Source organism: Oreochromis aureus, linkage group 17 (assembly GCF_013358895.1).
Source record: "Oreochromis aureus strain Israel breed Guangdong linkage group 17, ZZ_aureus, whole genome shotgun sequence".
NCBI classification, from domain to species: domain Eukaryota; kingdom Metazoa; phylum Chordata; class Actinopteri; order Cichliformes; family Cichlidae; genus Oreochromis; species Oreochromis aureus.
This window is the reverse complement of record NC_052958.1, coordinates 30,839,981-30,984,159: the sequence shown is the minus strand read 5'-3', so window position 1 is coordinate 30,984,159 and position 144,179 is coordinate 30,839,981. Positions and strand designations below refer to the sequence as shown.

At 40.1% G+C, this 144,179-nt stretch overlaps 5 protein-coding genes and 1 long non-coding RNA gene across 24 annotated transcripts; 4 read left to right on the top strand and 2 right to left on the bottom strand.

Moving 5' to 3' along the window:
• Positions 1-54,071: 54,071 nt before the first annotated feature.
• dnajc19 (DnaJ (Hsp40) homolog, subfamily C, member 19) lies at positions 54,072-59,133 on the top strand. The gene is made up of 6 exons (XM_031733767.2): positions 54,072-54,222; positions 54,589-54,640; positions 57,086-57,159; positions 57,301-57,380; positions 57,579-57,649; positions 58,965-59,133. Exons 1-6 carry the CDS (start codon positions 54,220-54,222, stop codon positions 59,033-59,035), a joined length of 351 nt encoding a protein of 116 aa, XP_031589627.1. The 5' UTR covers positions 54,072-54,219; the 3' UTR covers positions 59,036-59,133.
• An 831-nt stretch (positions 59,134-59,964) lies between these two features.
• Positions 59,965-75,476, bottom strand: fxr1 (fragile X mental retardation, autosomal homolog 1). 15 transcript variants are annotated; one of them, XM_039601208.1, is made up of 20 exons: positions 75,385-75,476; positions 75,169-75,282; positions 71,786-71,838; positions 71,564-71,657; positions 71,388-71,459; positions 71,111-71,259; positions 70,800-70,893; positions 70,478-70,594; positions 68,880-69,050; positions 65,827-65,905; positions 65,465-65,574; positions 65,216-65,311; positions 64,470-64,610; positions 64,120-64,345; positions 63,814-63,907; positions 63,599-63,708; positions 63,060-63,269; positions 62,764-62,841; positions 62,028-62,110; positions 59,965-61,891 (listed from the first exon to the last, which is right to left on the bottom strand). In XM_039601208.1, exons 2-20 carry the CDS (start codon positions 75,217-75,219, stop codon positions 61,703-61,705), a joined length of 2,217 nt encoding a protein of 738 aa, XP_039457142.1. In that variant the 5' UTR covers positions 75,220-75,282; positions 75,385-75,476; the 3' UTR covers positions 59,965-61,702. The 15 variants fall into 15 exon arrangements, with proteins under 15 accessions (XP_039457142.1, XP_039457144.1, XP_039457145.1 ...); XM_039601210.1 differs by having other exon boundaries at positions 64,120-64,342; XM_039601211.1 differs by having other exon boundaries at positions 64,479-64,610.
• Positions 75,477-86,540: 11,064 nt separating this feature from the next.
• On the bottom strand, positions 86,541-122,089 carry ttc14 (tetratricopeptide repeat domain 14). 5 transcript variants are annotated; one of them, XM_039600740.1, is made up of 13 exons: positions 106,395-106,767; positions 106,164-106,314; positions 104,437-104,564; positions 104,108-104,307; positions 103,444-103,528; positions 102,821-102,950; positions 102,264-102,419; positions 102,005-102,076; positions 101,508-101,627; positions 100,429-100,551; positions 99,765-99,882; positions 97,052-97,158; positions 95,229-96,927 (listed from the first exon to the last, which is right to left on the bottom strand). In XM_039600740.1, the coding sequence occupies exons 2-13, from the start codon at positions 106,295-106,297 to the stop codon at positions 95,940-95,942; spliced, it is 2,361 nt and encodes a 786-aa protein (XP_039456674.1). In that variant the 5' UTR covers positions 106,298-106,314; positions 106,395-106,767; the 3' UTR covers positions 95,229-95,939. The 5 variants fall into 5 exon arrangements, with proteins under 5 accessions (XP_039456677.1, XP_039456674.1, XP_039456676.1 ...); XM_039600742.1 differs by lacking the exons at positions 106,164-106,314; positions 106,395-106,767 and adding an exon at positions 122,052-122,089 and having other exon boundaries at positions 104,437-104,561; XM_031733779.2 differs by having other exon boundaries at positions 106,164-106,767.
• LOC120433985 (mucin-5AC-like) lies at positions 109,027-112,638 on the top strand (the record flags this gene model as incomplete). The annotated part of the gene is made up of 5 exons (XM_039601318.1): positions 109,027-110,853; positions 111,175-111,363; positions 111,668-111,729; positions 112,043-112,242; positions 112,559-112,638. Coding segments are annotated over exons 1-5 (2,142 nt in total), but the record flags the coding sequence as incomplete, so codon positions are not given.
• Positions 119,585-125,906, top strand: LOC116315491. The gene is made up of 3 exons (XR_004199107.2): positions 119,585-119,836; positions 123,666-123,751; positions 123,886-125,906. It is a non-coding gene; the product is annotated as an uncharacterized LOC116315491 (long non-coding RNA).
• A 13,707-nt stretch (positions 125,907-139,613) lies between these two features.
• LOC120433846 (GATA zinc finger domain-containing protein 14-like) lies at positions 139,614-143,512 on the top strand. The gene is made up of 4 exons (XM_039600797.1): positions 139,614-139,621; positions 139,782-141,275; positions 142,354-142,439; positions 142,550-143,512. Exons 1-4 carry the CDS (start codon positions 139,614-139,616, stop codon positions 142,555-142,557), a joined length of 1,596 nt encoding a protein of 531 aa, XP_039456731.1. The 3' UTR covers positions 142,558-143,512.
• Positions 143,513-144,179: the final 667 nt, after the last annotated feature.

Below are 144,179 nucleotides of genomic sequence, written 5' to 3'. Positions count from 1 at the left end.
AACCTTAATGAGTGATGGGAAATGGAGAATAACTACTCTCTTGTGGATATATTCGGTATATTCATACTCGGTGCTGTTGTGGGGCACAAAAGAGTGTGCGAGTGTGTGTGAGTGCGTTTGAGTGTGAATGGAGGTAATGGGCAGTGCAGCTGGCCGGCGCTCAGTTTAAATGGTGCCTGATTGTTTTAGCTCATCCTGGGTTTGATGATGGAGACGGTGTTGTTGTTCGAACAAACGTACAGCGCAGCAAGTGCACATCTGTGGGGCGCTAACAGGTGTGCAGGAGACAAGAGGAGAGCTAGTGTGAGAGAGCGAGAGAGAAAGTGAGTTTTGGAAAGCATCCCAGCATCAAGTAGAAGCCAAATTAAAGAGAAAATCAAAGCCTTTTTCCTGTCCACTTGAAGATAATAGCACTGTTTGTACAGTATACGAGAGAGCGAGGCATACTGTGAGTCTGCATTATATCAGCTGGGTTTAAATCAGCTAAATATGGGCAGCTTCAGTTTAGATAAGCGACAATATGATAATCACAGGAGTAAGAGCAGATGGTTGAATTTTGCTGTTGACGAGGTAAGCCACACATGAACAAATGCGTGTGAACAGCCTAACACTAAGCTTCTGTCTTTGTCGAATGTCTTATGCCAGGTCCACAGGTAGTAATATGGCGCTATAACAACCACTGTGTTTCCGGCAGATGTCGTAACCTGGCTGCAGGAATTTGCTTTCATTTGATCGCCAGTTCATTAGGCAAACACTTATGAGGCAAAGAGGACTGATGTACAGTTGTTATTCCAGTTTATTTGGAAGGTGATGGATGTCGTTGCTTCTGTAGGCCAGTTACATTTTTCCAAACAGACTTTACAAACAATATGGAAACTTTGTACAGCTAAATCGTACTGAAAACTGAAAAAAAATAAAACTTGTGTTGTACAGCTGTTTCCACGCCCTGGTTTCGTGAATTTTTTTTCAGGGTCAGCTTGAACCTTTGGTGCTAATGAAGGTCAGTGTTAAATGCTTAGAAAACCTAGATACTCATGTCCCCCAGGGCCTAATATATTGTTGTGAAGTCTGAAGACGATCCATAAAAAATTGTGGGCAATATAAACTTTTTACTGATTTCTATATTTGGTGTGAAATTTTTCACCAAAATGAAATCAGCTCGAGGTATTATTGTTAATTACAATCACACAAAAATTGAAAATCATATCTTAAAAAGTGTGGATTCTAGACTGCTAACAACAAACAGACAGACAAACAAACTGAACCAATTACATATTCCCGCTCTTCGGGGGGAGAGCTAGCTATTTAGTTATGATAAGGAGTAAAAAAATGGATGAAAAACAAATATGTTATGTCTCAATATAGTTATAAACTGACCTTCTGTGTGTGATTTAACATTGAATCTGTAGTGTTGCATCTTTTACAGTATTTTTTTGGCTAATTCCAAACAAAAACAATCAGCAACTGTTGGCTTGGGGAAAGCTCAGTGTAATCAAAGTTAGGAATGCTTACAGAGAGCAATCTCTCTGTGTATAGAGGCTCAGGATTCACTGGGCAGTACAAATTCAAATTTCAAGGGCTGTTTTCTGATTGCTTTTCTTGTTTGAATACAACCGTCTATCACCCATCTGCCAAATCAACCCAAGTTCTTCTAAGGAAGCATAGCTTGCCATGGTTGCAACCATCACACCATGCCACTTTTGTAGGACAAGAGTGGCTTTTAGTGCTGGAAAATTACTGGGCTCTAACATTACTGTACTGTCTAATGCTTGTTTACCAGAGGTGAAAATGCCTTCAAAACTCAATGTCAGACCAGAAGAAACATCTATCAGAGTTTTCTCATTTATAATCCAATTATTTTTATTGGCAATTTATAAGAAAAGCATGAAATTTAAAAAGTTAAAGTATTTTGATATAATAAATATACTGCGTATGCATTATACTAGACAAGATGGACAAAGCAACTAGTACTTGTAACACCAGTATTACAAAGCAAACAGAAATCATACTTTGCATAAGTCTGCACCAAAATGACCAACACAGTGAACAGAGAACTTGATAATCTCACAATAAGGTACAAAAGTTGAAGATCCAGTTACCTTGAAATATCGCTGCACCCCACATCTATTCAAATGTATAGAAATGACACTTAAACATGCTGACTGCCCATCCTACTGAAAACCGTATGTATGTGTGTGTTAGTGCTCAGTGACCACACAGTAGCCTTAAACCAGAGATGAAAGTTTAATATCACCCACAAACTCCTTGTTTTTCCCCCATCTTCTTCCTCTCCATGCCGCCATCCACGCCCAGCAGGCCTCCCTCCCAGCACAGAGCAGATTATTTGTGCAACTCTGAGCTGCCACAGCGGACGATGCGCAGGCTTCAGCCACAGCTGTTCAAAAACTAAGACGTTTTAATTTCTTACTTTTTATCATAGCCACGCAGACCACTTTCAAACTACTTCCCCTTCGCCCAGTTCCACTTCCAAGCCGCCCAAATCTGCGCCTCTCCCGCCCCAAAATCTTTACTGCCCACCAGTCCCCGAATGACCTCCCCTCCCTGAAATCTGGCTAGAGCTCCAATCTTGGCTTGATGGGGTGCGTGGAATTAAAAACCAGGCAATTACAGTGAAAAAATTGAAATCTTCTGTTTGTACTGGAGTGGTGTGCTGGGGAGGGGGAGGGGATTAGGCTAAAGCTGGACTGGCGGTTGAATGGTGAATGAACCGAAGGGTCCCTGAAAGACGCCACTTGTTATTAGAGTGTGTAAACACTGCCAAGCTGCTGAGAAGCTGGTAAAAACACATTGGACATAAAGACGCTGCCTGTGGACACGTCGTATTATCCCTCAGTACATTAACTGGCTGCTAAATACTTGGCTTGAGGATTCCAACTCTCCCCCTTTCTTCATCTCTCTCTCTCTCTGAAAGTATCTCCCCCTCTGTAATCTTTTGTAGACAATGAGCGAGAGAGGGAAGAGATATACAGCAAGCAAGAGACGGAGCTACAGAGATCTACAGTAGAAAGTCCATTAGGAGTATTGGGTTTATCTCTATCTAACACTGTGGGCTGGAGACTGATCTTAACCCACATGAGAAAAGAGTTTATTATTGGAAAGCAAATATAGCTTCAACAAGAAAAACCCATAAAGACAGTTTTCTGCATACAGATTATCACTGGAGTAGTATGTTGCCGAGTACGCCGCTTTGCTTGCTACCTCCGTAGCCAATCAAACATATTGGTGACCGTTAAGTTACCTACGGTCAACGTACATTGAACAGAAACACAAAGAAGAGAAACACAAATGGAGAATGTAACATCGTATGCTAAAACTGAATGTGTGTAACATCTTCACACATACAGCAATTCACATGTTTTTGTTTGTTTTTCAAAAATATTGATTGTGAAGCATAAATTTGAATATTTTAAGTTTACATCATCCTCCTGTGAATGTGATACATTCTCCAGTTGTGTTTCTTTTCATTCTGTGTCTCTTCAAGGTCCAAAGTACATTGCCCGTACGTAACTTAATGGTCACCAAAATTTGGATCCGTAACTAAATTTTGTTTGAGTTATCACTAAATACAAAATGAAGAATAGGAAATATAGTCCTTAAATATGACAGACATATAGCTTTGTTGAAAAGCTGAAGACACTTTCAGTTACATTGTTTTTTTGGGGGGGAGGGGGTTGGTTGTTTCGGCCCTTTAGTTCCAGTAAAATGAAGTCTTAATGCTTCAGCGTACCAAAACATCTTGGACAATTTCATGCTCCCAACTTTGTGGGAACAGTTTGGGTACTGGCCCCCTTCCTTCCAGCATGACTCACCAGGGCATAAAGACACGGATGAGCGAGTTTGGTGTGGAAGAGTTTGACTGGCCCGCACAGAGTCCTGTCCTCAACACAACAACACTTTTGGGATGAATTAGAGTGGAGACTGAAAGCTTTGGCTCTTTGTATAGCTTTGTTACATGTATATATTACTCTGTTAAGTATTTATAACGAGCCAGTTTTTTCTCATCTCACAATATACTATAGTGGTGGTATATTGAAAATATTAAGAATAACACGATAAATTAATTATATTGTACCATATATGAGTAAAGCAAAAAAAGAGCTGCATGCCTGGCAAAAAACATGGACATAGGGCTGATTTTTCTAGTTTTGATTAAAAAAAACTATGTAACAGTATAACAGCAGTAAAATACGTGGTGCAGAAGCTGCAGCCTGCTTCATTTCATTGACAATATAATGGTATTAGGGGAAAACAGGCACTGAATGCCAGATATTCAGCAGAATGTTCCTCTTACACCGTCTCGCATTTCACTGCTGAACTACTCTGTTATTATTTTTATTTTCCAATTTTTCACGATACATTGTAATTTCACCTTTTTCAGAACACGCCATGTGTCATGGGGTGCTGTTACAAGAGCACAATGTAGACTAAGCTTACATTCAAATATATTGCAACCTATACTCTTTAAGTCAGTCCATTTCTCCCCCACTGCAGTGAATGAAACCATCTGCATAGTAAGATTACACCTGTAATTATAGAGCCAACAAGCACATGCATTGTCTCTATATGTCTTACACACACAGACACACACACACACACACACACACACACACACAGCAAGCAACTGCCCCTGCAAGGCCATTAGAGTAAACCACGTGAGCAGCTCCTATTCACAGCTCTCTATTGTTCACACCAAGGTAAGTAGGGGAGCCTTCAGACTGTAATCACCTGCACACACGTACACAGAAACACACACAAAAACACACACATTGATGTGGAAATGAGAGGAAGGAGAAAGTGAGAAAATAAATATTAGAATAAAAAACAGCTCCTTGTTTGAGTTCTCTGCACACGTGTGTGTGAGTGCCCGTGCATTTCTGTAAGAATTAGACGTGCCACCAAAAAACATGAAGTCTAACTCGTTTACCACTGTGATCCACAAATGGTTGAAATTACAGCCCCAGCCTCTGAAATGATGCATGAGCATAAGCGTGAGTGAGGCTTATATCCTTACATGTCCTTTATAAATGTAATATCTATTATTGTTTAATTATGCAGCTTATTGAGAAAATTAGGTTACATGGATAAGGGCAGAGACTGATGTAAGCATATATTTATGGCTGGTAAGACACAGGTTGAGAGGGTATTACAGTTTTTTCTGATGGCTTGAGCACATTTTTTGTAACTATTGGCTATTTTTGCAAAACTCTACAGACAAATAAGAAAACCCTTCACCCAATCAGCAAAACATTGTAATTTCCTTGTAAAAGCGAATAACCTTTGCTTAACTCTCCACACCTTTGTAAAAATTGTATTTTCGTATCCAACAGTTAACACAAGCCATCACATTAATAAGCACACAATGCACCAACTACACACTGATGGTATGAATAAAAAACACACCTGGCTTTTGCTTTCTCTGTGCACAAGGTAGGCTATGTCAGTTTGAGCTCATACTTTTGTCATAGATCCGTAAGCATAGAGGGATCCAAACTTCAAGTACTGGTGTTTATTCACACACATCAAAACAAACACAAGTGTTTATTTCCAAGTATAGGATTATTTGCAATGGCCATAATGACTATATGGGTTTCTTGGTCTGCAGTGAACATGGTTCCTCTGCCCCCAGCATTTGGTCGTCTAGCAATTCTGTAAAGCAGTGGTTCCCAAAGTGTGGGGCCCGCCCCCTAGGGGGGGCGCAGAGCTATTGCAGGGGGGGCGCGGCATGAAAAGGGAAAAAAACAAAAAACAAAAACAATGCTTGGACACTGCTAGCACGGGGCGCCCACACAAACGCAAAGCAGGAGATGAAGCATCGCTGAATATGTTTCCAAACCAACTTCATTCTAAGCCAAAGACTAGAAAATATGGTGAAGCATATCTTCCCTTTGGTTTCACCTGCACAAGTGCTGAGGTAGGTCTCCCTGCAGAATTAGTTTTCCCTGCATCGGGAGCAGCGCTGGGCTGTTCAAATCACGGACAAACAGTATCCCACAGTTGTTTATGTTTTTGAACCCATTTTGTAGAGGGTTTTTTTGAAAAATGTATTCATAGCAATGTTGAACATTATTACACAGGAAAAAAAACAACTACATGTAAAATAATTACACCGTGATGCCTCTGCCTTTCTAAATGCAGGGACAGTAATGGCCTGTATATGTAAGCGTGTAAAACCTGCAGAGTCAGATTAACAGTATTTTGTCTCTATCTGCCATTCTGCAATTCATCTCATGTAAACAATAACGTGGCGCACAGTGTGACGTGAAAAAGGCACATACCTTTGACATTGCGTGACAAACTCTGTATTCCTTGTCCACACGTAAACGCAAAAAAAAGGAGTTTTAAAAAATCTCCGTTCTCGGTGATTCGATACGCCGTTTACATGTGCCCGAAACAGCTGCGCGTTCAAAAATACCCGTGTAGGTGCGGACGGAGCGTAAAAGAGTTGGTAGTTTATTTTCTTACTACCTGTAATTTATTGCAGATTATTTGTATTTGCTTAATTGTTTAATAAATGTTTGAGGTGTGAAATAAACCGCAATGGAGCAAAATATGGGTGTGTGTGGTTGAAGGATGTGTTTGTGCGTGTGCGTGCGCGCGTGCACGCGCGGGGGTGGGGGGGCGCGAACATTTTTCTTGTTAAACAAGGGGGGCCCAGCAAAAAAAGTTTGGGAACCACTGCTGTAAAGTAACAATTTCAGTATTTTTACATCTATGGTATTGTTGTGTTTCTCATTAGAATATGGCAGTGCTACAAATCTTAGTGCAAAGTGACTGTACTAACCGATTCTCATTTCAAAATGTCCTTATGATGCTTGCTACAGTGTAGCGGCTCAAGTTAGGCTGAACCCGTTGGCCTCCTCGGCCTCCTCTAATTCTCACTCTTCTCACTCTTCCTGCTCCCTCCATTGTACTCCACACAGACAGCTTACCTGTAGCTTATTTAAAGTGCTTAGGCTGATAGCAAAGTGAACTAATTCTCTAAAACAGTTTTCACATGTGACAGTGTGCCAGACAGTTGGCAAAATAGTGTAAATAATAGCCATAAATGTGTATAGTTTTGCTAGGAGTGTGTTGATCATTTGGAAATTGAGTGTAAAGCAGTGAGTTGTGTTTACAGTTCTGCAAAAAGAGTGCTGTGCAGTGGATTGTAACTACAGTTTTGCAAGGTGTGTGTTACAAAATGGCAAACTGAGTGCAAAGCAGTGTTTGTGCTTTTAGTTTGGCAAACTCAGTGAGTGGTTTTGCTATAAGTATTAATAGTTTTAGAAATTGTGCTATAAGAATCACAGTTAGGGTTTAAGCATTCAGAAAAAACTGTAATATTTTCGACAGCTGCTTCTGTTTTGCCTCTTTATATAATAGATTAAGGTGACCTTGTGTATAAGGTTATTAATAAAAGTGTTTCTGTTTAGCTCAATAAATCTCTTTGGTACCGTGTTTGGTAGAGGCTAAATATTTTTAGTCGCTGTTAGCTTATAGCTATACGAATAGTAAAACAGAAATATCAGTATCAACTCATGTTCCCTTAATAATTCTCTAATCATCTTTATTAGTGTTTTAATGAGGATTTCTGCCTCCCAAGCAGTGCAAATCTAAAGTAAAGTACCCAGGCAGGTTCCACAGTGAAAATGATTAGAAGGTGGAATATTTGTTCTTTACATCCTGTCAATTCTTTAATCACCAAATTAAAGGGATCTCTACTGAATTTGTTCATCTTTACCAAAACATTAACTTCTGTCAACATATTAGCAGAGTTTAATGTAATCGTTTACAACACATACTAAGTAAATAAGTATAAGAAATGGAGGTAGTTCACTTGTTATTTTTCTTGTGTGTCAGTGCACACCACACACGTTGACCTCTGAAAATGACCTTTCAATGCTACCTGAAACTGATGTGAAATGAAACTCCTATAATCGGTCTGCACAAAGCTAATAATTTTTAATGGTTAGAAAAGTAGATGGCAGATTTTCTTTCAAGGACATGTATTAACAAGGTTTTGTTGTTTTTTTCTCCAGAGGTTTATCTGAACAGCACATGTAATCTGTGGATGCTGCTTGACTCTATATGAGAATAAATGAGGCTAGTTATGAAAGTATCTTCATTCAGAAGAACCACCCAACCAAAACTAATGGGTCAATATTCACAGGGGAACGCCCTGAGCCATCTCAACTGTCAACACAGAGAAGTCAGATTTTTAATTTGTGGAGAGAGCAGTTTTATCAGAACAAATACAGAGAGCAGCGGACAAGGTAAACTCACAGTGTTGGAACAGTGAGACGCGAGTCTACTTTCCACGAAGCAAGTCTCTTTATCTGCGCCAGGCTGTTGTCAGGAAATCAAACATCAACACTGCAAAGCGTCATGTGATGGGAGGAACAAGATGTAGTTGAGAGACACAGGAGCCTTTGGTGGTTTTGGAAGAGACTGAAATATAAAAATTTGTTAACAGACTTTTCTTTGTTTTTTGTGAAAGATGACAAACACAATTGTGCTTTCACTCTCGAGTTGGCATAAAAGCCTGTGAAGATGCTTGATAATGCCAAGCAAATGTACTACCTGTACAGATTTTTTCAGTTTCTAATGTGATTTTATTTTATCTTCACAGATCTAGGTAAATTAAAAAAAAGGATTAAATAATCCCTAGAGAATTTGTATTGGTTCAAATGAAAATGGGTGTGGTTTCAACTGGAGCCTAACAGATATATGACTTTTAAAGACTGATGCCAATAACAATATTGATTTGATAATATAAAAATCTGATATATTGGCCAATATCTTTTTCTTTCAGACACACAAACCATAAATAGACACTAACATTGATTATGTGTAGTAATTTATGAGTTCCTATGAAGATAAAATGACAATGCTGTTTAAAAATATTTTTGTTTTACTGACAAAAAAAGTTGGATTACTTTTTTACGGTCCGCCTGACTCAGATCAACTGGTTGTTGTGGTTGTGTTGGCATCAGGGAAGTTTCTCCTGTGTCTTCTTTACTTTTTGTATTTTCATTTTTCAGCCATTATAGATGCCAATGCGGATGCATCTTCAAATAGCCAATTTTGAACTCTAGTGTCATCCAATGAGCAAAAGTTTAATTTTATGTATATTTCACAGCCCAGTCTTATAGGACATTTTAAGTCCTAAGTTACCCGGGCAAGTTATAATTGGGCAGTTAACCTAATATAAGGGAAAAAAGACTGAACAGCCACAACGTTAAAACCACCTACTGTTTTTCTCATGCTGCCAAGGCCTGTCTGATCCTTGAGGAGTATAGGCATCTTTGGCAGTGTCTTTTGTTGTTGGCTGGCTCCAGCATTTTGATAGCTGGTTCTTTGGGTGATCTGGGTTATAGTGTGATGTCCTGGTAGATTCGACTTTTTCCAGTGCATTCCATGGATGTCTGATCAGTTTAGGATCTGGGGAATACTGGGTCAATGTTTCAGGCTCAATGGACAAATGTTGCTACCCCAACTGTTGACTACCATGTGTTGGCTGCTGCCACTGTGTCCTGACTCCAGATGGTTGATTGGACGATGACCTACAGCACCATTTACACCAAATACCAATACCAAATAGCAAGCATGTAATATTTCCAACTTACAGCAAGTAGGAGAACAAAATTAGTTCTGTAATCAATATGTCTCTATTGTTTTTTTACATTGTTTTGACCTTATCCATGATCACAACCTTGAAAATATGAAAATACCTACACTACAATTTAACTGCCATAGCCATAACCTCATAATCTGTTTAAAACTAAAAATAATTGAATACAAAAAAGAGAGAAAGAGAAAGAATGAAAAGAAAAAATAATTAAAACGTTTAAAAGTTCAGCACATCATCAATGTGTTGGTCTGCAAGGTACTTTAAATTAAATAAGCAGGACAGCATAGGGAAATTGGCAAAGGTAGTAAATTAATAATGATGTCAAGAAATATTAAAATTAAAATATTAGCCCTTTCAATTTTAGCATCTGTTGTCTAATGTATTTAATCCTGCTACTCTTTGATCACGGTTGCCTGTGCTCAGTTCTTCATGTATCAATGAGTCACATTTAACCAAACAGCTATCACCTGTTTGAAACACAGCCACTTGTCTGCATTAATTCCACTTTCAGATATTTCCATCCACCCCTTTACTCCAAGCTCTTCTCTCCGCCTGACATGTTTTTATTAGTTCAGTGTGGTGTTCATTAGAAAAACATACAGGTAGCATAACCTCCCCGCCCTCTCTCCTCTCTCTGTGGCTGTGGAAGGCAACAGAGCGAGGTAGGCTGCTTTTTCTTCTTCTTCTTCTCCTCTCTCTTTTTTTTATACAAGCAGAAAATTGTTTTGTGGTGTTTCACGGCTGACAGGTTATGGTAATCCAGGAGAAGCACCGGTCTGGAAACTAATGAACTCAGAAAGATGAGGTGGCAGTGTATCACAGTATTGGGAGCGGAGTTGTTCTTGTATCATTGATGCTTTATTTTACTCGTTCCCACACATGGAAAGAAGTCGCGTTGTGCTTAATTAAAGTGCATTCATCTCAGGGATGATGTGTTACTCAGTGATCGCTTGGCTGACTGACAGATCATGGGGGCTTGATGTGCAAAAAAAAGAAAAATGCAAAGAAAGGCGGTTCAGAAACAGGTACAGGCAGAAAACCATTTTAGCCACATATTCTACTCACATATTTTCATACCAGGAGCATCAAATTTAAACAAAGCATCTTTTCCACTTCGCCAGATTCTACTTACACTAAGTCAAATACTCAGATCTGAGGACAAGATAATCAACTCAATAAAATATTTTTTTTGTAGTTCATTTTATGTATTTCTTTAAAATGCTAACCCTAACCCTAAAATGTTGATATCTCTTATACACACAATTTTTTATTTATTTTTTTTAAAGTATGGCCTGTATACAGTGTAGGTGTAACACATAAAGTGTGTTAGTCTGACAGAGTATTGCACTTAAACTCACCAGACACCAGAAACATGAATCCAAATGAACCATTTTTGTTAGATGTACAATTAACTATTAGCTAGGTGATGATATCTCGCTGCAGTTGTTCACAACTTGTATTACTTTTAAACAGACAGTCACAAGCGATGCCACTGTGCACTAAGGTGAAAGTATATCAACAGAAAAAAATAACACTAATGTTTAATTAAACTATTTTAACACAGATTTGATTGGCTGGACGTAACAATATTACCAGGTGAAGTTGCAAAGTGGGAGCGGTCATTGCATGCTTAGAAGGTCGTGTAGGTCTTGTGAGTATGATGTGTGGGTAGGCTGTGTGAAAAAGCTACAATCAAACTGCCCTTTTTGGGGGAAAAATTACGTTGTCTGAATCTGAAAATGTATTTCACTAATCTTTACTTCTTTTTCAGTATTTTCTTTAAATGATGTAACAGCCTGATAGGTTTGTGCTGTAGTTGTGTGGTTGTTACTCAAAAAAAGTAAAATATCACACATTACTTTTCGTTCTTTAGTTGCCGTGATCAGGGGTTGATTATGCAACACCCTCATCCTCTGGGCAACCCCTTTCTATTGTGCCTTCATTTTCAGTTGCAAAGCAATTGCACTGATCGCCTAATGAAAGGCAACCTGTCTGTAAACTCTCAGAGAGATTGACAAAGGTTTGCAAATAACTGAAGTTTAATTTATAAACCCAAGCAGAGCGCCGAACATGTTGCAATTAATCTGAGTCAGTCTGTACCGATGAGAGCAACTCATCGGCAAAACATCTCTTTACAATAGAGGACTTGACTCAGCTCGTTGCCAAATGGTTGAGCATCTCATCGGTGTCATTCTGAAAATAAATCATTGCCCTGCAGCAACTGTGTCACTATTTGTGGAGGAATCTCACAATTTAACATCTATGAGCTCAAAATGGAAGTTAATGTGAATTTCCATGAATGTAAAAAGCACCAAAATCTGCAATTTTATGCTGATTTATGACAATTAATTGGCATAGTATCACAAAGAGCATGCAAGTGATGTCCAACTTTACCATATTTAATTAAAGCTTAACCCCATTCAAACACAAACTGACTCCGTCTTATTTGCCGTCGCGACGAACCAAAGTTGCCTTTGGATGGCAACTGAATGCGAGTGGTCAAAAACCTGGTCCCCATCATTGAAGCAACAATTTCAAAACAAGATTACAAGTTTAATGCACAGAGTCACAATATGTTTGGTTCTGTCACAATCTAAAACCACTCTTTCCCTTACTTAGACTGTAGCATTAAGCTAGTCTCAAACACTTACAGAAACCTTTATCCTATTGAGGCCTTTTATTTGACAAAGCTGAAAACTCAAGGAAAACATCACAGAAACTGTCAGAGTGATTCTGCTGCAGAAACAGGTATAAGGTAGAAATTATTGCTACAAGTCTGACTGTGCACCATTTCTGTGACCTGTTGAACATCAGGGACTTAGTTTAGCAATGCACTGTAGAAAAATATATTGACATGGTGGCTGATAAGAAGTGAAACAATGGAAACAGTGGGGGAAATGAATGAGTTTGTTGTTCAATGCGATACCACAGCGAACTTCAGATTTCTACACATTTTAACAGTTAGCAGCTCAGATTGACGTTTCATAATGAAACATACCTTGAGAAGCTTCCATGGAAACTTAAAGTACAACTGTACCTTCAACTGTTTATCAAAGAAGCAAGTGTTTCGTAACACAGCTGACTATAAAGAAGAAATTCCATCATTCTAATGGACTGCCGAGGCTTAAGTTTCAAGTTTGAATGATTTATCCAGTTGACTGCTAAGAAACTGCATTAAAAATAGACTTCAAGGTGTTAACGTCGTCAGTGGGAAGTCATAAGTAATGAGTTGGTACTTACAGAGCAGCTTTACAGAAGGAGCACAAGTTAAAAGAAGGGAGAAACTGACAAACGACACGCAGGAATAGGCTTGACAGGAATAAATCACAAAACACAGAGTAATATGTTAAAGATAAAAGGTTGGAGGAAGTGATAGTTACATTCAAATGACAGAAGAGAAAATGACTCTTACTTGTGTATGCTGCGTTATTTTTTTTTTATGCTGCTGATATGTAATGAGCTACCCCCTCCTCTACCGCCAGTTTCATTCCTCCCCCAATCAGAGAAAACATATTTCCATTTTAAGGCCTTAAATATGATCAAAGAATCGGCTTAATATAATCAGTTCAAAACCCATTTATTACTGTCTCCCTCCCTTCCTCCCCCTTCCTCCCTCCCTCCACTGCCTACTTCCCCAGCCTGCCTTTTCATTCTACTTCCACCCTTTCCTCACCCCTTTCTTTCCCTTCCTTCGTGCCCTCCCTATCTCTGCAGCTTTTATTTTCTCCGCTCTGTCCATCCTTACCTCCCCCACTGCCTCTCCATTTCATAAGCCTGTGTGTGTGTGTGTGTGTGTGTGTGTGTGTGTGTGTGTGTGTCTGCTCCCAGCTCTATCTAGCCTGAAACAGGTGCTATATAATAGTAAATTAATTAGACAGAGAAGATGCGCTGTGTTCACCGCAAAGCCCCTTGTGGCCTGCCAGGGTCTCACACACTCACTTCTCGCTGACACGCTAACATACACACAAACACACACACACAGACAAATGCTGGAGCACACAGCCACCGGGAAAAAAGCCATCTGGGCAAGGCCAGATCCCACGGGAGTATGTGTAAATATGTCTGTGTAAAGAGAGAGATTTTGAGTGATTGGCCGTGAAGTTGACTGCAGTGATGGTTTTACATGACAATTAACCCTATTAGCCTTGCGTTCACTTGCTCAGTGTATGTGTGTGTTGACTTTCATTTAACACATACAGGGTGTATCAAAAAGAATCATTTGATTTTAAAAGGCTGGGTTTTTTCACTTGTGGTACATAAAAAGTGTTAAATACGAAACTTAAAATGTTCCCAAGTGCTCAATATTTCCCCCACTGGATGCACAGAATGCACAATCACCCCATACTTTGCAAGGATGTTTGGAGTCCCTGCAGCCAATGTCGTTGTAATGGTGTTACACCAGGAACCATGTGAAACTCACGAATGCGCTCTTTAGTATTAGCATCCTCACACAGCCAGACATTTCCATGTTTGCTTTAAGATATCGGTCTTGAAATGATCGCTAAAGATGTCAGACGTTTATATGATAGTCATTACCATTTTCTAGTAAACAGCTGCATATTTTTTTAAGATTTATTTTTGGGATTCTTTTGCCTTTATTCAACAGTGGAGAGTAAAATAGGGGAGAAACCAGTATATAGCTGTGGGTTTCTTCTTTGTGGGTAAAGACTGTGTGGATTAAAAGTTTTATGATGGATTTGATGGTAAAAACAGGTCAAAATTAACAAAAACCTGCATAGAAACTTTTTAAACAAAGCAATTATCTCTTTCCAAGTAAATCCCTCAACAGACACCTAAGAGAGAAGTCTTGGAGCTATCAGGTATACCAATAATAAAAATTGCTTGAAAATAATGAGGATATATGAATTAACAGAAAGGATTTATTCATGCAAATTGAATATTTTTCTTATTTTACTCTGAATCCATGGAAACCACTGTGATCCAAGGTGAATGCACCAGCAACCAACAGGAAAACGTAACATTTTTGCAGGCACCATTCAACACTACATGTGCACAGGGTAGGTGACTGAAAAGATTTTAATGACAGGTGAAGGGACAGTGTGTTTGTCTAGTTGTGGCACGGGGGGCACATGTTGATGTCAGAATGAATAAAAGAGTTTTTCATTGTACAGCCTGCTTCAAATGATGTCTTTCTGAGTTAATTTATACATGACAGTGCCAAACCACAATGAGAGAAGTTTTGGGGAGCTTTTGTTAGTGTTAAAGTTTGCACCAACTCAGTAGCTGTCCAGGAATAGAACAAGTCAGAACAGGAAACAAAATAGTTCTGCAGAAAACAGATACATGGTTTTCTGCACAATGGATCGCCTTGTCCACTCTATTTGGAAACCCTAATGTCCCTACCTGATTTAAATTAGGCAGGTTCTCTTGGATCTGACAGATTCCAAACCAGCTGCTAGTTTTTGATTGTTCAGTCCAGTTATGTAGAGCGCATATTTACACCATGTTCTTCAAGCTTGCACAACAAGCACCAACTTCTGCTTGCAAACTGATCAGAATTTCATGTTCATGTGAGAACCTCGTCTCTATAACAGTTTTCAGTCAAAGAGGACCCCACTCTTCAAGCCCAAAGGCAGCGTGGTGCATGTCCAAAGGGGCTCAGGGGACTAGAGCATCATGCATAACACAGTCCAGAGTCACATGACAACTCTTGAAAGTGACATCAGCCATATTTACAGCAGATCAGGTTTTTGATTTTTAAACGCCCATTCCTAGAACTTTTAGATCATTCATAACCATCACTGACCATGTCCCTAAGGAAAAGTCACAAAAAAATGAGATGTGCAACCAGCTGAGGCCACACCAACGCACACTGTGTGCTGGCAGCAATGACATCAACCTTTGCACACTCCAGCATCCAACGACGATGGCAGGTATTAATTGCTTCTCACAGCTCATAAAATATGGAGACGATGCAAACGCACGTATGTGCTCAAAGACAAAACATAGCTGAGTACATACAGAATGACACTGTGCTGTTCTGATAGACCAGCATGAGCTCAGCAGAGACAAAGACACAGACAGACAAACAGACAGGCAGAGATGTGAGAGACAAAGCACAGAAAGTGACAGCTGAGTGTTTGACTGACAGGAACGTCTTTTGACTTTGGTTGTAATTACTGAAGGGGGACTTGGGGGTGAGGGAATACAGGAATACAATAGAGCTCTCGGGGAGGAGGGGGAGGAATCAGGGGTTGAAAAGATGCGGGATTGTAAACGTGATTCCGACTGCATCGGGTTAAAGCTGGAAAGACTCCAGCCTGAGTATTTACTCTCTTTGAATTAGACCATTTTGGAGATCATTAATATGTGGAAAAGCTCAAATGTCTAAACAAAAAATCCCAAAAGAAAGAGAAAATGTTTCCTTCTTTTTGTTAACAGGTGAAATTATGGAGGATCTTGCTGCCAAATGGATTTGACCATCAGTCCAAGTTTACAGGTCAAAATGAGAAGTTCTCTCCACACAGAGTTTCTGGAGATCAATGTTTCCAGTGCTGATCTTAAAAATCTATTTTCACTCATGGAAACTATTCAAATATGTCCAATATAAGGTCAGATAAAATATCTTGTGAAACTAAAATCCTTACAGAATACATGCCCAGTCAAGAGATGCATTATTACAGGCTCAACACACAAGAAGTAACCACCAACGACGTGACAATAAACTTAATGCAAGCTGTTAAAGTGACAACCGGTGGGAGGGACGGATATGGCTGCTATACGAACGGGTGGGAAATGTACCTACTCAACCAAAGCCTAGCGACCAAGTGTCAGCTACAGAGCGAAGGGCAGCGAGGGAATCGCTTTACATGTGGACGGCGCTTTAGAAACATTCCTTTGAAGTTTGAGCATCGCTGAACCTGAGGGTCACGAGGTGAACACGGGTGAGAGTGTTTCACCAAGATGTGAGATTATCACTGTCAAGTCCTCTACTGCCACTGTTACCACGCAAACACAGTGCAACCGCTAACAGCTTGCAAAAGGGATTAGCTGTGCATTTAATTTTTTTTTTCAGACAGCACATACTTGTGCACACACACACACACACAGACACACACAGTTTCCTGGCTGAGTCTTCAAGCCTCGTCCACATGTCACACAGATTTAGAGATTAATCAAACAGAAAAGCGACAGTGGGAGGGAGGGAGAAGAAAGGAGGAAGGGAGCCGGGGCCAAGTGCGAGGCCCTCCAGCCAGGCAGCCCGAGGGGCCTCGGGAGGACACCGACATCGGCTCTCAGGGGCCCTTGAAGAGCCCGCTGGATCATACGCTCAACAAATATTGGGATTGGAACTCTAACAAACCGAAATGCATGTGTGTTTGCTGTGTGTGTGTGTGTGTGTGTGTGTGTGTGCGCGTGCGTCTCTGTGTGTAAGCCCCTGAAGCAGATGGTCAGGGATGTTCGTTTAAGACAGACGATTGATTTCAGGAAACAGATATCCAGCCTTGTTAAGCAGAAAGCACCTCAGGGACCTAGTGAGGACGGGAGGGAGAAAGAGAGAGAGGGAGGAAGGAAGGGAGAGGGGGGTGGATGCAGGGAGAGCGAGGGAAAGAGAGACAGAGAGAGTGTGCTTGTCTAACCTCTGCCACTGCCAACTGTGGAGAGATGGAGGGAGAGAGTAAAAGAGGAAAGAATAAGCGCATGAGAGGGAGGAAAAGTGCACCTATTGCACTTCATTACTGCTGCTGGAAAGAGGGAGGAGAGAGAAAGAGAGCGGGGGGGGGAGAGAGGAGAAGATAATGGGGTTAATGCCGGCAGACAAGCAGCAGCGGTGCTGGGGTTAATAACACACACACACTCACTCTCTCTGGGGAGAGAAGGAGGTGGGAAGCCTGTATTTGATCTGTGAGTAATACATTAAATGTATGAGCACACACTCATGTTGTCTGCGAGTGTGCGTGAAGTGTGTGTGTTTACAGACGTGTATCGAGGCTGAGCAAGATGTTTTCTTACATAAGTAAATCACCAAGCAGGTGGAAATCAGAAATCATTTAATGCACTTCACCTAAATATTGTTGAGGCTAATCCAATTACCTAACCCTGACATAACATCATTATTTAATTACTCTCCTGTGTCCACCACAATAATAACCCACCTTTGCTACTTGTAAAAGATGAGGGCTATTTATTTATTATCATTATTAATATTATTGCTGAAAAATCCTATAAAAAGACAAAAACTAAAAATGTTTTCAGCTCCTTTTAACATCAGAGAAGGCCAAATGATTTCCTTAAACAGCTGGTACTATAACAAAGTTGGGTCACAACAGAGTAAATAATGAATTTCTGGGGGGACTACTTACTTCCTGAGGACTGATACACATTTTAAAATGTTTACAGCACAGGACCATATTTTTACGTTCATCTTAGCGAAGCATCGTGTCACTGGGTGCTGCACTGATGTGGAGCTCCTTGGCACAGTGGATTTAACTACTTGTATGTGAGCCAAAGACAATATTCAATATAGGATTAGTTACTTGTGGGTTTTGGGCTTTTCACAGGCAGACAATGAGAGAAATGTGGGATATCCTCGGTCTCGTCATATAAACCACTGAAAATGCTTCAAATTTTACATTCCGACATGAAACAAAAAGTGCAGACTACTTGAGAGTTAAAACAAGTAACGTTCACACTTTTTTTGAACATAAATTGTGATGTAAAAGCCAACCTTGAGACGGTGCTCGTGTGCCTCAGCAACAACAAATCTCAGACCTCTCGAGATGGAGGGAGCGACTGACGGATGAAGGGGAAAAAAATAAGCAAAGAAACGCCGAGATGGAGACAAGACGAGCTGAATGAGACAAGGCAGACAAGCGAGGGAGCTTATTATCCGAGGTCTGATGATGAAGACAAAGAGAATGAGAGATGGAGAAAGTGCAGGAATGGAGATTGATTGAAATGCTGTGAAATATTTCAAAATAAGAGCCAGACTGAAAGCTATCGAACTGCATCAGAGAGGAAGACTCGCAAATAAAGAAAGGCTTTAAGCATTTTGTATAGGATCGTATCTGTCATGGTATGGTTGATGCAGATGCATTTAAGCCATTGTCTACCAGTATAGTGTCTTGGTGTTGATGGCTTTCTAACATGCAATTAAGTATTATTAATATACATCTAAAAATACATCGTTTAGTTTGAGTATAAATGGTTGCTATATGTATACATTGGCTCACAGAGCTTATTAGCATATTACAGCAGGAAACTGCAAGCAATCCTAAGTAAAGCTTTTCAGCATTTAGAGTTGTTTTACTGTAAACTGTTTGACAGGAAAGGACCGAATCAGTTAGCAGTAGCCCATCTAAAGCACTTTTAGTTTTTCTTCTGTTAATGAATTAACAGAATTCTTGTTAATGAATCCTCCTAAAATATAACCGGTTACAGTGTTTGTATTTTTCATGCCGCTTTGAACAAAAAGATTGTGACAAAGATACGTAATGCTGACCTGGGTTTTGACATTTAGCTTTTAGTCTGATGTAAATGTGAAGAAAACACGGAGCAAATGTGTTATCAGATGGAAATATCTGCATTCGTGTCTCGTAGCCGAGGCCACGCGTTACCCTTGAGCGTGAGGCGTGATGTTAGCAGGACAGCACACGGCCCAGGTCTCCACACTTCCCTCTAAACGGTGTCCTTCCTCTCATCTGCCATTAAATATCATTTCGGATTTTCCTGCGTGCTAATCACAGATGTGACATTGCTATGGAAGAAGAAGATTGGTCGATTTTTTTCCTTCATTCCCCTGTATGCAAAGGTGGGACCTGTTAGCGTAAAATTAAGCCTCTCTCCCTCCCTTGCATCCCTTTAATTGGCTAAAATGACAGCCTTTCATCAATACTACCTTAAAAACGCTCGGCACCGCCGCTGTTTCTTACACTGCCTGTATTTTTCTTTCACCTCCCTGCTTTTCACCCTGTCTCCTTCTTCTTCTTTTTTTTCCTCCCCTTTATTCAATCAAATCATGGTCAGTGTGGATCTCCTCTGAGGCCACACTGCAGCCAATTCTTTGTGTTCCAGCATTAAGAAATTAGGATGGAGACTTCAGCCCAGGGAGGCAGAAAGAGAGGTCTCATTAGTCTGCAGATCACAAAGAGGAAGATTATCAGCCTGCACACAACAGTTAGAGATTTAAATGACATTAAAGGACATTAAACGGGAGCGGCTGTCATTTTGAAATGATACCTCTATCTGAGGAAAATGACAAAATCCAGCTGAGGAGCTTTGACCTTTTAAATATTACAGTGCTGTAATGTAATACCAACACCACAGAAGAAGCAGCTGCCATCAGTATTTAAAGGAAAATATAAAATAAGTCTTTTTTTTGTTAATCGCTGCAGTATTATTAGGCCAAATAATAAACATAGCAGAGTCACATCTGCACATCTGTATCTATAAATTCCACATTTCATTTATCTCAAAAAAGAAGACAAAAGAAATTATTTTATCAAGCTCAATATTTTTTTATACGTACAAGAACATTTTAGTCTCTCACAAAGCAACCGACCTCAGAAGATAACTCAAACTCAGTGCTTCTGTACGTCGTGCACCAAAACACAAATTCGAATCACGACATCGAGCCAGCACGGAAAGCCAACGCGGCGCTCCTTGCTATCCACGTGTAATTTCTAATGAATGCATTTTTTTTCCTCTCCCCATCTATCTCTTTCTCTCTTTTTCTGTCGCTGCCTGTTTTAGGCCACAATCATTTGTCATTTCAGGAGCCCCCTCCCTTTTTTATACATTTTGCTGTAGAAAAATGCACTATTATCCAAGCTGGCTATCTTTTCTCCTTTCTTAAGTGTCTGCACCAAACAGACCAGCAGGGGATTCCCACACACACACACAAAAACACATTAAAGCCAAGCCGAAACACACACATATCTTCAGCTGAAAGCCACAACGGCAGATCGGTGGAGGGCTGCACACACCGCTGCCAAACTGACGCTTCTTCAGAAAATATGATTTCGCTTGAGCAGTGAGGTGCTGATGTTGATTTATTGCGCGAGGCCATGAATACCTGTGTTAATTCCTTATAAAACAGTGCATTGTGAGGACAAATGAGGGCGGGATAATAGAGTGCGATTAATCACATTACAGAGACATGGCCTCACACACACACACACACACAGGTTATAATCCGGAGTCATAACTGTCAACAGCAAAGTGATTCACACTGAGTTACAGGACTGACTGGCTTCAAAAGGCCAAACTGTAATAAAATAAAACCTGAATAAGCAAGGAAATGAAACATGGCAGGGGTTCTGTTTTCTGACATACCGCTTCACCAGTTTTATTTATTAAAACCCCATGAAATACATCAATTATCCATATTATATATATTCTTTAATGTATCCATTTTTTAGCTGAGGTGAAATAAAAATGGATTTAGCCATCACACATTTGGTACAAATACATGTTTATATTAAATATTTATGTTCTGAGATTACCACGTAATAGGATGCCTAAAAGCACAGCGCTGTTTTCTTTGTTTTTCCATGCTATAAATAAAAATCTAATACTAATCCAAGTGGGAAAAGTACTCAGATATATTTAGCAAAGAAAGCAGAGAAATAAAAAATTTAAAAAATGAATAAAATAATTTATTGAGCTTTGTCTCAGTTTTGGCTTATACTCTTAATTTTACTTTTTGTGTGTGATTTTATTTTATGTTTTCTTAATGTGGTCCACATCCCAGCAGGGCTCGCAGCTCACAAGCCGCATCCCACCACAGCACTGCACAGCAGAGCAGAGCGGAGAGATGGCTCAAGCCTAGTGCTGTGATGCCATCTATTGGAGCCCCAGCTGCCTCTTTAACAGGATTAGGCAGAGAGGAGAGACACTTAAAAGCTAAAACCACACTGCTAGAGACACACAGGGGGAAAAAAAGCTCCAAAGAATAAAGCTGCTGGGAAGAAAAAGGAATTATGGACTTTTAATCGGTAAATTTAGGTAAGTAAATATAACTGATGGCTTCTTTTGATGGATATTTTAAGTGATCGGGGCTAAGTATGTAAAATCTGTGGCTAGCAGTATTTGTACTATTATTCTGTACAGTTATAAAAAAAAACATACCGGTGCATTTGTTGAAAAAATATGTAAAGATGATGACAGTGGTGGGAGGATTTAGCTAAAAATTAGTGACAAATAGCAGAAATTTGCACATAATTTTTAGCATATTGTTCACATAGGAATCAAAAGAAATGCACAGCTAGATTCTGGATTACAAATGGCTACAACACCAAGAAAGAAAGCAGCTGCGCATCACAGTTGTCTGATAACAGAAAATGAAACACACTCCTTTAACTGTGTCAGAGATTTTAAATACGAACAATTCTGTCTATACCCGTTCGCGCTTTATATCCCTGAATAGCCGGTACTGATTAAAAGACATCACGAGAGGCTAGGATTTACCCAAGGTTGAAGGTGTTGAATATTTTGTGCCAAAATGTTTCAAATTGAAAGTAGATTCTGCTCATGGTCTTGGTCTGTGGCAAATAATGAGAAATTAAACAATAAAGGGAAAGAAAGAAAAATAAAAAGATCTTTCAATTTTGCGGACACTTGCCGCCTTGAAATCTGATAATTTGGTGCCACTGACAGCCTTCAGACCTTCATGAGATCCAGTAACTGCCTACATATAACGGTAAGAGTGAGATTAAAAGCAGCTTCAAAAAAAAAGCAGCTGAATTGATGGAGGGACAATTGAACGACATGAGGCCTTCAACACTAAACACTCCTACAAAAACAAAGAGAGGATGAAAGTGAATGCATTTTCACATACTGTTCCCTCTGTAGCTCCATTCCTTGCGGAGCCCTGAAATTAAAAAGGACATCATTGCCCAATACACTCATGGAAGCTCATCTTTCAAAAAATAGGGAGGCAGATTTTAGGCACTGTGTATAATTCTGGCCGTTATTATTTATATTACCTGTTCAAATGAAACCTCAGGATGCATTTGATTTGTGCATTTTTGTGTGACTGCTGCAAATTTCCAGATACCTCTGCTCACAGGATCCCATTTTTGGCTATAAGACCTCTCGGTTGTATGAGTGTGATTAAGTTCCTCTGTGGGCTGGAGATAATGAAAACGATCCTCTTGTTCTCCCTCTCTCCATATCTTTCCTCCGCTGTGTCCCTCTTGTTCCCTCGTCTCTTTATTCCCTTTGGTTTTACTGCAGGGGGCACTGATAGCACACTGCTGATACACACACAAACAAACTATATCTGCTCACATTAAATCAGCCCCAAAGAACCAAGCTATAGATGCTAGCTGTATCACAAGAGTAAGCACAGGAATACGAAGAAGCGTCTCACAGATGTGGCCGTGAAAGCTCCACCTGTCTCCATCATCTCTCTATCTACACAGCGGCTGCTCCAGCGCCTCCTAATGCAAAACACCTCACAGAAAGACAACCAGTCTCTTAATAACTTTGTCTTAATTCATGAATCCTGAAAAGAATGTGCAGTTAACATTGAGAAATAAAAAACTGTTCTTTGAATCTGCTTCTTATGATTAAAAAGCACAACATGAAAGAAGATCAGTGAAGGTGAAAGACGCGTAGAAGGTTTGATGTTGACTTTGCATAAAAAGAGCATTGATGCCATGAAAATGCTCAGAGAAACAAAGCTGTGCCACTGTCTTCCTGATCTCATCAGGCTTTATTTTAAATGGTGTTAACTTGACCTGCATTTCAAAATGAGCTGCTCATATGATATTGCCTTTTCAGTATTAGAGACTGCATATCTCTATGAAAGTATGCCAATATGAAGGGCACAGTGCTAGCATCCGCCCTCAGTAAAAAAAAAAAAAAATAGATTCACTGAAGGACCAAAAATATGATCTTCAGGTCACAAAACAGCTGTAATTTTATGTGTGTGTGTGTGTGTGTGTGTGTGCGTGTGCATGTGTGTGTGTGTGTGTGTGAGTAATATCAAGTCTTGGAAAGACTTTCTTCAAAAAACTGGATAGAACAGGCGTGTGAACAAACGTCCTTGGCTCACCAAAACATAAAAATCACTACATAATGCAGCAAATACAAAGCCAATCATCAAGAAGAATTACGTTTAGGTGCCAGACGATGATTTAAAACTAATTCAGTCTAATTCTAGTCACCTGCTCTCGCCGAAAGAAAATGAAAATTCCATCAACTTGGTTTATTAACAAAGAAAATTCCTGGAAGCGCCCAACAGCTGCAGAAAACGACACCATTCGTGGAGACATTTCTCACAGCAAAATCACAACTATATGAAATATATACAAACCACGTTTTCTTCAAAGAAATTGGAATGTTTTTCTTCTTAGACAATCCAATTACTGCCTCTATATAAACTCATGGCTTTAAACTAGCTTTGTTTGAGAAAGTGTTGAAGTGTTTGTGTTATCCTTGTGTGCCTGTGTGTGTGTGTGTGTGTGTGTGTGTGTGTGTGTGTGTGTGTGTGTGTGTGTGTGTGTGTGTGTGCTTAACAGCTTTCAGCACCACGGACAGAGACCGCCAATGTTTTCATATCACCTGCATTATCTCTGGATGAGTAACCCATTAAGGACTAGGACGTAATTTTCAAACTTTTGAAACCAATCTGGAAATCAGTGATGTTCTGGATCCACTCATGTGTAGCGACTTTCAGCTGGTCCCTTATTCACAAGGGGTGACCAACAGCAGATAGCTCGGCACATCTGCCCTTCCCAACACGACTCACGAGACTGAACCGGAGATCGTACACCAAATGATTGTTAGGTGACTGCGAACCACTGCACTGCACTGATTTCCATTATACACGAGCTTTTGAAATGCTACTAATTTCTGTTTTACTGAGCAGCCTCCAAATCATTCATCCCATATCTGCTGCTGACTTGAACAAAATTCAGCTGCAGACATAAATTTGGGTGAGTTACGTAGCAGCGATGTGTGTTGAACGTGACATGAAAGATCATAATATTTATCTTTTTTAAAAAACATATAGATGTTGGTAATCACTGTATGTGTGACGATGTTCATGCAAAGTTTCAGTCAGACTGGTAGACACCCGTATATGCATACATATAGGATATATTACACAAAGAAATATACACAGAAATTTATGAACTTTAGCCGTTTCTTGAAATGTATGCCTCAGCAGCAGATCCACCACCAACTCAGCACATTTCAGACACAAGTACATGACTATGCTGCAGTGTTGTGTGGTCTGTGGTTTTAGTTAGTTGCTAGGCATTTGCTTGGAAACGTGATGACGTCATAATATAGGATACAAGGTTTTGTGCATTTAAAGGATATGCTACCATCATAGAATAAAAATCATACGATGCTTAATCATAAGGAGCTGTAAGCGCATAAACACTACAAATGGGTGGTTTTATCCCATTCATAGGTGGCTGCTGATAACATGATGATGTTATAACATGTGATATAGATGTGAAACTTTTGACAGCTCAATTCTGTACTGTGCCTGAGGAGGTGACAAATAAACAAACAAACATCTGTTGCAAAGATCATGTATAATATTTTGGGTCACACAGCACTCTTCAAATGTATTCTGTATGTTGTTTTTACCTTTGTAGATTTTTCTTTTTATCTATGTGTGCATCCAGTGGTTTCAAACTAAGAGTAAGTGATTCAGTATTCCAGCCTGTCCTGCTTGGTTTAAACTGAACACAACTACCATGTTCCCTAGTTGTGAAATTAAAGGGCTCGACAGTACATCTATTTATGTATCTGTTCCAGTGGGCAGTAATCATGTCAATCCGTGTGTGCACATTCGTTTTGTTTTATTTTGGAGGTTTTTTGTTGTTTTGGTTTGGGGTTTTTTTGCAACACTTGCCTGTGGTATCCAGCTCAAGGCTAAGTACTGAATAGCACACATGAGGCTTCATCGCCAAACCCCACAGCTAGCCAATGGAAACACAACTCTGCCGACCTTGTCTGCAAGGCTGCCGCGCTCTGTGAGGCCCCTTTAAAAACTTCCCCATTCCTGGTGAGTGTGCTTCACTGAAAGAACCTGCTACATGGGCAACATCATTTTCAAAGCTCATAAAAAGAGAAATATTGCTTTCTATGTTGTGGTGTGTTTATCAAATGAGTCTCACAGTGGTGGAAAAAAAAAAACATCATGTTTCTGCAGAGATGTCGAACTGAAATTATTTTAAAACATACTGCTAATAGATGCCACAGAGAATGTTCCAAATGATTCAATTTGTTTTTTACACGATCAGTGACAGGTTGAGAATAAAAGGTGGTAATTTCTACAAATCCACAACTAAAATGTGGTTTACCTCAAAACTTGCATTTTAAGAGAAGATCCAAACTCACATACTCACTGTTTTAAACTAACATGTCATCACTGAGCTACAGCACATTTCTAAGGAAGAATAATCACAAGTTACTGAATATATATATATATATATATATATATATATATATATATATATATATATATATATATATATATATACATATATTATATATAAATTATATATGTGTATATATGTGTATATGTATATATATATATATATATATATATATATATATATATATATATACATATATAATCATATATAATTTTGGCTGAATTGTAGTTAATTTGAATATTTGCCTCTCATGTAGCCAAACACACTGACAGCATTGTGATGCTAGATGCTGATATACAGTGCTGATGATGTTACAATGTGAAACTTTAAAGTGATGCAGTGCTGCTCATCATCCAGTTGAATTCAATATTCAAGCTTCAGGGCGTACAAGAGAAAGACTGACTGCAGCATCGTTACTGAAAACAGATTGCAAACTTTGTGCTTGTGTGTTCCAGGTGAACATATTGATATTTATAAGCAGAGAAGCGCAGTAATGTGTTACATGTAACATGTTACTGTAATCCGATTACTTTTTACAAGTAACGAGTAATGTATGGGATTACTATTGCAAAAAAAGTAATTAGATAACTGTTACTTTCCTATAAGCATGCTGTGTTACTGCGTTACTAAACCGTCGTGATTTTGTGTAGATCAGCAATGGATAATATGGAGTTTGGGAGAGAGTACTAACATGCAGCACTTAAAGCGTGGAAGTGCTTACATTATTCCAAGTTTTATTCCATAAAAAGTGACAAAAACATGCTGTACACGCTGCGTGGGAAGAGAACTTGTTTTTACAGCTAAAAATTGAACTTCAAATCTGAGCAAGCACCTAGCAAGCTGCCACGGGAATGTGAAATTCACAGAGAAGACCCTGGATCTAAGTAAGTAACTAATTACTTAATCAGTAAAGTAATCAGTAAAGTAATGGGATTACTTTTTTGGAGATGTAATTGATAATCAGTAACTAATTACTTTTTTTAAAGTAACTTGACCAACACTGTTTATAAGCCGATGTCTGATTGTAGAGGATGATCTGATATCATTGTGTTGGTGTTGTTCCCAGATCATCATGAAAATGTTGTTCCAGGTTCAACATTGCAAGTGACCAATCACATTGTTGTGACGTTATTCTTTTGCGCGCCAAGCCATTCGTGCATTTATGAAATTCCAATGTTGCAAGGACAATATCAATTCTGCTTACCGTTTATTAAAGGGTCAGGGTTAGGGTTAGGGTCAGGGTCCGTTGATCAGCGGACAGAGGCGGTTTCTTGCAGCTTAAGTGCAGTTTTTTGTTTTACGGCGGTTTTTCCCGAAGTCGCAAAAGTATGATGTCACAATATTCTGATTGGTCACTTGCAATGTTGCTCCTGGAACGACATTTACTATGTTGATCTGGGAACAACACCAACACAACGATATCAGATCGTGCGATTGTAGAAAGCTCTGGAAACAGGTGAGTATGTCACATTTAACCTACCAAAAGTTTGTTTTTTAAATACATTTCTTTATTTTTGGTTAATTGCTTACATCGCCACACTTTTCAGGTTTTCATGTAAATGAAACTAAAAGATTATGCAATATCTTCACTTAAACTGGACTGCTTCTCAAATTACCAGCTATCTTTGTTTTAACTTTTAGATGTTTTCTCTTGTTTATTTGAACATGTTTAGGTTTTCAGTTTTATACTGTGCTTAATTTTAATGTTTTTAACAAACAAATATTTTAAATAATCTGTCAAAAACGTGTTTAAAACTGAAAAACTGCTGAACTCACTGAACTGAAATGTTTTTGGGTTGGCCTCTACCATTCGAGTTACGTATGCTGTTTCATTGCTCACTTGGGTTTACTTAGTATGTCAGTATCATAGAAGTCTAAGAAACACCACAAAGCCTACAGTATAGTATGATACAGATCACAGCTGGAACTGATATTTTTAAGACCTCATTTTCGTTTCCAGTTGTCCGACTCTAGATCCCAAGCCAGTGTTTGAAACGCACTTGTGTACTGTATGAAGGTGACGGCTGTTGGACTGCAAGGCCACTGGGTCTATCTGATAATTGACTGTCAAATAAAGGGCTGTTCCTCTCTGGAGTCCTCTCTGACACCCACATCAATCTGTCTTCACTTAGAGAAGGCCTAGCCCAGCCCTTCACCACCCCCCGCGCTCCCTTCACACTACCCCATTCACCACTTCATCCCCTGCACCCCTCCTCCTTCCCTCTACACCCAATTATCTATCCATCTATCTATTGGCCCTGACCATTTATCCCTCAGCTTCTCTCCCTCCTTTGCTCTATCCCATCAACAGCACTTCTCTTGACATGCTAACAGCTGTTTGACAGTAATGGCTCTAAAAGCAGAGCAGGGTGCCAGTCGATGTGTGCGCAGCTCGGTCTGCCTTTGTGTGTGTGCATGACATAGCGAAGAGGCCTTGAGGCCTCAAGAGGCTTGTGCACACTGCCATCAACAGCAGCGATTGGCATATACGCACATGCAGAAACCTGTATGCTCACAAATACAGGTTCCAATCAATAATAGGTGTAGAGGTCTATTAAACCTCAGGGCTGACATTCCAAGTACTAGTTCATACCTGAAATGATGAAGTATATAATCTAATATCAAAGGTAGACAAAACTGCACCATCAACATGTTTTGCTGAAGTATCAGTGTAATCGCACACAGATGAAGAATTAAAGCTGTAAAGTAAAAGCAGCTTATGTTGAACACTCCATTGTGAATTAGTTTTTTTCTGTTTAATTGTGTTTGTATTACATTACACTCACACATGTGTGTCGAACTTCTTGTGAGCGTGTGCATGTATGCTAACCTCCAGTCATTTGTCCTCCTGGGTTTCCCCCCTCCCCCTGGGTTTTTTATTGTGATGCTGTCAGCTTGCTGTTTGATGAATGGCAGGCAATTACACCAGGCCACATCTTCTGGCTCATAATCGGCACCATTAGTTATAGATCCACACTCAGACACAAACACCAGTGCACGCTGCTGCTTATCCACCAGGCATCTTTAAAGGCAGCACACACACAGAGCCATGTCTTTGTTGACACCTTCTATTTTTAGCATTCATTCTCACTCTGTGCATGATTTAGTTTGGTGACCCCACTTTCCCTCCAAGATGAGAAAAGTATTAAGTACTTATTTTTCTGTTTCTATAGCTGGTGTCCATCAAATATTTGGTGCATTACTTAAAGTAGCCACACAGAGAAAAAATAGTTAAAAAAGAAAATTACATATATAAAGATCGACTTTTGCTCTTTGCACTACTTTAAATAATATTGAATAAAATCTATGCCTCCTCTGAGCTGTGTAAATTAGATGTGTACGTGTGTATCCATAAAAATTGAATTTTGTATTTCTGATAACATCCCTCTAAGACGATACAGGAAACAAGATTATGTTACAGAAAAAGAATCACTAACAATTGTTTAATACAAGGGAGACAAAACACCAGCATCAGCAAGCTCATATAATCTGAATTTATTCAAACACAGGAATGTGAAAATTGAAGCGTCCACTCACGGCAATTTCTCAAAACATTACATCCTGTTTTACAATTCCCTGCTAAAACTAATAATTAAGAAAACAGCCGCAAAATTTTAAATAAAAAAAACTAGCCATAAGGACATGTATACATTATTTTTTACAAGAACATATATTTTTCACAGTGTCCACACATTTGGTAAAAAGAAGGAATATTCCTTCTTTCTTACTCTTGATTTCTGTTTGAGTGTTTATGATGTAACTTTGTGCAGTAGTAAAATATGATGCTTCACAGCTAACCATATTAACCAAAATATCCACTGTGTAGCATTAGTTAATCCATTTTTGCAAAAACTGAGCATAGTGAAATATTTATTATTTATTATTTATGTTTATTATTATTTATTTGTTGATGTTTTAGCCACAATTCAATTGTGTCACATTCAAGCAACAAAATTACTTAAAGAATTAGCCTATTTGTGTTTTAGTAAAATGTTATGAAATGCATAAGAAGAACAGTCTAACGTAATATTTCTATTTAAACTTACCAGCTTCATTATATGACAATTACTTGTAGAAATTGTTGGTGTAAAGTCAGTAACAGCTACTAAGGTTTTATACTGTCCAATTTGGGGTTTTTTATGTCTAAGTCTGAGTTTCTCTTTTGTTTTTTCCAGTGTTTAGATTTTAGATTTTTGTGCTACTGTATATTTTTTTTATTCCTGTTAACATTTTCTTTATTATTTCCGTATTATTTTAGCCTTTTTTACTTTGACAAACTCCCTTCATCATCTTTATCTTTATGTGATCACTTGTTGCTTGTACTTGCAATGACTGCCTGTAAACACTAAACAACTGGGTTAAAGAGGTGTTAAGAAAATACTCAACCTGAACTAAATTTATTTTTGGCAGCAGAAAAAAGGTTTGAAAAGACAAATGACACATGCTATACTTTTAAACTTGGCTGCATAAATAGTTATGGAGCAACTTTATTCTTTATTAGAAGACAGGTTTGCTGCCTTCTGATGGATATGAGCTTAGTGTTTACTTTAAGCTCTGATATGGTCACTATTGTGCTTACTGAATATGGCCTTTGCTAAACCAGTCTTATGAGCTGAATATATGGGATAAATACATTCCTATACATAAAGTTGGTCCTTGTGGCTATATTTAGTCATATTAGTCTCAAATGTATTAGAGAAATACTGTGTCACAGCCTTTACAAATTTAAGTGGCTATCATAAAAAAAAATACTTGTCAAATGCTTTTGTTTCATTTCAGTGACTAACAGCAAACTATATATGAAAGCATGTTAAGTTGTTTGAAAAATGTTTTTTTAAAACAATGCATACAAGCACGTGTAGAGACAGAAAACAGAAATTACATAAGGAAAAGAAGAAATTTTGATCATAATATTCCTGCTTCTGAGCTCTAATTTTAACCTGTTCCTCTTCTGTCCTCTGCTCCTTATCAGCACAAGACAACACATGGGGCTGAAACCTGCCCTACGGACTCTAACAAGGAGCTTTAACAGCTTGGCTCTCGTTTGTTCCTCTCCGTCCACTAATGCAGCTCTTAACACTCCCATCACCCTTCGCTATAAACCTCATTAGCTTATCAGGACAACACAAAAGGGAATATTAACACTGCCTACTGTACTCAAGGGCCAAGCTCAGGTGTCACATCTAGATAGCAGGTATTACTATGCAAGTCTCCCCATCCTGGTCCACTGATACAACTCTCTAAGCCTCTCATTGCCTTATCCTCTTAAGACAATACCCCCATGATTCCTTCTCTTCTACCAGACAGCCTGTATTTACTGAGATAGTCACTGGTCATCCATTACAAGTGGCACCTGAAACTGAAATATAACCACAAAACTTCACCTTAACCCCCCAGTATCCCTATTACCTTATCTTGGGAAGACAAAGAGGTAGCTTTAGTTAGCTCAAGGTCTGACTGCCTGACTTTGCTAGCTTTTGGATTAGCTATGCGACTAACGTGACTCTCGCAGGCCAAGGTGATGGCTGTCTTAATGCAGCAGCTTTGGGGCAGAAAGCTGCCTAATTTCTGCTTCTATCACCACTAGCAGGGCTCCAGGAAGCTCCCCGAGAGCCACACGAAGCAGCAGTTAAGACAAAGTAGCACAAGGTTAATCCCAGCGGTGGAGAAGTCAGAAGGTATTAGAGGATATTTAAATGAAGGGAACAGTACACACCTGTACAAAACTTTAGTGAGGGAGGATGTGATTTTTTTTCCCTGCAGCAGGTTTAAAAAGTACTATTATGCAAAGACATAAAATTCGGTAAAAGTGCAGCATATGCTTGAAAGTAATTAGGTTGTATTTACAGGAATGTGGCAGTGGAGATATGATGCTTTGTATAAAGACAGTCAAGAGAAACAAGCCTAGCAAAAGTTACAAGAAAATCACATTTCGATGATGGCTGTCTTCTCCAGTGTACTTTGGATCAGATTTTAACCCAACAGAGACACCGCGTAGTGCATACAGCTACATTTACACAGGTTTTACACAGATTAAACTCTATACATCTACTCACACTCTTTGTTTGATTTTAAAAAGCAAGCCAAAAGTTTCTCACATTAGGGAACAAATATAGTGACTCAAAAAGCAAGCTATAGAGTCTGAGTCTCAGGTCATCTTTTTACTTCTACCCCTTTTATAGAAACACTACACAATGGCAATAGCTGCAAAACGTAACAGTTTATAAGAGAGGATTCAAAACATCACGCCAACTCCATCATTAAAATCATTAAAAATCTAAAGGAATCAGTCCGTTGTATTGCCTTTGATCTTGCCTGAATTCAGGTTTGGTACCTGAATTCAGGCAGAATTTTAAAAAACACGCTGAAACCACTAATGTTCACAGAATTTCTTTCAACCAAGAAACACGCCGCAGCGACTGGCACACAACCAAACACATGTACCCGCCATTAAATATGGCTCCTTTGATTGATTGTACAACATACTCTGCACACAGCCCTCCACTGCAACCATACACACACACACACACACACACTCCTCCCAAGAAAGGGAATCCGAGTTCATAGGTTAAGTATAGAAGCTGTCCAAATCAGCAGGTCAGCTGACAGACAGAGGAAATGACGGGCTTAATGACTAGCTGCTGCTGCTAATGACTCACAGCTAGCTGGGTGGAAAAGGAGTGTGACTGACAGACACGCATAGACACACATGCATGCAGGTGCAGTCTCACTCACACCCTCAACCTCTCCCGCTCGATGAGCTGTAATTGGCAGTGAGACCCGGCCATCCAGTTGTGAGCGGCGCAGGCCCCGCCCACTACTTTAACAGCCCATTAGCAGTTATTAGAGGGCCCTCAGGGAGCTGTACGGGTCACAACACACTGCCAACCTAAAGGAGATTAATAACCCATGAGATTTAATAGAGGCGATGCTTCTGCGGTCAAATTGAAAATAACAGACTGAAAGAGGTGAAAAGATAACAAGGAGCAACTGGATTTACAGATGAAACAATTATTTCATATGATTCATGTTTACAGGCACCATAAAACATTTATGGAGTTATAAAGATTCATAAAAGGTTATAAAAATGATGCTTGGGCTCAAAGACTGTAAACCCAGTGGACCTCTAAGATTTATAGGAAGAAGTCAGCTGGTAACGTAATCCAACAGCATGCTGTCAACGTCAAGCATCTTCATAGCAGCATTTTATTGATGGCTGCAATCCACTTGGGGAACACACTGGCTCTCATCATTTACTATGACTTTTAAGGAATTCAGCTACTGTTTACAGATTGTGTTTCAGCTGTTTTGCCTGGCATGACTAGTCCAAATGCTACTACTGTTGTGCTGCTAACAGATAGATTTTCACCCCTGTAATTACCATTTCTATTGAGTTTCTCTGTATTCCTTTTGATATAGGAATTACACACACACACATAGATATATATATACACATATATATTCATTGCCTCTTATGCAGGAGCATCAGAGAGGAGACTAATGCACAATGCCCAAAAACCTCTTGCATCTCGACACTAAATCCATCCAGCAAACTAATGTCTCTTTTAAACAACTTAATCCAGAGCTGTGCATCACAAGCAGTGTAGAGGAAATTGCTGTTTTACATCAGGTGCTCATATCAGTTGCAAGATGGATAAAAATGAAAATCATACAAAATGAAAAAGAAAAATTATCTTTTGAACCTTTTTTGTTGTTTTTCTTTGCTGTTTTAGTAAAGTCAAATATTTTGTTTATTTGTATGAAATCTATAAAAACAGTTTGACTGCACGGCAAAAAGGTATGCTTATCTTCCCCTGCACTCACCCACCCCACCAACCCCTCGCCCCCGCATCCTCACACCTGTGCTGGGGAGCCAGGGGCTCAGAGATGTGTCGGTAACAATCAAAGTGCTGATGCATGCCATGTGACTAAGTGACTGTAACCCTCCAGGCAGTCTGGGACTCTGCCTGTTAGCATGTGGCAACACCAAGATAGGTCATTACCCATTCTGTTCCAATTGAATTTTAACCAGCGTATTTGTTCCAGTGCAAATTCTGACATTTCAATATGCCAACAGAGAAATCAGCTCATTTGAATGTGGCTCACTTGTTTATTGTTTCCTGAATAAAAAAACGAGGAGGAGGAGAAATAACAGCATGAAACTTCTGTAACAGGGTGACTGACTCGTCTCAGGTAAATCAGCATTAACCAAATTAAATTTTAATTAAATTTTTACATTTTGTCTGCACTTACAAGCTTTATAAAGCCACAGCAGTTTTGACAATTTCGAGCTTTTTTAGGCAAAAGCACAAAACAAAACTGCTCTTTGCAGTCTTGCAAACACAGATTTGATGTTTCACTCAGTTTTACATTACAGTTGATTGAATTTCGACTGGCAAAACAACATTTAAAATGCCCTTGCTTTTAAGACACTCAGGTGTTTCTTTACACTACTGCGCTCTCTAGACAGGTCAATGTATTGTTCAGCTGATACAGGAGTGTGCAAACGAATGCTTGGGATATTTTAAAAAAGGTGTCAACACACAGATTGTCTGGCAAAGCAGCTGTAACATCATTCTTAACAATACCCTCTGCTCTCTGTGCATCAATACTTACAGTATCAATCAGTCCTGTAAGGTTACATATGTATGTATGGATGTATGCACATAGGTGTATACATAATGATACTATTGGCTGATCAGTCTATAATGGCCTCGGATACCCAATGTCAGTCGGTCTCACACTAAGTGGAGTCTGTGTCTGAACCTTGTTGGGCCTTTAAGTTTGCATATTTTCTCTGTGCCTATCCATCATCCAAAGACATGCATTTTTTATGTTAACTGCAGATGCTAAGGGTGGTGGTGTGGATCTGACACAGGTAACGCGTTTCAAGTGCATTTAATAAAGCGCTTTTTGAATGTAAACCACTTTGCACGATCAGTAACAATGGTAAATGGCATTTATACATTTCAATCCACTTCCTCTAAAACAACGGGAGCACCTGTGAATAACAGTTTAATGGAATATCATTCTGTGCTCCAATGCAGATGTGGCAGGAAACTGCTTAATATAGTAATAAACTGCTTAACTGTTCAATGTATTGATAGACAATAACAAACGAAGTTGGTTCAAATATTTGATAAACATGAAAAATAACCTCCATCCTCCCACACGCACATTCCACCACTGCTACTTCGTATATATGGTCGCTTCATTCTGCATTGCACGGCTTAGCTTTCATTTATAAATCTTATCCTACACTTAGATGAGTAACACACAAACACTTTGTACTCATGACACCAACTAAAGACAAATCCTGCTGCTGCTACATATAAAAATAACTAAATAATATTGCAAAATCTCCTACAAAATAAGGGTGGTTGGGAGAAGTTTGCAGATCCTAAACGTTTCTTTATCTAACACGTGAATACACACACACTGGACTCACATGTGTGTTCAAACAGCTGGTCAGCTTCTATGAAATAACCAACCAATGGCTGTCAAGTAAAAGGTATATAAAAAAAATGTCTCTGAACTACAGTTTAGTACATGTATGAAATAATGTGAAAAAATAGCATTCGACTTCCAAATAAGGTCAATGTACCTAACACTGTAAATTAGGACGTGCAAAAATGTATAATTCTCACTCATGTTTTATTTGGGTGTGTCCCATTTTATGGTCAAAAGGTCAGCACCCGATGACATCATTCATTCTAGTCTTAATCTTCTAATATCCGACTTTGTGATTGTTTTGCCAATAATTGTATTCATTTATTTTCACTGTACTGTTCGTTTTTCTTCTATACAAGAGGAAGCAGGGGCAGAGAAAGGTTCTGAGTTTCACTGACAACAAAAATCAGCTTGTGTTTTCAGCAGTATAAACATGCAGTACTTTCTTGACACAAGGAGTGAGTCTGTAATCAAACACAATTTCTGCAATTAAAAATTACGTCATGTGATTTCTAACTTAGACAGGTGGCTCAGATTAGTTTTCCTTCACTTATCCCGATCTTCTCTGGCTTCACTGACAGTGTGAGAATTCTCGACTTCAATGCAAAACACAAAATGAGGAGTAAGAAGGTCCAACACGTTCAAAGCTATATCAGGATAACACTTTGGCAGTTACTTTAATGTGACACCTCTTCTATCTGAAAACTCTAAAGGCTTTTTAAGCTAATACACACACACACAAACACACACAAACACAAAGGGAAGAATCTAATATAGTTCATATAAAATTCATCCATTATCTTCACTATAATTCAGGCACTTCAAATGTAAGAGAGGCAATGGCTGCTTTAGGCACACGCAGACAAACAGCTGATTAAAAGGTGAGAAGAGAGAGAGAGTGTGTGTGTGTGTGTGTGTGTGTGTGTGTGTGTGTGTGTGTGTGTGTGTGTGTGTGTGTGTGTGTGTGTGTGTGTGTGTGTGTGTGTGTGTGTGTGTGTAGGAAGCAGGAGAAACCCGTTATATATTTTGTCCTGACTCACCATGAGTTGCACTTCAGGTGGTGTCTTCAGGTATCAGTCCACTCACTGTCAACCAGGATGGAGTCTGTAGGCCACACAAACACCCATCACACATTTAAACGTAATCTTACAACAACTTCTTAGGACAAATGTAGTCATTACAACTTTTAGTAACGCTGTTAAGTATATAACGTGTAACAAGTTATTATTCCTCTGTAGACATCTGTCGTATCTACACAGATGAATGGCTTCTAGGTATGTTTAATATAGTTAGTTTCCGTTTACTCTCATAACACGTTTGACTAATTTAGTTTTTGCACAAACATAAGTTAAATGTTGCAAATGATCTGACCTGTAATAATCCCTGGGAGCGATCTAACCAGGTGTCACTTAGGTAATAACGTAGCAGGTCCACGCAGGTAAAGGCTGACTGTCCCTTCAGCAGTCAGGTGCTGAGCTCCCGTGATGTGGAAGCAGAGGAACAGAAGGATGCAACATGATACCAGCGAGCTCAAATCCTCTGCCTGCCCCTCGTAATCCTTCAGCACAATGATCCCTGCAGGATGTTTTCTCTTCTCCTCCTCCTCCTCCTCCTCCTCTTCCTCTTCTTCTTCTCCAGCTCCAGACTCCTCTGCGGAGGTGTTGCCACCTCTGTATGTAGGGCCGGCCAGATGCACCTGCGACAGGACACCAGGTAAGAGGAGATGAAGCACCACCCGTAGCCGCTGAAGTCATTCTTTCATTCCTCTTCTCTCCTCAGCATCGACAACTCTGCCTGTTCCTCAGAGTGTCTCTGCCAAGAGTAGCCGGGCACAGCAGTCCTGTTTTGCCGCTCTTTGCCAAACACACAAACACACACGCATGCACAGAGGAGAGTGTTGTATGGTTTCTTTTTTTTTCTTCCTTTTTTTTTTTTTTCAGCAGCCGAGCTAACCCTGAGCCGGGGCCTGGTCTGCCTTTGAGATGCTCTCTAGCCCACAAACACAAGACGGCTTTCATTATCTTGCCCGTCGCAGCGCAAGGCCTAGCTTCTAAAAGCTACTGATTTCTTTCTTCCCTTAGCCCCCTGCACAAAGGGAGGGCATTTTGTAAATTACTTGCTCGTTTCAGACCAACAAAAGGTACTTTCATTGAACCCTCCTCCCCCCTCCTCCCCCCCCCACTGCTCTCCCTCTATCCTCCCGCCATTTGATTTTGCTCAAATTTGATTACAAGGCTTGAAAAAGGAGGCGAAGAAAAGAGAAGAGGAAATAAGAAAGCCCCACAGATGGCGTGTTCATTCAGTGCTGTGAATGGCTTTATATGGGCTGCCTTTATACATGTGGCAATCCAAAGACGCTTCAGCCGCTCCGCTAAAAAAAGAACTTGACAAAATTATTGGTTTGGTGGCTTTCTTACACGACTGACATGGGGGAACTCTTAGAAAGAAAAGTCTGCCTTCTCTTTCTCTTCCTTTCTTTTGCTCTTCTTGTCTCTGCGCATTACACTCTCTCTGGGTTGTACACCTTGATCAAAACAAACTAAATGGTGTCTGATTGTGGAAGTGTTTACTTATACAGACACACACACACGCGCATATGTGTGTGTGTGTGTGTGTGTGCATGCTGTCATATTAATAACCACCTGCCCTGGGCCTGCATTCCAAGACAACAAGGTTTGCATATTCAGCAGAAAAAAACTAATGAGACACACTCACTATTTAAATCATTAACTAACACACACACACACACACACACACACACACACACACACACACACACACACACACACACACACACACACACACTCACACAGAACTCAAATCAAACCATTTACATTATACTTGAAAACACTGCACATTAACACAAAGCAGAGACTGTTCTGTTCTCCCTCACAGGCTATAATCCTGTTTCCACAATGGACCCCTCACTCTGCACTTGTTTTCCTCCAGCGGATAATCATAGCTCTCTAGACACACAAACACACAGACACACACACATGCAGCTCTGTAGCTGTTGGATTTTTTTCCCTAACACAAACATACACCTATGCAGCAGAGTGAACTATGACTTGTTTTCCCATCACCGGTCCACCCAGATGAAGAGACAGTCTGGGAGCTTGCATGGCCACTCCGGTCAGAAAGTCTAATGGAGAGAAGCCACTTAATTCTCAGATCCACTGACCAGACATCAATTTCCAGGTCGCAGGCTGCATCATTCCATCAGTGTGATAGAGTAGCAGCCATTACTGAGGTCAGACAGCCAAAAGTGGCATCTTTTAAGGGCATTATTTCAGTCTTGGTCCGTGGTTGTGTTGTATAGCAGAGCCTGGCTTTGTTTTTCCTTGTGTCTGATACAAAAGACCGGCTTCACACTGATCTACTCTACAGCTACTGAACCAATCCATCTCTCAGGAATGTACGACTGGAATAAGCCAACAGGTGAATGAACTGGTCTTACCATGGCTACAGTTGACTAGCATCAGGAATTATTCGTCTTTTACAAAAAAGTCTAGCAATGCTAAAAACTCAACAAACCTGTACTTGATGTGCTTTTTTTTCTCATGTTAGCACTTAAGCAGTGTGACGTTATGGTTTGCTACAGTCGTACAGCTTATTAACAGTAATTCAAGACCAATATGAAAGTAACTGTAGCCACAGCCCACAGAGTAAATGTCTCCATGCTATAAAAAAAATTTTTAAATCCAAATCTATTAAAATAAATCATATAAAAGAGGTTGCCAGACATTTTGTTCACTTCACCTGCCACGTGTCACACACAAAAAGTTATACAACTTGCATACTTGCCCATTAATTATAAAGAGGCAACCTCCAGGGCTGGAACAACTTTAGAGCCAAAGGTTTCTAGTCTACTAAAAGAATTTCTCCCTTCATAACAATTGCAAGGGGTAAGGAATCACTTATTAAAGCTGTATTAAGAACTATAGTTACAGTTACTATAGGCATGCTGGCTTTGAACGACAGCTGGGTGCCAACTAGCTGTCAGGTGTTGTTAATTCAAGCCAATCACCTTTTCGGATTATGTTAAGGCTTAAAGTTGAGGAAGTGGCCAATGTGAGTGACATGTTGTAACACAAGTAGCCGTAGCCGGTCAATGTCACCTAAACAGAACCACTGAACTGGACCTCTCCAGTTAATGCTAACTTGTTTTCATGGAAATATCTGAAAAATAATGCTGTTATTTGTACCAAAGGCTATCCCATTAAGTCCACGTTTCAGCTTTGGTGAATGAAATTCAGGTATTTCATTCATAACTCACTTTGCACTAATTAGAAGGTATATGTGTCTCTGTGATGCATCCATGCAGTCAATGAATGCTAAACAAGCTTCATGCGGTTAACATCTCATTCAACCTCACATCCAAATACAGTCACTTAAGACAAGATGGACATAAAGCTAAACCGTCCCTTAAAAACATGCATCCTTACAAAGTGTGTTAAAAAAAAAAACATGAAGTGCACAGCACTGTATAAAATCGGATTAGAATTTAAGTTCTATTCAATTTGAGGCTCAAGGTGCTTTATGCTGTAGGTTAAAGATCCTACAGCAATAGAGAGAAAACCCCAATAATCAGACAACCCTCTATGAGCAAGCACTTGGCAACAGCGGGAAGAAAAAACTCCCTTTTAACAGGAAGAAACTTCCAGCAGAACCAGGGTCAGGGAGGGGCGGCCTTGATGGGTTGGAGGCAAGAGCGTAGAGAAAGGATAGACTGTGCAAGAGAGACTTGGATCAGACCAGGCTTTACAAATTATTACCAAATACAACTTCTCAGATGGTTCACATGTTTTGAGCCTATATGTACGGATAGTTATCCAATTTTTTTCCAGCCAGGTGTACATACAAATAGATGCTCACCTACATCTAACAGCTACACATATAACTGTAAGCTATCAGCTATATTCACACCAGGAAGGAAACAGAAAACAATCAAAAACACCCTTAAAAGCAAAGGAGCTAGTAGAAAATGAGATAATTTTCTTCCAGTAGAGAAAATGGTTTCAGTCCAGCAAAAACCCCACAGGCTGCACACACCAAGCTCAGCCCACACACTGAGCTTTGGCGAGCAGAGATATAAAGCTGTGAAACGCTGACAGGACAGAATAGCAGCTCTCACAGCTTCCATATCTACCACTTTAGAGATATTAGTAGTAGCAGCCAACATCACCAGCTGACCGACTACATTTTTCCTCAACCTGCCTGTCCGAGGATCACCACAGTGGAACCCCCCCCCCAACTCTACACACACACACACACACACACACACACACACTTTTTTTTAATGAGGGCAATTTGATTTTGTTATTACTGATGAAGACAGAGATTCCCTTAGTGGGCAGAGAACATTCATAATCTGCAGTTAGGTCTCCATCCGCAAACCTGAAGTAATTATTGTCTCAAGATAAAAATGGAAAGCAGCGCTGATTTTTTTTTTTCTAAGAAAAAAAAAAATAAACTTGATATAAAAATGACCTTAATATTATTTCTCTCTCTGGGCATTTCCAATAAAAATATTGCATCGGAAGGTTTGATAAAAGGATTATGTGGCCAGCTTTATGTGGCTGGAGTCAAATCTGGATATGGAAGGAGAGCTTTTTGATTGAATAATTCTTGTTTCCTTTCTGCCAAGCTAGCAGTCCTCTTTGGGGAAAGTAAAAATCAGCATTATGCCAGATTTATACATGTGCTCTGACTCTCTGTAGAAGTAAGTGTGCCAATATTGTATGTCTGACTACCTGCCTACTGTACGTGCTTGAATGTTTCCATATGTGCTCGGGGATGTAGAGAGATGATGACTGTGTGGTCGACAACATTTCAAACACAATTTCTAGCATTAATGGTCAAAAATGTGGAAATAACAGACACTTCTTTTAAAAATGTATACTATTTCATTTAGTACCATCCAATGACTGTAGAAAGTGTTTTCTACAGTCTTTGGCACTGTCTAAGTCCCAGTTTGATTATTCTGTAGAACAACAACCATGTGTTGTGCATACGATAAAAGAACTGAACTAAAGTAACTCCTTACTAAGAACCTGCACTGGCACTGGTATAGAATTCAGATTATGTAATAAATCTCACTAAGATGTTTTTTACTATGTCTCTGATATTTAATCTAATTATTTGATTTTACACAATGTTTAAAGACTATTTGGCCTTGTACAGAAAATGTGTAAACTCGCTGAATTTGGTAGATACAACTGACTGCTTTACAACCAGCCTGGATTCAAATAACTACTCTGGTGTAAAAAAAAAAAGAAAAAAAGAAAAAGAAAAAAAAAGAATTTTCTGTTAAAAAGTCTTTAACAAAGAGAAAGAAAAAATAAAAAGTTAAAAGGCAATAAAATGACCTTGGTTTGTCTTCTGATAAAAGAACATAGTGAGGTATTTTGCAGTTTTGTGGTCTGTCTGCAGAGTAACTGGCAACTATTAGACCAAAATTGTATGTTTTTGAAATGTTCTGCTTGATTTGCTGTCTAAAACCATACACAAAGTATTTTCTGTGAGCATTCAAAATTCTTCCACTGTAATATTTTCAAATTAAATGCATGATAAAATAAAATAACTTTCCAAAAAAAGCTTATATTTGGGTCAGTCAGGGTTACCGAGTTGGCATACTTGAGGCATGACAACTGAGCAAGAAGAAAATTCAATTTATGAATGAATCTTGATTTAATTCTGATTTAAACTGTTCAAATAACAGTGTATTATTCATCTGCTGTTATCGGGGCATCATCAGCAGTCACAGCCGGCTGCCGTTAAGGCGTTTGACCCCAGAGTTTAGTTATCATAACAGGGCTGTGACCTCCTGACCTGCAGTCATTACTGCTGTCTCCTCCAATCAGCCCTCCAAAGCTCTGAAGATGCCCTCTGGGAACAAATAGGCTGCTGGAATAGAGGTGACATTAGATTTATGTATGTGTGTTAGTAATGCTTGAGCACAGGCCCGTTGCTGTAAGTGTGTGTGTGTTGTGTGCGTCATTACTTATGAGGACCAGGGCGTTCTCACAATCATAGAAAAAAAGATTAAAAAAACACCAAAAGATGGTTTTTTCATGTTGTACACTTCTTGCAGAGCTTAGTTTAGCATTTTTGTTGACTGTTAAGATTAAGATTAGAACAGAGTTGGTAACAGATTTGAATGTGGGGTAGTTTTTAGAGGCTTGATGTTAGGTAAGTGCAAGAGGGTTAAGAAAAGTTTAGAACAGTACTATGCAAAAGTCTTGAGCTGCCCCTCATTTCTTTATATGTCAGGAAAACGGAAAATAGTTGCAACATTTTATTCAAATCTGCAAAGATACATGAAAGCACAGTATGCAAGTCAACATGCTTTTACTGTATTAGCACTGTATTTGATGCCTACTGATATATACTGATGCCTCTCAGCTCACAGCTGTACCTCCCTCCTGGTATGTATAGCATGGTAGATAATATTAACAATTAGAACCCAGAATTTCAAAATTGGATTTCACTGCTACATAAGAACTATTGCCAATGATTTTCAGTCCAGTTCTTGTGTAATTTAGTATATCCCGGTCATGTTTCCCTTCTTCCACCCTTCCGCTGAGATCATTTCTGATGAATCATCAGCAAACAGTAGCTGGATCAACTGAAGGGCCAGTTACACTGCTCGGGCCCTTTGTCAGGTCTCTACAGGATTTTTTCCTAATTTTTAAGGACATGACCTTCACACAGTAGCGGTTTTAGATACGGGCGACACGGGCGGTTGCCCGGGGCGGCATCGTGATGGGGGGCAGCATCACGGGCATCGGCAAAAAAAAAAAAAAAAAAATGCTCGTACTCATGCTGCCCCGACGGCAGCCAGCGCATATTGGGAATGTCATAGGCACCGATCGGTTTTCTATCGCCCATTTGCTGGGAGTAAGGGCGCCCTCCGTCTGCGAGGTGTGCCTGCTGCTTGCGGCACAGGGAGGAGAGGGCGGGGCGGCGGGGGATTCTCTGGCTGGCTGGAGCAGCATCTAATAACCAACTCGCAAAATAAAACAAAATAAAAACAAAACAACAAATACGAAAACACCGGACATTATGATACAGACTTATAATTTGCACCGATGTTTTTTCGAAATTCTATACACGAAAACTGAGCGCGAGAGCCCTCGGTGCGCCTGCTCGCTGCTGAAGTCAAAGTAAACTTTATTGTCATCTCCGCTACATACAGTCCAGTATATAGAGAGACGAAACGACGAGGCTCCAGTTACAGCAGTTCAATTCAATTCAATTCAATTTTATTTATATAGCGCCAAATCACAACAAAAGTCACCTCAAGGCGCTTTATATTGTACAGTAGATAGCACAATAATAAATACAGAGAAAACCCAACAATCATATGACCCCTATGAGCAAGCACTTTGGCGACAGTGGGAAGGAAAAACTCCTTTAACAGGAAGAAACCTCCGGCAGAACCAGGCTCAGGGAGGGCGGGGCCATCTGCTGCGACCGGTTGGGGTGAAAGAAGGAAAACAGGATGAAAGACATGCTGTGGAAGAGAGACAGAGATTAATAACAGATATGATTCGATGCAGAGAGGTCTATTAGCACATAGTGAGTGAGAAAGGTGACTGGAAGGAAAAACTCAATGCATCATGGGAATCCCCGGCAGCCTACGTCTATTGCAGCATAACTAAGGGAGGATTCAGGGTCACCTGGTCCAGCCCTAACTATATGCTTTAGCAAAAGGAAAGTTTTAAGCCTAATCTTGAAAGTAGAGATAGTGTCTGTCTCCCGAATCCAAACTGGAAGCTGGTTCCACAGAAGAGGGGCCTGAAAACTGAAGGCCCTGCCTCCCATTCTACTTTTAAATACTCTAGGAACAACAAGTAGGCCTGCAGTGCAAGAGCGAAGTGCTCTAATAGGGTGATATGGTACTACAAGGTCATTAAGATAAGATGGGGCCTGATTATTTAAGACCTTGTATGTGAGGAGCAGGATTTTGAATTCAATTCTGGATTTAACAGGAAGCCAATGAAGGGAAGCCAAAACAGGAGAAATATGCTCTCTCTTTCTAGTGCAAATAAACGAACAATAAATATAGTAGAGTAAGAAAATAAATATACACTTTAGGACTCGGGGTAAAGGGATCAATAACAATTTAAAATTTATAATTTACAGTTTGATGATTTAAAGTCTCACACATAACCCGTCGAAAGGGGAGGGAGACCTGCTGCTTCCAAAGAGAGCACATTTCATTCATAATGTTGTAAATCCAAGCCCATTATGTATTCATGTTTTGAATCCTGGGTTGTGTGAAATCCCAGAAATACACCCTAGACAAAGTTAATCTGTGAACTAAGGTGTAGGTCTATTAGGTTATGTTGTGGTGATCCTCTGGTTGAGGGATGGGTGTTCATACTGGAGTGCAAAATTAAAACCAATGGAAGATGGACAAGAAAAGTTCAAAGCCATCAGGTGCTCAGTTTAGAAAAAAGAGAAAAGAAGAAGAGAAGAAACAAACAAATGATACAGGTAAGCAGATGTGTCATTGGATAATGGCAGGTCATCCTGAAACAATCAGAATCAGAATACTTTATTAATCCCTAAGGAAATAATGTGGGTTACAGTTGCCCCAAGAAGAAATGGTAAAAATAGTAACAGTAACAGACTAAACTCCAAACAATACATTATGTTACAGATTTTAATATTAATAAGTCATTGTCAATTGTTGATTTGTCCTGTTCTCATTGTATGACGAATTATGATGGCTGTTTGGTAGCCGTTTGCACAACAGTTTTATGTTAATGTACAATCCTTAACATGTTTTGTGTGTGTGTGGGGGGGCAGAGGGAGTGTTCGCCCAGGGCGCCAAACAGGCTAGGACCGCCACTGCCTTCACATACTGTTTGCCTGCCACATTTGTATTTGTCTTTCACTTGTCCAGTTTGCTCAGAAGTTTCAGGAACACACTGCACACCATGCTGAGATATAGCAAGTTCTGGGCTAAGATCCAAGGACTGCACTGAAAACGAGTGAAAAAGCCAATGTTCAAAGAAAAACCAAGAAAGTCTGGCTCACTGGAAGTAAAATGTAAAAAATAAGGGATGGCTTAAATTGCACAGTACCGTAAACTATAATTCAAGGCAATCAAATATGTTTTACTGTGCTTCCTGTGTTTCTTTTAAGTAGCAGGTTCATTGCACTGAGTTGATGATCAATGGAGTGAACACGACAGATCGGAACAAACAAATATTCAGAAAATATCCTGAATGCAGCACAAGTTACAACAGGGATGGACAGTATGGCCACACATCAGACAAATAACCTGAAACAAGACACACAGATAGCTGAATTATGTTAACCTTGATGAATTTGGTAGATACAACTGACAGCTTTACAAACAGCCTGGATCCAAAAACCTTCTGTTAAAAAATGTTGACTTTTCATTTTACCATAAAAATGACTATATCGTGCTAAGTGTCTGATATGCATACCTCAAACTGTATTAAATATAGGAGGCTGTTATATTCATCAGAATACAGTATTTACTGTCTAACCACATGCCTGCATCAATAAATGAATATTAATAATAGTTAATATTCTGAGAGAGTATGCCCACATGGACCTTTGCATGTCTATTTAAAGGAGTGAAACTAAAGTGGGACAGTGTTTCTCAGGTTTGGTTTGATGCTATTCTAAGAAACAACACTTTCAAGCACTGCTGTTGTGTCAGAAACAAAAGACGTAACATCACGTCAGGTGAGGCGAAGCTTTTGTTCAGTACAGAAACAGGATTTTCTTTGAAATCTATCAGACTCACATTCAAACATGAGGTAATTCATCTCAAGAGGCACACCGTGAGTTCATCAGCTGGGACCAACATGTCACTAGTTAATTCCAGGCTAGCGCTCTGTCAGTATACAATCTGTGAGACACTGTTTGAACGAGGGAGGGCTTCTTTTATCATCAACACAGTAGCTGAATAAACATTTGTGAACGTGTTGGTGACTCACACTGTGTTCGTTCATTTTGTTTGTTATCGTTCCCAAAAAGACAAGAGTCATTAAACCTATTAATATTTAAAAGACTTCTTTTGTAGTTTTCTATACATTAATTTTTAAAAAAAAATCTAGTACATAAAGAATGTCTTTCCCCTGAAAGCTCATCTAGTTTGATTTCATTCTAAACTCCTCGTACAAAAAAAGTATATGTGATGGGTACTTCCATGGTGTGACTACTTCTGAATTAAACTTGGCACAAAAGCAAAAAGTCACAACGTCTTTCTGGGGCATCCTGACTGGAAAAACAGATGAAGAAAAGCAGCTTTTTACACAGAAGATGAATATTCTCAAATTGCTTGATGCAAAAAGACATATTTCACCTTCATAGAGAACTTAAAGATTAGAGAATTTAAAACAGTGAGGAAGGACCAGCAACACAGAACGATGACATCATCAAGTCATTCGACTGGCCTAGAGAGCCTGTTGCATCTATTTTCCAGGCAGACTCACCGCCATGCTCACCACCACAAACTTAACTCACAGTTGTAATTAATACTGAATTGCTCAACTGTGTGTCGGCCATTAAAGCAACTGCATTCTTTCTTTTTCACTGTGTAAACTGTTGCTTATTTTTTATAGCTGAAAGGCTCTCCAGGGTGTTCCTCCTTGCACTCAGATATATTTCAGCTGAGGACAAGAAGCTTTTTTATCTCCGGCAACAAACCTTTAAAAATACTGCTTTTCATATCTCAGAATTAGGTGGCAATGTTTTCACATGAAAAACAACTAGTCATATTCTTTTTGTTTGTTTGCTTTATAAACAAATTCCTCTAATAAATGTCAATATAAAGGTTTGAAACATTCCTCTGAGCGCCTTTCTATAGCGACGACAGTATCAATTTTCTAGTGGTTCAAAGATCACAGCAGTACTTCCTTTCAAGTAATTTGCTTGTATGAAGACAGACTGCAGAACTTTACACATCAAGCATCAGGTTAAATCGAGGAAACACGTGGCTTTTTTAAAAAAGAAATAAAATTGTGTCAAAAAGTGTCCCATGTATGACCACATGATGCCAAAAAGCCAAAAGAAGAAGCACCACGCCTACTTACTGAAATGGTGTCGTTCTAATGAAGTCACTCCAGAAAATGATTGGACAGGAAAATAATCTGCTGACAGGTTATAACCTGGCTGAAACTAGCACCGGCTCAGCACAAATTGAACCAGCAGAACTACATGCAACTGTGCGATTCAGAGGAAAGCGTCTGATCGTTTGCACAAACTTCTAATCAGCTAATGACAGAACTTTATCACGTTTCCGTAAGGAATAAAAACACGGCATTCCTATCAAAGCATGCAGGTCACCTTGTACACTGCAGCCTACTAAGTGCACAATGCAAATGCCAAGTCCAACTGCAACTCACAAAACACAATCAAATGCAGCACAGCAGGGATACAAAACTTAATATCATCCTTCATCATCTCCTTCAGACAGCCTCACTGTCTACCTCCAGAGTGACAAAAAAAACACTCTTTGTCCCTAAAGTATCTTATTGTCATCCTAATCATTCCTCACAATCACAAACAATCTCACAACTTTTTTTCCCATTCAGCCCTATCTACTTATGCAGTTCCCAGAAGGCATTGCCTTTTAGACTCTTCCTCTCTGGCAGCTAAGATGTCGGGAAAACAAATAACAGTGGAAAACAAAACAAAACAAAGTCTCCTGAAATACCTTGTGGATGCCCAGAGGAAGGTGCTGGACAGACAGATGAGCAGATAGGTTTCCTCTGTCCTCTTCTCTCAGGCTGCCTCTTCTCTCGGCGTGCTGTGGAGAGTGACTGCTCACAGCCCGCCTGGCATATCTAATTAGAGCCAGGCTGTTGCCACTATCGGGCAGAGGATCTACCTCTCCAATCTCTCCTGACTCAATCTTCCCCATCTCTGATTTCCTTTTATATTTATGCTGGAATATTTAATTGTAGACAAAAGGTTACTCTGGGCTCTATTCATCGCACACAGGCAGAATAATCTCCTTTAAAAGGCTTGACATTTCAGGCTTTTCAAAAGGGGCTGAAAAAATTATATCCCCGCTTTTGTTAATCAATGAAGTAGAACTCCCCCGAACAAAAGAATTAAATTGCTTGGTTGGGTTAATAAAACACACAGAAATAGCTGCTTCCTGTGGGCTTTTGTGCCTTCCACTGGCTCCCCCCATATGCAACCAGCACTGTAATTCCATATGATTTGGGGGGCAAAACTCTCATTTCTCCACACAGTTGGCTTTTTAAATCCTATTGAATGAGCAGTCTGTGAGGCTGGCTGATTGGGACCTCTTGCCTGAGCCTGGCTGCCTGGCTGCCTGGCTAGCAGAAAAGGCTCTCTCCATTTAAATATGACTTCCACTAAGGAAAGACAGCTAGTCCACTACAATTTACAATTTCTATACTGCCCCTGCTTTAGAAAAAAACATTGTAATTATGCAAATGATAGGGGCAATAATTAGGCCCTTCACTGTCCCATTGTGTTGACTGCCGTCATGTTTCAGCCCAATGGTGGGAGAAACGCAGCGGGGCATGTTCGGTTTTAAATTGCTCCTCGCAGACTCTCTGCAGATGTTCACAGCATCTTCTGTGCTAAAACTAGCCGTCACCCAAAGCCAGGGTGCCTCTATATACCACAGCATAGCATACAGCTGTAGCCTTTATCCTCCACTGTAGTCTACACAAAATGAGACTATTAGTTTTGTGTTATGTCTGCTCATGCTGTTAGTCTAGCTGTATTGTAACTGTCATAATAAGTTTTATCCAAGCAATGGCATCATTTTTGTAATTTATCCTCTGTACACCACCACTGTCAGTTTTAAATAGTCTTCAAGGTATGATTAAAACACAGATTTTCAGCTTTAATTTAAAGGGTTTAACAAAAGTATTGGATCAGATGTTTAGTAAATGACAGCCACTTTTATATATGGCCTCCATTTTAAGAGGCTTGAAAAAAAAATGCTGCTGCTTGTTTGTGGGTCTCTCTGTGATTGTCTTGTATCCAGTATTCTATTCAGGCTTGTAACTGAAAAGCACGCTTTGTTGGGATGAGATCAAGTGACTGATTGGGGCCATCGAAGAATATCCCATTTTTTTACCGTGAGAAACTCTTGGGCTGCTTTTGCAGTATGCTTTGGATCATGATCCATTTGTGCTACCAACTGCTGTTTGATGGGTTTTGCAGCATTTGGCTGAATCTGAGCAGACAGTATAGGACTGTACACTTCACAGTTCATCCTGATACTTCTATCAGCAGTCACATCATCAATAAACACCAGTGGTCTGGTACCACTGGCAGCCATACATGGTTATATCATAGGATTGCCTCCACCATGTTTGACAGATGATATTGTACACTTCAGATTATGAGCTGTTTCTCTCCTTCATCGTGTGCTTCTCTTTCCATCATTCTGGTACAAGCTCATCTTGGTTTCATCTGTCCAAAGACACTTTTTTACCAGAACCCTCCAGATGTTCAAAGTCTTTCCTTTTTATCATTTTTTTCCACCTTGTTGCAAACTCGCTGTATTTCCATTCATGAGGACATGTCTTGACTTTGACAATGATACACCTGCCTCCTCAAGATTGTTCTTGACTTGGTTAGATGTCTGTTGTTGCTGAGCCAGCCATTGCTTTCCTTCTTTTCAACCCTTTAAAGCCTAGTGTTTAACATTTGATGAATGAGTTTTAGTGAGTTTTTCAGACTTCTTAATCACCAGTGTTTGTTAGGGCCCTGGTCATATTTTGAATCAGTGTCTGGATTTTCTTCCATATGTGTGTTCTGTGCAGTTAAGTGTCGCTGCAGGTTCTCTTTCTAATTGGAGAGCTGGCAGCTGCTGATTGGTTCCCATCATCACGTGGCCGTTTTGAAAACCGTATCTCCAGGAAAAGTGCGGTGGGCCCTACACTGTCCAAGAGATATTGAGTGATACTGATTATGTTTGTAGGTACCCCAGACCATAGGAAAAAACATTGTGTGTGTCACGTTAACCTGATGAAGCCTTATTTCGTTCACGATACAGGTGTAAACTCCTCTTCATCCCTCGGTGCGCCATCGGCCGTGCCCGTAGTTGTGCCAGCATCCCCTGTGTCAGTACAATCCAGAAAGTGATGGCTTACTTTTTGTTTGTGCCGAGGGTTGCGCTCGACTCAGAAATATTAGACAATTTAAAATCCCACCCAAAACATTTGGATGACTCTGCCAAGAAGGATGTGTGCTGTCTGATTGAAAATCACCCTGTTTGCCAACACTCCGTCTCGCACCACTGTCCTGGAACATGACATAGATGAAGGTGGCCATCCTCTGATCAAACCACATGCTTATCGGGTGAACCCACACGCACTTTTTTGGCAAGAAGTTTTACTTGCTGGAAAACTCTAGCTGTTCCAAATTCCAGTGCATGGAGTTCACCATGTCTCCTTATGCCAAAGGTTGACAACACCCCACGTTTTTGTACAGATTTTGGAAAGTTAATAGCGTGACGAAACCCGAGTCCTATACCCTCCCCTGAATGGAAGACTTTGTTGATAGGGTTGGCTCTGCAAAGTTTGTCACCAAACTGGTTTTATTAAAGGGTTATTGGCAAGTTCCCCCAACTCCACTTGCATTAGAAATTTCCACTTTCGTCATCCCAATCACTTTCTTCAATACACCGTTATTCCTTTTGGCCTTCGAAATGCCCCTGCCACATTCCAACGCCTTATACACATTGTCTTAGGTGGTGTCAAAAACTGTGAAGCGTACCTAGATGACATTGTAGCCTATTCAGACACCTGGTCGGAACACATTAAAATACTCAGGGAAATTTCTGAACAGTTAAAAGGGGTATAACTCACCTTGAATCTTGCCAAATGTGACTTTGGCAGAGCCACTGTGACTTATCTAGGGAAGCAGGTAGGTCAGGGTCAGGTGCTCCCCCTCTTGACCAAAATTCAGGCTATCCTAGATTTCCCCGTGCCTCGCACTAGATGTGAACTTCGCCGTTTCCTCTGGATAGCTGACTAGTATTGTGGCTTCTGCAAAATAAATTTTGCAGATATGGTTTCACCTCTCACCAGTCTATCAAAACCGTTTGTGTGGTCACCGATCATGCCAGAATGCATTGCAGTCTGCTAAAGCTCTCCTCTGCAGCACTTCCACTTCCTTTCCACTCCTGATTTCACATTAAATTAGGGAGTTAGGGGTAACACTTGTCTTTTGTTTGGTTTTTGTTTCATGCAGGGTTTAGGCAGCACCTTTCTTTTTGGAATAGCTTTTTTTGTTTGTTATTTTGGCCTTTCTTCACCCCGGAGTTAATGCTTTCAGTTTTTGGTAGTAATAAAACTACCTTGAACAGTGAATTGTCTCTAGGGTAGGGCTTTGGGTGCGGTCACCTTTCTTTTAACCCTTTTGTTGCGCTCTTGTACCCCTAGACCGAGACATAACAGTGTTTCACTCACGCCCCAAAGCAAAAATAAATTACACAACACATTTTTAAGGAATAAGTTGCAAAAAAAGATGCTTGATATAGCAAATATGACACAAATTATAATTAAAATGCAAATTGATATTCAATATTTTTTTTTTACAAGTTTTGTCAGAAGGTTCAATAAACACTCCATTTTTTTTAAAATGACAATTTCAAGGCAATTATTTCATGGTTCAGGAGGAGGCATGCCATAACAGACTAAAGAAGAAATACCTGACCAAACTATAAAGTTGTATTTTTGTTTTTAAAGCTAATGATGGTCTCCCTCACCTGCACTGACTTTTCTTTGGATGTCAGCTAGCAAACCAGCTCAACACCTGGAGTCAACTCCAGCTCTTACGAGTTTAATTTGTCATAAAGCAATGAGGAGGCATGAAGCTGCTTGTAAGTCAATTATCCAATGGCTTTTGAGCCTCTGAAAATGGGGGATTATTTATGAACATATCTGTAATTAATGCAGTTAATGCATTAATCCAGTTAATGCAATACTTCTGTGACATATAAAATCCACTGTAGTGGTGTACAGAGACAAAAAAAAATGTTGTGTTCCAAACAACTGTATAACCTCTAAGGATTGTGTTGATATTTACATTTACATTTCTCTGTGTAACACTTGAAACATACACATTGTCATTAATGACACAGGTCTTTACCATCAGTCATTATCTTCTGGTTTGCAATTGTTAGTGTGCACACACAACATAGGTAACAAGACTGTCCTGCAGCGTTGTGGTACACTATTTGTAGGCTACCATGTAACTTTTTCAATATACAGTCATGGACAAAAATTTCAACAGCAGCACAAATTTTGGTTCAAACTTCGTTTTTTGTCTTTAGAGAAAATCTAAAAATTCTCTTGTGTTCTGGGGGCCTCTTCTTTTGTGTTCTGGGGGCCTCTGGATGTCTGGAGTTTCGATCTCCTCCATACCTGCTTCATGCCCTGGAGGATGGGGCAGTGGCCCCCCACACCCTCTAGCAGATCATTACATGAAGGAACCTTTTAAAAAAAACAAGCGCGTCCATGCTCACAGGTGTACACACGGGTGATCACACACACAAACTACACCCTTTTTGGCTCCTACCTCAAAGCACACTGTGCGCTGTTGATCTTACGTGCTGCACAATAATGTTTAACATTTAGTATTTACTGCCATATTCCCATATATTGTTGTGATGTTGTTTATCCTATTACTCTCGTTTTCTTCTGCTTGTTTTCTTTTTCAACAGGTGATCCAGGTGATCGATATATGTATTTTTTTTGTCTGCTTGCTCTGTTGGTTTTTGTTTTTTGCCCTTTTTTCCCCGTCCCTCTTCTCGCATTCCTGAAAAGGACCAAGAGTAGCATGGGAGGGAAAAGGACACACAGCTAGGACCAAGATTAGAGGCAATATTCAAAGGGAAAAATGAAATCATCAGACTGAAGAGATTACAGAAATTACTTAGTCATAAAAGGTATGCATCTGTGATCTTTAAGGTTTTTTTGTTGTTGTTGTTTTGTTTTCTTATGCATGTGTAGCTGAAAGTGTGATTAATACAGCAATCACAGTGGTTATTTATTTGCACTGTTCATTACAGTGTGATAGAAACTTTAATGTACATCTCAGGAGTAACCTTCCCATTACTACAGGGGATTCATAGCACCAGCATCATCAGGAGGGCCCAAAACATCATTAACATCACCTACAGCATCATCTATTCACACTACAGGAGTCTGAAATTGAGGACTAAAAGACTCTCAAATACCTTCTACCCAAAGACCATTAGAGAACTAAATAAAATAATCAACACTTCTCTTCTACCACCTCATCACAGCTATTAACTATAATTGCACTATTACTATATTTCTTGCAGCATTATTAGATGTATCTGTCACACTAACAAACTACCTTGCATAAGCATTAACACAAGTTTGCACATTCACTACTTGTACTTTACTGTCTCATCCTAGAATCCCAACAGCATATTTGTTTCACTGACATAAACTGGGTAAAGTATTATTTTCATTTTTTTTCCTTTAAAAAAAGTTTTTTCCTTAAAAATTTTAACCCGTATTTTTTCCTTATGATTTTATAAAGTCAAATAACTTTTACATTGTCCCGCAAATTTCTCTTTATTTATCCAGGAATAAACACAAACGTGAGAAACCAAGGAAACAGCTGTGAGTGGCGTTTACCCGGCGTTTACGACAGTTCTCTTTCATTTCCGGCATAAACACATGGACGCCTGAGCCACGAAAACATAAGAGGTCAAAAGTTATGGTCGTAATCTTTAGCATAAACGGAACATAACACAGAGACATGGTAAGTTGAAATCGTGATTTATCACATGAAATGTGAAAACGGTTGCATGCTCGAGAGTCTACGGAAATAGCGTTTGAAGGCGTTATTTTTAATAGCTAAGCTAGTGTTAGCTTTACTTAAACGTGCATATGACCCTACATGACCCAACACGACAGGACCAAGCTAAGCTAAAGTTTGGTGTTCTTCTTATTTTAACCAGCACGTCACTATTAGCCTGATAATTGGACCATTGATAGGTTTAAATCAAATGTAGACACGGCGCTTGGGTTTCGCAGCGTGCTCCAACGCGGTCACTGGTCTGCTGATTTGCTTTGTATCCCCAGAATGTCCTGAATCTTTCTGATTTCCACCTTTCTGTCTCCGCAGGCCAGCTCCATGGTGGCAGTGGGACTGGCTCTGGCAGCAGCTGGATTTGCAGGTCTGTGACTGGAAAATGTTGTTGTTAACTTTGTCAGACAGGGTTTTACGAGTGTACAGCACCATGGACATTGAAATTCAGTACAAAGCACTTGAAATGCAAGGAAACTATTAAACAAAAATGCATACGCATATATGGATGACATAAAAATAGCTCTACATAGTTCTATTTTTGTAAATTTACATATGTTTTTGACAGCTTTTTAATAGTGTTATTTGCATTTTGCACATTTATAGTGTCATTTTGCTTAATATACTATCCCGAGCAGGAATAAGAGGATTAAACTGTTTTAGAAATAATGTAATGGAGAAAATATCACTGTGTGATTAGACCTCTTAACATCGGCAATCTAACTAAGTGGTCAGGTTAAGGTAGATATCAACTCAGTAATTCGACCCTGGATTTCCTGGTCTAGCAATGACAGCGCTCGCATAAAAGAGGTGGTTTTGGCAGCAAGTGACTGATCACAAACATATAGAGCAGAGCCGCATATCTAACAAAAGTAAAGCAAATTTTAATGTTTAACATAGAAAAAGGTTAAACACGATGCAGACTAAATGCAACACATGTTGCAGGCAGAGCAGCAGCAGTGTGACTGCACAGAGCTTTCCCTGCATAGTATGTATAGTAAAAAGCATTGTTAGAAATGTTTGTAGACTGCGAGTAGAAAAGCACTTTGTAAATGCATTTAATCTAAAGGGAAGGAAGGCTGGTGGAAATGCAGGCAGTGAATAGACTTGCAGTTATAATAGTTGGTGTTTTGCAGCACCATCATCACAAATGAGGCATCATATTTTGGAAGACTGTTGTTCAATCCGTCATGTATCATAACAGATTCTTTTTGACTCAAAACCAAAACCACTGAATGATTTGTCGTGCCACATCGTGGCTCTTTTATGGTTTATGTTGGTTTTCTGTTTGTCATCTATCAGTAGGTCAAGGGCAAGTCTTGTGTGTGTTGACAGAAACTACATGAAACCTTGTGTTTAAGGTTTAATTTAACAGTTATGAAGAACAGTCACATTACAGAAAACTGAGAGTGCAAACCTCCGCCAAGGTCGTTTACTCTCTGGGCAGTATTTACTTTTAAGGGAGTAGTATTATATAAAGTTTAGGAAGTTTGAAGTGCAGGAAAAAGTCAGATTTTCAGATAAAAGATGAAAGTTTGACATTATTTGACTTTAAAGGAGAGGTCAGAGGTCAAATGTGATGATATTTTAAATCTTTACACAATGCTCTCTATATGTTTACGGTACACAACACACTTGTAAGAATCATAGTTTTATAAGTTATATGGCTTTTTGTTGATTTTCAGCTAATAAATTATTAAGCAAAAACTGAAGACCTCAGTAGATGTAAGACAGATTTTAATAGATAGATCGTTAACATGACCAAAGTCTCCTGCCCTACAAATTTTACTCACAGCAGTTAATGTTGTTATGAAAGACCAGCCAGTAATTATGGATACTGTCATTAGACTCGTGCTGTGTTCATATGATTGATTTTGGCTCTCACAAAACATCTGCAGATATCTTACTCGCGTGACAGACCTTTTTACTGTTTTCTTACATTTTAAAAATATTTTAAAGCATTTTAAAAAATGGCCAAATTCACCTAAAGATGTGATTATGAAAGAATCTATATATTGCCCTACATGTAATTTTCAGCCAGGGCCTTTCTGTGTGGAGTTTGGGTGTCCTTGCTATGTCTGTGTGGGCTCTCTTCAGGGTCTGTGGCTTTTTTCCACAGTCCAGAGACATGCGGTTTGTGGGGTTAGGTTAATTAGTGATTTTATACTGCCCTTAGGTGAGAAAGTGAGCGTGAATGGTTCTCTGGCTCCCTGTGACAGACTGGTGACCTGTCCAGTGTGTACCCTGTCTCTGACCCTTTGGTAGTTCGGTTAAGCTCCACCCCCCCACAACCCTGAATTGGATAAGCGAATGAGAATGGATGGATGGATGGATGGATGGGTGTAATTTTGCATACATTTCTCAATACATTGGAAGAATGCACTCATATCATAGCAATTAGACTAACCACTCTATTTTTATTAACCAGGCCATATTTTGAGTCTAACATGCGGGTGATTCTGCAAGTTTGAATCTTCAGATTCTTCCAAACACACACACTACTATGTAGTGGATAAATGCTTATTTTCAGCTTTTTGTTTTCCTGGTGATTTTTTGTTATTTAATATATTCTTAGATTTTAATATATTACAGGTTGTCTTGTAGTGTTTAGTGTAGTGTAAGTACTGTATCTGTGTCGTTGTACTGTGATAGTAACATTAGCGTGGGAAAAGTATTAGTTGCTCCGACGCCCAACCGTAAACCGCATCAGTGTCAACGCTAAAACATTTATGGACAAATCCACAGATTGATTTGTCATCTGAGATGGAGTGGATTTACCCATCACTGTAAACTTCTCGTCTTTTTCATGTACCAGGTCGCTATGCCATGCAGGCCATGAAGCAGATGGAACCCCAGATGAAACAGGCCCTTCAGAGCTTCCCTAAAACTGTAAGAAGGAACCCGTGTTTGCTGTGATAACTCTGCCAGTTTGATGTGCAGAAAACACAGACACATATTGGTCTTTGCATTCAGTCTGCATTTAGTTTTCTCTTTCCTAACTCGTAACCTCGACTGTACACATTGTTACAGGCATTTGGAGGAGGTTACTATAGAGGTGGATTTGAACCAAAGATGACAAAGAGAGAAGCTGCTCTGGTTTTAGGTGTCAGGTATGTGGATGCTGATCAGCACTCAGCACTGATTCTTGGTCTATCTGTGATGTTACTATACTTCCAGGTCCAGACAGGTTTGGTCTTGTGCTGCACGGCTACCTTGTTGTGTTGTTTCTAGTCTCTCCACTACCACCAATAATTACTCATAACTCACTGTTACATACATTTACTGTTGCACCACTATTCTGTCTTCAGTCCCACAGCCAACAAGAATAAAATCAGAGAAGCTCATAGAAAACTGATGATCCTGAACCATCCAGATAGAGGTAAGAGAAAGCTTAGTGCGTACTCATAGACTGATTATTTTTCTGATAAGTTATCTAGTCTTAGTCTAAACTGATTTTAAAAAAAATACTGCTAAAATACTATGAACAAAGTTTAATATACTCAGAGTATCTTTCCATTATCTGGCTTCACATTTGCCTACAATGGTGATCAACTTTATAAGTCAAGCAGGGACTTCTCAGTGTAGCTGTGAGCAAATTTGGATAAAAATGGTTGCGTTGAAGCATCTGACCAATCAGACACATATATAGTGAAAGCAGAGCAACAGAATTTTTACAAAAATGGGGGGGAGTAAGATGGTACAAAATATGAAGAGGTTAAGCACACAGTAGAGGCTGAAAGCAATCAAGTTAGCAGTGTCAGTGTCTGGAAATGTCAAGCACTCTGCAGTAGTTTAGTGTTAAAATGTAAGAATGCCTGTGTGCTTTAAGGACTTGGGTCAAGACTGGAAAAGACCAAATATATAAAAGAGATAAGTATCACAGCTCTATGATTAAGACACAAAATATGCTGACAGAATAAAAGTGAATGCTCCAATTGTGTTTTAGACAGTTCTAGCTTTATTATTTCAGCTGCAGCCAGTGGTCTGAGAGTAAAAAATAAGCGTAAAAAGTTCATTCAGACATAGTCCTACCAAATGTACAAATATGATAAAAGGTCCACAAAGTCCAGAGAGGTGTTCAGCTTTAGGATTATATATCAAGGCATGTAAAACAATAAAATAGTTTAAAACTTGCTTGCTGTCAACAAAAAAATACAATCAAGGAATAAAGTTCTTCTCAGACTTTAAAAGCTTTCAACCGTCCTGGTATTTGTGCACACAAGGTCTGAGGCATCACTGCAGGAACAACAAACACAGTTCTGTTCTGGAAAACACTGCACTGGCTCGAGAACCTTCATAAAAATCGGTGACCACGTTTCACAATTGCACTTTATTCACAATGAAAAGTTGATCATGCAAAAAAATCAAGCAGCTGGAGACTCACTTATTCAGACTGGCTTTTAACTAGTTTTAGGCTGTATGATGTCATATGTACGCTGTTTTATCTTTTTATCTTCTGTGTTTTATATGCCTGTTATTGTAAATAACTTTGTGGGTTTTGACCTGTGAAACTTGCTGTATAAATAAAGTTTACATAACGTTTAACTTCAGAATGTAGTCCTGAGCTTTTAAGCATGAGTGGTGAGTCTGTTAACAGGTCTTAGGTGTAATGTCAACATCCTACATAATAAAAGAAACTGTTTTGTTGTTCAATGTGAAGTGTGATTATGTGTGTGTGTGTGTGTGTGTTGCAGGTGGATCTCCCTACTTAGCAGCAAAGATAAACGAAGCGAAGGATCTGATGGACGGGCAGGCCAAGAAATAAAAGTGGAGATGCTGATCTTATTCATGCACTGACTGACTTGAAAGTCTGAGTTTTTCTAACTGATTGTTCTAAAAATAAAATCACACTGTACAAGTGAATACCAGAATCCTGTCATTATTACTGCTCAGTTTATATTGACTTTGTGAAATTCTATAAAGAGGTTTCCATTTGACAGAACTTCAAATTATAATTTTTTTTTTTGGGGGGTGTCATGTGTTTTATAAGATTGCACATGAAGAGTGTTTCTTAGTCCAACCTACAGATGTCTCATAAGCAGTTACTAAACTTAATGGAATCATTGAGTATTATGCATTTCATGAGAGAACAAAGGCAGTTTTTGTACTTGTGATTTTTTGTGTGTGGTAAAATGTTAGTTGGTTTGAACACTTTAGCATTAGCAGAAACTTCAAAACGGTTTCTATGCTTACTGAAATTACACTTATGTGATGTTCCAATGTGACGGGTTAATTCACTCAAAAGCAGATTTGTGGCATTTAAATCAACTTAAGCAGGTGAAAAATTTTGCATTTGCATATGGAAATTTTTTGAAGCTTCATTAGCCAGTGAAAAGAAGCCGGTTGTATGCTGAAAAGAAATTCTGTCTGATGGATACTGAAACATGAGTGGTGACCAAATCAACACCTTCTAAGTCTGTGAACTTAGCAACATGAAACTGCCTGTGACTCCACAGAAGCCAAGAGGGTATGATGGCAGGATCCCATCTGTGGTAAAAACACTTCAGTACATTCAATTTTTGAAAAAGACAAACCTTGTTTTATAAACTCGAACTGCACCAGTATACTTTACACATCAATAAACACAGGCTATTGTCACATTTACTATCCAAATCAGAATCTTCACACAATGCAGCGACGCAGCATTCCTGAAAAATGTATGTACAGCTGATGGTCACAAGCAAGACACAAAGATGGCTTTTAGATCTACACGAAAGATCAAGTTTATTTAAGAACCACCTGCATACAAAACATATTGCACATCAACCAACCAGACGATCCTTAAAAAAACAACAAAAAAAAACTTTACTGTAGTTGACCCAACAAAAACACTTGGGATGTCACAACTCTCAGTAGTCCAAATTTGTCCCAAAAGAAAACCTCTAAGCATCGCATGTTAGTGTCAAGAAAACAGAAGAGATTGTTTTTGTTTGTTTTTTTAAATACTGTACATTTTCTTAAAAATAAATAAACCAAATATATCTCCTTCCTTAGTGGAACAGTCATGACCAGTTTCCAGCCAGCCAGTGTGGAAGAACCATGAAAATGACATCGTCACCTGGGCAAGGTTTTCTGGAAACATCTCAACACCGCAGTGGTCGGTTCTTACAGGACTCTGTTTTCCCCAACAGTGGGCAGGTAAAAGTGGACAATACCCTAAAAGAAACTCAAGTGACTTTATTGAATTCCCAGTGAGGGGAAAAATAAATAAATCAGCATCAAGCATTACTCGTGATGTACGTAATGAAACAATGTTTAGGAATGAGATGTTTCCAGGTGACCGAGCACTGATGGTACATATCTGTCCAGCACTAAACGGTAACAAGCCAGTTTTCAGACTCAACTACAATCACGTTTTAAACAGAAGAAAGGTTATGTTTCAGTGCAAAGAAAACAACTCTTCTACGGTTTCTTTTCCAGACACGATGTAAAAGCATTTCTTCTGTGACCCAAGTGGTTGCATATTGGAAAAACAGGAAGCAGCTAATGTGAAATTCTTCAACAGATATATTTATATATATATTTATATATATAAAGGATAACTGGATTCATCCCCACCCTCCCCACAACGAGAACAGACACTCCTGACTTTAAAAAGATGCCCCGAAAATCCTTTTGGGGTGTTTCAGTGGTTGCCTTCACCTCCCGCAGTACCATAAGAGAAGACGAGACGCCGTGTCTGGTTCCACTGTGGCAGATGAAGGCTAACACAGAAACAGGTGAAAGGATTTCAGATGGCGTGCAGAGCCAGGCAACAACATGTTGAATCTACTCTCAAGGCACGACAGCTAATCACGTGTATGTCAAACATACTTGGGGTTTCCAACAAGCCAATCTGCACTGTGCTACTGCCCATGCAGATCAGTTAATTTACATCCTGAAATAAGTTTATGGAAGCATTTTTCTGGATCCACCTAAGAAAAGGCTTTTTTTTTCTTTTTGTTAATGTTTTAAAACCCTGCTGTGATGTTTCTACCAATACAAAAAGGACTGCTGCATTCATACCACAGTATGGATTTGAGTGGAAACCCTGTCTGATTTTATAAACTCCGTGCAGCCTCTCCCAGAGCTCTCAGTGAAGACAGGACTGAAAAGTACAGTTCATGTACACATCTGTAAGTTTATGTGTGTTTGACTATCTTTGGCAAGCTCATACAGGAAGAACTATTGTAAAAAAAAAAAAAAAAAAAAAAGTAAAATGAATAGTTGGATAGAACAGGTGTAAAAAGGGAGGTTCAGGTTCTGACCTCTGAAATTTGCACAGCGGAACAGGTCTCAAATATTTGCAAAATCTAAAATTAAAAAAAGAGAGAGAGAGAGAGAACAGTGCTTTAAATGTTACGGTTCACTTCTGAGGCTGCTCCAGTCATGGAGATTCAATCAAGTGCAGCTCTAGAAGTTCAAATATTTGAAACCATTTTCCTTGCGCTGACTAGGAGAGTCCATTAACAACAGCTTGTGGGTTAGATTCCCCCTTGTAGGAGACTTTAGTGGACTTCTCAGTGGAAGACCTGGAAGCTCTTGCGCCATTGTTGTCGTCGCCATCGGCTGCACCGTTAGAACCATTAGTGGTTGCCACGGCAGAGTTTGGGCTGTGTTCAGCGATGACATCCACCTGACCCTAAACAGAAAGGTGGGACAAACAGTGGGTGGTGGGGAAGAGAGAATGATAAATGAATGGATTCACACTAAATCACCAGTGACTGCCAGGCTTTTAAAGCAGCGAGAAGTGAGGATATTGTAAACTAGGTACTGACCACATCCTTGTTTTTCTGGGAGTCCTTCCCGATCGTCTGTCTGCTCTGAGACTCAGCCCTGGATATGTAGTCAGCCACAGTAACTGCACAAATACAACAACAGAGAAAATAAACCATTAAAGCACATGAAGACTGACTCCTTCATATCAGAGCAAAGGAATGCTGCACAAATCTGTTTCAGATATTCCAAACTTCATCAGGATTTTATCATCTTTAGCCGCAGTTCTTGTAGATTAGTGAAACACACACAGCAGCAGCATTTGCAGTGTGAAGTGAGTTACCTGTGTACACAGTTAAAGAAAAAGTGCCCTTTCTCACAGTCTGAGAATAACTTTTTACTAATTATGCATTTTAGATTCAAGATTACACCAAAATATGTTAGAACAGTTTACAATGACACACCACACAAACAAGACTATTAACTGCTGTTAATGTCAGCATGACAAAGCAAAAGCAAGTTGTGACCAAGTTATTAGTAAAAAAAAGGTTTTCTGCTAAGAAGAGATGCATACTTATATTTCTACGTACCAAACCTTGTTAGAAAATGCTATATTACAGTATTGAACAGCCATATTGAATCATCTAGCAAAAGCCAAGAACACGACTGCTCAGTTTTCCATAGTTTGTGTTTAGCATGTTGTTGGTGGAACACAAACAAACACAAGGTTTTTTTAGTCAAGTCATTCAGAGTGCTCACTGGAGGAGGGCACACTAGGTGATCCAGTTGCCTGGTTACCTGGCTGCCTCTCTTCAGGCAGACGGTTTCTGCGACGTCGGCTACGATTACGACGTTGAGGTTTAGCTTCCTGGTCATCTAAAGGTGTCAGGTCATCACAAACAGAGGGATTGGGGGAGGGGGGCTTACATTGCGATCTACAATTGTGATCTACTTTTGAGCTGCACTGACTCCCTTTATGTTTCAAAATAGAAATGATGCACTGCTGCACAGCCCTGACAGCTCAGAACAGCAGTCGGTATAACCTGAATACACTGTGTGAGACAACAACAACAAATATCTAGTAACGTTCATACCTGTTCCATTTTCACTCATAGAGGCGTTGTCTGACTCGCTCATGCCATCAATCAGAGTGGTGTCCTCGTCTGTTCTGCGTCGCCGAGATCTTCTGCGGCGGTTTGCGGGCAAGTTGGAGTCGCTAGCATCTGTATCAGCTGTCTGATCAGTCTCTGTGTTTACCTCCAAGGCTCCATAGTGATGGTTGTCCTCAGGGTCTCGAGGCCCTGCTGCACATACAGGATCAGATTAATGGGCAAAAACTTTCAAACAGAACTTTAACAGAAGAAAATTATAACTTAGAGTGTCAATATGTCTGTGAAGGTTCTCAATCATCCAGGTCATCTTAGTCTAAGGAACTTGGAAAGAAAAGCTTCTGGCCTTCTTTAAGTTTCCTGGAAGATGTTTCAAGGAAACTTAAAAAAGCTTCAGTTCAGAACTGAAGAAGCTTCTTGGATGAAACGTCTTCAAAGAAACTTAAAGAAGTCCAGACGCTTTTCTTTCCAAGCTCCCTAGGCAAATTAGAGTGTCCCTACTGTCCTTAAATTATCAATTTTACCAGAGCTGTTGCTGTAACTTCCTCTTCCTCCTCGTCCTCTTCCTCTTCCTCGGCCGGGTCCTGGCCTTCTGCGGCCATCTCTCTGTGGCCGTGGGCCTCTCTCCCGCTCCCTGCAAGTCCATCAAAACAAATGAAATTGATCACACGGAACAGCAACCAGCAGTTTAGTCAAAAACTGGTGAGATAATGCAGTATATGGATCATACTAAGTTCACCTGTCATGATCCTCTCCAGCCAGAGACCAGTCACTCAGCTCATCTTTGCGCTCAGAATCTGTCTCAGAGGCGTTGGACTGCTCTGAGGTGTTGCCTGAGTGTGACCAATCACGCATGAGAAGACAAAAAAGAAAAAGAAAAAGAAAGAAAAACCCATAAAAAGGATAGAACAAAGAGGGAGAAAGAAGGAGATAGTTATACACCTTATTATAGGTGCAAACAATCCAAACATTTGACCTCCTGCATGATTTTACTGTATATGTGATTTTTTTGCACATATAGTGTTTGATTTTTAGAGATGCCTACCATATCCAGTGCTGTAGTTGTGGCCCCTGCGCCCACGTCCTCGGCTGTTGTAAGAGCGACTGCCATGCACGGACGTAGAGGAGGCATTGGCATTGTTTTCTGTATTATACCCGCCTCCTCTCTCCCCCCTCTCTCCCCTGTCCCTGTCAACTGGTCGGTGCCCCTGGGTAATCTGACGCAACTGTTCGTCAATCTGCATCCGTTCCAGACGAAGCTGCTCCACCTCCTAGAGCAAAGGAAGACGATAAATAACACAAAAAAGCAGTATGTTCTAAACTAAATAAATAAAAAATGTAAATCTGAGAGCTTTGTTTTAAAACAGCCATCACAGCACACACATGCATAATCACCATACACACATCTACATCACATCCAGTGCGCCTTGTGCTGTTTATTCTTAATTTTGCTAGGCTGCCTCCCTGTGTATAATCCACAATCTGCCTCAGCTCTTCTGCTAGCTGCTCGCCCTCTGCAAGTAGCTCCACCATGTCCTACACACAAACAGTGCAAAACAAAGCACACACGAAGCATCGACGCAGCACAAAACATGCAAACAGCACAGGACACACACATACAGATGGTGCAAAATGGATACACAGCAAAATACAGAGTGCAAAAGAGCAAATTTCACATATCTATGAATCCTGCACTATGTTTTTATAAAAGATTACTTGCTAAAGACTGAATTGGTGGTAAATTAAAATCCAGCTCATCAATATGGAAAGGAGGGCTTTATTGGAACTAAAGCAACGGCCTCCAATATGAAATATTTTGACAATATTGCATATTATTTCTATTTACTGCATACAAAAATATTTTCCATCCTTCTGCACTTAATATTTAAATCAAATTAAGTAAAGGAAATTATAATAACACATCTAAGAACACTATCTGCAAAGCACATACAAAAAGCAATCCTGCTTGAGCAATGTTTATTGTGTGCTGTTTTCATGCTAAAAGCCAGAAGTGTCATTAGTCCTGTGCCAGAGTGGACATTACAAGCAGCTTGAGATAGCTGGGAATTCACATTGCAGCATTTGAAAAAAGTTAGCAAACGCAGACACACGTGCATGCTCACACACAAAGGTGCTCGTACATTTAGGTAGGAGATGTGGTACTCCAACAAGACCTGAACGTTGCCAATGCTCTCCTTAGTGCCGACAAATGTGAATGGGACCATTCCCTGTGTCAACAAAACAAAAAAACACAACACAGATGTTAATATGGGACTGTCCAACTAAATGACACTGTTTTTACGCTCGGACTCCTTTAGACTTTTAAACATCTGTCATAGTGATCAGTGCTTTATCAGTTGGGGGTAAACACATTGCAGTAGCAGGCTTACTTCTTGTCTGGGCTGCTTGGTATCGTTGTCTCCTTCTATCCTGACACGCACCACACCGGACTTGTCCACTATCTCCTGGATGACCTTACCATTTTTACCAATCACTTTGCCTAAAGACAAAGAAAACAGAAAAAGATCAAAAGTTGGGAAGTCGCAGCTTAGGTCAAAAAGATGAGACACTAGTAAAGTGAGGATATATAAGCACAGTATATGAACGTTTTTGTTTAAAAATTAGATTCATGTTGCTGAGAAGTTGAGCAAATAATGTACTGAATGAATGAATTACTTGTTACTAATTACTCATTGCTGGTACTAAATACCAACTTCTTTATACCCTTCTTAAAATAGTTGAATCTACTTACCAACAAGGTTTCTTGGCACCTGGACTGAATCCTCTACAAATTCCAAGAAGCCTCTGGCTTTCTTTACTGCCTCTGCTGTCTAAAGGAAGAAACAGGGTCGCTTACATATATTGCACACTCAGCTAAAACATATACATAGCCCAGTTACCACTGTACAACATGTACAGTATATACACAAAGAGCACGTCTAAATAGTCCCACACTATTTCTCTTATAAATAACATTCTCCATGTGAGACCATAAAAAATAAAAAGACTTAGCAAATCCAATTTTATGTCAGCATTTTCATATTACGTCACACATACCCTGCCATACAGGAATAATTATGGATTCTTTAAATGGTGTTCACTTCTTTGTAGGAATCTCGTCAACTAAAAGCAACAATTTCATAAGAAAGATATGTTATTACTTCTCTTCTTGTTCACCGTTAGAGAAAGCATCTATACTGTTTACCAGTTTAAGTGCACATCTTAAACACCATGTCACCCTCGTCATCACTTCTCTTTCTCACATCCTCGCTGGAGGAGCTAAGACGTGAGTAACAACCATGTCGTTGTATAGAAAAACAAACCCTGCTGATAATTCAATATATACTGAAAGACAATTTAGCCAATTTAAGCTAGATAAAATACTAAATATTTACTGATTTTGATGTGCAAATTACTTTTACTTTGCTTTTATATACAGAGGGTAAAATATGTATTGAACAGGTCACCAATTCTCTAAGTAAATATGTTTCTAAAGGTGCTATTGACATCAAATTGTCACCAGCTGTCATAACAACCTGTGAAAAATGTGAAAAAAAAAGGCATGGAAAGTCGTGACAACAGCTGAAATCTATCAGTAACTAGAAAGCAATCCTCCCACTTAGTGCAAATTAATTATCAGCTGATTCAGTCCCAACTGATGGCCTATAAAAAGCTGTCCCATTACCAAGATGTCTCCCAAGAAACATACAAGATGGGTAAAACCAATGAGCTCTCGCAAGACCTTCACAACCTTGTTGCTGCAAATTTTTCAACATAAAACAACCTCCCTGCAAGATTTCAGACAGCGGAGTGAAAAGAATTATCAGAAGAGCTGTTCAAGAGCCCAGCAACAGAAAGACCTGGAATCAGCAGGTACAATTGTTTTAGTACAATTGTACTCACCATGCAAGACTCCTAACTTTAAAAAGTTAGGCGCACCGGCACAAAAGTTAGGTGCACTCAAATTTTTCAACCACATCGCTTAACACCGCAGTATTACATGTGCACTTTTGGGGGGGGAAATTGAAGTCCATACAGACAATATTCATTTCTAAATGAGTAACTAACGATCTTGTACTTAAAGTGCTTTGGCAATATTTTAGAAAATGTTAAACTTAATCATCATCTCGGCCTCCTCTGACGACCTGTTTGCTGCTGCCTGCTGCTGAAAGGCAGTGGGGAGAGGGGACACTTGGGCAGTGCATTTATTGCAGCATATAATGTGTTTTCTGGATACACTGTGCTTTTTCAGCGTTCAAAGATTGATGGCACCGTGTCAGAGCACTGCCTATGAATTTCAGACGGATCAGTCCTTAACTTAACAAAAAAGTTACCAATAGTTCTTTTCATCTTTTCTTATTACCCACAGCTACATCCACTTCTGTCGGGCCTAGGCTGCTCACTAGGGCTGGGAATCATCACTGATTTCTATAATTCATTCGATTTCGGTTCTCAAAGTCCTGATTCGATTCAATTTAGCCTCAGACAGTCAGAAATATTATAATTCTGATCATTTATCAGTACTGATACATGTGAGACTTCATCAGAATTGTGAACATCACAGCAGATGCCTTTGTGTGAAAGTGACTGAGAATAAAACAGAAAAACATGAAGGAGATTTTCCTGGTCTGGCTTTTTATAGCAGATAACCTTAAAAGTATTCTGCAATATTCTAATTTTGCATAATTTTAAAAAGATTAAATTTCTTCAGTATTGAACAGCAGAAATTAGTCTTTCTTGTCCGAGGTCATTTAAGTAAAAAGAAAAGAAAAGAAAAAGACAGCGGCCGACAGCGCTGTAAACAACGGTAGACTGGTGGGTAATAAGTGAATGAATAATGCAGAAAACAGAGATTTGAGACAGGAAACTGTTCTTGAAGTACACAGAGAGAGCATTTCAAATTGACCATGGCCAATCACAGAGGTCCCGCCCCTGACTATCTCTGATTCGTTTAGTCCACGATAGGGGCATAATACGTGTCTGTTGTTGACCACACGGAGAGTTGCAGAGATTTTTTTTTTGTTTCGTTACTCAAACAGTTAGTCGCACTGGTGCGACCAAAGACTTTTTTTTTAGTCACACCATTGAAAAATTTGGTCGAATTTGCGACCCAATTGGCTGCACTCTAGAGCCCTGAACGGTGATGTTTGTAGGTGGGAACATCGTGGTGCGGGGCTGTTTTTCAGCATACAGCACTGGCACGCTTCATATTATTGAAGTAAGGATGAATGGGGAAAATGTGCCACGCCATTCTTGATACAAATCGGCTGCCGTCCACCAGGATAATGAAGATGAAACGAGGGTGAATGTTTCAGCAAGACAATGATCAAAAACATACAGCCAAGTGAACTCTCAACTGGTTTCAGAGGACGACAAAGCTGCTAGAATGGCCCAGCCAATCACCTGACCTGAATCCTTTTTAAAATTTTTAGAGAAAGAACTAAAACTCAGAGTTCACAGAAGAGCCCTTCAGGATTTAAAGACTATTTATGTGGAAGAATCACATAAATCCCACATTACAACTTCTTTTCCATACAGGAGGCGCCTTGAAGCTCTCGTCACCAACAAAGGCTTTTGTACAAAGTATTAAATGAACTTCAGTAATGGTGTCATTTCTCATTATTACACATAATTTATGGCATCTATGGTTTGATTTCTTTGCATGTATGGATTGGCCGACATCTGGTGAGAATTTTATGTCAATAGCACCTTTAAAAAGTGACTTAGATCATTTGTGACATGTTTAATAGTTATTTTACCCGCTGTACAATCCAGTAACCCCTACTACCCCCTGTACCAACCTACCTCCCCATAAATCCTGAAATTGCCTGACTCCTCATCCAGCTCAATGGCAGTTACACCTGGAACCTTCCGGGCTTGCTGGATGTTGCTGCCATGGCTGCCAATGGCCAGGCCCATTAGATCCAGTCTCACTGTAAACTCCTCCTGGAAGGAAGACACCAAGTGCCTGGAGTTCTACAAAAACACAAGGACATAGTCACAATCAATGAACTCAGTCAGCTCTGCCTGAAGCTTTCATCCTGTACAAAAACTGAACAATAACAAATTTAAGCGTACTGTTAATTTAAACTCAAAAACTAAATGCTCAACCTTACAGAGGTTAAGATTATTGAAGTATCTTTGGTAATATGGTTGTGTCCAAGGATGCTGAGCTCATGGACTGACAATGATCAGAGTAACTGCCAGTGGCTTGCCAATCAAGGCATTTTTTTGTCTTGTTTTTCCATACATTACATTACACTTATCAGATTCATGAGTCATTAACTTTATCAGCTTCACTATATCTTCATTTCAGTATTTCTACATATTACTGACCCTTGTGACACAGATGCAACTTCAAACTCTGTAAGGAACAGCTACACTGATCCATCATCACAAAACTAGAGGACAAAGAAGAAGAGGATTCCTGTCTGTAGATGTGATTTTAAAGTATTTGGCAAGATGCTACTTTGTCTTATTTCCTTAACTTCTTTAGATTGAAAGATTAATATGTATGAGGGGCACATGATGCAGGGCTGAGCGGAGACAGGTGAGCTACTTTAAAAAGAAAATAAAATTAAAAAACAAAACAATCAAAACAGACTGAACAAGTCTGAAATGTTATAACTTTATACAGTTTTTGCTGTTCAGCTAGCATCTGCCTACTTACAGTCACCCAATGATAGGCTAAATCATCCATCACTGTATATCAGGGTGGGGAACTCCAGGCCTCAAGGGCCAGTGTCCTGCAGATTTTAGATATCACCCTGGGTCAGCACACACTGAATTAGATGATTAGTTAATTACCAGGCCTCTGGAGAACTTCAAGGCATGTTGAGAAGGTAATTTAGCCATTTAAATCAGCTGTGTTGGATCAAGGATACATCTAAAACCTGCAGGACACCAGCCCTTGAGGCCTGGAGTTCCCCCACCCCTGCTGTATATGAAGGCCACACTGCTGGAATAGCACACGTTAGTTCTTTTTGAACTGGAAGTAGAAAATAAACTTACCAGTTACTTCTTTCTTTCTTTTTTCTCTTATTTTTAAGTTTCAGCCTACAGCTTGCATTAGGTACACCGCACTATGTTAACCCCACTCTCCCACCTCAATTATTGTATTATATTGTATTATATTATAGTATTATACAACAATCAGTCTCTGGAGATCATTGCCCTATACTAAATGGCACAATAAAAAGCGATAAGCAAAACGACAAGTGCTCAACTAAAAAGTATAATTTGGCTAATGTTTTTTAGCTTACTTTAAGCAGTAGGATTGTATTTTACCATTTACCATAATAAACGGCCTGAACTACCAACTGTGATTTTTCCAAGGCAACTACAGTGCATAGAGCAACCCCAGAACACCTCAGTAACAGGTTTTTTTCTTCCCATCACCCTACCTCAAGGTGTTTTGTGGCTTCCTGGTTGCGTGACATTAGAAGTAGCTTGGTCCTGAGGCTGCGCAGGTGCATGTCACTCAGCAAAGACACACGCTTCACTGTCGTCTCGTTGGTGGACTAAAAACACACACAGAGTAAATAAAAAGACTTATGCAAATATGCGGGGATACTCCTCTGCTCGTGATCACTAAAAGAAATTAACAGCTGAGTCATATATTGCACAAACATGCAGGGCAGGATAAAAGTGTAGCACATCGTGCATTAGCCTTGGTGCTACTGTACATATCCACATGTCACCACAGAATCACAGAAAGCCAGTTACCACAATCACTAGTTGGCTGGTCTCAGGGCAGTATGAGATGTGAGAGGCTCCCACGGCTTTCTTGAAGTCTTTATGAGCATTCTCACTCTGGCACCTGTCCATAAAAAACAAAACCAAAAAACATATTACCTTCCAACCCTTAAACAGTTTTTCTACATCTGAAAAAATGAAAAAACAGCCCATATATAACAGGTACAATAAAGGCTCTACTGCATATACACACTCTCACTGCTAATGAACTAAACAAGCCTGTAAATTTAGTTAGACTCTGTCTGTCTCCAATTTAATTGCTGTAAAGGTGCTGTACATACGCTTCTTGTAGATCCTGAGGAACCGGGACAAAGCACTTGTGAAAGGAGTTCTTGGTGATGGCCTTGTTGGTGTTGACCGGACGCAGACGTTCAAAGGTCACTATTTCGTTGTAAGTCGCATCACAGGCTGCATACTCAATCACATAGAACTGGAAATATGGAAAGATTCAACAAAAAAAAATGAATAAGTAGGGTACTCTTCAAAGTGTAGGCACTTTGAAGAGTACCCTACTTATTCATTTTTTTTAGTCACATGTACAACAAATGTTTTACTCACATCTCCCTTCATCATGCGGACTTTAGCCAACCACCAACCACACGGCTCAAGTTCAGTGGCTCTAGAAAAGATCTGCCAGGAGACGAAAACACAAGCAGGATAAGGCACATATAGAAAGAAGCAGGTGAGGACAAGAAGAAAAGAAAAAAAGAGAGAACTTATATCTGTGTCCTCACCTCCACCTCGTCACCCTCTCCAATCTCCTTCTTGACATCAGCAGGTGGGGGCATCCTGACATCACTGAAGGGCACTTGGCGTTCTGGCTGCCAACTGACAAAAAAAAAAAGACCCCATTTTTTAAATTTTACCTAAAACATGGTGGTTCTGCATCTATGATAAAATATTAAATTTACATGTTTTATGAAAACTGGTCAAATGCAGAAGAAGTAAAGACTCACTTGTTCTCAAAGGCAATGGTGAGAGAGTCATCGTGGATATCTTTGACAAAGCCCTGCAGGAGGGATAGAAACACAGATCAGCGGTTAAATATAGATCCTGCTTTAAAAGAAGAGTTTTTTATGTCTAGCAGAGAAAGGGACATTTTGGGTATGGGAACCCTTTTTTTTTGTGCATGCACACAAAGTATATACGCATTGTTGTTGACAAGATGCACACTCCTGCTGATTGTTTGCCACTGTCTCATCTGTATACAACTGACAGTAACATGCTAAGATATGCACAGCACTACTAGCAAACAATTTTGAAGAAAAGTGCTAGAATGTATACAAGGATGTGCACAATAATGAATTTAAAATACTTAAAAACCCTGCATGAAAAGAAACAAATTGAACATGTTTGTTAAACACTAGGATACAGTGTGACAGCACAAAGAGTAAAACTGAATGTGAACATAATTACGTTTCCCACAAATTTAGATTCAATTTGTTGCAGGAGGTGGGCATGTGCACACAGATAAATGATCTTGAGCTTTTGTGTATAGAAGGCACACACTGGCTTTCTTAAAAGAACTATTACATAATGTGTTTATATTATCTGATTTTTAAATACTTTTCTCCCCTGCAAATAATTTAATAACCAAGTAGCCTAGCCTCCCACAGCTTCACTCCAACTTTCAGGATGTTGGATGTCAATTAGCAGCTGACTGATACTGATGACCGCCACAACACTCAATGAGTAATAGCAGCCAAACTTTCAAAATAAGACCAAGGTATTTATCTATTAGTAAACTGATCGTCGATGGCTGTAATTTTTCATATGGATGAAAAAAATGTAATAACTATACTGTTGTTAAATCTCTGCAGCAGAGATCTTAAAACTGGACTAGTAAAATCTGAAAGCCATAAACAAAGACTTCTTTCAGCTGATTCCTTCAGGGGTTCCCACAGCAGACCATCTGCTTCCATGTCACCCTATCCCTAGCATTCTTCTTTGTCACACCAACAGTCTGCATGTCCTCCATCATTACATCCATAAACCATCTGTGATGTCCTCCTCATTTCTTCCTGCCTGGCAGCTCCATCTTCAACATCCTTTTTCCAGTATGTCCCTCCTCTGCACATGTCCAAACCATCTCAGCCTTGCCTCTCTAACTTTGTCTCCAATATGCTCAACCTGAGCTGTTGCTCTGATGTACTCATTTCTAATCTTGTCCATTCATTACATTTTCTACTGAAAATCTAAACATCTTCACTTCTGCCACCTCCAGCTTGGCTTCCTCTCTTTGAATCAAAGCCAAACTTGCAGGCAGTGAAACCAGCAACTTTCAATACCCTCTTGAAAATCTTCCCTTTCACTTTTGGTGCTATTCTTCTGTCAAATTTCAGTACCAGAAAACAAACAAAAGAACAACAAAAACAAAGGACAGTGGCAGTGAACTGAAGAAAAGTATTTTAGTGAGACACTGACAGCTTCATGAGCTTCTTCAGGTAATTTGGGAGTTAGATCAATTACTGTCAGAGAAATAGAGCTTTGTTGTCACTGTCTTAGTTTATGTTTTAACATTTTTAACACTGCATTTATTAGCATATTATCTGCAGTAAACAATCATACTTTCTTACACTATGTGAGATAGCATGTCTGAAACCTTAATATGTAACCACAACCGATAATAGTCTAGCACTACTATTTAATACTGTGGTATGTTAACACTGCGACAGTGACATCAGCATCACTGATGGTAACAGATAGCGACCAACACAGATAGTTTAGTGTGTAAAATATCTAAATAAATAAATAAATAACAAAATGATAGATTTGATAAGTATGGACTTGTTTTGCAAGAGAAAGTTTTGAACTGCTTTCCAGCATTTGCCAAAAATCTGTTTCATTTGTTGTAAAATTACTTGTTAGCCTATAATCTGTCAAACATATGGCAAATATATCTCTTATGAAAGGTATCAAGTCATTTTGATGCTACAAACAACATTCCTATCACAAGGTAGAAGCTGCAAAATTACTTTTATATATCCTTTATTTATCCAGAAAGTGTTATTGACATTACAAAAGTCTTTTTCAAGAGAGATCTGGCCAAGAGGGCAGTGGAAAATGCAACAAATATATTATCACAGTTCTTTCATACACAGGCACAATAACAGAGAGATGTAAAAACACTGTAAAACTAGTAACTTCTTTACTTAACGTATAACTCCTTCATAAATTCTAATGACTACAGTCTATTTAACAATATAAGTAAAGATATCATTAGTTTTGGCAGTGGATCATTTTTTGGCACCACACCTGTGCTAGTGTTAGACGTGAAAGGTACCCAACCCCACACACCACACTTGACAGTACTGAACCCCAGGTTCAATGCGTTCAGACACTTATTTAAGCCATGTGTCTCGTTTGCGTGAAGGACGGTGTTGATTACATTCAAAGAAAGCACACACACGTATGTTTAAAGAGTTTAAGACACAGCGGTGGCAGGGTAGACAGAATCGCCCAGGAAAAAGGGTTGGGTTAAATAAGGAAAAGCAATGAGCACAGTGTGAAAATGCAGTAGTACAAAAGAAGTCATGGGCTGTGAAGGTGAGACAAGAAAGAAAAACTTGGAAGTCTGGAGAAAAATGAGAAGAGAGAGGAGACATAGGGGGAGAAGAGGCGAGGGTGTTGCTGTGGGCAGCACGTCTAGAAATAGCTTTAAAGTCGATGGTATCAGTGACCCACTCGACATGCCAGCTGGTCGGGATTGACAAGGAACAGCTGGCTCACACATACCGAAAAAATAGCTTCGGCATGATGGAGTATCAAATAATAGACAGCGACAGTCAGTCGTGAAGTCTGTGCAGAGAGACTTCAAAATCTCTCACACCACCAACCACGGTGCCTTCACAACATGACACACTTTAATAAACTACGTGAAGGTATAATGGGCTGGTCCTCCGTGTTTCTGATATCAGCTCAATAGCCAATGATGACACATGCAGATACTACTTACTTCAGCAACATCTTTCGACGTCAACAGCTAGGCAACTATCAAGTTAGCTAACTTTCAGCTCGAGAAAGCTGCACAAGAAGTCAAGTAAAATTAATAACTGCTACCCTGTGTTATGTATTCAAGTTATCCCATGCAAGACTGCGGTTCTTCCAAACTGGCTTTAAAGAAAGGTCCTCAAAAGCGTCAGCTGGCGAGGACATGGGAGTGACGCTAGCTTAGCTTGCTAATTATGGCTAGCACTGCTAGTACAAGCTAATATCGAACTCTCGGGTACGTACAGAGGAAGTCGGATCATGTTGCCACAATCCACGAGACTTAAACTAGAATACTGTACCGTATGAAAAACTTTTATGCTTGAAACTGCATTGATAAGCCGGTATTTACCTTGTAATAAGCCCCGTTGGAGCCACGGACCTCCACCGCCAGTTCTTCCATATTGGAAACGCAAAGGATGTTGGGACGACAGGTGCTCCTTCAAGCGTCAGGAGGACTTGACATCTTAGCACCAGTAAAATGTATAACAACGAAGTACATGTAAAATTTGCACATTCAAAACTGAATTAAAATGAAAATATATCTTGTTATCCTAATGTAGCTTACCTGACAAACCAAAAGTGAAACTACAAAAGATGAATGCCCTTTTATTTATGTTTTGTAGTTTCAGGCCAGTTTTATTGCTAATGTACATTGAGAGCTTGTTGCTATAGTTACTGTTTGCTGTATCTACTCTTGCTGTTATAATGACAATTAGAAGACACCTACTAAATCACTTTCAGTACAAGTTATTCCATTCTTTGCAATAACACAGACAATCTATAGTTAGACTGAGTTAATCAAACCAAACTTACTTAGTCAAGATAGCTGACCCAGTTGCAATACTTTTAGTAAAAAGTAAATCCCCATTTCAGTTTCTTGAGCAGTGTTTCCTTGCAGAACTACGGTGGAAGGATTATAACACAAAAAGTTTGGTCTGATTATGTGATATTTAGGAGAAATTTTTCTCTGAAAATGTAGTGGAGTACCAAACCCCCCCTCACAAACTTAAAGACAGTCAATTTCAGGAGGAATTCAATTAAGGTTCATTTTATTTACATACTGCCAAATCATAGCAAATGTTGCACTTCATCCTGCAAGGTAAAGAGCTTAAAGCATTAGAATGAAAAGCCCAACAATCAAACGTCCCCCTATGAGCAGGCACTGGGTGAAGGTGGAACAGAAAAACACCATCTTAACAGGAAGTACCCGCTTTAAGGAGGGGCAACTATCTGCTGCTACTTCAGCATTACTTTCCTGGACTCTACTGTCAACAGTTCTAAATTTATATGAAATTGTTGAAAAAAAAAAAAAAAAGTCCACTATCAGAATATAAATGTAGGTCTCTTTTATTGGGACACTACGTAGGATACAGCTTGAAATGCTGCTCTAAAAGTAAATATCATCAATAATGAGAGTTGTAGAAAAAGGGTCAAATGGTTAGACTATGATAAAAAATGACATTTGCTGTGCATATCAATGTGGTGCAAGATTCAAACTTAAGAGATACATTCTCCATTTTTTAGTTTTTTAATTTCCAGTGTTTAAACCTTTTTTAAAAATCCAGCTTTACCTGCCTATGAAACTACATCTTCTCAGGTATGAGAAAATGTAGCAATGTACTGAGCAGCAGGGAAAAATTAAACAGTCTGATGAATAGCTCTGAAAAGGCAAACTTGTGGTGCCTTAGAAGAAAAAAAAAGAAGAATACAGGGACCTCACCTCATTTTTGCGAAGAGTTCTGACTGCTCGCCTCTTTTTTTACAGGTGGGGATTTGGTCCAGTGAATCCCTTTTCAATCCCTGCATTGCCATTGTACGTACAAGTCACTTCAAAGTCATACAGAGTGATGACATTTGTCCTACAGTGAAGCATTTATGGTCCTGATGAAAGTTCATTCTTCCAGAATGATGACAGTAGTTACTAAAATGATTGGTGTGCTTGAAAAAAAAAAGCCCCCAAATAGATATTCTAGCCACCAGGCGTACACACAGGTTGGTAATGTTAATTATAATATTACCAAAATATTTTGGAAAACATAACAAATTTCTTTTTTTGCAAACTGTTCTAGAAACCTGTGGTGCAATGCCTTATTGACAGACTTATTTTCAGTGTTTCTGTTATCAGCCAATTGACAAACATTCTGAGGAGTAATGCAGTATTCAATATTCTTTTTCGGATGCTATGGCCTATTTCCTTGAGTTCAAATTAGTAAGTTTGGCTCGTTTGTATAATGATTTATCACAGATAGCCAAGTTCACATTACCTTTTAAGAGATCTTCATTTCTCCTGCACAGAGAAAAGTGTATAGAAGCCATGCAATACAAAACAGCTGACCTCAAAATGTTCAAAATTGTCAAAATATCTCAGGTACTGAGAATACCTTCACATCCAGTGCAGGTGACATTTGCTTCCAGCTAATGGTGCTTGAATCCAATATTACTTTATCCCCGTTTTCACAGGAAAAATACGCCTAATTTGAGTGTATCTTTTAATCATTTATTTAGCTAGTATAATTTTCTAAAAGCTCCCTGGCAGAGTTACTTTGTAGATTTGGTAGAGGAACGTGTAACACATAAGACTCTACACTGAACGTGGCAGACAGGCAAACAGAGAGCAGGTGCTGGCTCATCTTTTACAAACAGCCACTGTGACACCTAGTGGCGATTAGTTATTCTCTTCAGGTCTGCTATCACTGTGCAGCAGATACTGTATTATTTCTGATCAGACCATCAGACTGCACCAGAGATAAACTATTTGTTAAAATCATCCTCAGCAATATAACATCAGTGTGTGCACAGTGTACACTGATATTTGCAAGCTAGTATTTTTATTCATCGATACATGTCAAGTTGGATGGAGAACAGATTCATCTTGTCGTCAGTTTGGAAATGTCACTTGGACATTTGTTTAGTTATTAAAAAAACACCAAAAGGATCACTTGCAACAAATAGGTGGTCATATCTGTTTGTGTAGTTGCAAATAAAGAGGAAAGCCCCAACATCCAAATTCAACTAAAATAACTGGAAAGATTTTTTACTCCCAGATGAATTGAACAGAATGTCATTAAAAATTCACAGAATGATGCGTATGACAATGATCTTTATTTTTAAGAAGAAAGAACTGAAACACATAGAAAGTGAACATTTGTCTTCTTATATCATTGTGTGTAACTAAGTGTGAATTATGTAAAGATATACTGACTGTAGACACAGAAATGTACTCGGAACCATGTAAGTGTTGCTTAACACTTCAACAGGTGCTGACAATGTATATTTTTTAAATCTTAAGGTTAAGTTTAATATTAAAATCACAGTATTTATTTATCAGACAGCAATTATTTCATCATATAATTCACTACACTTTAAATACCAAAGATTTATTTGAAATGGTCTTTTTTCCAAAATGACCTTTCAAAGGGCTCTGTCAACACATGCCTGAAAAACAAAACAAAACAAAAATAATATGATTGAATTAATTATGACATTTATTTGTTCAAAACGTCCACTGCGTCCAAATACAATTCAATAAAGAATAATGTGAAGACGTAAAAAATAAATATACAATATATGGATTTACCCTAAAAGCACAGTGGTACGTATAATGTGTTATGTGGAACATAATAATCACAGGCTGAATTTTAATCAATATACCCCATAAGGATTTATAAAAATCTGTTTTTTTCTTAATTGCAGATTTATGTTTTGTTCTAGTAAGCCTTGATCCAAGGACAAATTCTTTCAGAATAAGACAGTACACTTTGCTATTAGGTGAAATGACTAATGACGTACACTGTTTAGCTTTAAATGCATGTATAAAAAAAATGTAAAACCAGGTGCATGAATCTATATATATATATATATATAATATATATATATTTTGTACATAGCAAAAAATAAAAAGATACATCTTTCAGGATGTGCTGAGGTATCTTTCAACGTGTTCTGCACTGTGATGAGGCAGAGATGAAAACGCCGTGTTCCTGTAGTTTTCGCACTGTGTGTAATTCAGCTCGCGTGCAGCTCTGTGGTGAAAATATTCTGTTTGGTCTGAAGACATTACCACAGACCCTCACAGTCTGCCTGATAGTCTGTCCTCACGTTCTGATTTAAACCAGTTTACCAATTCCATTATGCTAAGCCCAAACACTGGTTGGGAAATGATGAACGATTATGTGAAACACATAATCTCCCTGCTGCACCATCATTGCAATATGACAGCCAAATTTCATTCATCCTATCCAATTTCTTCCTTATTTAAGGAAAGAAAATTACTGGTCCCAGTAATCAGATATGTAGTGAGGCTGTGTGCAGGAGTTAAGCCCACTCCCATTAGGCTTTCTGCCTTCTAGCTCTGGCTGTAGTCAAATACACGAACACACACAGACACACACACACACACACAAAAAGACAGATACACATGTTCCACATGTCTGACCCTCCTCAGTTCTCACATCCCCTTTTCACCCATTTCAAGGACTATTATTTGGCCTTGATATATTCTCTACAACATCATCCGTTAGCGATGCCAGTTTGAAACACAGTGCCCCTTAAGTGGTTTAGAGAGCTGCAGACAGGCAGTTCTCTCTCTCACACACACACACATATGCACGCACACACACACATCTCCTCCTCTCTTTTCTCTCTTCTGAAAGAGGCATGTACAAATGTTCATTTTCCAAACAACATCATCATTTTAGAAATTAGGCTAAATTAGATAAGAATGCAATTTTGTCTCTTTTGCCAGTGATTATCCTTTGACAAAAATCGAATGTATTGACAAGATATTATTGGGGACCAATATTTGCTCCCCTCTGTCTGTTTCTCTTTCTGTATCTGTGCAGCCAAATCACCAGCGAGCTGCCACATTAAACACCGTGTCATTTATTGCTAATAGACTCTGGATATCATAAGCCCTCAGTGAGCGCCAGTGTCACAAACAGAGGGACGAGTGTTGAGCCTATGGGTGTTTGTTCTCCTCCACACATGTCCAATTTCGCTTTCCAATTGGGAATGCATTATAGGTGTAATTGAAAATTAGTAGTACATCTTTTTTTTTTTCTTTTTTTTGAGGGGTAATTTATCAGGCCTCATTGTTCCTGTGTGACACCTCCAGGGCCTGTTTCTAACAAGGAGCCTGGAGCACCGGGAGGCTTTCTGCTTGCCCGGGCCCCGCAGCGCTCTCTGTGCTTTGTCACTAATTGTGGCCTCCTCTCCACTGAATTGTGATTCGGCTAAAAGAGCTTGTTGGCTCGATGCAATGAAGCTGCCGGTGACGCTCTCACCATTATCAAAGATACTCTTGATCTTTTCAAAAGCAGGAAATAGATTTTTTTTTCTCCCCCCCCGTTCAATCACACAGAGGGTTGGAAGAGGAGGGGGGAGAAAAAGTAATTTGCAATGCGTCCATTAGTTCTTCATTAAAGCAAGATTAAATTGCACCTCAAATCACATCTGCCTTTTCTAGAGTAAAGGGTGACAGTTTTAGGGCCAAAACTAATTACTAGTGCCAATGAATGAGAGAGGAAAACAGGGCTGTTTTTACATGAGATAGTGTGGCCTGTCATTATATTCAGACTAATTCCACTCTGCCTGCTCTCTTAATGAGACCAGAACGTCCTCACATCTCTCTCTCTCTCCCCCTCGCTCTCTTTCTCTGTATCTGCGCTCGCTCCAAATGTATAATTTTGATAGCACTTGGAGTTTGCATTAATTAATTTTTCTGCGAGACCTGCTACAAGTGCCAAATCTGTGATGTTCTGAATTATCATTTAGAGAGAAATGGAAGACAGACAGATGCGGACGGAGAGACGGGCACAGAGGAAGACAGTTAACTGAAAACAGCGAGGAAGAATCAAAGCGAGACAAATACTAACTTTATTCATCTGCCACTGACGACATGTCAGGCTCGATCACAGAGCTGATGTTTGGTTTTGTTTTAAAATTCACACTTTGTGGAGGAGAGGGAACCTACATATGAGGAGCAAAATTACAGCCATCTAATGGTTTTGATGATTCACTGTATAGTCAAACTAAGCCCACAGGAATTCTTCCTATGCCTTATTGTAAGATTGCACTTTTTCACTGGTAATTTGTTATAGTTTGATAGCATTATATGAATAGAAATGCATCGTAGCTTCAGTGATGGGCATCGCGTCCAGTTTGACAAATTTACGATTCTGAGATTGTAAAACTGGCTGCAGGGCGAAGCAAGTTTTGCCACTTAAATAATATGAATTACAGAAAGTCCCAGTTAGTGTTGTGCTAGGCATAATCAGCTTCATTAATAGTCTTTTATGAACAGGAAGTTATGCTGAAAGCTTCCTCTGCACTCTTCATTTCTCTTAAACTGATGGAAGGAAAAAAACAAACCAAAAAACCCTCCAAATGTATCCTTTTCCCAACTCCTCAGCACCTTTTTTTCCACTCCGGCTTCCCCCCCCCTCCGCTCGGATCGACAGACGATCCTCTCCGGTGTTGGAGGTTGAGGGTGGTTAGATTAGTCTAAGAGCTGAGAGCAGTCAAGTCTCACAAACAGGATTTAGCATGTTGTCTCATAGTGGCAGCTCTGCCACTGGATCACATGGTACTGATGAGCCCCGGGGCATAACATGCTTATGGCAGATACACTGCGATTTACAGAGACAGGAGAAGTGCAGAGTACACCAACTTAACATGTGTGCATTTGTTAGCGGTGCACAAAGTTGAGATGTTGGCATCTTTAAATGAGTCAACAATGTTGTGAGGCTTTACCCCTGCGCTGTGTATAAATCTCTTAATGCACCTTACAGGCTTTTCAGAGTTGCCAGCTGATTAGCCCTCTCAAGACGATTTTTGCCATCCTTAAATTTTTTTATTTTTTTTTTACATACAGTGCATTTTTTTCCCCCTCGCGAGGTATCAAACCTCCTTTCCTTGCAAAAAAAAATATATGCACTAGCACTAATTTTTTTAAGCAGAGGAATCACCCCACTGGTTTCTGCTGAAGCGAGATTTGGCTGCAGAGACCGCGCTGGTTCCAGAAATTCAAACCTCATACCATTCCAGGCTGGGCTTATCCTAAGCTTGTTAGTATGTGTGATGCCGGGACCGATAGGGACCTCTACATTACCATAACGCTGCTGAATTAACTATGATCTTCCACTGCACCGGGAGGAAAACTGGCCCACAGAACTTTTGCAATATGCTGTGCAGGATATTATGATAACATGCAATAATAAATGTTTATAATCTACTTAGTGGAAGACCAGGGTTCAAATATGTTCCTATATTAAGCTTATTAATGCTCCCCACAGATTTTCTGTTCCACTGTCAGAATGGCTGAGTGAAATATGCACAGTTAACCAGAAATGGGAAAATAAAAGGTCCCCCTGAGTGGTGATTAATCAAAGTGGCGATTGTGCGGTGATTTGTCACACAGCCGAGAGAAATGCCATAGTTAAAATTAGGGATGCAACGATACCAATTTTTTCAAACCGATCCGATACCGATACTTAGATCTGAGTACTTGCCGATACCGAGTACAAAATCCGATACTTCTACCACACACAAGTTAAACTTAACCAGTAGTAAAGAAACGACCCCAGACAACTCTTTAACACAAACGAAACGTTTACTGAACGTAAGGGCAGAGACAAATACTGTACAACACATCCCTTTTTTAAACTCAAATGATATTCCAATTCCTTAACCAAATGAAATACACTGTATAAATGAAATAATTCCCTTTCAAATTATATTAAACAACCCAACTTATGTTATCACCTTTTGGTAAGTGACTCACTAATATACACTCCAAAACACGTTATATAACTCCACTAAACATACAATATTCACACATGGGCCCCACACACACTCACATTCACACTTATTGCAGGCCTGTTTGCTGCTCACGCTGGACGATGGAGAAAAATCCTCTTCTCCCCAGTAAGAGCACAAAAGTCTGACTTACAGTTCCGTTGCTCGGTAGGTCGCCGTTCACCAGTCCCACACTAAATCCACTCCCTGCGGACCCGATGCTGTCTCTGCTACAGCGCGTTAGCCCGTCACTGTCCAGCTCTCCGACAGTCCATAGCGGCTGCCGCCGTGGCGCAGCCAAGCAGTCCGGGCTAGCCTTTAGCCTCGACGGTCTTAGCTGGAAACACAGATTTCCACGGTGGTGCTACCGTTGAAACAAAAAGTCACTTCACCCACACTCTGTTGCGAAGCTCCCACACGGTTAGCTTTCTAGTCACACACTCTTTTGTGCAAGTTAACCTCAGTAAAACTAGCGGAGTCTCTCACTTTGGCTCAGCTAACCTCGTGCATCTCTCCATGCCGTTCTCTTCTCCTCCTCCATTGCAACAGATACACAGGTCCCGTTATATGCTACCTTCACGGGCCTCCAGAAAATTAGAACTCTGAACAATATTTTAACTCCCTTCAGAGTTACATACCATACAATAATACTTTATGATTAACATAACAGTTTGATTGCTCTAATTAATTACCTGTATTTACCTTGTGACATATTACAGGGCAAATTAAATTCAGGGTACAGTTACATCACATAACTGTGAACACCTTATGTTACCGTGGCGTTCAAGTCCATGGGAATTATGAGTATCTACTCCCAAATTCCCATCCGGGCTACATTAGTATCGGTTCATGGTATCGGTTAACTTTTACGAGTACGAGTACGCGCGCATTTTACAGTATCGGCCCCGATACCCGATACCAGTATCGGTATCGGTGCATCCCTAGTTAAAATATAACTTATGGTGCTACATTCGCAAACATTAGGTGTATCGCAAGGATTGTCTCTGAGAATTTAGGGCCTTGTGGGAGCTAATATTCTCAATTGTTTTGGATGTTTATTTGGAGAAATGAAAAATTGCTAAAAAGTTGATGTATATTTGCTAGGCAGGTTATACCTGCCGGTTCCTACTCAGCTTTGAACCCATGTGGTCAGATGATGTCCTATTCTCAGATGTCGTATGTAATCTAAAATAGAAAGCTATGGCGAATCAGGAAATAGTTCATGGTTAATGACTCTTGTTCAGAATTGATTTAGAAGTGACGTCCAGCTTAGGCCAGGCTAGCTTCTTCCCTTTCATTTCTACTTTTTGGGCTAGCTACGCTTAGATAAGTTCACATTTCAGGTTGGCATCAACTTTCCCATCCAGTTCCCAGTAAGAAAGCAAATAAACACTTAGCATAATGTCTAATTAAAAGTTCTAGGATTAGCGACGTAGCCATAGCTGCTTTAACAAGACTCTTTACCTCACAAATTAATAATCAATCCCTGCGGCAGCTCATAGCCCTCCCCTGACCCTGCTCCTTTAATCTGCTGGTGAATGTTTCTGCAGAAAATACCATAAGGCCCGTACACGTTTGAGACGCATTAGTCGATACACTCCTAAAGTATCCTTATTATACTGCTCGTCTTATTTTGATAAACAGTAATTTGATGTCATGGAGGACAGTAAGGATTGAATGGGACTTGTCTGTCTATCTGCCTCTCTGCCATTCACACCACTTCTCTCATGGGTTAAGACTCCCCTCTCTCCCTCTCGCTCCCTTTCTCTGTGTTGACACATATACATATCACACACCGGGATTAGTATGACGGTGACTGTAACAAACCTCTCTTTTGAAAAAAAAAAAAGAAAGAAAGAAAGAAAAAAGGGGGAGAAAGCGCCCTATTCTATAGTGGAGGTGCCCAGCCAGAAAATAGCATACTTAGACAACAATGGCGTGGTAAGTACCTTAGCAAGGATCAGCGCTGGCAGAGTGAAACACATTACAAAACAATGGCTGACTGCCTGCCTGCTTGGCTGCTTGGCTGGCTGTCAGGAGGAGCCGTGGAAGCTGCCATGAGCTGCCATGCTGTTATTTGTCAGGGGGGGAAAAGAGAAAAGGCGACAGAGACACACATCATCATCTCGCTCCTCATCGCCGTAAACACTGGTGTGAATGACTGGTCACAGAGAGTATAATCCCGCCTGCAGACGCGTCTCCCATGATCCCCCTCGGCAAAGTGGGCGCGTGATGTTGTTCCTCTACATGACAACAGCACAGGATGCTGAGGTGACAGGAAGGGTGATTGAAGAGGGATCAGTTTAAAATGCGCTTTGATCTGAAGTTTCATGTTTGTTTTTTCATTTTTTACATTTTGATTTGATTGATTTACAAAGTGTTTGGGGGAACATGAAACTGAAACATGAAGTTTGATGCTTAAAAATACAAAATTAAAGAATAATTTGATCATCAATTCTCTGTTTCCTGCATCATGAATGTTTGGTAAGCTTAATGATTGGGCAGAATCTGTCAATCTGAACATGTTGACTCATTGACAAAGCCCTCATTGCATCTGAAGGGTAGCACGTTAAATTTAGATAAACTAGAAATAGCTCTAGATGTGGTGCAAAAAAACCAAAAAAACCAAAGAAAAAAAAGATCAATAATGCAAACAGATGAAGAAAGACCAATCCTAATTTTAAATAAATGACAAATAATCCTGCTGCTGAATTATGCTTAAAGCACTCTGAGAATATCCAGCAATTATTAAGCTTCATATCATGCGTTCAAAATTACACATTTACATTCCAATATTTTGATAGGATCTAAATCAGGAAGTCAAATATATTCCAGTTTTATTATTGGCTCAATAATGACTTGAGATTGTTTAATGCCAGTTAAAAGTGGAAAGGGGGCTTCTGTTTAAAAAAAAAGAAGGCAGGGGGGAGGAGCGTTACTAATGATATAAGAGTGAATGTTGGAGCATCTCCTGGAAATCTGGCAGAAATCCTAATGTCGCTCCTGTCCCTCTTTTAATGCAAACCAAATGAGCCTGCACTGTAATAAGAAGCTTCCCAGAATTAGTTTCCGTTTGCAGAAAATTGCAAGAAAAAAAAGCTCCCTAGTACCTTTATCTATGAATTTCACTCCAGCATAAGCAAAAAAAAAAGAAAAAAAAAGGAGGGGGGCAGACCCTCCTCTGACATTATTTGGATGACGTGCCATCAGTGGAAGCAGCAAGAAATAACATTGTGCAAATTCTATGCATGTTAATGATAAATAGGAATCCACCTGCTCACAGATAAAATGAGTTTAATTTCCCCCCCTCCTCCCCTCCACTCGTGCCCATGTGCCTGCCTGGCCTCTTAGAAATTACTTATGCACAGCTATTATTAAAATAGGGCCAGAGCAAATGAGAAAGAAGCGCTATCTCTGGAGAGTCTGGCTGGGTTTTAGACTGCCGCTGCTGGTAGCTGCTGCCGCCAGGACTCCCTGCTTCACACAGTCAGCGATTCTTCCACACGCACACACATGTGCAAACACAGGAGCCCGAGCAGATGCACCTCACCTCCTCTCAGCTCTTGTGGCAAGCTCTGACCCTGTATTTACTAAATTAACCCAAATCCCCATTTTTATTTTTTTGAGTCGGGAGTTTTTCAGTGTAATGGAATTTTGCAAGCTTTGTGAGAACATCTATTTTCACAAGTGTCTGTCTGCGTGCATGCTAATATGCACTTGTAAACCGACGGGAGAGTTTGTGTGTGTGTGTGTTAGAGCGTACATTTGTACTCTTGGGCTTGCACGCCTGTTTTTGTATCCGAATGTAATTTTGTTGTTGGAAGGAAATTTCCTTTGGGTGCACAATGTGCTCGTCTCTGCATCTTCAGAGTAACTGAGGCTATAACAATAGAATGCTGAAGACTTAGAAAATATCAGCCATAAGTGGTGACTCAAATATTTATGTATGCATGGAGGAATACAGACGGAAAGATGACAATTGGGAAAGGCAAGAGGGAACAGAAGCAAAGTGTAAGAAAAATCTTCTATTAAAAAAGGAAAAAAGAGGTCATGGCGGAAGTATTTTTGTTCAAAGGTTGCTGTATGCTCTCTGTCACCTCTGCTCCATTAGCAAATCAACAGATTCCTCTCATCTCTCACTTTGGCCTTGAACACTTCCAGAACATTCATCCTTTTCATCCAGATGAGTTGAAGGATGTTCTGATGACTGGCTGCACAGCCTCTCTCTACACTGAACCCTTTGCCTTCTTTGTGGCTGTGATTCAATAATGAGCTAGAGGGTGAAAAAAGAAAAGAAAAACAACACACAAACTCATTAGATGAAAAAAAATCCAAATTGGAAGTGAACTGAACATTTGAAGGTTGCATCCTAACACTGTTTGACACCAGAGCTGCCAAAACTGGATAACAAGAAGAATGTAATAAGCTTTGTGCATTTTATATTTTAAAAAAAAAGAAGTTTGTACTGTATGTACAGAGCAAAAATAGTTTAACATTAATATCTCTGCCAAACTGTTTAGGAGGAAAAAAAATAAACAATGTGCCATTAGGGACAACTTGAAAGATACACAGAATAATGATGCGCTAACATGTTTGCATTTTGTCTTGAGGCTTCCTGCTGTGTGTATGCGCTTTCTAATGACTGCTCGCTGTGAGGGAAAACAGCCCCTTGGGGACGTTAAGACTCTAATAAATGAGGTTCACTCTCCACTTCATGCACTCTCAGGGCAGCAATTATGTCAAAACAGTGTTTATGGTTGTAACAGTAAAGAATTTTTCTGCCCTCTGTAGACGGGCCCTTTGGTTCTTGACAGGATTTCTGAAGTTGAAATTACTGTGTGGTTCTGTCACTTTATAATGCGCTAACCTATAGTTTGCAAATGCTATGGTTATTATTGTCAGTGTGAGCACAGAAAGTAAAAGCCTGAATGCACGTGATTGTGTTGACACACTTGAGCATGTGATGTCTGCAACACGTTATTTAAGAATATAAATAATGTTCTTATAATGTAATTATCGTGTGCAGTGTTGTGCTAAGGGCTGTATTTTGCTCTACAGCAAGCAAAAGCATCACAGCTGGATCAAATTTGTGGAAAGTCTTTCTTTTGACCGCAAACACTAAATATATGTTTTTAAGGAGGGCGAGGGTGGAGAGAGTAGTAGGATGGGGGAAGGTGAAGGGTCACACCACCTCTTGGAAATAATATTAAAGGGTTTAAAAATTCAAATTTGGGATGTACACCAAGATTTTTCCCCATCTTACATCGCACTAAAGTGCTGACAGCTAGATTAAGCTGCTTTTTCTACAGCTGTAATCTACTGTAAAAAACAAAATGTTGCAGTGCTGTAAAGAATACACTACACAATATTATTCTTAGCTCTTGGTTATACTGTTATCTCCAAGATATAACTGCATGTCCTTGCTCCTGCTCGCTTTCTTGACTTTCCTCTATTCTTTGAATGGCACTTTTAAAACATATTCGCAATTTTTTATAAATTTCCCTACAGATGAACAGCAGCTCTGTGCCTTATAAATACATGGATCACAATGGCTAGCTAAAACCCTAACACAGTTCTGGATTACACAAACGCTGAGAGATATAAAAACAACTTTGCAGTCACAATAATTACGGTTAAACACCATAAAAACACAAGTGTCTTCTTGTTAATATAACGTGTTCAAGTGCATTAATGCAAAAACGGCACAAACTGTGCAAAAATTTCCTGCAAGTTGACAAAATATAACCAAGTGTTCGCTTAGTATGGCAACACTGTACGGCACATTCTTTTCTTAATCATGTTTTAGTTCCTTGAGATGTTTAACTCTATGTGAAAAAAAGTTGATTTGAAATTTATATTAATTGAATGTATTACATACACTACAGGTGAAAAACAATAAGAATGATAAATAGCAAAGAAGCTGGATTCAAGTGGACAAAAAAGGCACAAAAACAAATAAACAAACAAACAATCAAACATATGTATATTAAAGTCTGTAATGGGCCAATGTGTGGCCACTATTTGTCTTGTCGTCTGGTTATGATGTGTATGTACAAATAATGTAATATGTTCTATATGAAAAGTCATATGGGGAACTTCATTGGATTGTCACACGATTCAAGAAGTGAACTTTAAACTCTTTTATACTTAAAAATAATATAATAACAATTTAGCCAAGCAGAACATACGTCTGTTTTTGCACCAATACGATCAAAAATAAAGAGGTTTATGCTTTTTCTTCATATTTTTTAAAGATAACTTAAGAGTTTTGTATCTTAATAGTTATTTTGTAATACCTTGGTTACACTTTAACAGACCTGGACTTGATGAAATACTCTTTAACCTCTTCCCTACAAGAGTTTCCATTTAAATTGCATATATTTCCATATGTAAATGAAAGACAATATGGTTGGTTTGCTTACTTTGTATTTTTATGCATATCTGTGAAGCACTTTGAATCATAAAGTCATATATTATGTGCCTCTGAAAGACATTTTGTTTGATTTTAGATCACTGATTACTTAAAAAGGGATTACATTTATCATGTCCGCTGGCTATTTTGTCTTAGGCAGCAATAACTCAAGAGCTAGACAGTCCCAACTTGATGTATTTCACATAATGTTTTCGGAGAATCCCAAGTAAAGGACTGCCCCCTTTCACTACTTCTTTGATAGTAAAACACATCTTTTCTCCAAGATTCCACGAGATATTGTCACTAACAGGAGAAACAAGTCCTCATCATCAGTCACATTCAAACACTCTTCCGTCACTGGGGAGCCGTGAGAAAGATTTTCAGTGGTGGTCTTTGATTTCCATGCAGTCCTCTAACGACCCTTATTTGTATTTTCTTTAAGGACCCTCCATGTTAGGAGGCTGCAGGGCACTGGTGTACTCTGCCACTGTGGCTCCTGTAAAAGTTAAAACTGCAGATAAATACAGTGCTTGGAGGACATTAGAAGTGTCGTACAAGGGTCCACTTTCCTTGATTAGCTGATAGCCCAAACCCCCTAAAGACCAGCGTTGAATGGCCCCAGAAATTATTTTACAAATGTGTCTTCCAGCAGAAGAAGTTTGAGTCCCTGTGGAGTATTGTGACAGCACTGAGACGAGGGCCAGTGACAGCAGCGGGGTGAGAGTGTGATTGAATGGCAGCGGAGGACTATACATCTTTAAATTCCTCATTATCCACTAACACACAGGCACCACGTCTGCTCCTATTCCATTACTTACTCCTCTGTATTGTCATGCTCCGAGAATTCAATGTAGTACCTTTTATTGTAGAAAATGAAAAATGTCATTTTCCTCTTCTCCCTCTCTCTGTCTCCCCCTCTCCTAACACTAATTTAAAATGTCTCATCTCCCTCCGCGTGTTCAACAGTCTGATTGCCTCAGTGCTGAAGAAAGAGGCCTAAGAGGAGGAATCCCCTCTTTGTGAAAAGGAGTCCAGGTGGGAGCAGAGCAGGAGGAAGAGGAGGAGGAGAACGGGGAGTGGGATGATTCATGAAGGAGAGAAATCTGCAGCTTCATCAGAGTCGGTCAAGCAGGACAGCTGCTGCCGTTGACCTCACGAACTAGTGAGAGACCCGCACCTTCAAGGACTAAAGGTCTTCTTTTTCTTTTCCCTCTAGCAGCCTTCCTCCCTTTCCCCCTCCCTCTGCTATTCTTTTTCTTTCACACTTTTTCTCTTATTGCAACACTGCAGGCTCAGGACATGACCTGGAGAAACAAAGTCCTTCAGGTCTGCAAAAGGAAAGAAGAAAAAGTACAGTGATGTGGTGTCTCTGGGCCTGAAACACAGCAGACCACCATGTGTTTGTCTCACAGAATCAGCTGTGAATCTGTTCCCTTTACTGATGGCTGACGGACGATGGAGTTGGATGGATGGAAAGTACATTTCCCAAACAGAGCACCAGATAATACATTATTGAGACATTTTATTGCTAAATGCCTGAACTGAACCATTCTGTGGCTTCACAAAGACCAAATTTTCACTCTTTTTTAGCCTTAGATAACAATAAAATAAAAGTTTTCTTTTAAAAAGAAATCTATGTATTTACCTATTTAATGCGAGTGTTCTTAAAAATGGGTCACAATTCATAAAAATCAAATTAAGTAGAGAGGAACAATTCAAATAAATAGAAAACTTCAACTGAAATATGTCTTAAAGACTTGGATATTTTGTGGTATTCATGAATGTCAGTCAAAACATGTATGTTTGGTCATTTTTTTAAACAAGTGAAACATTGTTTATAAAGTGCAAATGTCTGTTTCAGGTTTGCTCACATCAAGAGACAAAAATCACATTTGTCCTACTTGAAATGCCATTCTTGACTCAAACAAAGCCAGGCATTTCCAGCGGTATGGATGGAGAGCACAGCGGCCTGCTGTGCTCTGCTCACTTTCCAAAAATTCGACCTCTGGTGTGGACAAACACGGTGTTCCACTGCCCTCCAGTGGAAACATGCAGAACTGCAGTTAAACAGTTTAATCTTTAAAGTATGAATAAAGAACTTTTTTTTCTATTCAAAATGTAAATCTAATGACTAACCATAAAGACGATATCCCCGTACTCTTAATGACTTCTGACACCTTAGTATATACCATTAATGACATAATCAGACCATTAAAATAGTTTCTGGGCTTATCCGAGGGTAGCTGCGGAGGCAGAGACCACCCTCACTAACTTCTGATGCACACACAGTCTTTACTCCAAGTAGGCTTTAAGAGGTAAATAGTAAAAAAAAAAAAACATGTCCTCTTTTAAAAGATAGTGACGTTCCAGGAGGAATCGGTGGGTTGGTGCCTTCTTTAAGTATTTTTATTAAAAACTGAGATTATAATTGAAAGTAATCTCATGTGCATTTTGACTGGTGGATAATTTGCCATCTTAGGATGCATTAACCAGCTAGGAATTGTAGAAAAATTATTTAAAGACATGCAATATGTTATTTACTTATGTTAAAAATAAATAAATAGAATAAATAAATAGAATGTGACCCTACTTTTCTCATTTTTTATCTGGTAGTAAAGACATTTTAACTATATTTTACCGTCTTTTTTACTCTTTTCCCTTGATGCTGTAAAAAGCAGAGGAAAGACATGTACATAGTGTGTCTTCATTAAAGATAAACAAGGTTTTCTCTTCCCCTCTGCTCGTGTTAAATATTCATGTTATTAAGTGAAGGTGTGCAAGATGAAGGAAAAGATCGCGGGGATTCATTGGCCAAAAAATAAATAAATAAAATAATCTAAATGTTTTTGCTGTTCTGAAAAGACATCTGCTCTCCCTCATTCAGTGTTATATTTGAAAGTGAAGAGCATAATCTGCCTGAGAATCCATTTATCACAATTTTTTAGGATGGAATAATCCATGTGTTCATTGAGGCGTCTTGGCGGGGACCAAAAACTCCTCTCCAGTGGCTCTTTACGGGACTAATGACCCACCGAGTGAGCACTTAGCGAGATCTCCTGTATTCAGTATTTATAATATTAAGATGTCAGGCATCTGAGGGGAGGAAGGACAGGATCAGGAGTGTGTGGTGAACAGCATTAGATGAAGAGGCTTCTTTTCTGCCTGTATATTAGTGGCTAATCTGCCCTAACAAGATAGACTGGGGCGTACAGCATTCTCCACTGCATCACTGATGACGGGACCAGTAATGATGGAGGAGGGAAGCAGGAGGCTGGCAGCTAAGCCCGAAGTAAGCTACTTTGGCACGGGGTGACGCACGACTGGTCCCACAGCCACCAAAGAGTGTGCGTTTGTGTCCAGTTATTAAATCAAATATGTGACACCAAGTAGCTTAAAGCACCAATAAGCCACAAGGCCACTTTGGCTTTAATTTGTTCAATGATGAAATCACATGTGAGTTACATGGCATGACTTTTGGGGAAGTGTTGCCTCAATTTAAAGATTGTATGACAAAACAACAGAAGAAGAAATAATGTGTTAACTAAAAAACAATAAATAAATAACTAGAACACATCAGATGTTTTAGTACATGTCAGTCTACTGATGCACTCGATGACCAGAGGAAAATTATGGAGCCAAAACCAGTTAAAATGTGTTGCTTTACTGTTAATGCTTGATGAAAACTGTAAAATATTACATGGGACATCTTACTGTTTTAAAAGCTATAAGTTAAAGTGTTTTAATATTTGAGATCTTGCATGCCTTTATCATGCTTTCAGTGGTATTCTAGCTTGGTATTAACTTTGCCCAAATCATTAAAAATGTGATTCCACAAAAATCTCCACTCAAGGCCCATTTAATTACTTATTAGGAAGCTTTCCAAGCTTTTCCCTGACTTTGATCACTGTGGTTTAACGCATAAACTTTAAATGCCGATGAATACAATGTGTTATGACCATGAGGAAGGTCTTTGATATTACTAAGATTATAAGAATACAGTCACAGTTTGTACTCTTGGATTTTGGGTGAACCAACCCTCTAAATCGGCTTCTTGTGATGTTGCCATGTGTTCCCAACCTTTGGATTTATCCTGATTCTTTTGAATGAAGTTGAGGTTTCACGAATGTCGATGGAAAGCTACACAGGCCTGCAGTACTGACACTTTCCCAGAACTTCAAACAGGCCCATATACAGTAGCCTCCATGCATGTAGAGGATCAATACGTTGGTGGAAAATGAATCCTCTTCCACACATATTATTGAGCCAGGAGAGGTTAGCAATGTGTCTGCAAATACAGTGGTATTTCTCTCTGTGGAAGAGAGTAGTGCAACTCACTTGAAAGAACCCCACAGCTGAATATTTTCACCAAGTTTAAAGGTTTTCTGCACCGCTGCATTTACATCATGTAAATAGGCAGAGAAAGCAAAGCAATAGTAATGTATGTATACACGTACCCGTTCAATAAAGCGGATTCAGATTTTAATAAGCTCTTTGATACTCTCAATATATCGACTGTTCTAACATTAAAGTGATATGGATACCATTGACTGTGTGATTATAAAGTGACTTTTTTAATTTATCCCCAAGCACAAAGCCTCCCCAAGTCTGATTTGACCTTGATTTAAAATCGTTGTATCAAAATGATGAGTTCTCAATGTTTTGGGAGTCCTGTGGAAGACAAAGCCCAGTGGAATCTTTTTAAAGCCCGACTTTTGTTCTGTTTGGCATAGTTTACTTTGGCTCTACGAAGGACGGCCTAGCTGCTTATTGAGAGCACAGACACAAACTGTGATTTCTTATCCCTGTGAGGATAAGACCTTCAGGATGGAATGACCACTTTCAAGGTTTCATCTAACAGTGTGTTCACCTTGAGATCAGGTGATGCTTATTCATTTACAGTGCTGTGAAAAAGTATTTGCCCCCTTCAGAATTTCTTACTTTTTTTGGCTTATTTTTCACACTTGTTGATCTGATGTTTCAGATCACAAAAGTTAAATATAAGACAAAGACATCCTGAGCAAAAACAATTTTTTTTTCCAAATCTATTTGACCCTATATGAAAGATTAATTCCTCCATGACCTAATAACTGGCTGTGCTACCACTGGCAGGGAGAACTGCAATCAAATGTTTGTGATAACTGGAAATGAGTCATTCACATCACCATGAAGGCCCAAGGTTTCTTTAAGAATTGTTTTAATTCAGTGACACTGGAGGTTTTTCCCGGCATGAATGGGCTGTTTAATGTCACGCCAAAGCATATCAACCACACTAAACTTGGACTAAGCCAAAACATTCTTATTTTTTAAAATTGTTGGACTTGCTGTTGTGTTTCAGATCATTATCCAGCTGCTTAACCGAAGTAAGCCTGAGGCCCAGGGCACATACTCACGGATGGAGATTCTCCTTCAGGATTTTCTGGTAGAGAGCAGAATTGCAGCAAGTCATCCAGACCCTGAAGAAGCAAAGCAACCCCAGACCATCACACTACCACCAACATATTTTTCGTGCCAGCTGTAACGGGACTCAGACCTTCCAAAAGGTTCAGCTTTTGTCTCGTCAGTCCACAGAATGTTTTCCTATAGGTCTTGATGTCTTCTGGCAAATGTGAGATCAACCTTTGTGTTCTGTTTGGGCAGCAGTGATTTTTGTCTTTGACTTTTGTCCAGCCTCTTTTTATAGTTTAATCATGAACTCTGACCTTAATTGAGGCAAGTGATGTCTGCATCTCTTTAGATGTTATTCTGGGTAGGCTGGCCACTCCTGGAAAAATTCACTACCATTCACCACTTGAGTCCCAAAGTCTTAGCAATGGTCTGTAATCCTTTAAATGTCAGTGACTTTGATTCTTAAATGTTCTTGAATGCCTTTAGATAGTGGTGTGATGTGTTGCTTTATCTGAGATTTTTTTAAGCCTATGTCAGAGGTTCTATTTAAGTGATTTCTTAATTCAATGGGCCTGGGTCATCTTTGTCCAATACTAAAATTTGTTTGGTGATCTGAAACATTTCAGTGCAACAAATGTAGAAGGAAAAAAAGAAAAGAAAGAAACCATGAAGGGGCCAAATACGTTTTCACAACACTGCCTCTCCTAATTGATTATATCTGCACCCGGTCTCATTTCTTTAACACAGTGCTCATCACTGTAGATAAAATGCAGACATGTATTGGACGACAACTAAAAGAAAATAAGGACTTCAACAACTTACAGGTTTGATATTTGAAATGCTTTACTGACTGAACTGACTTTGTTTTATTACAGGAGAAAATTAGTCAGAATACAGCTAGAACTTCTGTGCTAAGTACAGTCTTAAGGATTGTTTGGACAGAGGTTTAACAAGCCACAAAAGGAACGTACAACATGGCACACAGCAGTAAACATAAGGCAGTCAACTTCTTTGACAGCAAAAAGAGCCAACTTAATGTCACAGAACAGATGATAAAGCTTACAGAGCAAAGTTATGCAACAGCTTGTCAAAATGTTCACTATTCTCTAAAGGGGATTGCTTACAAAGATAATGTAATAATATGGACTGAATCTGATATTCTCATGCTTAGATATGACATGTACTGTTTTCCAGTTTAAAAATATGAATTTACTGTAGCATTATTTTAAAGTGTAAAACCTGTTTGAACCCATTAAGGTGAACATTTCAGGACATTTTGACAAACAGTTACTCGGGAATTATTACAGGACTCAAGTCTGACATAGAGAATAACAACCTTTCAAAGTAAAACGGCTCATTTTCTGCAATAAGAGAAACTTTGAAAAAAAAAAATAGCTGGTGACATTCAATCAGCAACAGATTTGGCCATAGATCAGGAGTATTGATGCCAAGTCCAGAGAGTAATTTCATGGTACAAATGTTACTTTCACCTCTTTTCCAAACACCTGTATGGATATCATACCCTGTTGTTATTTTTTTGGTTTGACTCCTTTTTCCTTCTCAAACTGAGCAATCTGGTTAAAAATATCCAACAGGTTCGCAGGGAGGTCCTTTTTGGCTCCCATGCTGCACTGTTCATTTTGATTTCCAGCACTTCCTTTCTTACTGTGTCCTTGATCTGGCATGGTACCTTCTTCCTTTCGACTTTCCTTCTCTTTTTTCACCTGATCTGCTCCACGAACTTCCAGCCTCCCTCTATTCTCATACCTATCACCTTCAAAGAAGTTCCTCGATGATGAGTCATTCCTATTCTCTGGGTGTTTTGAAGCGGAATTTCCTGAATGCTCAGGTCGGTAACTAGATTTACAACCCGAATACTCCAACTCTCCTGATGAGCAGGATAATTTCCGCTTGGAATTTTCATCTAAACTACTTCTCCTTTTGGAGTCACTGTCCCTTCTGTCTTTCTTCCTGTCACCATCCCTACTTCTATCCCTCCTTTCTCTACTCCTGCTCCTAATCTTCTCTCTATCTGGGCTTCTGCTAAGGCTGCTCTTTGTTTTCTTCATCCTGCTCTCCTCCCTGTCCCTTCCCTTTCTTTCTCTCCGTGAGGAGTCAGACTCTTCCTCTTCTGAAGCTGCTGACAGCGAGTACAGCTTGGAACTCTTTCTATCATCTGCATCCTTCCCTTCTACCTGCTCCTCGTCCCTCACTCCAAACCCCAGGCCTCCCGCCTGGTTGAGAAAAGTAGCGGAGGTATTGGAAGGCGCGGGATACCACTCCACCTCGTCATCCTCCTCTTTCTCCTTCCTATCTTTCTTACCCTCGTTGCTTCTCCTGCTCTCCTTTGAGGAGATCCTGCGATGGCGCTTACTTCCACGCTCTGATTTCCTCCTTTTCTTTTTCTTCTTTTTGGACCGCCTGCGAGAGGACGATGATGATGTGGAGGAGGAGGAGGACGTCCTTGAAGAAGTGGAGGATGAGGAAGAGGCTGATCTCTTCCGTTTTTTCTTCATCCTGAAAAATAGAAGACATGTACTGATAATCTTTTTCTGGTAAAACAGAGGGTATTTTGAGGCTGTCTTTAACGGCAGTAGCTTTTCTTTTAGCTTTATGTAAATAAATCAATCGGTCTGCTTACCTCTTCTCCTCTTTTAAGATCTTACGTAATTTTTCAGCACTGCTCTGGCCACTCTTAGTTTTGACCTGTTCCTTAGCCAGTGCTTCCTCTCGCAGGCGAATCGATTTCTTTAGTCGCCGGGTGAGGCGAGGCGAGGCAAGACAAGACATGACAATGGCAGGCAGGCAAAAGTCCACAGAAACATATTCAAAGACATACACGCCATGACCCAAAACCACGCAAAAATCCCGAAACAACAATCATTCATTCATTCATTTATTCAGCCATTTGCATCAGAGCAAGTATGTATGGAGAGGGAAAGAAACAAATCAAGAGGTTTGTGGAGCATACATAGCCGTCACAAACCAAACAGATTGCAGGAAGAGAAATGTGTGATGAGTTACAGATTTACCATAGAGAATGATGTGGTATGATCCCAGAGCGGGGGCAGATTTAAAAAAAATAAAAAAAATTGTTTACACCAAAGCATATGGAAGGACAGAGGTGCAAGCAGAGATGTGCAAAGAAATGGTATTTGTCCCAGAATTAGATGGAGGAGGTTTCAACATTACCGTATTTGAACCCGGGACATGGAACACAAGTGTCCAGGAGAAGAGGAATCATTGTTGGCATTGTGCAGATTATTTCCCCCCCCCCACGAGGCAGGTGACAAGGCCGCGGCAGTCAGAGGGGCAGAGGGTCAGAGTCCAAGGGTTGCGAACACACACATACACACCAAAACACTTCATCAGTATTACAAACCACATTGCAACATTTCTACATGAATAATATGCGCTTTAGAAATGTGCTCCAACTGGTTTCAACACCAGCAGCTCATGTCTTTCTTCACCACCCAAGTGTACCCGCACACATTCACTGTTTAATGTTATACTGTTTGCCGTCTCACTCTGCCCTTCTTTAGTCTTTCACCCCCTGCCTCCCAAAAAACCCCACAAAAACCCCCCAAAAAACAAACAGCACCAAGCAGTGTTTATCCCTAAGTATGAGGTTGTATTATTTTTGCCTTTACCATCAAAGTTCATTGTCTTGCTATGCAAATTAATTGAATGAAACACTTAAGTGCCAATGATGATGGTTATGATTGTCTACAGACTGATGAGTTAGTCTTTTATAATTAGCCATTTCACTATTACATTAAACATTTTATAAGGCAATCAATTATAAAAACAATTTCTGTTTTTTGTTTAAAAAAAAAAAAAATTATATATACATATACATATATATACACACACACACACACACACACACACACACACACACACACACACACACACCCAACCTTTGTTGATATTAACGCATTTCTTACCAAAGACTTACCTTAGCCCTTTCAGTGTTGTGGCACACTACACCTTACATATAAAAGCCTTACATTAAAACTGCTAATAATCAAGTTAATAACTAGTAAACCTTTCTAAATTCATGTCCTATATTAAAGGTTACAGAGGTCAACGTTGAACGAGTGTCAAAGGCCTGCATGTATAAAATTAACACTGTCTTGGTACAGGAAGTGTTTCTTATTGATTGAGCTGCTAAAGTTGTGCAAATGTTTAGTGTTTAATTCACAAGCCTCAGAGTAACCACAAAATCTACTGCTTCATGTAAGACAATCTTATGATAATCTGTCAACAGCAGTCTTTTCACAGCAGCCATTCTAACACAAGGTCACAGGTAGTAACAATAATTAGGGGAAGTACCTGCATATAACACAGCCTTCATTAATATTACTACAAACACCCGTTTTTACCAACTACTTCAAATTGACCTGTCAAGTTTCCACTAAAACTGTAATATTCACAGTTCTTTCTTCAGTCTTTGAATGTTGATGGGAGTGAAAAGCACAGCTCAACCAATAGAGGATTTTCCAGACTAATATTTGGGGATTTAAAAATCTGATATATTGGACAGTTTTCTTTTGTTTTTTCAGTTACTTGAAACAAACAGATTTCCCTCACATTTTTTATGTGTAGTTATTTGTGTAAAAACAACCTCTGCAATTCCTTTGCTTCCAATTTTGACTTCTCTTCCCTTATCAGTGCTGATGTAGAGGTTTTTTCACCTATCGTTCAGGATATCGTTTAATACTACAGCAGCTACTTGCACTGCAACAGCAAACAGAAATGGATGTGACTGTGAGATGGTGTTCCCAGCGTAGGACAAAGCAACCAATGCAGCAGGTATAAGAAGGCCTTAGAACTGACTCTTTTTTTTTTTAACTGAATTCTACTGTGATCATGTGCGTAAACACCTTAAAAGGCCTATTTTGAGCAAGGAAAAATTCTTACTGCTATCAGAAATATCTGGATCTGTAGCTGCTTAGTGCCCAGTGGTCACCGGTTAGCTGCTAACTTCAGTGTGCCCGTTTTCTCGTGCTCAGTACACTGAGCCACGCATATTTGTTAAAAAACATGTTAAACATATTCAAGCAGAGCACACATAAATACAGTTCTGGGAACTTGTCAACTAATTTTACGAGACACTAATCTGTCTTCATACCATCCAATTCTCTGTGCTGTCAGAGCAACAAGCAGCTGCTCACTTTTTCCACCTTTTTTATTAATTTTTCTGAAGTCACACAGAAATAACACCATTTTGAATCTAAACTTTGATGGCCCCATTATTTCTGCATGTGCACACACTGCATACCTGCCAACTTTTTTGAACCCCTCAGGCACGCATGCGTGAGTGTGTGCATGTGTGCGTTGTGTCCGCTCACCTGTATAGTGTCTGTGATCTTGTGCAGGGCTTCCTGTGCCTCAGGGTTTGAGCCATCTAAAGCTAGAGCTCTTCTGTACAATCCCTCTGCTGTTACTAGCTTTTCCTGTTCCTCGAGCCTGCAAGCACAAACAAACATCCTTTGAATAAATGATAATACATGCTATTTATATAGTAGTATTCCTGTTAATACTTTGCTGGCCTCTCTTTTTCACAGGAACAAGCAGCTGAGCTGATGCTCATTCACCTGTTTCAGAATAGCCTGTGAACTTTTACCTACTTTAATATAACTTCGTCCTTCTATAAAGGCTGATAAGCTTCTATTCATAAACACTAGCAGTGCACCATAATCAGACTGTGACATTGTTAAACAGGGAAAAAGGGGCAAGCCAGACAAAGCTTTGTTTCCTCCTTGGGAAAAATCAAGGTTGTTCTGTCTTACCTTGCACATCTTTCTTCCTAGCTGGATTTAAAATCAATAGTACTTCTATACTGATATATCATGCCCATTGTGCACTGTAACAAGAAAAAGGTGGTGGAGCTGATGGAAGCATTCTCATTGACATTCTTAAACTTCTCTCTGATCTGAGTCTTTCAACTAGTGGATCACTACTGAACTGTGCGCTCTCATTTCCCATCTGCCTACTAAGCGAAGCAGCGCTTACTGTTTTCCTCTCTCCACTAGTGTCTGACACAGATACTTCTTGGCGTTGCGGTGATCGGGACAGTTCTCCAGAGCTAGTTCAAAGTCTGTTATTGCCTTCATGATGCTGCCTTTGTTAGCATACCTGTGTGCAAAGTGAAAGAAACACAAAAAAGACAATAAGATTTCTCTCATTTTCAGGACTATGCCAGGTTTCGGTAACATCAAGTGTCATGTGTGTTTAACAGGTACTAAGACAAAAGCAACTTTTCATTCCAAAGAGCTAGGACAATAGTAAAGGAACAGGTGTGGTGTCTTATTTAGTGTTCCTCATTCCATTCTGGTATGGGCAATGGTATGAAGGAACTTCATACCATTGTTTAATGGTTTAAACAAAGTTGTTTAAAATGTCTTGATGCATCCAATAAATAAACGATTGTAAACATTATATATCTATATCTCTCTATATCTATATCTCTCTATATCTATATCTCTCTATATCTATATATCTCTATATCTATATACATACACATATATATATATATATATATATATATATATATACACACACACACACATACATATCTATATCTCTCTCTCTCTCTCTCTCTCTATCTCTCTCTCTCTCTCTCTCTCTCTCTCTCTCTCTCTATCTATATCTCTCTCTCTCTCTCTATCTATATCTCTCTCTCTCTCTCTATCTATATCTCTCTCTCTCTCTCTCTATCTATATCTCTCTCTCTCTCTCTATCTATATCTCTATCTCTCTCTCTATCTATCTATATCTCTATCTCTCTCTCTATCTATATCTCTATCTCTCTCTCTATCTATATCTCTATCTCTCTCTCTATCTATATCTATATCTCTCTCTATCTATATCTATATATCTATATCTATATCTATATCTATATATCTATATATATATATATATATAGATATATAGATATCTATATTTATATATATCTATATATATATATATATAATATGCATTTCTTGTAATTTAAATCCGTTAGATGTCTACAGGGTCATGAAAGACCTCTCAAACAAGGACAGAGTTATACAACAAACATTTCTCCTCATTTGAACTGAAAGCAGACTCACAGAGCTCCACGTGCCACCAGTGCTTCTACATTGTTAGTATCTATTTCCAAGGCTTTGTTGTATTCATTCATGGCTTCCACATGGCGACCATGTTTGAAGTGGTCCACCCCTGCACGGACACTTGAAAAATACACATGAAAAATACAAGTCAGGTTTGTATTATTGTGAAGTCTTAGCCAGGGGGAATAATTGGTCCAAAAAACAAAAAGATGCACTATCCCACAGGTGTCAAACTCCAGGCCTTGAGGGGCCGGTGTCCTGCAGGTTTTAGATGTGTCCTTGATCCACCACAGCGGATTTAAATGGTTAAATTACCTCCTCAACATGTCTTGAAGTTCTCCAGAAGCCTGGAAATGAATTAATCATTTGATTCAGGTGTGTTGAAACAGGGTGCTATCTAAAACCTGCAGGACACCGACCCTTGAGGCCTGGAGTTCGACACCCCTGCACAATCCCATCCATTTTCTGTGGTCAAAGTTAATAGCTAATAGCATTACCACTTTAAGGCCCAGGATGCAGACTGTTTCTTCCTGATTGCAGAAGCAAAATCCTCTGCTTGGAAAAGTTTACTGTGGAGAAAAGAATCATAGGCACCACACTATTTAACACCCTTGCTAGATAAACAAACTTTCATTATCTGAAGAGTAAAGAAAATCTCATTTAGGATTCATGTGTAAAAACCACTGCATGGATCTGCTTGCAAATTTTTATGAAATTAGGGGCATTACTGTGTAATCGCACCAACTAAAAGTTTACCTCTGCAGTCCTCGCATCATTGATGGTGGGTGGGTGTCACTAATTCCCACCTTTTCCAGCAAGTAGTCCACTACAGAGGGGTTGTGGTATCCATGGCAACCTGTCAGTATACGCTCATATGTCTCACTGGAGTCAGTGGCTGCCCGAACACTACGACTAAGGAGAGAGCAGCACAGAGTCATTGCAACCACACGTTAATGCATTAATATATATTTATATCAGATTAAGCTTTTTCATTTGCCGCATTTAAAGCATTTATATTAAGCTCAGGCTACATATCAGCCTGCTCATTTGTGTAACGAAATACATCATATTGTTGAAAAAAGCATAAATATCAAAATATATTTTTAAATCCCCAAACTTTACACTTTACATGAGCCGTGTCTGAGAATACAGATGGTCTGCTGCAGCTACAATCAACTGAAGCTTGATATGAAATACTAGTTCACGTTTGTATGACATTTCTTAATGCGATGCTATGCAACAGTATTCACTCCAACTAGCTAAACAGGTTTTTTTTTTTTCTTCTTTCAGTAATCTGTGTTGTTTTGCTTTACCTGTAATGCACAGGCAGCTCCTCCTTGGTAATGACACCAAGTTTGATGTGCTCCAAGCTCGGAGAAAGACAAGCCTGATGGAGCGACACTGTGATTTTCTCCTGGTAGCGATCAATATCTTTCACTCCAGCTACAAAATAAAAAAAAGATGAGTCATTCTTTTACATATCCCATTACAGTACTGCGACGCAGCACTTTGGAATTCAAAAAGCAGCAAGCATTTCTGTGGTTATAACTGCACTGCAAACGTGCAAATTAAAATAGGATAAAAGACTAAAACTTTAAGATATAGGTTGTGCTGAGACACAAAAAAAGCATCAAATGGAAAAAAAAAAACACTATGATAGGCCAATTTTCTGCAGAATGAAGGTGTTAGCCAGATTATTATACTTTATGCAGGGTTTGTCTGTCTAATAAATCTATTATTAGAAAAATATTTTAAAGGCTCCTGAAAAGAACTGCAGTATAGGATTCTGGAAATAAAAGAGGGATAGAGCACAAAGATCTTTCAGTAAAAACTATGACATAATTTAAAAAAAAAAAAAAAAAAAAAAAAAAAAAAAAGAGGTCATGACCCAATATTAGGTTTGGACCTCAACGTTCTGGTTCTGTTAGACACAAACCTCTGATGAAGTCCCCAATCTGGTAGTACGCCAGGGGATCATCATGGCTGCCAGTGGAGGGAATTTCTCTGACATGACACAGAGCCTGAAGGTTGAAAAAAGATGTGCCTTTATGAAACAATAGTAAAATGCAAGGTGGATGGCAGGTTTGGTTCAGGTGGACAGAGCAACAAATTTAATTACACAACATTTGCCCCCATTTACAACCAAAGTCTGGCAACAGAAACTCTCCAGGAAGTTTTCTGTTAAGGAATTGTTGTGATGGATTTACTTTTTCACTTCTAATACCTGAGTTGAAAGGTGTAACTGATTCTGGCTTGATGACAAACATGCTGGTGCTTTGTCACAACAGGTGAAAAGTCATGAAGATGAAAAGCAGAATTTTTTTGAAACTGCCACTCCTGCATGTCCCGTAAAGCACAAGACTAAATGAAGATTATAGCACAGATATCATTACGTGGACTCATAACATGAATTTCAAGCATGATTTTATTCTTATGTAAACTCCATGCAAAGAAAGAACTGGCAGTCACTCGGGTATTCCCAGAGCTACACAGCCGGTTTTTCATCAACAACCGGCCAGCAGTCACAAATTTTCAGCTTCTACAGTGTTGATTTATAACATAACTCAAGTACATTCAAACGGTTGAACTTGTTGACCTACCGACAACTCTAAGTCCTCAATGTCTCTTCTCAGACCTCCTGCTGTGCAAAACAGAGTGAGGAAGAAGCCGTATTCTCTAATGTTGTTGATCCTCCCCACCACAATGTCGCCTCTTTCCAAATCCCGGTAGATCATGGATCGCCTCTCCTCATATGGCACCTCCATGAATACCTCCATCGGTGGCATGACTGCATAGGGCTCTGGAAGAGCAAAGACAGATCAGATGCAGTGTGTCACAAAATACAGACACTTTTTCTCAACATCAGAGAGGGCCTATATGCAAGTCATACTCATCTTCATATACACGCACAAGTGTGAACAACACACACCTACAGCCTCCTCCTCCTCGTGCTCCTCTCCCCGAAGACCAGCAGTCCTCCATACTGGACTGAACAGGATGTCAGCCTTCCTGGCAATGAACTGCTCCACAAGTGGGTTGCTCTGCTCTTCAGACCTACTGTACAGAACAACAACAACAACAACAAAGGAAAGATCAGTAAATCAAATAAAATAATAATTAGCAGTTATGCTGGACTGAATTCACCTATGACAAACTAATTCTTGTATAATGGTGCAAAGGAAAATGAAATAATGCGACAGAAAAAATGTTGAATTAATACACACTCCTGCTCTTTGGTCACAGACCTTCATTAAGAGTTATTGTATTGTACTACTGATTTTTATTCTACAATGACAGCTGCAGCAGCTTGTCAAAAACAGATGCATACTTTTTGCTCCTCTTTTCATACAATGGTATTTTAGATTAACTACACAATTCATTGATAATTGGAGGAAAAAACATGTGGAAACAAACATATGCTTAAATGGACAAAAGTAGTGCGCCACTGACAGATTATACCTACAGGAGTTTCTCAGCCATGAAGCTCTTGGTGTGCACTTCATGTGCTGATGTTAATGTCAGAAACAAACTGCAGTTATCAAGTCAGGAGTGTTGGGGATTTTTTTTTTTCTGACACAATGTGCCTCAGCAATTGATGAGCAGCTGATCACAGAATACTCAGGAGCAGTGTCGGGCTCACAGCTCATCCAGTAAAGTCACTGTGCCCCCTAAGATGAATTCTACTGATATACTAGTTATTGTAAATCATACAATTTGGTATTAACAAACTTAAAGTTCCACATCGCTGGTGTTACTGCGCTGCATGCTCAGTTTAATTAATGGTTTCACATGAATTTAGTTCTTCTGCACCAATCACTGTACCCAGCATGACTAAGAACAGAGTGGAGGGGCTGCTGCAGGTCAGACTTTCTTGATTTGAAATGTAAAAGAGGTCCTTCATCAGTTTGTGCAGCTACTTTTAGAGCACACATATTTGCAATTTTATAACTGTGACTACATTTCTTTATGAGTGTACATTGCATGTATAGTTATAAATATTCATAGTGTGTTTTTTATTGCAATCACAAAGTGACTTGACTCGATGGCTGCCTGCCAGAGTTTGTTGCCTGTCTAGTTCATATGGTCTGCTTCCCACCTAACCCGGGAGTGAAGAAATTTTATAAACTGATTTGCTGCAGGAGTGGCATTGTCTTGCAGTACCCCACACATTTTCAGGGAGCTCCTTATAATGACTCACTCTTTCACAAATGTCTGTAAAGTCAGACTGCATGTCTAGGTGCTTGATTTTAGACATCTGTGGTAGTGGAACTGAAAATACTTCAATTCAAAGCTGACAGGTGTGGTGTAGCCCTTTTCTGCATATTTCTTGTGCAATTTAATTATAAGCCATTTTAAATTCAGGGAATCTTTAAGCAAAAGTTGAAAATTCCTTAGTAGCTTCACCATTTCAAGGCATCTGTCAGCTTATTAACTGAAAATCTGCCGCATGAGCAATGAGAGATTTAAACTGTAAAATTATATTGGAGATAAGAATAATGTGATATTCATTCATCTTTGTTTTCAGAGCGTTTAATTCACAGCCTATATGCAATATCATCTTTGTATGACACTTAAAAGGGAAATAATGATGCGCTAGCATTTTGTCTGCAGGCATCCTGCGTCAGCATGCTGTGGTGCTCATAAAGTCAGACATACCTCTCATACGTGGCTTTGCAGAGGTCAGACACCACCGCTTGGAAGTCTGGATTTTCCGTTTGTTCACATTTCAGCGTGTTGAACAGGGATTGTCCATGATACGTCAGACATTGCCTCAACAAGTCTCTGTCCATTCTCTGCCTTTATGGGACTGAACTCACATTATTGAGTCAAAAAATACCGAAACGGCCGAGCACTCTTTTAGCGATGAAAGCACACTTTAGAGCTTACCTTGAGGTTGAGACATTTTTAAAAGAAGTACTGCAATTTTTTTCAAACTTGCAAAACGTTTAATTATTTGCGAAAAAGACTGAGAAGTCCACTTTAATGCGAGTAAGTTAGATAACAACCCATCTCTGTTGTTTAGCTAGCTAGCAAGCCCACCAGCAAAAAAGCCAAACTAACACTGTTTCCGCATTTCTGAGTTTGTTTGTCTTCGTAAAAAGCCCCAATATTACGGCACTGCACATACACGGACTTGCTGTTCATGCAACACAAGGAAAATTGTTGTTTCAGCTATTCAAAGTTTAGCTAATGCTGGAAAAATTTACTAGTAAGCCAGGAGTCATGGACAAATGAGCATGCGCTGTGTGTGTCACACTGAAACAGTCGGGCGAAACAAGAACCACGTGGGAACGATGGCGTTCACAGCTATTTAGTTCGTGTTTATATATACCGCTTATCACAAGTATTATCTTGCCCCTATTAGTAATAATCTTTGAATATTCAGCTTTCTTTTTATGGACATTTTGATTTGTTATGCAGAATAATTTATTTGTCCCTGATTTAATGTGACCATTGTGTACTTCAAGCAAGCAAAGGTTGACTTTATTGCCCAATCCATTTTTTAAAATTTCAATAACTTCTAAAGGCTTACGAGTTTAGTGTATACATGGTTTTCAAAAATAAATAAAGTACCTGTACCCAGCAAGGAAAAATTTCTGTGTTCCCCAATTACATATATAGGTACAGAGGTGTCTTAGAGGTAGGGCTGTGAAATTGCTGAACACAATGTTGGAGAATAAGATACTCAAAGTCTTGACTCTTCATAGTTGAAACTGAGACTTACTTACTAAACCAACTATTAAGCTGTGCTTGAAGCTGTTGTCCTGTGAGCTGCTTATCATGCAAGCTGTTACCTCTCAGAAAAATGTCCTCGACTCACTTGTGGCTTTGGGTCTTCCAGACCTCTTCCTGAGTTTTCCCCAGTTTCTGAGAGCCTTCTGATGGTGAAGGAAACTCTACAATTAACAATTTATATTCCATGTTTTGTGTAATTAATTGTGTCTTTGTTAAAATCAAATGAAATGCTTTGCTTATGACTCAAACTGTAAGTGATGTACTCCTACAAAGTGCTTCCATTCATAGCCTACAATGAGAATGAGAATTTTACTTACGTAGATCATGAAGCAGCTACAAATCAGATAGTACCAGATACGACAAACTAAGTTAAACTTGTAGAGATTGAAGTGACATTAACTGTTAAAAACTGGACTGTCACCCTGTAATGCTGCATAGTGTAAGGCCCATAGTGTAAGTGTGAAAACATTAATAAATAATTAAAAAGTAAAAATTAATTTGTCCTACATTACACAGATATGTATTTTTCCGTGCACTTACCTAGTTTTTTCAGTTTCTATGAAAGTAGTCTCTGTCACTAATTCTTAAACACTCCCTTTGAATAGTGGAGGGAGGAGCATTTCATGATCTAAGTACAATGCATAATCAGACATAAAAACAGTCTGTCCTGAGAGCAGTGACAAGTAACTACAACCATCATGGAAAGAAAAATTATTTGCTGGATAATACTGCTTGGACATTTTCATGCAGCACAAAGTAAGTATTTATTACAAGTCACATCTTTATCATTGTTTGTGGAATACTAATAACTAAATTATATTTATTTTAAAGTAAATAAATGTTGCTAGATATTTGCATACTTTCAGTGCATCCTCAAAAAATATCATTGTTTGTGGAATACTAATAACTAAATTACATTTATTTTAAAGTAAATAAATGTTGCTAGATATTTGCATACTTTCAGTGCATCCTCAAAAAATAACTAATATTCTCATAAAAACAAAATGTCAACTGTCCAGACAACTTCCATATTTATTCCATATTTCCAAAAACAAGCTCAAACCTGGACTGAATTGTTGTTTAGCTGTTAGCCATTACAAAGTACAGAGTAACGACAGGGTAAATACATGCACTAGGGGTTGAAGAAAGTATCATACCCAAAGCACATTTAGGTTACATGTATAAAATAATACAGTACCTTAGTAAATTGGGTCGGAGATGGATGGATCAACAGCTCTAGATTACATTCTGGATAACAAATTTTGGACAATAACCATGGAGACGAAAGGGAAGTGCAAAGAAAACCAAAGATCCCATATAAATAAAATGGTAAAAGACTGGTCAGCACAAGACAATTTCTTGTGGCATTTATACATTTAAACATAGACATTACTGTAGACACAAAAAGTAAGGATCTGTTAGTTTGGATATTAAAATAAAATAAAGGAAGTAGTTAAAATTATACATGGAGCAAACAGATCAAATTACAATATAGAGAGTATCATTAACCCTTTCATGCATAGTGGTCACTACAGTGGACAGCTATTCAAAGGTTGTTTTCTTGTATTTGTGTCAGTATTGAAGGTATACTTGCGCATAAACCACTACATTGGACACTCATGTGTCACTCCATACCCTGCCACCCACTGGTCTTTCAATGTTACTCATTGCAATTATTGTTAATTAACCCTGTCATGGATGAATTATGACAAACTCAATCGGTATTTTTAGTTATCTTTTCAAGCCTAAAGATGAATAAAAATAATTTTAAAAAAAGGACGGAATGAGGTTGTCATAATTCATTAATGCATAAAAGGGTTAATTAGTAAAGCGGTTCCACTGCTTTACTCTACTATAATACGCACAGTACAACATGAAAACTATGGGCAAAGTGAGAATGATGAAATAAAAGTTTATGTTAGGACTGGGAAGTCAAACCAATTTATGGCGCTCTTCAAAACTATTTAAAACATAAGAATAAACTTTTGCATCAACAGTCATGACCACAGCACAAAGCACAATGCCGGCAACCACCACTACAACAGGAGCAACGAACACCACAACGACACCAACAACAACTGTAAGTGGACCTACAACCACAACAACAACACCTCCGACCACCACAACAGCACCTCCAACTATGACAACAGCACTACCAACCACTACAACAGCACCTTTGACCACCACAACGACACCAGCAACCATTACAACAGCATCTCCAACCACCACCACCACAACAGCAGTACCAATCACTACAACAGCACCTGCAACCACCACAACCACATCAACAAGCACTACAACAGAACCTCCGACCACGACAACCTCTAGACCAACTACCACAATAGTGCCTCTGACCACTACAACAGCACCTCCAACCACAACAACAACAACACCAACCACTTCAACACCACCACCAACCACTACAACAGCACCTCCGACCACGACACCACCAACCACTACAACAGCACCTCCGACCACTACAACAGCACCTCCAACCACAACAACACCAATGACCGTTACAACGCCACCAACCACTACAACAGCACCTCCAACCACGACCACGACACCACCAACCACTACAACAGCACCTCCAACCACTACAACAACACCACCAACGACTACAACAGCACCTCCGACCACTACAACAGCACCTCCAACCACAACAACAACAACACCAACCACTTCAACACCACCAACCACTACAACAGCACCTCCGACCACGACACCACTAACCACTACAACAGCACCTCCGACCACCACTACAACTACACCACCGACCACTACAACAACAACACCAACGACTACAACAGCACCTCCGACCACTACAACAGCACCTCCAACCACAACAACACCAATGACCGTTACAACACCACCAACCACTACAACAGCACCTCCGACCACGACCACGACACCACCAACCACTACAACAGCACATCCAACCACCACTACAACAACAACACCAACGACTACAACAGCACCTCCGACCACTACAACAGCACCTCCAACCACAACAACAACACCAACCACTTCAACACCACCACCAACCACTACAACAGCACCTCCGACCACTACAACAGCACCTCCAACCACAACAACAACAACACCAACCACTTCAACACCATCACCAACCACTGCAACAGCACCTCCGACCACGACCACGACACCACCAACCACTACAACAGCACCTCCGACCACCACTACTACAACACCACCAACCACTACAACAACACCACCAACGACTACAATAGCACTTCCGACCACTACAACAGCACCTCCAACCACTACAACAACAACACCAACCACTACAACAGCACCTCCAACCACCACTACAACAACACCAACCACTACAACAGCACCTCCAACCACCACTACAACAACACCACCAACCACTACAACAGCACCACCAACCACTACAACAGCACCTCCGACCACGACCACAACACCACCAACCACTACAACAGCACCTCCAACCACCACTATAACAACACCACCAACGACTACAACAGCACCTCCGACCACTACAACACCACCACCAACCACTACAACAGCACCTCCGACCACGACCACGACACCACCAACCACTACAACAGCACCTCCGACCACTATAACAGCACCTCCAACCACAACAACAACAACACCAACCACTTCAACACAACCACCAACCACTACAACAGCACCTCCGACCACGACACCACCAACCACTACAACAGCACCTCCAACCACAACAACACCAATGACCGTTACACCACCAACAACCACTACAACACCACCACCAACCACTACAACAGAACCTCCAATCACGACCACGACACAACCAACCACTACAACAGCACCTCCGACCACTACAACAACACCACCAACGACTACAACAGCACCTCCGACCACTACAACAGCACCTCCAACCACAACAACAACAACACCAACCACTTCAACACCACCACCAAACACTACAACAGCACCTATGACCATGACACCACCAACCACTACAACAGCACCTCCGACCACCACTACAACAACACCACCGACCACTACAACACCACCACCAACGACTACAACAGCACCTCCGACCACTACAACAGCACCTCCAACCACGACCACGACACCACCAACCACTACAACAGCACCTCCAACCACCACTACAACAACACCACCAACCACTACAACAACACCACCAACGACTACAACAGCACCTCCGACCACTACAACAGCACCTCCAACCACAACAACAACAACACCAACCACAACAACAACAACACCAACCACTACAACAGCACCTCCAACCACCACTACAACAACACCACCAACCACTACAACAGCACCACCAACCACTACAACAGCACCTCCGACCACGACTATAACAACACCACCAACGACTACAACAGCACCTCCGACCACTACAACACCACCACCAACCACTACAACAGCACCTCCAACAACGACCACGACACCACCAACCACTGCAACAGCACCTCCGACCACGACAACAGCACCTCCAACGACAACAACACCAATGACCGTTACAACACCACCAACCACTACAACAGCACCACCAACCACTACAACAGCACCTCCAACCACCACTATAACAACACCACCAACGACTACAACAGCACCTCCAACCACCACTACAACAACACCACCAACCACTTCAACACAGCCACCAACCACTACAACAGCACCTCCGACCACGACCACGACACCACCAACCACTACAACAGCACCTCCGACCACTATAACAGCACCTCCACCCACAACAACAACAACAACCACTTCAACAACACCACCAACCACTACAACAGCACCTCCGACCACTACAACACCACCTCCAACTACAACAACAACAACACCAACCACTACAACAGCATCTCCAACCACCACTTCAACACCACCACCAACCACTACAACAGCACCTCCGACAACGACCACGACACCACCAACCACTACAACAGCACCTCCGACCACGACAACAGCACCTCTAACCACAACAACACCAATGACCGTTACAACACCACCAACCACTACAACACCACCACCAACCACTACAACAACACCACCAACGACTACAACAGCACCTCCGACCGCTACAACAGCACCTCCAACCATAACAACAACACCACCAACCACTTCAACACCACCACCAACCACTACAACCGCACCTCCGACCACGACCACGACACCAACAACCACTACAACAGCACCTCCGACCACGACAACACCAATGACCGTTACAACACCACCAACCATTTCAACAGCACCTCCGACCACGACCACGACACCACCAACCACTACAACAGCACCACCAACCACTACAACAGCACCTCCGACCACGACCACGACACCACCAACCACTACAACAGCCCATCCAACCACCACTACAACAACACCACCAACGACTACAACAACACCACCAACGACTACAACAGCACCTCCGGCCACTACAACAGCACCTCCAACCACAACAACAACAACACCAACCACTTCAACACCACCACCAACCACTACAACAGCACCTCCGACCACTACAACAGCACCTCCAACCACAACAACAACAACACCAACCACTTCAACACCATCACCAACCACTACAACAGCACCTCCGACCACGACCACGACACCACCAACCACTACAACAGCACCTCCGACCACCACTACTACAACACCACCAACCACTACAACAACACCACCAACGACTACAACAGCAACTCCGACCACTACAACAGCACCTCCAACCACAACAACAGCACCTCCAACCACCACTACAACAGCACCTCCAACCACCACTACAACAGCACCACCAACCACTACAACAGCACCACCAACCACTACAACAGCACCACCAACCACTACAACAGCACCTCCGACATCGACTATAACAACACCACCAACGACTACAACAGCACCTCCGACCACTACAACACCACCACCAACCACTACAACAGCACCTCCGACAACGACCACGACACCACCAACCACTACAACAGCACCTCCGACCACGACAACAGCACCTCCAACCACAACAACACCAATGACCGTTACAACACCACCAACCACTACAACAGCACCTCCAACCACCACTATAACAACACCACCAACGACTACAACAGCACCTCCGACCACTACAACACCACCAACAACCACTACAACAGCACCTCCGACAACGACCACGACACCACCAACCACTACAACAGCACCTCCGACCACGACAACAGCACCTCCAACCACAACAACACCAATGACCGTTACAACACCACTAACCACTACAACACCACCACCAACCACTACAACAGCACCTCCGACCACGACCACGACACCACCAACCACTACAACAGCACCTCCAACCACCACTACAACAACACCACCAACCACTACAACAACACCACCAACGACTACAGCAGCACCTCCAACCACAACAACAACAACACCAACCACTTCAACACAGCCACCAACCACTACAACAGCACCTCCAACCACCACTTCAACACCACCACCAACCACTACAACAGCACCTCCGACAACGACCACGACACCACCAACCACTACAACAGCACCTCCGACCACGACCACGACACCACCAACCACTACAACAGCACCTCCGACCACGACAACAGCACCTCCAACCACAACAACAACAACAGCAACCACTTCAACAACACCACCAACCACTACAACAGCACCTCCGACCACTACAACAGCACCTCCAACTACAACAACAACAACACCAACCACTACAACAGCACCTCCAACCACCACTTCAACACCACCACCAACCACTACAACAGCACCTCCGACAACGACCACGACACCACCAACCACTACAACACCACCACCAACCACTACAACACCACCACCAACCACTACAACAGCACCTCCGACCACAACCACAACACCATCAAGCACTACAACAGCACCTCCAACCACCACTACAACAACACCACCAACCACTATAACAACACCACCAACGACTACAACAGCACCTCCGACCACTACAACAGCACCTCCGACCACGACCACGACACCACCAACCACTACAACAGCACCTCCGACCACGACAACAGCACCTCCAACCACGACAACAGCACCTCCAACCACGACAACAGCACCTCCAACCACGACAACAGCACCTCCAACCACAACAACACCAATGACCGTTACAACACCACTAACCACTACAACACCACCACCAACCACTACAACAGCACCTCCGACCACGACCACGACACCACCAACCACTACAACAGCACCTCCAACCACCACTACAACAACACCACCAACCACTACAACAACACCACCAACCACTACAGCAGCACCTCCAACCACAACAACAACAACACCAACCACTTCAACACAGCCACCAACCACTACAACAGCACCTCCGACCACGACCACGACACCACCAACCACTACAACAGCACCTCCAACTACAACAACAACAACACCAACCACTACAACAGCACCTCCAACCACCACTTCAACACCACCACCAACCACTACAACAGCACCTCCGACAACGACCACGACACCACCAACCACTACAACAGCACCTCCGACCACGACAACAGCACCTCCAACCACAACAACACCAATGACCGTTACAACACCACCAACCACTACAACACCACCACCAACCACTACAACAGCACCTCCGACCACAACCACAACACCAACAAGCACTACAACAGCACCTCCAACCACCACTACAACAACACCACCAACCACTACAACAACACCACCAACCACTACAGCAGCACCTCCGACCACTACAACAGCACCTCCAACCACAACAACAACACCAACCACTTCAACACAGCCACCAACCACTACAACCGCACCTCCGACCACGACCACGACACCACCAACCATTACAACAGCAGCTCCGACCACTATAGCAGCACCTCCACCCACAACAACAACAACAGCAACCACTTCAACAACACCACCAACCACTACAACAGCACCTCCGACCACTACAACAGCACCTCCGACCACTACAACAGCACCTCCGACCACTACAACAGCACCTCCGACCACTACAACAGCACCTCCAACCACTACAACAGCACCTCCAACCACTACAACAGCACCTCCGACCACGACCATGACAACACCAACCACTACAACAGCACCTCCAACCACCACTACAACAACACCAGGAACCACTACAACAACACCACCAACGACTACAGCAGCACCTCCGACCACGACACCACCAACCACTACAACAGCACCTCCGACCACAACAACAGCACCTCCAACAACAACAACAACACCAACCACTTCAACACCACCACCAACCACTACAACAGCACCTCCGACCACGACACCACCAACCACTACAACAGCACCTCCGACCACAACAACACCAATGACCGTTACAATACCACCAACCACTACAACACCACCACCAACCACTACAACAGCTCCTCCAACCACGACCACGACACAAACAACTACTACAACAGCACCTCCAACCACCACTACAACAACACCAGGAACCACTACAACAACACCACCAACGACTACAGCAGCACCTCCGACCACAACAACAACAACACCAACCACTTCAACACAGCCACCAACCACTACAACAGCACCTCCGACCACGACCACGACACCACCAACCACTACAACAGCACCTCCAACCACCACTACAACAACACCACCAACCACTACAACAACACCACCAACGACTACAGCAGCACCTCCAACCACGACACCACCAACCACTACAACAGCACCTCCGACCACTACAACAGCACCTCCAACTACAACAACACCAACCACTACAACAGCACCTCCGACAACGACCACGACACCACCAACCACTACAACAGCACCTCCGACCACGACAACAGCACCTCCAACCACAACAACACCAATGACCGTTACAACACCACCAACCACTACAACACCACCACCAACCACTACAACAGCACCTCCGACCACAACCACAACACCAACAAGCACTACAACAGCACCTCCAACCACCACTACAACAACACCACCAACCACTACAACAACACCACCAACCACTACAGCAGCACCTCCGACCACTACAACAGCACCTCCGACCACTACAACAACAACACCAACCACTTCAACAACACCACCAACCACTACAACAGCACCTCCGACCACTACAACAGCACCTCCGACCACTACAACAGCACCTCCGACCACAACAACACCAATGACCGTTACAACACCACCAACCATTACAACAGCACCTCCGACCACGACCATGACAACACCAACCACTACAACAGCACCTCCAACCACCACTACAACAACACCAGGAACCACTACAACAACACCACCAACGACTACAGCAGCACCTCCGACCACAACAACAACACCACCAACCACTTCAACAGCACCTCTGACCACGACCACGACACCACCAACCACTACAACAGCACCTCCGACCACAACAACAGCACCTCCAACAACAACAACACCACCAACCACTTCAACACCACCACCACCAACCACTATAACAGCACCTCCGACCACGACACCACCAACCACTACAACAGCACCTCCGACCACTACAACAGCACCTCCAACCACAACAACACCAATGGCCGTTACAACACCACCAACCACTACAACACCACCACCAACCACTACAACAGCTCCTCCAACCACGACCACGACACAACCAACCACTACAACAACACCAGGAACCACTACAACAACACCACCAACGACTACAGCAGCACCTCCGACCACAACAACAACAACACCAACCACTTCAACACAGCCACCAACCACTACAACAGCACCTCCGACCACAACAACAGCACCTCCAACAACAACAACAACAACACCACCACCAACCACTACAACAGCACCTCCGACCACGACACCATCAACCACTACAACAGCACCTCCGACCACTACAACAGCACCTCCAACCACAACAACACCAATGACCGTTACAACACCACCAACCACTACAACACCACCACCAACCACTACAACAGCTCCTCCAACCACGACCACGACACAACCAACCACTACAACAGCACCTCCAACCACCACTACAACAACACCACCAACCACTACACCAACACCATCAATGACTACAACAGCACCTCCGACGACTACAACAGCACCTCCAACCACAACAATAACAACACCAACCACTACAACAGCACCTCTGTCCACCACTACAACAGCACCACCAACCACTACAACAGCACGTCCGACCACCACTACAACAGCATCACCAACCACTACCACAACACCACCAACCACTACAACAGCACCTCCGACCACCACTACAACAGCACCAACCACTACAACAGCAACAACACCAACCACCACAATAGCACTTCCAACCACAACACCACCACCAACCACCACTATAACAACACCACCAACCACTACAACAGCACCTCCAACCACCACCATGACACTACCAACTACCACAACGACACCACTTACGAGTACAACAGCACCAACGACCACTACAACAGCACCTCCGACTACTACAACACCACCAAGCACTGCAACTGCGCCTCTGACCACCACAACAACACCACCAACCACTACAACAGCACCTCTGACCACCACAACTACACCACCAACCACTACAACAGGACCTCCAGCCACCACAACAACGCCACCAACCACTACAACAGAACCTCCAACCACCACTACAACAACACCACCAACCACTACAACAGCACCTCCGACCACGACCACGACACCACCAACTACTACAACAGAACCTTCGACCACGACAACAGCAAGTCCAACCACAACAACACCAATGACCGTTACAACACCACCAACCACTACACCTCCACCACCAACCACTACAACAGCACCTCCGACCACGACCACGACACCACTAACCACTACAACAGCACCTCCAACCACCACTACAACAACACCTCCAACCACTACAACAACACCACCAACGACTACAACAGCACCTCCGACCACTACAACAGCACCTCCGACCACCACTACAACAACACCACCAACCACTACAACAGCCCATCCAACCACAACAACGACAACACCATCCACTACAACAGCACCTCTGACCACCTCAACAGCACCTCCCACCACCACGACCACCCCACCAACCTCTACAACAGCACCTCCAACCACAACAACACCAATGACCGTTACAACAACACCACCAACCACTACAACAGCACCTCCGACCACTACAACAGCACCTCCGACCACTACAACAACAACACCAACCACTACAACAACACCTCCAACCACTACAACAACACCACCAACCACAACAGCACCACCAACAACTACAACAGCCCATCCAACCACAACAACGACAACACCATCCACTACAATAGCACTTCCAACCACAACACCACCACCAACCACCACTATAACAACACCACCAACCACTACAACAGCACCTCCAACCACCACCATGACACTACCAACTACCACAACGACACCACTTACGAGTACAACAGCACCAACGACCACTACAACAGCACCTCCGACTACTACAACATCACCAAGCACTGCAACTGCGCCTCTGACCACCACAACAACACCACCAACCACTACAACAGGACCTCCAGCCACCACAACAACGCCACCAACCACTACAACAGAACCTCCAACCACCACTACAGCACCTCCGACCACGACCACGACACCACCAACTACTACAACAGAACCTTCGACCACGACAACAGCAAGTCCAACCACAACAACACCAATGACCGTTACAACACCACCAACCACTACAACAGGACCTCCAGCCACCACAACAACGCCACCAACCACTACAACAGAACCTCCAACCACCACTACACCTCCACCACCAACCACTACAACAGCACCTCCGACCACGACCACGACACCACTAACCACTACAACAGCACCTCCAACCACCACTACAACAACACCTCCAACCACTACAACAACACCACCAACGACTACAACAGCACCTCCGACCACTACAACAGCACCTCCAACCACAACACCAACCACAACAACAGCACCTCCAACCACCACTACAACAACACCACCAACCACTACAACAGCCCATCCAACCACAACAACGACAACACCATCCACTACAACAGCACCTCTGACCACCTCAACAGCACCTCCCACCACCACGACCACCCCACCAACCTCTACAACAGCACCTCCAACCACAACAACACCAATGACCGTTACAACAACACCACCAACCACTACAACACCACCACCAACCACTACAACAGCACCTCCAACCACCACTACAACAACACCAACCACTACAACAGCACCTCCAACCACAACAACACCAACCACAACAACAACAACACCAACCACTACAACAACACCTCCAACCACCACTACAACAACACCACCAACCACAACAGCACCACCAACAACTACAACAGCCCATCCAACCACAACAACGACAACACCATCCACTACAACAACACCTCCATCTACCTCAACGACACTACGAACTACCACAACAACAACACCAACGACTACAACAGCACCTCCAACTACACTACTAACCACCACAACAGCACCTCTGACCACCACAACGACACCACCAACCACTACAACAGCAACATCAACCCTTACAGCAGCGAAAGGTGATTCCAATTTCTTTGAAAAATATATACCATATGATAATACACCGAGACTTAAACAGATACCTTACGGCTGAATAGGTCCTATGGTGGGTTAACACTATGCTTGTTAAATAAATGTCTAACATACCACACAGAGTGAATGGGTTAAATGCAGAGAGGAATTTCCCCACATGTATTAATAAAGTAGACATTATTATTAGTATTATTATTATTAGAAATTCGAACCATCATTTTTTTGGTCAAATTTTTAATACATTTTACAGAGTTGGGGTGACAAGGGGAGCGTCATCACAGATAATTCTTTTTTAGTAACAGTAGCATTTCTTTTTGATGAGGGTATTTTTTTAAGACTTCCACATTATACAAACAGCCATCTGTCTGAAGCAGACCAGTTTTATAACTTGAAGGCAGACTCTCCCCAATGATTGGAAATGCTAAGGACTTTAAATAACAAAAATGTCTTGATTGAGAAACCTTGATTTTCGCTTCAGCTACCCACATAGCAGACAGGTTTGGCCCAGATCTGGTGTCAAGCCGGCACTGCTGACTGACTTCTGGAATGGTAAGTGGTATGTCATCCCGATATGGGCCAGGCCTGGTGTAGATGGCACTGTTTATGTGATGGCATGCCACAGAATATAGGCTAGGCCCCGATCCAGCATCAAGCTGGCACTTCTGACTGACTGGTGTCATGGCAGGGTGTATGTCAACCAGATGTGGGCCAGGTCTGGCAATGACGGCACTGTTTATGTGATGGCATGCCATATCTGGCCCGATTATGGTTTGGTTTATGTGGCTATGTCCCTATTTTTGTTAGAAGACCCAAATGCCATGTTGCAATACTATACTGCTATGGTAGGCAATGTTTCAAATGCAGGTTTGACAGGTTTGTGAGTGTATACTTTATCCAAAACCTAGTGAGGGTTTACTCATGTTTACCACTGGGTGGCTGTAGCTCAGGAGGTAGAGCAGGTCACCTACTGATCGGAAGGTTAGTGGTTTGATCCCTGGCTCCTCCAGTCTGCCTGTCAAGAGTGTGACTGTGAATGAATGTAGTTAGGAAGCACTCAGTTCAGAGAAAGTGTGTGATTGGGTAAATGTGGTGTGTTGTATAGAGCACTTTAAGTATTCTGCGAGAGTAGCGCTATGTCAGAATCAGTCTATTCATGGCTGAACAGAGTTTCCTCATGTTGCATTTGTTGTTATTACATGGCTTAATTAAGGTACACATTATGCTCACATCTGGGGCCAGAGATGAAACTGTTCTGGCCCAGCATAGGGCCAGCAGTGTGTCTACAACTGGCTCGTGGCCAGGTTTGCCAGAGGTAATCCACACATGGGCCAGCACAGGACCACGAGTGTGTCTGCAACTGGCCTTGTCCTGGCCCATGTGTGGGCCACCTCTGGCAAACCAGATCTGGACCACCAAAGGGCCGTCATTCTTTGCGGTATGTGGGCCATGTGTAAGCACATTGTGTGGGCCAGATCCGGTGTTCTGGGAATCCATCCTACCTGGCAAACCATCCTACCTGTTGTTTCTGCGCATCCATCCTACCTGGCAAACCATCCTACCCGTTGTTTCTGCGCATGCGCACAACACGAAATTCAGTGCCAAACCGTCCTACCTTTGTGAATATTAGCTAGAAAAATACTCTGACCGGTAAAATTAACTGCCAAACCATGCTACCTTTGTGAATGTTACCTACAAGCATACTTTAACAGGTAAAATGAAGTGGCAAACCATCCTGGCTGTATGCATATGAGCTACAAGTATACTCTGATGGGCAAAGTTAAGTGGCAAACCGTCATACCTACCTAAATTGGTGCTGGAATTACTCTGTGACAGCATAAATGTGCATAAACTACTTACGGTAGGACGTTTTGCCAAAGTAGGATGGTTTGTCAGAACACCGGGCCATACCAATTTTGCTATGTGGGTATTATCTACTATGTACTATTATTCACAGCCAACTATTTTGAAAGCAGTCTTTTATTTAATACACACCATGGATATCTCAGGATGTGCACTAAGTAAAACAAGCTCATCTGCCGGTTCTGTGTGCACATCTGCCATCTGCTTAGTATAACTCGGTATAGCTCAGAATACCTCACTTTAGTTACCTTGTGAATTCCTTGGTTAACATGTTTGGTAATTCAGCAATAAAGCTGCATTCAAGGTTAGTTTTGCGTGTGTGTCTGCATTCTGTGTGCTTACTTTGCCTGCGTCACACAGTACATGACAATGGGATGCGCCTCCCTGTATATTCCTTAGAAGTATTTATCTCATTCTACCTGTTCTGATTGTCTAGTAATTGCAATGACCACATTGGGCAGACCTACCACCCAAGTAATTTGCACTATTATGTAGTCATTATTCAAACACATCTTCTCCCTTAGGGGCATATCTCAACCTGCTAATGATCTGGCTAGCTAGCTTAACTGTCCGTAGACAGGAGTGTTTAGCTAATTTCTGTTTCCAGGTGCTAGCTGCCTCTTTTTTGTTGTTTCATCCTGAGTATTTAACTCAGACTAAGACAGTGTACCACACAACCTCAAGTAAGGTTGTTTATTTGTACAGTTTAGCAGGCCAGCTAACAACGTTGTCCTTTTCTGGTATAGTTAGCAATGCAATTAACATACACTATTCTCACTGCTAGCATTTCAGTTAGTGAATATAAACTCAACTTTCTCTGTTGATTGTTTCTGTGAAAAACAAATCACTAACTTGATAGTCATCAATTGACATTCATGCCCTTGTGCACCCACTTTGCTAAAACTCAACCCAGCCCAAGGTGTTTGCATCATCTGACATATAACCTTAAAAGCATTCTCCCTGTCCCCTTTTTCTTCTTTTGAAGAAATAAACTGGTGACTCCAGTGCAGCCACTTGTGCCCCCCTTGGCAGCTCCATTTACAGTCACTGATCATCTCCAAGTGCTCTACAGTAAACAGAAGCAGGCCAGCTGTCTGAGGAACTAATACATATAATTGAGCAGGCAGTTAAACTGTGAATATCACCAGGTAACATGGGTATGCTTTTAAAAATCGGCAGCAGGTGTTAAAGAGTGACAGAGTGCTGTATGCAGATAAAGTTAAACTTAGTTGCCATTGAGCTGCTCAGTGGTGTTAGAAGGAGAATGTCAGCTTTGTTTATGTCCCAGAGAAACACAGATACTAGTTCAGCCAGAGGGCTGTTTTTCTATTTTAACTTTATTTAAAATACTTTTAATCACCATAATTTGCATTGTTATGTGAAGATGATATCAATACCAATGGACATATGCATTTGCATTAACTGGAGATAGCAACCCTCTGTTGTATTGCTGTTATATTTGTAACCAGGCTTACAGATGTCTCACCACACAGTAGCACAAGCTACTTACTACTTGTGTGTTGTTCTGCTAAAGTCGTTCCAATCACCAGCTAATCAGAATTTGTGGAATGAGATAAATGTTTGTGGGGAAAACGCAGGGAGGCGCATCCCATAGTGAGACAGTGCTACTCTGAGAACTGGGGTTGCACGAGTAACATAAAGTTTTTACCGGTTTCAGCAACAGATTGAATGAGTATTTTTAAAATGAAATTGTTACCAAAATAACTTGATCTTTACATTGTCCTTTTGCTACTGGCAACACATTTGTTCCTTAAAATGCAAAAATATATGTGGATTTAGCTGTAAATTAAATCAGTAGTTTCAGTTTATTAATTAATCACATTGTCCTAAAAAGAACCAGAAGTGTGTCACAAAGTGAGACTGAATTGCATTTAAAAATATTCTTTATATTGTTTTATTATTGACTTCTAAATGCAATGTTTTCAAACTCTAAAGCCCTGCAAGCACTGGCACATATAAAGATGAGGATAACTACCTATGGAGAGGTCAGCAATACAACCATCATCAAACTTATTGAAGAGGTATGCCTATAAAATTATATTATTATATTTATATAATATATTTAAAATTTGTTTGCTTTGTGGATTATTTAAACTTGCTTTGAAACTGAGGTAAACATCTAGATGTTTAGTCTTTGTGTTTTCTCTCTTTTTAGTTTTTTAGCAACCAGATCCTGAATGGAACAGCCCACAGTCTCTCTGTGACAAACATTCAACAAGTGAGAGTTGGCCCATAAAAGCTCCGTATGGACAGAAGTCAAAAGTGACTGAATGAAGACAACAATTCAAGGATGTCTTTGGTTTAACATAATGTGAAGAGGCGGTATGACTGAGCTGTTTGAGCATATCTTCAAATAAAGCAAGCCAAGTTACAAGTCAAGACAAGAATTTCTGAGCAAAAAATGAAATGAAATTACATACAGCTTTGTAATTCCACACTTTTGCTTGTATTTTACATAAATGTGATAATTGGAACTGTGCTCCTGGTGTGAGTGTCAGCTTGCAAAGTATAATAGAAATCTCAAACCAGGAAATTTGATCTGTCACAGATTTGTAAGAGGCGTTATCAGTTCTTCAGCTTGAGAAGCAGAGGTCACTCTGACACGCCTGGTAACCAGAAAACTGTAAAGAGTGCTTCTTGCTTATATAAACAAAGAAAAGTGAGCGAAGCATACCAAGTACATGAATATTGTCCCTCAAATCGGGAAAATCAATTGTCTGTCAGGTATTACTGACAGAACTTGTTATTATGAGTGATTCTGTTGTACTCAAGGTCACCTTTCCAGTTCATTGGCAAGACAGAATTTGAAAGCACTCCTTTGTATTTTACTTTAAAGAATAACTAAAATTTGGATGTCCAACACACTGTGTGTGCAGAGGAACTCTGAGAAAGTTTCTGTCATGCAAGCCCACATTGATGAGTGATTGTTTAAATGTGTTATTTGGCAAACTTGCCTCTCTTGCTATTCAAATGTCAGGTACATTTTAATGTTGGGAGAAAATGTATTTTTTTAAGCAATAAGCCCATGCAACATATGGATTTTCTATTATACTATTATTTTTGCACTAAAATTCTGTAGTGTAACGTAAACTTGTCTTTATAAGTAACCTAAAATTAACTGTAATGCATTCCTGAGTAATGTGTTACTCTAATCATATTGCAATTTTTAGTCACATGGCAATACAATGTGTTACTGTGCTAAATGAAATAATCACATTACAGTTACAATTGTGCCATTACTTACTTTGCAAAGGTTTTTCGGTTGTCTGCAGGGACAGACAGACAGAAAGCATCAAATATGTCTTTTTCTTCCTGTGCACTGGCACTACCATCAGCTGATGTCAGTTAATGTGTGGCGTTAAATGCTCCAGCTGAGAAGTATAATGTGCAATAACAAATTTATTGACCATGATAATCGATAGAGCATGCACAACAAAAGTGGCTATTTTTGAACAATTTTATGTTGCATTTCAAATACTAAGACTAAATACTGACCTAGGCCAAATCAGGCTTGATTTTAAAACTTCTACTGTATATCCTGAGTAAATGATATGTGTTAATCTCATAAAAGTTAGAATATTGTGAAAAGTTCGGTATCTACAACCACAACCATGATGAAAACTGCTGACTTGATAGTTATTGAGATGACAACCACTGACAATCCTTTTTTATGAGGTCATTAAAATGAATACTACTACTTATTATAATAACAATAATAATTATGTTTATTATTGTCTTTATTTACAAACTTCCCCCCAAAAAATCATAACGCCACAAAATGCTCAGAGTTACAAGAAAATAACACAAAACACTAAATGGAAAGGTCTAGGCTTTTTTCTTATAGCATCGTTTCTGCTTTCTCTGCATCACCTGGAAATAAATATGTTTTCCTTATACAGCAAAATGGCAGCATGCAGAGCGTATGCAGAATTCTTGCAGGAAAATTAAAAGATGGCTGTGAGCATTCACGATTGTTTTTGACTGTATAATCCACCTGTTTGTCCATCAAACCTCCAACACATAAACATATTTGAAGTTTAAAACTGGAGGCTGAATGCAATGTTCATTCTAAACGCCACTTCAGTGATTTATGTGAATGTCCAAGGAGTCATTCTGGATTGTAAACCGTCAACTGCATATCTCCTGTTTTCATCATTAAATCTCTAGTCAATTACATTTCCATTTTTTACCGGATACTTTAAAGGTTTTAGTAGTAGTAGTGGTAGTAAGTTGAATTGCCATGGTGAGGTAAAGCACCATAGTTGCTGTGGACCATGCAGCCGCAGCAAGGTCATGCATACAACTTTGGAAGTTGTATGCATGGCTAATAATGTACAATAGGATGCAACGATGATAGTCAGTCTATTAGCAATGAGGAAAGGCATTTCTTGAATATTGTTCTAAAACATATGTTTACTTTCTCTTGACCATGAGTAGTCAGGTTGGTACACAGGTGACAGCCCTATTTAAAAAAAGTGTTAGAATTCATATTATGGGAAGAACCAATCAGCTAAGTAAAGAGAAACAATAGTCCATCATTATTTTAAGAACTGAAGGTCAGTCAGTCTGGAAAATCATCAAACACTGCGTTGAAACTGGCACACATTAGGACTGCCCTGGAAAAGGAAGACCATGAGTCCCCTCTGCCATTGAGGATAAATTCATCAGCGTCACCAACCTCAGATATCGCAATGTTAACAGCACCTCTGATTAGAGCCTAGATAAATGCCACACAGAGTTCCAGTAGCAGACACATCTCTACATCAACTGTTCAGAGGGGACTGTCCAGATCAGGCCTTTATGGTCAAATAGCTGCTAAGAAACTACTACTAAGGAAAAGCAACAAGCAGAAGAGATTTGTTTGGGCCAAGAAACACAAGGACTGGACATTAGGCCAGTGGAAATCTGTGCTTAGGTTTGATATGCCCAAAATCGAGATCTTTGGTGAAACCCGCCATGTCTTTGTGCGATGCAGAAAAGGTCTCTACATGCATGGTTCCCACTGTGAAGCATGGAGGAGGTGGTGTGATGGTGTGGGGGTGCTTTGCTGGTGACACTGTTGGGGATTTATTCAAAATTGAAGACACAATGAACCATCATGGCCCCAACAGCATCCTGCAACAACATGCCATTCTATCCGGTTGGTGTTTAGTAGGACCATCATTTATTTTTCAACAGGACAATGACCCCAAACACACCTCCAGGCTGTGTAAGGGCTATTTGACCAATAATGAGAGTGATGGAGTGCTGGGCCAGATGGCCTGGCCTCCACAGTCACCTGGCCTAAACGCATTTCAGATGAGATAGACCGCAGAGTGAAGGCAAAATGGCCAACAAGTGCTCAGCATCTCTGGGAACTCCTTCAAGACTGTTGGAAAACCATTTCAGGGGATTACCGCATGAAGCTCATTGAGAGATTGCCAAGAGTGTGCAAAGCAACAATCAAAGCAAAGAGTGGTTATTTTGAATAATCTAAAATATAAAACATGCTTTGAGTTATTTCACACTTTTTTGTTTACTGCATAATTCCATATATGTACAGGCTAATTTGTCCCCACCTGATGACAACAATATAGGATGTAATTCCATATTAGATTCTTGATGAATGCGGGTTGTTGCCACTCATACTGCAGAAAAATACATGGATACACATGATAGACAGGGGAGACATGGAACAAAGCATGGGGAGAAGCCATGTAAACCAAACACAAAGAATTAACAAAATGACAACAACTTCAAGAATGCTGGGTCACATAACCAGCCCCCTGACAGAGACCTTAACAATCAATTTTTCCAATTTTATCAACATCACATGATATAGATTGTGGCTCTATGAAAAAGTTCTTGGATAAAAGCACCATTCTAAACCTAGAGGAGGATGAACTTGCATGGCTCAAAAATAACAATACAAGATATCAAGAGGCAACAGCCCCAAGAGAAAACAGTAAGTCTCCTGGACCAGATGGTATCCCGAGCAAATTTTACAAGACACTCAGTGAGATTTTGTGCCCATACCTGCATAAAAGATTTACTCAAGCTTTGGTTGAGAAACTCCTCCCTTCCACTCTTACAGAGGCAATTATAACTGTTATTTATAAAAAAGGCAGGAATGCTGAAAATGTTGGTTTTTCCCATCTCCTTACTAAATCTGGATGTGAAACTATTCTCCAAAATACTCACCAATAGATTAAGCCTCTTTTAAACACGATGAGTACACCCAGATAAGACTGGATATGGAAGCATACATAAAGATCCAATTTTTTGGGGGGGTTGCAACACTTATAATAATTCACTCTATGCAGATGATGTGTTATTATATATCACCCAGCCAGAAAAGGCAATCCACACCATATTAGACAAAATTAAGTTATTTGGGTGCTTCTTTTGATATAGGATAAATTTGAATAAAAGTGAACTAATGCCTATACGTGTGAGCAATGTTCCCTCTAAGCTGCGCATGTAACGCAAAGTTATTTAAGGGCTAGTGTTATTGCAATGGACGAGTTTATTGACTGACGCGCAGAAGAAATGGTTCTTTATGGAGCCTAGATGGTGTGAATGATGAGACCAAAGACTGTAGTATCTTGTACCAAAAATATATTGAATAAATGGGGAAAAGGGGAAATGGACCAAAATAATCAATACAACACACAACATAAATAAATGCCCACAATCAAATAATTGTGTAATAAATAATAAATCAATTGCTGTGATTTCCTGTGCAAGAGTCCTTTTGTTAAGAGTCCTTTTCTTTTTAAAGTTCACTTTTTAAGGTATTCCTCCCTACACTGTAAAATCTAATTAGTTCCCAGAACTCAAAAAAATTATGGAAACTCGTTGCCTCAAAAAAATTGAGTAAAGCTTAGCTAAACATGACTAAGTTAGGACAACTTATTTACTTTGAGTACTCTGTACAAGCTCATTTGTTCCCAGAACTCAAAAAAATTGGATCAAGTTTACATAAGATGACCAAGTTAGGGCAACTTACTCATTTTGAGTACACTGTACAGCCTTGTTAGTTCCCAGAACTCAAAAAAATTATGGAAACTCGTTGCCTCAAAAAAACTAAGTAAAGCTTACTTAAGATGACTGTTAGGACAACTTATACATTGCAAGTCTGCAGTATTAACAATAACTTGATATTTCTGACTGTACAATACTAATTGTTTACCTACTGACAAACATGTTAAGTTCAACTAAATGAAAAAACAATTTGTGGTAACCTGAATATGATTAAAAATAATTAACAACAATTTTTGTAATGATGTTAAAATGAGCCCAACTTTTATTTTCAAACACAACAAAGTATAACAGCCAACATACTGGACACTGTTCTACTGAACAAGAAACAATTATATTGCCATCACTGTTATAATCTTACAATGAAACAAAGTCTCAGATGTAATTATTCTGAAAATAAGTTTAGGTCTACCACAGTTTGTTTTGTACTTACATTACTTATATAATCAAAATAAAATATTTATTGTTCTGTCACAAGTGCAGTCTCTAATTTAAACAACACATTTGTTTTCCATTCCAACACATGAGCTTGGTATGTTGTAATATTTTAAGGATGGCTTGTTTCCAGTCCAGGCATTACTGCCTGAATGACTGTCATGGATCGAGGTGATCCAAATGTAGGTGCAGAAGAAAGTCTTTAACTTCCCTTAAGTACAGTGGCAGTGGATGTGGGTTGGAGATGCAATGAGCTTGAACCTGCAGGCGACCATCTTCACTGACCACACCATCTGTGACGGAGGACTCATCTCTCCTGGTGTCCTGCAAGCAAACAATCATATTTTTTGGAACATGAACTTAATTGCTTTCTTAAAACATTTTTTTCTGCTTTTGGTATAGAACAGACTCCAATTTAGACAATCTCAGGCTCCCTCCCCACCGCAGAGGTGACATTCAATGTCCCAATTGTCAGTCTGCATAGCCCTGACCACCACCCAACACACAATAATGTCATGAAAGCATCATTTTAAAAAGGCTATGCAAACATGGCCAATAACTTTCATTCTAATGATGTGCAAAATGATTTTGGGCACAAAACAGATTTTGCTGTTAGAAAACTTGCAGACTTCACTATATACAGTGTAGACCCCCTAAACTAAGTTTGGGGGATGTGATCTTTCAAGAAATGCAGACCAAACTGTTGTTGTTTGTTTACTTACACAGCATGTCTTGTAGAATTAACTGTGGTCACCAGCAACAGCATAGTGCAGTCATATCTCAAGTCTAATAACAGAAAACAGGAAAAGATCAGTAAAGAAACAACTTCCCAAACCAAAGCACAAATAAAACAATAAGTAAAACAGGCTGATCTAAAGTATGATTAAAGTTCAGCCTGATTAATATAAATGTCACTGACAGTTGCTAATATATTGGAAAACCAAAATACTTACTGATGTCTTTCTGTCCAACAACAGGAGTGCTGGTCCCGAGCCTCAAAGACAGTAAGAAGCCAGCAGAGGGAGAAAAAAACAGAACATTTTTCAGAAACTGATTTGATCCTTAATGGCTGTGCAATCATTGTAACATAGAGTTTGCTTATGTTGTTAAATAAAGGCTAGATTTGACATTAATAGATGCCACAGATGTTCTAAAGCTGCCACAAAGCATGAAAAAACAAATAATAGAAGTCTCCGAAAACGTCGGGGCATTTTTGCCAATATGTGATGTCTTGATAAATCGAGCAGACATTTGAAATTTACACAGCTACATTGTCACCTGAAAATATCTTAAAAGTTTATTTTGTGACCCAGAAAAAGTAATAAGTTTTTCAGCGGCGCTCCTCCGCCATTGCCGCGCTTACAAATGCGCACAGGCTCCGACAACCGCAGCCGACAAATGCGATCCTCCTTTTCCCCAGACTACCCTTTCTGGGTCACAAAATAACCTTTAAGATATTTTCAGGCGACAATGTAGCTATGTAATGCTCAAATATCTACTTAATTTATCAAAATATCACATATTTGCAAAAGTGCTTCCATGTTTTCGGAGAGCTCTGTTATCCACCCCCCACACCCCACCCTACCCCTAACGGCTGCACCTCCCGAAGAATTTTGTCTGGGCTCTTACCTCACTTATTTATTTCAAACGATCAACAGAAAATTTCACCACATAGTTTTATGTAAGGTTTTTAAGGCTGTGGTGTTAATTTTTAAGTAACATGAGCCCAGCGGCAGCAGCAACGCTAGGCTAACACTAACTAGCTAGTAAGATTTTAAACCTAGTGCTAAACTAAGAGAAGCCACAAAATCAGTTTGAATAAGAGTAAACATTTACTCACCAAGTCAGTGTATCAGGTAAAGATCCACAGCAATGACAACAATAATATCTTGAGCTGACGCTTCTCCAGGTTTGCTCAACATATTCCATAAAAAATGCACCGTGAACATGCGGACTGATCCGAGAGGGAGGAGGACGGTAGTCACGTGGCATTTTCAAAACACATCTTTCATCCTTCCGCACTGAGAAGCAAAACTTCCAGCTTACTTAGTTTTTCTAAGTTAAGACAACTCAAATAAATGGAGTTTATCAGCGTTTTTGCATAAAAAGTACTGGTAACTTATTTAAATTGAGTTCTAATAACAAATTGATAAAAATTGAGTTCAGCCTATTTAATATTTTTAATTAAACACAATATTACATTTTACAGTGTAGGGTCCAGTTTCATACAATGGGGAACAAATATGTCCGTAATCCATAGACGGCAAAGCGGGGGAAAAAAAACAAAACAAAGAATGGTCCTACCGGCTCGCCACTTCAATATGAAGAAGATCAATTTAAAGGGAAAAAAAAACCTGACCTGTAGGCCAGAAAAATATCCATTAGTAAATCAAAATCAATTCAGTTTACCGGTAAACAAATACATTTTTCTGCAAGTCTATGTAACAATGCAAATCATCATCATCATCATCATCAATCACAAATGTACAACAGTTAAATTAGTAATCATCTTGGCTACGTAGCTTAATCTATATATTCCAGTAGCGTTCGCTACAAACAAATACAAAAACAACAATAAAGAAAAACAACTGTCTAACAGACAGCATAGCCGAATTCAAGGCAACACATAACAATAATCATTTAATTGCACTTTGTTTCAAAGTAAGCCCATTAAAGTGCTTAAGGAAATAAAGGTGTTCAAAAACAGCGGTTTTTGAACCGGAGTTCTGCTCGCGGTGGGAACGCCGCCGAACAAAGGCATTTCTTTTTTAATCGCGAGAATGATCGACTGGTTACTGACAAAAGGTTGTTATTGGTAGATGTTAAGAACACTTACCTCTGAGGTGATACAATTTTATAGACGGGTTTAGGGGAGAAAAACGCTTTGTTTTCCAACGCGGTTCCACACGACATAAGCTTACAGCCACAGCAGGAGTCGAACCCGGAAGTATCCCTCCACGGCCGTATTCATAGTTGCCGCGACGTGGAAGGAGCCAATCAGGAGAGGGGCCTCAAATCAGCTGGCTTGAGTCATTTGACAGGGAGTAGTTGACATGGGTTACACGCACGTGCGCAATTGCGCACCGCTGGCACGGTCTCTGCGCACAGAAAATCTGCGTTGCGCACAGAAAAAAAAAAAATCTAACCTGAATTGAAATTAAAATTAAAACTTTAACAATTCTGTTTTGCAGTGTTAGTCAGTAAGTGACTGGCTGCTCCCGTATGGGATTAGAACGACGCCCACCTTATCCCATAGTCCAGCCAATAATGCGATTCACATTCGTATATACGCAGCTAATCAACGTTGACAGGCTATGACAGCGTCCTTATATGCCGATACCGGTGTTTTAGCTAGCAAAGCGGCGTGGCTGATGTGGAGTGAAGCCACGTTAATGACAACGTGTACAACCATTGGAGATGTGAGCAGGACAGACGGAACAATTGACGGAAAAAGTGTGGACTTTATACCAGTTTTTAAATTGTGTTGATAGGCCACGTAAAACCAGAGTCATGATAAAAAATATATGCAATGTTTGGTTTTCTTCCTGAATACTATCGTTGTTTATATTTACTGCGGGAAGAAACGGTAAAAACGGCGTTTTATAAGGAAAACGCTCGAAAGCACTCTCTGCCTGTGAGCAAAAACGAAACCAAAACCCCACCCTTTCCTATTGGTGGAAAAATGTACCATGTCGACCAATCAAAAAATGATATGGCAACAGTTGTTTTCAGTTTTCCTTCTTCCCTGTCTTGTTATGTGTGATTACTCCCAGCTGTGCTCTCCTTTTGTCTTATTCCCTCGTTACTCCCTTGTGTATTTACGCCCTGTGTTTTTCTCTGTCTGTTGTTGCGTTGCGACCCCACATTGCTGTGCTTTGCTTTCTCCTCCGTGCTCCTGGTAATTTCTAGTTCTCTGTTCCTGGCGTAGTTTCCTAGTTTGAGTTATGTGTTTCTAGTTTTTTGAGTTTTATGTTAAGATATTTTGATACAGCAGTAAAGATGCCTCCCTTGGTTCATTCCTTTGTTTGGGTCCAATCCTTCCTGCCATACAGGCCTACATGACAAACTGGCTTGAAGGAAGTGGTCATGCTTTGTGATTAAAGGTAATAACATAATATATAAAAAGACTCCAGTATAATTAAGGGCCCTTCATTCAAAACATTACTGAAGGTAATATGTATGATTAACATAAGGTAAATGAACAACAAAAACCAATAATTGCCTTAAGTATATTAAACAATTCTTTCTGATTCTTAGTACATTAATTTACATGTCTTCTAATGTATATACTGCTGAGTTGCTTAATCTTTTATTTTACATCGTAATTGTAATCTATAACATCAATTGTGCAAGGTAAATGTTAGTGTGGAAAAATATCATTAATGCCACTGACGTGTGGTGTTGTTGAAGTACGTGCACAAAATTTTCATCAATCAAATTTGTGTTTAAATACAGGTTTCTATAATTTGCTACTAAATAATATGAATAAACATGCTGAACTGTAGTAATGCTTTCTGATCTCTTAACACTCATTTTGATGGCAACCACAAGTTGATTAGATGGCGCTTGGACCTGCATTGCTGTGTTGATGGCTTCAGCCAAACTATCATATACTCACTTGAAAGACTAAAATACATGAAAAACTAAACTCAGAGTTGTATGAAGACATATAAGTATTTTAAACTTTTTGGATTCACTGATTGAGCTACATTATAGATTATATTGATTTTATTTGTATTAATTAATTAATTTATTTGACAAGGAACTTGACTGAGGCAGGTGAATTTGGAAATATTAAAACCTTGACAAGTTAATGCACAATTTCAGGGAAAGTATGGCTTTGCATTTTTAATTTTTTTTTTCCCCAAGAGAGACTAAGACAAAAGAGAAACATGACAACTCAAACAGCATAATGTGTTCATACTCTGTCAGACCTGGAAGTGTTACGTAATGCAAGAACGAAAGGTCAGTGGCAACCTAATGCAGTTAACAAACATGTCGCCAAGAGGGAAACTACTGTAGAAAAGAAGTCATCTCCTCTATGAATAGCTCAATGGAGGGTGCTGGGAAAAAGCCAGTAGGTGGCACCATAGTTGCTCTTTTTGCAAAGGCCAATATCCTCTGTAATTTGGAAGGTCCTTCTTATTCTGCAAAACAGAAAAGGAAAACAATATCCTTTAAGGTATCTTTATATTATCTCATTTGGCCTAAATCAATTGGCAGTGTGTCATGTCTGAGTTGTTTTCCTGAATGGACACAAAATGCAGACACGATGTCTAAGTTCATTGTGTTTATTTATAGTGAATGATTTGCAAATAAAGACAATTTCAAGCTGTCTGATCCCCAACCTCCCAGTTACAAAAGATGCCCATAAACACAACTGCTTCCTCCTTTCACTTTAGTAACTCATGCGTTTCATCTTTCAACAGTCTATGTAAAAATGTATATGTAACAATGTTATTACAACTGAGAGGATAATTAAGGAGCAGTGGAAGCTGTGTAGTCACTGTTATACAAGTATGTTATGTAATATAAAAATTTCAGAAATGCTAAACTAAATAGTTACATGTGTTTATTGTAAACTAAATTGTCAATAACTTTCTGCATCCTGGAAAAAAATCTCTCCAGAAGGTAACAACCATCTCCTCAGCAGCTCTTCTGTTGCTCCCTTCTGAAGATAGATGAAAAGATCATCCACCTAAATCAACCTCTTCCTCATTTTTGCTTATTTTATCTGAGAATTGTTTACAGATCATCAAGTTGCGATCATAAGATATCCTTTGGAAACCATGCAAGGCTCCCTTCTACACAGCAGAGCAACTGATATTAAATTTGCACTGCTGTTTTTGTTTTGGTTTTTTTGCTAATTTTTCTCCAGCAGTATCTGTTGAACTGACACTTTTTCTGCACTAAAAACTGAAAATAAAACACAAAATTAAATACATCAGCCACATAATCATGTTACAGAATTTGTGAAACCGGTCTTGGATAACCAGTTAATGCAATATATGTGTCATACTCATCACAGAGATTTAAAGCATAATTTTTATGCTGATTTGACAATTCTGGAAAGCTATAATCAAACTCAAATTCTGTGGGTTTGCTGCTCACATGTGACTCTCCAAACTCACAATAATAGCTTGATTAAAATGCTTATCATCTGAAGAATTGCCAGACAGAGATGCCATAAGGGGTTCCAGTGGTCCACGGGAAAGATTCGGGGAAGAGAAACTGATTCTTCTCACTCGTTTGCTCTGCTTGAGGCATCCCACACACAAGCCACTCCAAACTGCAAACATCCACGCTTAAGGTTCCAAGGTTCGGGGAGTATAAGCACTGAGAGACGAAAGTCACAAATAGGTACACACACAAACACACTAAAATTTACAAAGCTGGATTTACAATAATGTATCAAAACTCAATAGTCCAACGACGAGGAGCTCAGAACCACTGCCTTAAGAAGTGGCCTGAGAACATGATGTATCACCAGTGCGTGATTAGGAGCAGGAGCATGGGCCAAAGAAGCAGAAGATCACAGTGAGCACCACCCAGGTAGAGCAATAAGAGAGAGAGAGAGAGAGCAAAACCAAACAAAACATGTAGCCTTGAGGAGCCAGCCGGGTAGACACAGGGACCATGACAGAAAACATGTTTACTTTTTCTTTACCATCAACACAGGTTCCACAGTTTTGATTTCAGCATACAAATGTAGACTCTTGTGTAAATATTAACATATGTTCTAACAAGAATTATTAGTCCACTTTAATATTTACTTACAGTAAATTAATAAAATGAGTATTAGAAAAATAAGTTTAGAAACATTCATATAATTTCAGAAATAAGCACAGCAGTTCACCAACTTCGTTTGTTTCACAATGTGAACTTCACATCGTGGATCTAATCACAGAGAGTTTGATAAGACTGATTTGTCCCTGCCCTTTGTGATCAGAGCTGAGAGCCTTATGTGAATAAAAATGATCAAAGTGCTAAAACAGAGCTTTTCCCTGTTTTCTAATAATAAAGCATTTTTATTCTTAATGAAACGTGTGTGTGTGTGTGTGTGTGTGTGTGTGTGTGTGTGTGTGTGTGTGTGTGTGTGTGTGTGTGTGTGTGTGTGTGTGTTTGTGCGCGCGCGCATGAGTCAGCTTCAACCTTGTTTTTTGTGTGTCTGGAAGAATGCAGGAAGACAAGAAGACTCATCATACACATAATCCTGTGGTTTTGCTGAGGACTATTATGTGTAATTATTACTTAATACCGATGTAAGTAAGTATAATGAACAGGGAGGGAGGGACTGACCCAGCCTGATCTGTGAACCTGCAAATTGGTTGCATTGTTTTCATTCTCCTCTCTGCTCATTTTTGGCATGTTAGATGGTTAACTCAGAAAGATTTACATTGTACTACTCACTGAATGCCCAGGGGATGCTGCTTTCCTGTTCTGTGATTGTAATCAACTCAGTACATGGGGATAAGCGCATCTTCGGATCCATTTGTGGTCATCCGTCCTCCAACCTCTCCTCACTAAAGATGAGAACAAAATCAGCATTAGCTCAGAGTAGGTTAGTTAGATAAGTATAGTTCAGGTGATTTGATCATTGTTTGTGGTAGAAGAGTCTGGCTGCTAAACTGCTCTACGTGCACTCTAGACAATTCACCAACTGAACACATTTGGCACATCATGGAATAAATGTAGCTATAAATAAAAGAAACATAGAATTAATAAAGTTGACTGTAACAAACTTTGTCTTTGAGTAAAACTCATTATGAAGGGAGAACCTCCAGCACATAATGAAAAACCTGTTCATCTGCCACATTAATAGCTTTAGTTGGTAATTGCAATGGCACTTTAGTTGGCTGACAGCACAAGCACGTTAACCCAGTTGTGCTTTCAAAATTCTGGTTATATGAATAAGCTTTAGCTGCATACTTTCAGTTTATTTTAAACCGGCCCATCAGTGTTAAAGTCAAAATAAAACAACTAAATCAACTTTATGCACACATAATGTTTGCATTTCTTAAGTCTAATATACAATTTACAATTTGTTTTTTTGTGTGTTATTAATTTTATCTTTGTTATGACTCATAAACTCTAAGTGATGTACTCTTACAGAGTGCTTCCATTCATAGCCTACAATGAGAATGAAAATTTTACTCATTAAGATCAAGAAGCAGCTACAAATCAGACACTACCAGGTACGACAAACTAAGTTAAACTAGTAGAGATTGCAGTGACATTAACTGTTAAAAACTGGACTGTCACCCTGTAATGCTGCATAGTGTAAGGGCCTTCTGATGTTTCTAAAGTGTAATGCATTTTAATATTATTAATAAAAAACAAAAAATAATTTGTTGTACATTACAAATACATGTATTTTCCCGTGTTTCAGTTTCTATGAAAGTAGTCTCTGTCACTAATTCTTAAACACTCCCTTTGAATAGTGGAGGGAGGAGCATTTAATGATCTCAGTACAATGCAGAGTCAGACATAAAAACAGTCTGTCCTGAGAGCAGTGACAAGTAACAACAACCATCATGGGAAGAAAAATTATTTGCTGGATAATACTGCTTGGACATTTTCATGCAGCACAGAGTAAGTATTTATTACAATGTGGGATACTAATAACTAAACAATGTTTATTATAAAGTAAATAAATGTTGCTAGATATTTGCATGCTTTCAGTGCATCCTCAAAAAAAACTAATATTCTCATAAAAACAAAATGTCAACTAATGTCCAGATGACTTCCATATTTATTCCATTTTACTCTAAACAAGACCCAAATTTTACTGAATTGTATTTTTTTCTGTTTGACATTAGGGCTGCAGTTATCGATTATTTTAGTAATTGAGTATTCTGTTGAGTATTCTATCGATTATTCCATCGATTAATTGGATAAGAAATCATTTGGGATTAATAATGAGCAAGAATGAATATTCAAAAGATAAAAAACACAGCTCTTTCAAAATGAACTGCACATTAGTTTCCATTTTAGAAACTGCGATTTTTTAAAGTTTAACTGCATACAACATCTGTCAAAAAAAAACTTAAACCTTTGACTGTATTACATTTTTTAAAGAAAGCATTTTCTTAAATGCAACAATATATAAATAATCTGAACAAAATTGGAAGGCTAAATTTAAGTGTGAAAGTGAATGAGTGGCTGCAATGAAGAAAAGCGAGCATATCAGTTTGCTCTGTGCTTTGATACCAGTTTTTGTGTCGGTGACAAAGAGACTTTATAATGGTGTAGACATTAATTACTTTTATTTTTATATTTTAAAATATGAAAGCAATTTAATTAACACAATATTTTATATTGTTTCACTTTCAATCTCTAAAAAATCATGAAAGCCTTGAAATGAATATGGTCTATTACACCCTATGCTCTGCTTTAGACTCACCACTCTTTGCAGGTGTCGCTTCCATGTAAAATAGGATGGCTGCGTCATAATTTATATCATATAGTTTAAACATGGTATCAGACTAAGCTAACAGTTCGTCTGTATTTTAATATACTTTTGGAGGCTTACAACAGATTTTTTTTGCTGTGTAAAAAAAATTAGGTTGTTCTATGAAGGATTCCCGATCGTTTTTTCGCCAGTGGATCAGGAACAGTGCTGCAGTTTTAGACGCTAGAACCGTGTTTTCTTCACTCAGCCTGGGCTCACCCTCTCAGTAATGCCTCCGCCTCTTTGCTCTTCGCAAAACACTCCAGCTCCACGTTAAACAGTGCCATCATTTTCACTGCTGCTGTTGTGTTTTTTCTGTTGAACTTTTAATTCATACACTGCTCCTAAATACATTTCTATTGCATGTCTGTTTTTAGTGTGGGTAAAAACTTCCATTTTCATGGTGACAGCGGAGCGCTACAGATCCATGCATTAAGCATCAAAGCAAAGAATTTGTGATTTTTTTTAAAATAATCAAATTATTCACATTACGGGAGTCAGTGAAGCCCTATTACACAAATTGGGTATTGACAGCAAAAAGATTACAGGTATAAAACAATATATTACTTAATAATAATACTTAATAATCAACAACTGCCTTTATATACTTTATGTAATTTTGGATAATAGCCATGGAGACAGAAGGTGCATAGAAAACCAAAGATCCTATATAAAATAAATGGTAAAAAAGATGGTAAAGCAATGATCAATACCAATTGAGATGTAGGGTAAATGTGCTTTATGGCATAGAACCTACTGCAGACATAATACAGTTTAAGGATTTTTTTTAAATAAACCTAATTACATTATAGAGAATATATTTAATTTGTAAAGCGGTTCAACTGTACCTAATAATGTGAATGCTCTAAAGCACCTTAAAGCATGTTGAAGGAAAGTAGACGGAAAATATTTAACACTGTCATATACTAACAAAATGCATATTTACAGTACAAGAGAAACTTTTAGGCAAAGTGAGAATGATACAGTAAAGAATCGTGTAAAGTTTGGAAAGTCACACTGCTTGATGATAATCTTCAAAACTGTTGATAATAAAAGAACTATTGTATCAACAGTCATGACAACAGCACAAAACACAACTGGAGCACCAACCACCACAACTGCACCTCCAACAACAACTAATGCAGCTGTGACTACCACATCAGTAGCACCAACAGTAACTACACCAACACCAATCAACATGACCGCAGCTCCAAACACTATAGCACCAGCAACATCTACCACAACTGTTGCACCAACCACCACAAGTACAGTGCCATTCATTACAACAGCAGCTCCGACCACCACAACTGCTGCACCAACCACCACAAGTACAGTGCCATTCATTACAACAGCAACTCCGACCACCACAACTGCTGCACCAACCACTACAAGTACAGTGCCATTCATTACAACAGCAACTCCGACCACCACAACTGCTGCACCAACCACTACAATTACAGTGCCATTCATTACAACAGCAACTGTGACAACCACAACTGCTGCACCAACCACTACAAGTACAGTGCCATTCATTACAACAGCAACTCCGACCACCACAACTGCTGCACCAACCACCACAACTGCTGCACCAACCTCTACAACTACAGTGCCATTCATTACAACAGCAACTCCGACCACCACAACTGCTGCACCAACCACCACAACTGCTGCACCAACCACTACAATTACAGTGCCATTCATTACAACAACAACTGCGACCACCACAACTGCTGCACCAACCACCACAAGTACAGTGCCATTCATTACAACAGCAACTCCGACCACCACAACTGCTGCACCAACCACCACAACTGCTGCACCAACCTCTACAACTACAGTGCCATTCATTACAACAGCAACTCCGACCACCACAACTGCTGCACCAACCACCACAACTGCTGCACCAACCACTACAATTACAGTGCCATTCATTACAACAACAACTGCGACCACCACAACTGCTGCACCAACCACCACAACTGCTGCACCAACCACTACAACTACAGTGCCATTCATTACAACAGCAACTGCGACCACCACAACCGCTGCACCAACCACCACAACTGCTGCATCATTCCTTACAACAGCAGCTCCGACCACCACAACTGCTGCACCAACCACTACAACTACAGTGCCATTCATTACAACAGCAACTGCGACCACCACAACTGCTGCACCAACCACCACAACTGCTGCACCAACCACCACAACTGCTGCACCATTCTTTACAACAGCAGCTCCGACCACCACAACTGCTGCACCAACCACTACAACTACAGTGCCATTCATTACAACAGCAACTCCGACCACCACAACTGCTGCACCAACCTCTACAACTACAGCACCATTCCTTACAACAGCACCTCCGACCACCACAACTGCAATAACTATACCAACCGCAATCAACATGACCGCAGCTCCAAGCACTATAGCACCAGCACCATCCACCACAACTGCTGCCACAACAACCACCACAACTGCTGCACCAACCACCACAACTGCTGCACAATTCCTTACAACAGCACCTCCGACCACCACAACTGCTGCACCGACCACTACAACTGCAATAACATTCATTACAGCAGCAACTTCAATTATCACAACTTCAGCACCACTCACAAAAACAACCACCACAGAAGGTGACTCCAATTTATTTGAAAAAATATACAGAGCATATGATATAATAGAGAGACTTAGCGAAGAATCTATTCAGCTTTAAGGCATCTGTTTGTTTTAACACCATCCATGTTCCGTAACAGTGAAATGCACCCTCAGTCAGAAATTACAAAAAAAAAAATACAAAAATAAAGAAATAAATAATTTTTAAAAATTCTAAAGATATTTCTGGTTATACACAGAATAAGACACAGACAGACTTATTACATATGTATCTTTGTAAAACTGAAATTAACTTCCAAAATGTTTGTATGATGGAAGAAATCTTAACTGAGTAGTAACAGAGACCACCAGATCCCATTATGAGGGAAATAAATTGCCCCATGACACCAGAGCAGCAAAACAGTCCCTTTCGGTTTTCATGGAGCTTGCTCTGACTTCAGTTAAGCAGAGATGTGAACAAGGAAGAGGGAGGGATCCTTAAGCTTTGCCTCCTCCAGGAAACCATGCTGATGTTGATGTACCCATGAGAGACCTTTGCACAAACTGTCTCCCTGCCCCTCGCTGATTTCAAAATTTCAAAACAGGCGAAGCCCCAGCAAGCTTCCATGTCCCCATTGAGGCATTAGACAAGAGCGGGTGGCTACAGAAAGGCACGTAGCCTTGAGATGGTCCTGCTACCACTCTCAGGAAGCATGCTTTAGTCACTGCTTTAAAAGTTAAACATCCTGTGCATACACAGTGTTAACCAAGTGTCACAACCACATCCTGCTGTTAGATGGCCCAATAACACAAGTTTTGAGGAACCTACAGGATGGACAATCCAAAATCCTGCCAGTTTCAGCTGCCAACTGAAAAATAACCATAAATATGTTACAAAGTAAGATTGAATTGCATTTACAATACATTATATAGCTAATTTGGCCCCATTGTTTTTTTTAGTGCAGGGCTCAAATACAAAGGTAAACTTCAAATTGATAGAAGTTTTCACTTGTAATTGATATGTAACACTTTTCACACATGAAAAGACAAAAAAATTACAAGTTCCACAATTTTATGTTCTTTTATTCAATTCTAATTGTAATATTTTAAACCCTAAAGCCCTGCAAGCACTAGCACATATGAAGATGAGGATAACTACCTATGGAGCGGTCAGCAATGCAACAATCATCAGACTTCTTCAAGAGGTAGGCCTAATTATCTCTTATTTACAACAAGTTTGCTTTGCGTTTAATTCTTTAAACTTTGAATGATAAGAAAATGAGATAAACATTCTTTGTATTTTCTTTCTCGTTAGTTTTTTAGCAACCAGATCCTGAATGGAACAGCCCACAGTCTCTCTGTGACAAACATTCAACAAGTGAGAGTTGGCCCATAAACACTTTGCATGGATGGAAGTCTACATGAAAACATAACATGTTTAGCCGACTGTTCTCATTAAATTGTTGGCTGTCTGAGTGGAGTCCAAAGAACAATGTTGGCTTTATAGATGCTTGGGAAACTTTCTGGGGAAAAATGGATCTTGTTAGAAGAGATGGTAGCCATCTCACTTTGCATGTAGCAGCTCTCATTTCTAAAAAGTGACTGTCCAGAGTTGAGACCAGGAAGGAGAGTTGCAGTCTCACACGCCTCGCTGCAGCTTCTCTCCTCCCATTATCACATCGGCACCTAATAGTAAAACAGCAAAATGTGGATTATTAAACTTTAGGTCTCTTCCTTCTAATTCCCAGTTAGTACACGAATTAATAATTGATCAACAAACTGATCTACTCTGCCAAACAGAAACCTGATTACAGCAGGATGATTATGTTAGTTTAAATGAATCAACACCTCCAAGTTATACAGAATCCTAGAAGCACAGGCCGATTGGGTGTGTGGCAGCAAGTGTCTCACTAATCTAGAAGATCATCATTTACCTTTGGCCTTTGGTGAAGCTAGAACATCTTCCTATTCATCACAGATCGATGAAAATAAGAAGAACCCTAAGTTTCATTTCAGCACTGTAGCCAGACTGACAAAAAGTCTGAGCTCTTTTGAGACAAGTATTCCTTTAACTAGTAATGAGTTCATGAATTTCTTCTCAAGTAAAATTTTAACTATTAGAGCAACAATTACTTAAAATTAAGTTCAGCTACTCAGTAACATTAATATTTATTTAGAGTCTTTTTCTCCAATTGATCTTTCTGACTTAACTCCAGTTATTACTTCCTCCAAACCATCAACATGTCTCTTAGACCCCATTCCTACAAAACTGCTCAAAGAAGTCCTGCCATTAATTAATGCTTCAATCTTAAATATGATCAACCTATCTCTAATAATCGGCTATGTACCACAGGCCTTCAAGCTGGCTGTAGTTAAACCTTTACTTAAAAAGCCATCTCTAGACCCAGCAGTCTTAGCTAATTATAGGCCAATCTCCAACCTTCCTTTCATATCAAAAATCCTTGAAAGAGTAGTTGTCAAACAGCTAACAGATCATCTGCAGAGGAATGGCTTATTTGAAGAGTTTCAGTCAGGTTTCAGAGCTCATCACAGCACAGAAACAGCTTTAGTGAAGGTTACAAATGATCTTCTTATGGCCTCTGACAGTGGACTCATCTCAGTGCTTGTCCTGCTAGACCTTAGTGCTGCGTTTGATACTGTTGACCATAATATTCTATTAGAGCGATTAGAGCATGCTGTAGGTATTACAGGTACTGCGCTGCAGTGGTTTGAATCATATTTATCCTAGAGACTCCAATTTCTTCATGTAAATGGAGAGTCTTCTTGATACACTAAGGCTTATTATAACGTTCCACTGAAAAGCCTTCAGTTGATCCAAAATGCTGCAGCAAGAGTACTGACAGGGACTAGAAAGAGAGAGCAGATTTCTCCTATACTGGCTTCCCTTCATTGGCTCCCTGTTAAATCCATAATCAAATTTAAAA

What these genes read in the sequence shown, in the direction of transcription:
- ttc14 (XM_031733779.2), bottom strand. Translation starts at nt 106,297, where the DNA reads ATGGACAGAGACTTGTTGAGGCAATGTCTGACGTATCATGGACAATCC. An exon ending in CGAGGAGGAGGAGGCTGTAG is followed by an intron (nt 104,308 to 104,436) that starts GTGTGTGTTGTT and finishes TTGCTCTTCCAG; the next exon opens with AGCCCTATGCAGTCATGCCA. An exon ending in TTGAGGACTTAGAGTTGTCG is followed by an intron (nt 103,529 to 104,107) that starts GTAGGTCAACAA and finishes TTCAACCTTCAG; the next exon opens with GCTCTGTGTCATGTCAGAGA.
- LOC120433846 (XM_039600797.1), top strand. An exon ending in AAAAACAACCACCACAGAAG is followed by an intron (nt 141,276 to 142,353) that starts GTGACTCCAATT and finishes TAAACCCTAAAG; the next exon opens with CCCTGCAAGCACTAGCACAT.
- fxr1 (XM_039601208.1), bottom strand. Translation starts at nt 75,219, where the DNA reads ATGGAAGAACTGGCGGTGGAGGTCCGTGGCTCCAACGGGGCTTATTAC. An exon ending in TCCGCATGATGAAGGGAGAT is followed by an intron (nt 71,260 to 71,387) that starts GTGAGTAAAACA and finishes CCATATTTCCAG; the next exon opens with TTCTATGTGATTGAGTATGC. An exon ending in ATTTCAGGATTTATGGGGAG is followed by an intron (nt 65,906 to 68,879) that starts GTAGGTTGGTAC and finishes TTCTTCCTTTAG; the next exon opens with ACAGCAGAGGCAGTAAAGAA.
- dnajc19 (XM_031733767.2), top strand. An exon ending in GCTCTGGTTTTAGGTGTCAG is followed by an intron (nt 57,381 to 57,578) that starts GTATGTGGATGC and finishes TTCTGTCTTCAG; the next exon opens with TCCCACAGCCAACAAGAATA. An exon ending in CCTGAACCATCCAGATAGAG is followed by an intron (nt 57,650 to 58,964) that starts GTAAGAGAAAGC and finishes TGTGTGTTGCAG; the next exon opens with GTGGATCTCCCTACTTAGCA.